General features: G+C 45.6%; 1 protein-coding gene across 2 annotated transcripts; it reads right to left on the reverse strand.

Annotated features, from left to right (window-relative positions):
• Positions 1-21297: 21297 nt before the first annotated feature.
• Positions 21298-106330, reverse strand: col12a1b (collagen, type XII, alpha 1b). Of its 2 annotated transcripts, none has more exons than XM_079290749.1 (70): positions 106102-106330; positions 105327-105929; positions 103314-103592; positions 102969-103244; positions 101045-101317; positions 94847-95116; positions 94301-94567; positions 91086-91278; positions 90261-90385; positions 88047-88196; positions 87808-87927; positions 87244-87408; positions 86760-86906; positions 85674-85816; positions 84240-84369; positions 82957-83102; positions 82165-82294; positions 81172-81308; positions 78377-78506; positions 77079-77218; positions 74684-74816; positions 74545-74562; positions 72970-73109; positions 68737-68866; positions 68066-68205; positions 67664-67793; positions 67063-67202; positions 66842-66971; positions 66611-66750; positions 64482-64611; positions 64109-64248; positions 62876-63005; positions 62519-62658; positions 62220-62349; positions 59736-59875; positions 59074-59203; positions 58646-58785; positions 58092-58221; positions 53440-53582; positions 50639-50768; positions 49968-50110; positions 49081-49210; positions 48741-48860; positions 47974-48120; positions 47337-47453; positions 43496-43648; positions 43079-43153; positions 42455-42594; positions 42106-42229; positions 41884-42027; positions 41074-41238; positions 40933-40971; positions 40712-40850; positions 39606-39748; positions 38647-38756; positions 35173-35331; positions 34660-34737; positions 30858-30944; positions 30245-30298; positions 29874-29969; positions 28195-28248; positions 27371-27424; positions 27209-27262; positions 26950-27021; positions 26837-26872; positions 26381-26447; positions 26114-26299; positions 25875-25943; positions 24657-24827; positions 21298-22072 (listed from the first exon to the last, which is right to left on the reverse strand). In XM_079290749.1, the coding sequence occupies exons 1-70, from the start codon at positions 106316-106318 to the stop codon at positions 21975-21977; spliced, it is 9849 nt and encodes a 3282-aa protein (XP_079146875.1). In that variant the 5' UTR covers positions 106319-106330; the 3' UTR covers positions 21298-21974. The 2 variants fall into 2 exon arrangements, with proteins under 2 accessions (XP_079146875.1, XP_079146876.1); XM_079290750.1 differs by lacking the exon at positions 21298-22072 and adding an exon at positions 23605-23745.
• Positions 106331-116313: the final 9983 nt, after the last annotated feature.

Genomic DNA, 116313 nt, shown 5'->3' on the forward strand with positions numbered 1-116313 from the left:
GTCCTCCGTGTCCTCATGTCCTCCGTGTCCCCCGTGTCCTTGTGTCCCCCGTGTGCTTGTGTCCCCCGTTTCCTTGTGTCCTCCGTGTCCTCATGTCCTCCTCGTCCTCTGGGCCTCAGCAGCAGCAGGCCGTCTCCCCCCCGAGGGCATCGTCTCCGTGGACGAGCTGTTTGGACGTCGTCCCTCATCACCGTCTTTCACGTGAACGGGCTGAAGGCGGGCGCTGAGCGGAGCGATGCCGCTCACAGATGTGAGGAGCAGCTTCACGTCAGAGGTCAATAAACAATAATCATGAAGATCCATCTGATGATCGTCTGTTGAAGCAGCATGTGGTCGCTGACACATTTTATTCCAAAACACTATCAACGTGCTTTGAAGAAGATAAATAAGACGTGTTTCTCGACATTGAACAGTTTAGAAAAAACCTCCACCGGCTCTTGAACACAGCTTTGTTTTGTGAGCAGATGTCTGATGTTGTTGCGTAAAGATGTTGTTTCATACATTTTTCAATGATTGAGGACAGAGAACGATCCTTCGTATTAAACTGCTCCCTCACCCGCCTGATATCACATACAGACTTTTACTGTTTTATCTTTCTTTTATCTGTCATTCATTCAATGCCCCGTTTATACTTTTCATCCTTATCATGTTAGAAAAGTACAAAAAAACATTCTTTCTTTCATTTAAACATACATTTTTGTGAAATATAATATATAAAATAATCATGTATTATGAGCTTTTCTTTTGTGCCTGATTCTTGTCGGATCCTCGAGCTTCTGCCTGACAGAGAAACAGTCGGCTGTGTTTCATTTTTGTTTTTGATGTCGTGGATGTTCAGGCGGTCTTCTCTGTTACAGGCTGTTAAACAGACGTCCTGTTACAAGTGAACCACAGGTTGTGTTTGTTTGAACCGACCTGTTCCCTCTGACAAACAGCCGTCATGTTTCTCAACCAGCTGTTCATGTGTCACACAGATGTAACGACCTCTGAACAACTGGAGGAGGAGGAGTCTGAAACAAGAAGTCCAAAGAAGACGGATGCAAACTGATCTAACTTGTGTAGAGGGACACCAAGTGTCCGGGGTTTCTTTAAGGGGACGACATTACGTTACAAAACACAAGTTAGGTTGAGGAAAAACATCATTGTTGGTTTTAAAATAACTACATACAGTTGGTTTAGGCAACAGAACGAACGTTAGGTTCAGGAAGAAGTACCAGACCAGATGGAAACCTCTGGTTCTTAGAAGTGAACCCAAAGCTTCATGTGATAAAGCTGCATTCTCTCTAGTGTCCACCAGGGGGCGACTCCTCTGGTTGTATAGAAGTCTATAGAAAATGACTCTACTTCTCTCTTGATTTATTCCCTCAGTAAACATTGTAAACATGAGTTTATGTCTCAATCTCTAGTTTCAAGTCTTCTTCAATACAGCATGATGTTCATTTAGTACATTATGGTCCATTTAGAGTCACACAGACCATAAGGCAGGGGATGCTTTAGGGCGGGACTACACAGTGATTGACAGGTCTCTACCAGAGACGTATACGGCGTCTCTACGTCTCCTCCTCAGTCCTAATATGGTCACTTCCTGTTCACTGGTTGCAAAAATACAAGTTGGTGACCAACAAAATCCAAGATGGCGACGGCCAAAACGCTGAACTCGAGGCTTCAAATCAACAGTCCACAAACCAATGGGTGACGTCCCGATGACTACGTCCACTTCTTATACACAGTCTGTGGTTGGGAGTTGTGGTTGCAAGTCCTTTGTCATGTTTCATATAAATTAAGAGCAGTTTAAATTCCTGTAAAATCCAATGTGGCTTCAGCCGAGACTTTTATTTTGAAGGGTTCTAATTTCTCACACTACATGAAGCTTTAGCTGAAGTTCAGTCTCTCTTCGGCTTCTATTTAGCCGATTGTGTGCGTTAACTTTTCAGTTAACCAACGATCCGCCAGAGCCAATCACATCGATGGCGTCATATTTAAAATCTGTCCTCTGCTGCTGTCAGTTGTTATTATTTCAGTTTGAACCGATGCGACCCTCCAGTCACCTCCAGCCTCCGTCATATATGTAATCAATTATTTAACTCTAAATGAAGTCTCTCTTGATTGAACTAAAGTCGTTTCAGTATATTATAATCAGAGCATTTGTGTTTTAATGTTGAATTTTAATTCTGTTTGAACAGGAAGTTAAGCGCTTTAATTCCTCTTTTTACTTTGTTTCTGCCGTTTCTATTTGTCCGAGGTGAGAAGCCTCTTTCATCTTCACTCTTTTCCCATGTTTTCGGGGATCCTGTTGTTGAGGGTTTTGCATGTGCACATGGCGAGGAGAGACTCACAACGGGATGCGAATCAAACCAAAGCGAGTGTCAGGAGGAGGCCAAGATTAAACCATTAAACTTAATGAGGTTTGTTTAAAATAATTTCAAGAGAGAACTAATAAGAGCGTGCTGAAACAGCATCTGGGTGTGTGCTTTATTCTGAACAACGATTGTTACTATGTTTGTGTGCATGAGGTCATTATCGATGAATGTTCTCACAGCTGCACGCCGCAGGCTGCTGTCGAAGGAATTCATACGCTTCTTCCTGTTGCTGAAGAGATGAATCTCCATCCATGAATGTGCGTCCAGAGAAATGAAGTTATATTGGACAGTTCTGCTCCTCATGATTTATGTCCAAACCCATGTGTTCGTCTTGATTTTTGGCCATCATCATCTTGGATTTTGGCCGCAGACTACTTGGTTTTTGGCCGTCGCCATCTTGGATTTTGGCCGTCGCTATCTTGGTTTCTTTAGCTGTCACCATCTTGGTTTTTAGCTTACCAAACGCTGAATAACACATTTTTAGCAACGGTACTGCTCCTGCTAATAGCACGTTTGTGTGATTATTTTAGGTGAATCTGACACCTCTTTAAGATTACCTCCGTGTTTTACCATCCAGTTCCTTCTGAATAGAGAACATCTCCATATTCTGCTTCACAGACTCTGATCGTGATCGTCTCAAGTGTCCCGAGTGTACGAAAGCTCAGCTGAGCTGTTCTGTATTTCCTCTTCCTCCGTGGCTTTAGTATGGCTGCCACACTTTAATTGGGATAAAGTCTGAAATGTTTTGACAGGAGATCGTGTGTTCGGTCACAGATGTCAGTCAACACAAGTTGTCTATTATTTATTACTGTTAAAAAAAGCAAAAAAAAGCAGAGTATAAAACACACAGCTGGTCGTTTGGCTCGAGTATAAAAGGGAGAAGATTGAACCAGGGTGTCGAGATATTTTAGATTATGACCCATTAGCATGCAAACACGTCAGAATATCTGAAGTGAAATGTTTTCACTGGAGGCTGTCAGAAGTTAAACTAATGTTGTGCTGAGCTTTCAGGGGGATCCAGGTTTGGACGAGTCTTCGAATTTAAATAAACGGGACATTTTGATACCAGATGTTGGTTTTGACAACCTCGTTAGAGTTCCCTTTGAACGTGGGATTTCTTTTCAGATTGAGGGAAATAAAAACCTCCAAAGCTGCTGTTTCAATGCTTCAACTGTTTGTTCCTGAAGGTGAGACTGCCATGTGGCGAGCAGCTCCACTGTTATGCTGGAATCCTGTTTTCATGCTCACTGTACGTTGATCTGGAGAAGTGCAGGAACATATCTGCAGCTCGTTGTCTTCAACAACACAATGCATCAACAAATGCTTCATATAGCAGAGACAACAGGGCTTGGTGACAGTTCACAGCAGGTGTTTTTGTTGTTGTGGATGTTTTGCAAAGAGAAATCTATAACATTGTAATTTGCAAAGATCGTTTTTTATATAGTACATATATATACAACTCAGGCTGGTCTCATCCAGCGTTCGTAGCAACACTTACGAAAAGTCACATACAGCAATTCCTATACATCAAAATGTATTATTATTAACACTATTATTATTGTTGTTGTTGTAGTTTTGTTATTATTATCATATTTTGTATTAACTCTGTAAAGTAACGAAAGATTTAAAATAAATGTAGTTTTGTAAAAAATGCAACATTTCCCTCTTTTTATTGTTTACATGTACATCAGAGTTACAAGGTGTTTATTCCATTGAAGATTTAACACAACATAACTTTATTACATCATTAATAACAAGCAACATAAACACACGATAAAGATAAATCTACAAAGTAAATATTGTTCATATTTACAGTCGTAAAGTCAGTTTATTGTATTATTGACGAGCGAGCATGTTGAGGACACACAGGTGGAAAGATGTTTTTATTATACGGTATTCATTCATTCTCCATATGTCTATGCCTGTACTGTTCATGCACTGTTCATGTACTGTTCATGTGCTGTTCATGTACTGTTCATGTGCTGTTCATGCACTGTTCATGCACTGTTCATGCACTGTTCATGTACTGTTCATGTACTGTTCATGCACTGTTCATGCACTGTTCATGTACTGTTCATGTGCTGTTCATGCACTGTTCATGCACTGTTCATGCACTGTTCATGTACTGTTCATGTACTGTTCATGCACTGTTCATTTACTGTTCATGCACTGTTCATGCACTGTTCATGCACTGTTCATGTACTGTTCATGCACTGTTCATGCACTGTTCGTGTACTGTTCGTGTACTGTTCGTGCACTGTTCGTGCACTGTTCGTGCACTGTTCGTGTACTGTTCGTGCACTGTTCGTGCACTGTTCGTGCACTGTTCGTGTACTGTTCGTGCACTGTTCGTGTACTGTTCGTGCACTGTTCGTGCACTGTTCGTGTACTGTTCGTGCACTGTTCGTGCACTGTTCGTGTACTGTTCGTGTACTGTTCTTGCACTGTTCGTGCACTGTTCGTGTACTGTTCGTGTACTGTTCTTGCACTGTTCATGCACTGTTCATGTACTGTTCATGCACTGTTCATGCACTGTTCATGCACTGTTCAGTGGCAGAAGAAGACCTTTGCTTCAGTACAAATAGAGAAGAGGTGCATCCAGCTGACATGGTCTCCACCGAAGTCTTCCTCAACACCAGGAAGCTTTTTAAAGAGATCAGCTGAGGGCAGGAAGCTCCAGTCACACGTTAGTTATCGCTCCATGTGGACGTGATTATTGTTGGCGAACCGGAACGTCCGTGATTCTGTTAGAGGTTCACAACCACAGCGTTGTTCAGCCTTCGGTTCCACTGAAAGATACTCTTAAGAGTCGGCTGTGTATTTGTCCTGGTCGGCACATTTTGTTTTAAGCCTCTTTTAGACAAACTTAATATCACAGTCAACATTAAGTGTGTTTGTACCTTGCTAATCCAGCTAGCTAGCTGCTAGCGGTTCCTCTCTCCAACTCCACCCTCTCGTCCAAATATGGTCCCTCCTGGTTCCCAAAAAACAACATGGCGACCGCCAAATAACCAAACTCCCTGTAGTCCACAAACCAATGGGGGACTATGTCCACTTATACAGTCTGTGATGTAGCTCGTCTTGCATATAGTTTCATGTCCATCCGATCCTTGAAGAGCTCCAACTGTCATTCAACTTCTTCCTCTCCACAACTCCATCTACCGAACCAGCCATTTAACCAGCTTGTGTGTCTACAGCGCCGTCCACACAGGTTGAGCACATTACGTGCCATATGGTAACTGTTTCTTAAAGATGGCAGCCTGTCAGCACAGAGACTAATGGACACATTAGTCAACACATGAGAAACAATGACCAAAGCCTTTTTTTAATCCTCCTTTTATCCTCCTTCACACACATGGGAATAAAAAACAACAAACACAAAGCTGCAATTTCCTCTTCTTCATTTCTTAATTTAAGTCTTTCATCTCCCTCAGACTTCTTTAATCTAATCTGTAATCTGATCTCAAACACGTGCATACAAGCGTTCCACACATAAATTGTGAAAAGTCATCGGTCACGAGCGACATGTGATCCTGTTCATGACCGCGGAGTCTGCGTGCAGCACCTGCGTCGCATGTGGACCAAGTTACCGAGCCTGGAATCCCAGACGGAGGTTTACTCGCCTAGAAACGACGACGGCTTTCACGGCAGGATCTCTGCTTTGTTTGTCTGCGATGACTATTTGTTCATTTTATCAGATTTTGGAGGAAACTGGAATTGTCTGTCACGGAAAACCCATAACTATGCAGCGAGCGAAGGTCTTGCGATGCCTCAGATGTTGTCTGAGGAACTGGTGCGTTGAAATGGTTGAGGATTATGTTCTGGATTGAACTGCTGTAAATGTGGTCATCATGAGGTTGAGTAACAGTTACATGCTTTTATAACACCATTTCTCAGCAGCTCGACTTTCTTTTTCCTTGAATTGGTGAGTCTGAATTAAGAGGTGCGATGCGTCAGATCTGGTCAGACTTTTAGTTTAAAACATTCAGAAATGAACGAAGTTGATCACGAGATGGTGAAGAGGTCACAGTGTAGACATTGAAGATGTCTCTGTAACGTGTTGCTAACCAGCTGACCTGGTCTGGCCTGACTTGTAATTCCACTTGCAACCTGTAATCTGTCCTCAGTCGACATGAGAGGACGGAGATGCAGTCTGGTCCATGTCCGTTTGTTTATTGATCAGTAAACATTGTAAACATGAGTTTATGTCTCAATCTCTAGTTTCAAGTCTTCTTCAATACAGCATGATGTTCATTCAGTACATTATGGTCCATTTAGAGTCACACAGAGCATGAAGATGTTGCAGGTTACAGCCAAAGTCTCTGAGGCTGTTGTGGAGGTCTGGTCTCCATGGAAAGCTCGTTTTTTTATTGAAGAGTTGAGGAGAGAGCGACTCAGAGCCTTGATTGATGTCCTGCTGTTTAAAAACCTGAGTTTGTCTCACAGACAGTTCACACTTTAAAGTACAACAGAGAGCAGATTAACTAGAATGGACCCACAGAGACCCACAGGGACCCACATGGACCCGTATCTGTCTTCCTTTAGGGGGGGCGGGGGTCTTTAGGGGAGAGAGCAGCTGAACAGTAGAAACACATAGAAGTGGTGTTCTTCATCTCAAAGCTGGGAACCTGAAGACGAGTTCAATGAATAAATGATTTGAAGGAATCGCGCTCACGTCTGTCTCACGTTGCTGCAGCAGTTCTTGGGTTGATACCGTTTGTTATACAGAGTTGCTGCTAAATTTAACTTCTTTTTCTTAAGACTTGAGAATTGATAAAATAATTGGGAGGAATCTCTCAAACATACCACATCAGGACACTGAGACCTCGAGGAACCTCGAGGAACATAGAAGAAGAATCCTGTTATTTGTCTCTGAAACTGGACGTTTTGGAGACATCAGACATCTTCGTGTTAACATAACTCGCAGAGTCTAAATGCCATACGTCTGTTTGTGTTCGTAAAGCTTTTATGAGTTTGTTATTTTCCTTCACAACAGGTAATTTAATGCAGGTCATTAACAACACTACTTTAATTACTTGTTTGTACCTTTCACATGTGTTACTTTATACGCATATGTTCAGTTCTGCAGACTGATCTAAATTGGAGGACAATAAAGACCCTAACCAGTTGTTTATGATGTTTGCAAAAAATAAATTGTAGGTAATTTACATGTAATTACACATAAAAAGGAGCAATTTGTTGACAGACGTTCTGGCTTCTAAAATCTAGGTCGTCCTCTTCTGAATCTCATAAAATAAAGAAAAGTAAAAGCGACATCAGTCCTAAAGTATCCTTAAACAATGGCTGTGGGTGTCTGAGGGACGTGGAGGTGGTGTTCTCGTGAGCAGTGGTGCTGACAGCGGAGAGAGACGTCCTTTCATCTGTGCTGTGGGTTTGTTTCATGTGTTTTCCAGAGGACTGCTGAGTCAGCAGGAGGTCTTTTCTGTGAACTCTCACGAAGGAGCTGCACACGCGGTCACAGCTGGAGGGCGCCTTGCTCAAAGGCTCCTGGCTGTTAACCTCGAGGGTCTTGATGTTTTACGTCCATCTGAACATGAAGCTTCACGTGGGCGTCGTCTTCCTTTATTCCATAAAACACAACACACAAATCTGGAGTTTTATTTCATCCTAAAGACATTTGAGCCCAAAGAAGTTAAAAGCAATAAAAAGGCAACAGTCTTCTTCTTCTTCTTCTTCTTCTTCTTCTTCTCTCCCATGAATCTTCTCACGACCCCTCACATTGATCTGGTGACCCCTTGGAGGGGCCCGACCCCTAGTTTGAGAGCCACTGGGCTAAACTGACCGAATAAAGATAAAAGTATCTCAGCACATTATTGCTTCAGTATGAACTATCTAACACTAGACAATGTAGTAATATATCACTCACAAGAGGCATTTTACTGCAGAATGAGTACTTTTACTTTGATATTTTAAGTACATTTTGTTGAAAATACTTCTGCACTTGTACTCAAGTAGTATTTTGAATGCAGGACTTTTGCTTTACTTTACTTTTAATGTATTGGTGTCGCTCATTCAGATGCTTTACTATTATTTACAGTTTCTCTAAAAGTATTTACTGCTGAACAAGCAAGTGCTTCAGATCCCTGCCTCTGTTTTTCCCACATTCAAGTTTTTTGGGGGAGTTTTTCCTGTTTTGAACTCCTTCAGCCCAGATCCTCCAGCAGAGACCGGTCCACCGTGGACAGACCCAGATCCTCCAGCAGAGTCCGGTCCACCGTGGACAGACCCAGATCCTCCAGCAGAGACCGGTCCACCGTGGACAGACGCAGATCCTCCAGCAGAGACCGGTCCACCGTGGACAGACCCAGATCCTCCAGCAGAGTCCGGTCCACCGTGGACAGACCCAGATCCTCCAGCAGAGACCGGTCCACCGTGGACAGACGCAGATCCTCCAGCAGAGACCGGTCCACCGTGGACAGACCCAGATCCTCCATCAGAGACCGGTCCACCGTGGACAGACCCAGATACTCCAGCAGAGACCGGTCCACCATGGACAGACCCAGATCCTCCAGCAGAGACCGGTCCACCGTGGACAGACCCAGATCCTCCAGCAGAGACCGGTCCACCGTGGACAGACCCAGATCCCCCAGCAGAGACCGGTCCACCGTGGACAGACCCAGATCCCCCAGCAGAGACCGGTCCACCGTGGACAGACCCAGATCCTCCAGCAGAGACCGGTCCACCGTGGACAGACCCAGATCCTCCAGCAGAGACCGGTCCACCATGGACAGACCCAGATCCGGCTTCACCTGCAGCCTTGGACCTGCAGTCGGAGCTCCGGAGGGAGGAGAGCTCAGCTCCTGGCAGCAGCAGCAGCAGCAGCGTCTCCTCCTCCTCCTCCTCCTCCTCCTCCTCCTCCAGGAGCAGAGACATCCTCGTCCAGACAGTCTGACCTCTGACCTCTCCTGCAGCGGTAACAGAGAGCTGCTGTCAATCAAACCACTGAGAGGTTTCTCACAAACACTCCTGAGTCTTTGAGGACGACCCACGACTCTGAAAACAGAGAATGAATAAAGATCAAAATGTTTCCTCCGCAGCAACACGAATGACTCAGCGACACCACTCGGCTGGTTAGAAATCACAGTAATCGTTTCTTTAACTGTCAAAGGTGCAAAAGTGCTTTTACTCTGCTGCCAGATCATCGCCATCATTAAATGTGTTTCCTTCACAGCTTCACACTTGCTTCCAGTTAAAACTTCAAACGTCTGCCTGCAGTCTTTGACGGAGGTGTGTTCAGCTGGCGGGACGGCTGTGAACTTACGCATATATTGAGGAAAGAAGCCTAAAAGTGCCATCTTTATTAAATCTATAGTTATTATAAAAGCGGGCAAACTAGGGCCCTTAAATTATCTTAATTCAAGTTTAAACTAGAACATAACTTCTGCATATTTCGAATAAATTGCACAATATGTCTGATTGTTTCCCCACTGAACCTATTTTGAGTGATGTGATTCGGCACATTTGCACATGGTGAACCTCTCAGCAACATAAACGGGACTCTGTCCTCGTTTGACCAGCTGAGGGGAGGAGGAATGTCAGAAAGGCCCATTCATTAAACAACTAAATGTTTCCACTGACATCATGTCCATTCTGGAAGCACAACGTGTAAAGTCTCTGTGGCACGGCCGTCTCGTTTCATCACTTACCGGGTCAATCTGAAGCAGCTGCTGGCCCGTTGGCTGCTGGCCCGTTGGCCGTTGGCCGGCCCGTTGGCCGTTGGCCCGTTGGCCGGCCCGTTGGCCCGTTGGCCGGCCCGTTGGCTGTTGGCCCGTTGGCTGTTGGCCCGTTGGCCCGTTGGCCCGTTGGCCGGCCCGTTGGCTGTTGGCCCGTTGGCTGTTGGCCCGTTGGCCCGTTGGCCCGTTGGCCGGCCCGTTGGCTGGCTACCATCGCCGTACTTCCACCTTTCAGTCGTCGTCACTGTAACAATATCTTTGTACAGGAGCCAAGAAGGCTCAGATTTACACATAGTGAGCTCATTGCTCTCGCTGAGAGGCCAGCTGTCTGCACAGAGGTCATAAATCATCACTGCAGCTGCACCGTGTGATGTACTGCTCAGATAAACATTTAATACATATGTTGAGTGAATCATTACTGTAATATGTATATTGAACCCTGTGCAAAGACACATATACCAACCAGGAAGAGACTCAGAATGACTACAAAGAGACCAAAACAATTCAAAGTGATGCAAAACAGCTGCAGAGAGACACTGAGACTCACGACGACTATGAAAAGACACAAAATGGATAAACAGAGACACAAAATGACTCCAAAGAGACAAAATGAGACACAAAGCAACCACAAAGAGACACAAACTGACAATGAAAAGATGTAAAACAACCACAAAAAACACAAAATGAATGAAGAGACTCAAAACAACTACAAAGACACAAAAAAACCTACAAATTCAAAAACGTTCTGCCAATGTATATAAATAAACAAAAGAGTTCTGCAGCTTCACTGTTTTTGGGTTCATGATGAAATCATGGCTAAAATCATCCCAATAAACCAAATCCATCAGTCAGACCAGCGGTTCCCAAACTTTTTAGGCCGCGCACCCCCTTCTACATCCCAACCGGGTTCACGCACCCCCAATCCCCCACATCTTTAAAAAAGAAGAAGCAACAGAGCCTATTTATAGCGCATAGCAATCGGACCAATGAGAGAACAGTTTGCTCGCGCGTGGCGTTTGTTTACAAGATTTAGTCCGCTGTTAAATGTTGCAGTGTGAACACAAACCGAACAAAGGAGCAACTGCAACATTGTATCATATTAATCCCTGAATCAGAACAAACGAACTGAAGGTGTGAAAACGCCCTGAAACACTGCAACAAAGTTTCAATAACTTTCAGTGACACAAGGCGTCACTTTTAAAGAGCAATCAGGATGCGAGCACACACGCACAGGCTCAGAGGCAGATTATCACATTTAATTTACAATCAACCACACATAGAATGAGACTGCAGTTGTTTTTGGCTGCTTTGTTACTCCTCCAATTTCATGTAATTTAAGCAACATAATCATGGCATTTAAACAATTTAACCTCCATAATGAACTTTGTTTTGGTGTTTTTGGGGTTAAGTTTCTTCATTTAAATGCTTTGTGTTGTGATGTTATTGCAAAAAATCTGATTTTAGTGGCTGAAAACACTGAATTTTAAATATTTCTACTTAGTTAACAGGTATAAACCTTAATAGTATAAATACATAATTAAAATATGAAAATGTACAATAGAATATGATAAAGAAACAAACGAATATATGAGCGTACTTTTAAATATGCCTGTTATTAAAATATCTATATAATAGCTAATGAATTTTAGATGAATTGACTAATTGTTTCAGCTCTAAACTGAAGCTTTCTGATAACTTGTAAGTTTTGAAGCAACCAACTGATGTTTTTTGATCTAAATGCAGTCTCACATTATCGTAGAATAACCTCCAGCCTCACGTTGTCGTAGAATAACCTCCAGCCTCACGTTATCGTAGAATAACCTCCAGCCTCACGTTATCGTAGAATAACCTCCAGCCTCACGTTGTCGTAGAATAACCTCCAGCCTCACGTTATCGTAGAATAACCTCCAGCCTCACGTTATCGTAGAATAACCTCCAGCCTCACGTTATTGTAGAATAACCTCCAGCCTCACATTATCGTAGAATAACCTCCAGCCTCACGTTATTGTAGAATAACCTCCAGCCTCACATTATCGTAGAATAACCTCCAGCCTCACGTTATTGTAGAATAACCTCCAGCCTCACGTTATTGTAGAATAACCTCCAGCCTCACGTTATCGTAGAATAACCTCCAGCCTCACGTTATCGTAGAATAACCTCCAGCCTCACGTTATCGTAGAATAACCTCCAGCCTCACGTTGTCGTAGAATAACCTCCAGCCTCACGTTATCGTAGAATAACCTCCAGCCTCACGTTATCGTAGAATAACCTCCAGCCTCACGTTATTGTAGAATAACCTCCAGCCTCACGTTATCGTAGAATAACCTCCAGCCTCACGTTATCGTAGAATAACCTCCAGCCTCACGTTGTCGTAGAATAACCTCCAGCCTCACGTTATCGTAGAATAACCTCCAGCCTCACGTTATCGTAGAATAACCTCCAGCCTCACGTTATCGTAGAATAACCTCCAGCCTCACGTTATCGTAGAATAACCTCCAGCCTCACGTTATCGTAGAATAACCTCCAGCCTCACGTTATCGTAGAATAACCTCCAGCCTCACGTTATCGTAGAATAACCTCCAGCCTCACGTTATCGTAGAATAACCTCCAGCCTCACGTTGTCGTAGAATAACCTCCAGCCTCACGTTATCGTAGAATAACCTCCAGCCTCACGTTATCGTAGAATAACCTCCAGCCTCACGTTATTGTAGAATAACCTCCAGCCTCACGTTATCGTAGAATAACCTCCAGCCTCACGTTATCGTAGAATAACCTCCAGCCTCACGTTATCGTAGAATAACCTCCAGCCTCACGTTATTGTAGAATAACCTCCAGCCTCACGTTATCGTAGAATAACCTCCAGCCTCACGTTATCGTAGAATAACCTCCAGCCTCACGTTATTGTAGAATAACCTCCAGCCTCACGTTATCGTAGAATAACCTCCAGCCTCACGTTATTGTAGAATAACCTCCAGCCTCACGTTATCGTAGAATAACCTCCAGCCTCACGTTATCGTAGAATAACCTCCAGCCTCACGTTATCGTAGAATAACCTCCAGCCTCACGTTATCGTAGAATAACCTCCAGCCTCACGTTGTCGTAGAATAACCTCCAGCCTCACGTTGTCGTAGAATAACCTCCAGCCTCACGTTATCGTAGAATAACCTCCAGCCTCACGTTATTGTAGAATAACCTCCAGCCTCACGTTATCGTAGAATAACCTCCAGCCTCACGTTATCGTAGAATAACCTCCAGCCTCACGTTATCGTAGAATAACCTCCAGCCTCACGTTATCGTAGAATAACCTCCAGCCTCACGTTATCGTAGAATAACCTCCAGCCTCACGTTATCGTAGAATAACCTCCAGCCTCACGTTATCGTAGAATAACCTCCAGCCTCACGTTATCGTAGAATAACCTCCAGCCTCACGTTATCGTAGAATAACCTCCAGCCTCACGTTATCGTAGAATAACCTCCAGCCTCACGTTGTCGTAGAATAACCTCCAGCCTCACGTTGTCGTAGAATAACCTCCAGCCTCACGTTGTGAATATTGCCGCTGGGTTTCTCTATTATCCTTCATTGTATCTGGAGAAAGAAGTACTCTGCTGGAAATCTTTTGTGGTGGAGCTCTACTTCAGTTAATGTCTCCATTACAGCCAACCACAGCCTCTCAAGATCAATTCAACCCACTTTTCTGCAATTGTCACTTCACCTAACACTGCTTTGTGGTAAATCTGTCTGGGTCTCCCTGCTGCTCAAACCTCTCGAATCAGAGCTGGACACATATCCACAGTACGTACATGCACACTTGGCTGAAGTCCTTGTTATGTGGAGTGAAAGTTTATTCTCTTTTCTGACCGTTTTATCCAATAAAAGTCACAAAAGCAGCACGAAGCTAGTTAAACAGCACGCAGCCTCACAAATGCCACCCTGAGACCAACGTTTGTAAAAAGGCCAACGGGATATTCACACGTCGTCTACTTTAACCCTGATTGTTTCTGAGGGACGTTAATCACATAATGAGCCAAAGTCAGGATTCAGTTTCCTGCTTTCTTTCTTGTCTTTGCCCATAAAAGATCGTAGGTTCAGTGCCTGTTTGCCAGGAAAAGACACGGACAAGTTCACCTGCAGGACTCTGCAGCAAGCTACTGTTTTAATTCTACTGTGACCGGGTCCTTTAGGGTGAGTGGATTCAGGATGTTATTTAGGGTTAAGAGCTAGTTTAGGAGTTCCAGACCGATGCACTGCAGATTTCTTGAATATTTTAAACAGGTCTGGTTTCGTGCTCTTTCCTTCTTTTCCCTTTGGAGAAACAATCAAACAGTCGGAGGTTAGTTGGCAGGATTAAGGCTACATCCGCAATACTACGTTTATTCATCAATATCATTGAATTATCTGTTCTTGTGACCTCCCAGAACAGTTTGTTAATATCTAGTTTGACTTGTTAATGAACTGCTGCAAGGAACAAACGAGGTGCCCTGAATGCAGCATATTGGTGCCATCACCTTGAACCTATGGATCACAAATCACAAAAAACATGTCACCATGTTTGGTTTTAAGCAACGGTCAGTAATTTGTGTCTTTTGCATTTTGGTGCCACGGTGGTAGAAGTCATTATTGTTATTAATTACAATATTTTAAGTAAATCTCACCGAGGCTGCAACCCGTGAGCTTGTAATCGCATTGGGCTCCTGGACCACTTGAAGGTAACACCTATGACTCAGTGCGTTGTCACGGGCCTTCTGGGAAATGTAGGAATGAGCTAAATGAAACATGAGACCAGTTGATTGAACATATTTACAAGCAGTGAAATACAAACGTGTGTGTGTGGCTTGTTCATCCGTCTAAACCTGCCATGTGTCTCTGTGTATACGTGAGTGTTTGGTATCACACAGCTGTTCACACGCTGTTTGAGTCCATATCAACAACCCACATGGTGACAGAGAGAACATGTTTATCCGCCGCGTAAATAACAGCAGAGCAGAATCCATTTCAACGGCGTGAAACACGCTGAACCGATCGGTCGGACCGTGTGATTCTAGGAGAGTCACAGCAGGTACAGGACGTGAGAAATTACCAAATCATCTTGTCCATAATATCGTACGTAGTCATATCTCATGCATATTTATTTGATGTTCTCTGTAATATTGTCACATTTTATTGTTCTATAGTTGGAGGCTTCAAATGAGCCCAGTTGTGCTCTTCCTGCTCTGTGCTGTTGGTTTCCTCTGCTGTGAGAAGTGACCGGTACTGAAGGCAGTCGGACCTAAAAGGTAACAAGAGGAGAAATGTCTGCAGCAATATTTCCTCAGCAGATTTTAATATCTGCATGCAACTGGTCTCCAATCAGACGATTGAGCTCCAGGAGCTCTGAGTAAATATTGTTCTTAAAGATAAAGAGCTTCTTTAGATTTCGGCTGACTTGCAGGTCCACTGCTGATTGGGAGAATCATTTTATTTTGATAACTGCTGTTGAACCTGATCACGAGCCACTTTCTCCTGAAGTGCGTGTCTTTTACCGTCGTGCTTGCGTGTGTTTGTCTCTTGTATTTGGATTAAAAGTGTTGCGTACTATGTTGTGCAACCCAAAATGTTTTCCAGCTCAGCTTGCAGATCGAACGTGTGATTGTGAAACCGGCAGAAAACAAGCTTTGAACACATGGAGCTCGTCTCCTTCATGAAAGGACACAAGTGAGGAAATGACTGTCTGAGAATCAACTTGTGCTTTTTTAAATCCCTGACGGCAGAATACACGATGTACATTATGTCCTTTAATGGCATTAGTAGCGCATGCTCTTGTATATGTCGTCTTCATGTGCTTGTTGTAGCTGCATTGAATGCTATTTTGTAGATTTTATATTCTCCTTTTCCGACGACGTCCACTTCTTATGAACAGTCTGTGGTCAGGAGCAGCATTAGCTGCTAACGCTAGCGTTAGCAGCTAATGCTGCTAACGCTAGCGTTAGCAGCATTAGCTGCTAACGCTAGCGTTACTCGTCCTTGTTCTCTGCTGCTGTCTGCAACTTTAACTCTTTAAACGTGAATAGCGATATTTCTGTTTCCACCATCAAAATGTATGATGGAGATGCAACGCAACGGTTCCAGAATAAAAGTACGAAACAACTCCGTTAGGTTCAGGAAACACAACTCTTTGGTTAGGTTGAGGAAAAGATTATGAAAGTTACTGAAGTACGAAAGTCACGTGACAAATACATCATGTGACTTGTTGGGTGTTTGCGCTCTTTATCAAAGATACGTCTATCAGGTGAAAATTATCGATACATTGATCAGAGATTATTGTGATGGGGCCTCATCATATGTTTGGAACGTTAAATGTTAAGATGCTAACTAACTAGTGTTAGATGTGGTATAACAAAGCATAAAATGGAGATATTAATGTACCTCAAAATTGTACGTAAGCAAAGACCTTTAGCAAAAGTACTTTCCAGTGGTTACCATGAACAATAATCTCTAAAGAACAGCCGACATGCAACCGTGAAAACAAATGAAACATGAACCGGAGACATGTTGTGAGTGAGATTGTTCTCGATGACGAGCGTCAGCGTTGTTTCACACACACATTCAGCTCAACGGCTTCTCAGCCAAACACATCCTCGTCATCGCTTGGAGCGCGCGGCTGTGCCTTCTTATCAGATGTGGAGCTCGTGGTTTTGCTGGAAAATAAATCTCAATATTGAGCGCATCGCTCTAATCTCTGTTTGTATTTCCTCTGGAGATCGTCTGACTTCTCTTTGGACGAGCTGCCGGCTCGACTCATTCAGCGTAAAGTTCATTACAGATGATCAGTCGTCGAAGTCGCCAGGAGACATTTGCTTTGGGCCTCGCGCAGTTTTATTACGCTGATGAATTAACTTTCAGCAGATTTAACTCCCAAATAAATAACACAAGGTGTTGTGTGGAAAACGACTTCATCCTCACTCGGGTGAAGCTAAGGGTGTACTGTGTGTACTCGTACTGGTGTAAACTGGTTCCTCGTGAATCAGCCAATGACATCATCTCTGCCTCGGTGAAATACCGTCGCACGGATCCGTTCCGTCCCGTTGTCTCCATCCCGCATCGTCAGCACTCGGTGAGTCTGACAGCGTTAATCCCACCGAGACAAACTCCTTCCATAAATGTTGTCGTGGTGGGCCGGAGTGGTCCCGGTGGGTTCTGGGTCTGAGCAGCGGGCGGCTGGTGGGACACCTCAAACCGAGCAGAACCGGCACCGCCTGCCAGACTTTCCATGAGGTCATCTCTGGCCGGCATTCAGCTCTCTTTGAGTTTATAGTCCTGCTAAGAGCCTCGAACGCTGAGCTGGGAGATGAGCTTTTATTGCACTTAACAGCGACGTATGAGCACTGGCCTGCTCTCAGAACCCCCCCCCCCCCCCCCCCCCACCCCCGAACACCCGAACACAGACGAATCTGGACTGATTGTGTAAAAATGTTCCGGATCATTTGGGTTCCTTCTGTGCAGCTGAGAACAGAAAGTGTTTGTTCTCCATCAATCAAGAGTTCCTCGTTTGACGAATGAGGCATCGCTGTGAGAAGGAGGCGGAGCTCCGACCTCCTGTCCATCACAGATGATTCTTATCAACTCTGCACAACTTTAGCTTGCAGTTGAAGTCCAGACACAGTGAGACACCAGCTGCTCTCTACGTTTCTCAGCTGTGAACCGTTGCTGCTTTTCTTTCTCTTGTGTGGCGGTACGCTGTCAGTCTACTGGCATTATTTTGGGGTTCTGACCTGTTCGGACAAACAAAAACAAGTTTGAAGAAGTTGCCTCAGGCTTGAGGAAGCTGTGATGGACATTTTATAGAGGAAACAAGTTGTTGACAAAGTCCTCTGATGGTTAATAAGCGTAATCTCGTGAATCTTTTGTTATCAGAGTGAGTTTTCTATGTGTTAAATATCCTTTGAGCTCTTTGCAGGCACCTCTTGTCACCAACATACAGAAGTATCAGTGGCCGGACCAGCAGACTTCAGAACAGCTTCTTCATCAGGCTGAGACTCCTTCATTCACCCTCCAGCCTATCACAGCGTTCCCTTTTCCTTTGTTCTTCTCTTACAGCAAAATTGGACTAAAACTGCATTTTGTTGCGTAATCCTGAGTTGTCCAATGACAGTACATGAGAGCCTTTAGTGAGCGAGTCTGTTGCTGCCGACGCGTCCACATTCTGTCCTGATGGCAGATGGTGAACAATAACTTTGAAATGTTTATCGGAGCAAAGTTCAAAGGATCCTTGAAAGCAGCAACAACAGCTTCATAGGAATGTGGTGTTGATTGGTGGAGTCGTGACACTTGTACCAGTGACCTCTGACCCCCAGGGTATCCAGTGACCTCTGACTCCCAGGGTATCCAGTGACCTCTGACCCCCAGGGTATCCAGTGACCTCTGACTCCCAGGGTATCCAGTGACCTCTGACTCCCAGGGTATCCAGTGACCTCTGACTCCCAGGGTATCCAGTGACCTCTGACTCCCAGGGTATCCAGTGACCTCTGACTCCCAGGGTATCCAGTGACCTCTGACCCCCAGGGTATCCAGTGTCCTCTCCTCTTGAATCACGTTTCCACTCAGATCAGAGGAATGCGTGCAGTTTTAACTTTATTCATAATTACCTGCAGTCGCCAGCAGATGCAGAGAAAAAAAGAGCTGAAAACATTTCTTCATGCTCGGATATGTTTTGAGCTTCTCCACCATCGAAGATCGTCTCTCGCTCTGTTTTTCTTTTTGCGAGGTCAACTTCAAAGCTGCTGATAAGCTGGAGGAAGGAACGAGGCTGTTCCGCCTTCTTCATCCCGTTCCAGTTAGACCTCCGCAGGTCTCTGATCAGAAACACCACAGACTTCGCTTTCCTTCCTTCAGACGCTTCACCGACCCGCTCTGTTTGTTCACTCGAGGAGTGAGGAGAAAGCTCTGGTTCAGTCCTCAGCAAACTATCAGAAACTCTGTCGGGCCTTCACATTATCAACGTGGCTGCAAATGATTGATTGACCTGCAGATTCACTTCTCGAGGAATCTCTGTCTGTGAAATGGTCCTAAAATCTTCCCAAAGTGATCTCTTTCAATTCTTTATTTTATGTGAATAACCGAAAAAGTATTGGATTGACTGTCACGGCACAAATGCTCATATTTCAGAAGCTAGAACCTGCTCATTCATGACAATTCTGCTCAATAAATGACTTCAACGGTTCGACTTTTGAAATAGTTGCAGATTTATTTTTTATTTTCAAGATGCCTCTTATTTATATCTTCTTAAATGTGTTGAAGGCTTATGAACCTCAATAGAATAAACACTGAACCAGAGATCCCTTCAGGCCTGAATGAAGTTGAGGTTTTGCCTTTAACGTGCAGCATCGTTCTGTATCGATCGACTAATCGATCAGTCATCGCAGCTTCATATGAAAGCATCATTCAGCAACAACGACGCCATGTTCTTACACATGTTTACCTTTTCCTTCAACAGTTAATCTGAAGTATTTAGAAGTCTAGAAGCAGTACAATAACTCTATTTGTATTTGATGAAGTCACGATGTGACGTTGAGGCCGGCCGGTGTTTTATGATCTCTGCTCGCTGTCTTCATGGGATCGTTGCCCTGCGACTGGTAGCTACAGACGGATGGAGATGAACTCATCTCAGCGCTGATGATGAGGCGTTTCCATGGTGGCGACCCGATGTTTACGGCTCACGCGCGATGACTGCGTCTCACTTCAGCCTCGTGTTGGTGGCGATGATTCAGGGGGAAAACATCTGGAGAGAAAATAGCAGCGAGCGAGTCGATCCTCAGCCGCTGCTGAGTTCAGGGTCGTAAAACAGAAAGAAGTGAGCGTTCAGCGAGGCGGAGGAGAACACTTTCAAGACACTTTCCAACGTCCTGACTGCCTGTTCATGTCTGTCTTTGGTTTCCACCCCAGGAAGGTGTTTCCCTCAGAGACACACCACGCTGCAGACAGCGGCACGCTCTCAATGCTGAACCTTCACTTCATCCTGCTTTGTCTTCGCCTGTAAACTTTCATTTGATCACTAAGAGGAACCGCTCAAAGTCCACTGTAGTCTTCCCCCAGTCGCTGTGACCCTGTGTACTCGCCCAGGTGCCCTTTGACTTATTATTCATGCAAAATCAGAATCAGGTTATTGCAAAGTAGGGTTTCGAACTCATGGGTTCAGGGATCTTTTACTCTGCAATACAGAAGTCCATCTATGCTGCATATCTCACAACAGCAGCAGCAGCAGCAGCAGTGCATTCCTGTCGTCCTCATTCTGAAGTAGCACCCGGAGGAATGTAAACCGCAACGGAACTAAACACTAAAGCACTGGTGGAGTCAGTATAGTGATCGTAAAGTCATCGTACAGTGTAAAACTGTTTCATAGTACAGTGTGTAAAAATGTTTCATAGTACAGTGTGTAAAAATGTTTCACAGTACAGTGTGTAAAAATGTTTCATAGTACAGTGTGTAAAAATGTTTCATAGTACAGTGTGTAAAACTGTTTCATAGTACAGTGTGTAAAAATGTTTCATAGTACAGTGTGTAAAAATGTTTCATAGTATAGTGTGTAAAAATGTTTCATAGTACAGTGTGTAAAACTGTTTCATAGTACAGTGTGTAAAACTGTTTCATAGTACAGTGTGTAAAACTGTTTCATAGTACAGTGTGTAAAACTGTTTCATAGTACAGTGTGTAAAACTGTTTCATAGTACAGTGTGTAAAACTGTTTCATAGTACAGTGTGTAAAAATGTTTCACAGTACAGTGTGTAAAACTGTTTCATAGTACAGTGTGTAAAACTGTTTCATAGTACAGTGTGTAAAACTGTTTCATAGTACAGTGTGTAAAACTGTTTCATAGTACAGTGTGTAAAACTGTTTCACAGTACAGTGTGTAAAACGATAAAAGCGTCTGCTAAACGACTGTAATGTAATGAACATCATGCTGTATTGAAGAAGACTTGAAACTAGAGATTGAGACATAAACTCATGTTTACAATGTTTACTGAGGGAATAAATCAAGAGAGAAGTAGAGTCATTTTCTATAGACTTCTATACAACCAGAGGAGTCGCCCCCATATACACATTATTCTAAAAGTCGTGAAGTAAACAGAACAATCTTCTCCCTGTAGGTGAGTTAAAGTAGCAGTAAATTGTACTTGAGTAACGTTACGTTGGTGCCGTTGCTCCACTGATGAACAACGGGAGCGAGCGGTGGAACGAGTCGCCTCCTCACAGAAACACACACAAGAGTTCACATTTTCAGTAGTTTTATTGAAAAATGCCTCTTCTGTTTTCAGAAATAAATAAGAACATAAGGCCGTGGAATTCACAATCTGCAGTTCAAACATGAAGCAGCAACACCACTTCCATCGTCACGCAGGTTCATCTGACTGCATGCGATACTGAGAGAATGACAACAACTCTATTCTGGTTAACACAAGAATGAAATGGAACAAAAAACAACAAAAGAACATCTACTAAATACACACCACAGACATGCAATATTCCACCTTTGTTTGTTAAAATGAGCTGTGACGGAATGAAGGAAACGGATAAATATGAAGTCTAGAGATGCAAGATGAAAGCAGAGTTTAATGAAGCGGAACCTCCTGATTATACTCAACGTACCGTTGGTGAGCTGTGAACAGACATCTCCTCTCCTTCCTTTAGCTGCGTACAGCAAACTGGATGCAAATATGTTACAAGCAAAAGAAAGACGAGTGGAAAAGGAAAGATCTCAGGTTTCTCTTTGCTGTTTCGTGGATTCTTAACGTTTCTCCATTCAAACCTTTTAACCTGCTACAAAAACATGAATATTCACAAACGTCTGAAGACATTTAAAGGTGTTTTCCAATCTGAAGTCGAGGTGTGAAGCCCCTTTTATATCTTGATGTGTTTATAATGTGCAGGAATCCAAGATGTGGGTCTCATGGCGTGAGCCTGCTGGATGGCTGTCTGGGCAGCGACCTCTTTCGACGCTGGTTGTGCGACAGCTGGTCCTCCTCGGGGTCTGGGACCGCTCGGCCTGCTCGGAGATATCGTTCGGGCCAATTGAGCACAGGTTTCTCACAACATGCACACAAAGGACCCAGCAGGCTGAGCAGCTGTGCAGAAGTGGCTTAAAGTCGAAAGCACCGATATCGGAGAGAAGGGGGCGTGTCCATTCTCATTTTTACTCGCTAATAAAAAGAAAAAGTCTTCTAAAACAGGAAGAAGCTGCATTTTTTAAATTTGTTGCAAAACCAATTCTCAGTTTTTTTCTGATCACAATGAATTGTACGTTGCAGCTTTGTCACGTTTAAAGATGAGTGAGTGATTCCTCGTTAAATGTTAAAGGCTTTGTGGGTTTGGTTTAGAACTGATCCAGCTGTTGATCTCTCCTCTTTCTTCCTCTTTTCTTTTCTGTGCAGCGTAGGAAGCATCCAGCTAACAATGTTCTCTGTTTGTTCTGTCTAAGGATCCACATCACGTCACGCTTTAGCTCCGCAGCGCTTCAGATGAAAACTCGTCTGGTTAATGTGTCCTCTGCTCTCCAGAGATGAAACTCACATTAGGACCTTCAACATGTCAGTTAACGGCCTACAACTCTTATTTTAACTTCATATTTCACACGTTATGCTCGTAAAACTCCAAAACAGGTTTTTGCTTCTCAGCGGCTCAGTTTGAGTTATTTATGACTGAAGACGTTAGCAGATCACATGATGCCATGTGCACGGAGCAGTTATTGGTGCAGCAGGCTGCAGGTTATTATGATTATAAATTCATAATATTTCATAATATATCCGGATACTTTTTCTTTTATTATTGATGCTTAAAGAACTTTAGAAAGCTAAACAAGGAGAGCATCGAAACGGGGACGTTTGGCCGAGATACCGCCAATCAACTGCCAGCTTTAGTGGGCGGGGCCTCAGGTTGGACACGCCCCCTCCTCTACACATCTCAGTGCTGTTTCCTTTCTGTTGCTGCTGAACTCATTCACAAAGTAAAACATTTAAGTTCAAAGACACTTCTTTGGGATTGCGTTGTTAGGGTTTCATAGAACTTACAGACAAAAACGTCAAATAAAAGAAATATAAAAGGCGTCGGATCTAAACGTTGGGGTCACATGTGCAGAAGTGATTCAGAGGCCCTGAGCAGTTTGAAACACATGGGTAACAACAATACATCAGTAACAATAAGAGGCGTTTTCTTTGGTGTTGGCATTCAGCAAGCAGCAGGTTGTTGGTTTGCGAGGCTCAAGCTTTCAATCTGCAGATGTTAAGAACTAAATGTCGAGATTCAAATATCATTTACAAGGAAAGAATTAGTTTATTTACACTGAAGAGAAATGCTGTTAACAGAGTTACTGCTGCTGCTGCTCTGCTACAGATCCACCTTTGTTAGTATCGGGTAGTAGTTGTTGTTGTTGTTGTTGTTGTTGTTGTTGGGTGCATGCTCCTCCACCGAACTCAACGCTTCTGCGTTTTGGTCTTTGGCGTCAAGCTGCAAACAGGCCACTGGACGGGTCGGCGCTTTGTGAGTCGCTGTTAGTTTCCCTCTTTGTTGTTGTTGTTGTTGTTGACTTGTGTGTGTGTTTGTTAAAGGCTTTTCCTTCGGCTGGTTATCCGCGTTGGAAAGAGCTGGAGGGCGTGTGAGCGATGTGGTGTGTGTTTGTTCAGGGGGTCAGTGAAAGCAGCACAGAGAAAGTCTACTGTCAACCTGGAACAGGCCGAGAGAGGATGAAGGAGTCAGTCAGGACCGAGAGGATTCAAACACGTCTGAGCTTCTACAACCATCACTCACTTCCTCCTAACGCATGCATTGATCCTCAAGAAGAAGAAGCAGCAGCAGCCCCACACTCGGGGAGATCCTTGTTTTCTGTCTCACAGCCCCGACACACTGAGGAATGTGGGAAACGTTCAGCGCTCGGATTTAAACGTTTGTTCGTCTCAGATGGAGGAACGAGAGCCGCTGGACCCAACAATGACCCGACAGAAACAAGTCTCTTCTAACGAGACAAAGCTCAAGTGTCCACCTCCGACACCATACTGTAGACGCCACATGTCCATCATACCATTATTATTCACTTTATATTTACGGCAGAATATCAACATTAATATTATTGATGTTGTTTGCAACACAGTGTGGCAGATGATGTGTGTGGAGGTCTTCAGTCAGTCAGGTGGATTATTCCATGTTTAGCCTAGCTTAGCACAATGACTGGAAGCAGGTGGAAACTGCTAGCCTAGCTCCATCCAGAGGAAGATGTTGCATCTTGTTTACTAAACAGCTGTTAACACAATGCTGCTTTACTCTGAGCAAGATAAACATCTTTATTTACCAAATATTAAAAGTTTAAATCACAAACAATCTCATCAAGATTCTTCAGATGCAGCGAGGCTAGCAGTTCCCCCCTGCTTCGAGTCTTCGTGCTAAGCTAGGCTAACCCCACCTGGACCTGCTGGTTCTGTACTGGACCCGCGTTCTCATCTGACTCAGACGGGAGACAGAAAACAAGCATCTCTCTGTCAGAGCGCCGGACGCTGCTGCTCGAGATGAAGAAAGAGCTGAACTCTGAACAACATGGAGAGGAAGTCACTTCATGAGCACGGGGCTAACGCGCTACGTACCTCCGTATCCATGCCCGTTGTACGGAATGCCGACGCACTGAGAGGAGTCGCAGTATCCAGGAGGTCCGGGGGGTCCGCGGACTCCTGCGTGTCCTGGACGTCCGGGGGGGCCGCGAAGTCCAGCGGCGCCTGAAGGGCCCGCGGGTCCTGTTCTGCTTTCTCCCGGTGGACCTGGTGGAGGAACAGAAGGTGGTGTTTGTCACAAAGGTGGGAGCGGACCGTCCACTCGCAGCAGCGGTCTACGTTGGGACGAACAGAAGAACCCTTTGGTCTCAACGTTCTTCATCCTCAGCAGTACGGAACCATCTTCAAACTTTAAAAGACCAAACAATTCATCACAAGAATGAAAATAATCGTTTGTTGCATCACTTCATGTAACAAATAAGTGAAAGATCTTCTCGGAGAAGCTTTCATATTTTATGATCGTTCTGAACAATAAACCAGATTATGAAGCTGAGACGATGTGTTCTCTGAACATCAGGAGCTCCTCGCGCTCAAATATCAGCTGGAAATACTTCTTCTACCAAATACTTCTGTTTTCTAGAAAGCTGTTAAAGCGAGACATTCATTTAAAAACCCTCAAGTATGAGAGAAAGAGGAGAAAGTCCTCCTCCTCCTCCTCCACCTCATCCTCCTCCTCCTCCTCCTCCACCTCCTCCCCCTCCTCCTCCTCCTCCTCCACCTCCCCCTCCTCCTCCTCCTCCCCCTCCTCCTCCTCCTCAGTGAAACTCAGAGATATGAACGTAGACTGAAGGACATAAACTAACCTCCGCTCGAGAGAGAGAGGGATTATTACCTGTCAACTCATAACTGACCGTCTCTGTATAATCATGAAACGTGTAAACAGTGAACTCTCACTTTGTTTTTTACCTTCTTAATTCATGAAATTTAACAACAAATATTTTGAAGTGTAGATTTTCAGACAGCAACACATTTCTGAAGTTATATTCTCAGAAGCTTCTCTTTTCCGTCACATTGAAGGATTAGTCGACCTCGTCTGTAGTTAAATGAAACTCTGTCGGTGCGTTCAGGGAAGCTCGGACATCTGAGAGTTAGCAGCAAAACTTTAAAAAGAAAAGATTTCATTTACTCTGTGCTTTCCTCATAATCCCTGTTCTCTGATTGGTTCTGGGTTGTTTAGTAATAAAACATGAATATATATATATATATTTATTTTTAAAACACATAATAACACATTTATAACAGTCAGAGACGTACCAGCAGGTCCTCGCGGTCCTTTCTGTCCCACTACTGACGATCCTCGCTCGCCGTTCTCTCCTGAAGGACCTGAAGGCAACACACAGCATCACACGCAAGCCTCGTTAGCATCTTTTACAATGAACAACAATAAATATTATTGAATGATAATGAATGATAATGAATATGAATAGATAATAATTCATAATTCCGGTCTGGGTTTATTTCTTGAACTGAAGATAAGGACGTCCTTGTCGTACCTCTCTCTCCTGACTGGCCCGGTGAACCCGGACTTCCCGGGAAGCCGCTCCTTCCCGTGGTGCCGGGCTCTCCGCGGGGCCCCTGCCTGCCGGTGGCCCCCGCCGGCCCCGGAGGGCCCGGCTTGTTGCTTTGCTGCATGCCGTTGGGGATCTGGTTCAGCAGCGTGCTGACGCGAGACATTTGAGCTGAAAGGACAGAGCGGAGGACGAGAGTTGAGTTCGGGGACTCGTCGTCGTGGCGAGAGAAGAAACGCTTCAGAAACTCACCGCTGACCAGCTGCTCGCACACCTGTCGGGCGATGGACCGCATCATGTTCTGAGGAGCAAAGTCTCCCTGATGACAAAGAGGGCGGAGTCACCGCGATGCTTCAAACCAAACTTCAACAAACCGGTACTTAGAAACCGTTCCCTTTAACTCTGCTTGTGTGTCAGGAACTACATTTCCCATGAGCACTTGCATAGAAACAGAGGTTCTCTTTTTGAAAAGATTTGATGTGATCCTCTGAGAGACAAGTACACCAAGAACCGGTCCTAACACGAGAGTTAATGTCGAGTCCTGGAACCGTCTTTCCTTTAATTCACTCGCAGATTGAAACGTGCAGACGGTTCCTCAGGAACAATGAGATGTTCTGAAGGCTTGGAAGATATTTGAACGAGGTTTTCTTGCAGTGAAGCATCTTCCTCTAAAGAAGTTCTGTCACTCTGGACTGTAGATGTACTCACTCTCTCTCCTTTGTCTCCCTTTGGACCCAGACTGCCCTGCAAACAGAGAAACAGTTGTCACAATAAAGCGCATTGAGACTGCGGCGAGTCGTCCTGACAGCGAGGAGACTTACAGGGGTACCGGAGTCTCCGGGGTTTCCTGGTTTTCCCGCTCCACCCGAGGATCCTGGAGACCCTGGAGGTCCCTGCAGGGACCCAGAGAGGAGAACCGCTGCGTTATCAGACAGAACGCATTTGATCAACGAATACAAGTTTAACAGCGTTCAGAGAAAGTGTGTTTTTAAAAGTGCTCAACGTTTGCTGTGCTTGAGCAAGGCACTCAAGAGCCTCGCTGAGCGGCCTTAGATGAGTCAAAACCAGTAGAACTCTCACCATGGGCCCCGTGGGGCCTCTGGGGCCCGTCGATCCTTCCTTTCCTGGAGGGCCCTGGAAGCAAAGTAACCCAGACTGAGAACCTGGACCTGGTACCGGTCACCCTTTGAAGGATTCATGCAGACCCCTTTGAAAACCAGCCCCTCCCCCGTCTGTACTCACCCGGACTCCGGCTGGTCCGACGGGGCCGGCAGAACCGCGAGGACCCGGAGAGCCCTGCAAACACACAAGGAAGAGCTGCAGAAGTGAACGGGAACCTTCAAAGCGCTTTGTTTCTGAGTCAACTCTGAATCCTGGTTCTGTGCTCAGGGCTCATACTCGTACATCCTCTCTACAGGAACGTAACGTGTTCCAGATCTGTGTTAAACCAGGACCCGCGAGGTCTGGAAGCCATTAAAGCCACGATGCTGCTCCGACCCGCTCACCTGCAGCCTCGTGGAGCTGAGCTCAGCCGATTGGTCCGTCTAACGGTCACATGCACAACAACGTTCTGAATGACAACGTACTTCAACGACGGGTCATGGAAATAGAACTCTGAAGGGTCGAAGCTTCAAGGAGCAAACGAGCTGCACGTCACAGGTCAGAGGTCACGAGAGACTCCGCCTTTAAACATCTTTTACCTTCTGATGAGCTCAGCTGCAGTCCAGACTTAAACGTGAGCTCATCTTAAACTAAATACTGTTTTCACTGAAGATATGATTCATCAAAGCTAACGTGTGACTGAGTGATGCTGCAGACTTTAACAAACACAAGAAGAAGAGTCCGGCAGCAGATTCCAGCCTCCTGTGGGTGTTTCTCCGCATGTTCTCAGATTAAATGAGGACAGAGCAGCTGCTGATCAGGGAGGCTGGTTCTTCAACAGTTGAGTTCATCACACGCTCCTCTGAATGCTCCTCAGCTGGAGAGTCTGAGTTCCTCCAGACGACGCATCGTAGTCTGTGAATTATCTTCACTTCCTGTTCGTTATCAGCCGGAGCAGCACTTACTTTCTGTCCTGGAAAACCCGAGTCACCGGCGTCTCCCTTTGGTCCGGGCCGGCCCTGAAGACAGGAAACATCAGTCACATGACGCTCAGAGGACAATTACATGAAGGAGCTCTTGTATTTAGTGATGTGACACATGGATTGGATCAGACCCACTTTACACCTGACACCAACATGTGTCATGAATGCAGCTTTTATATTTCCACCAGGTTTTAATCAGTGCACTTCTATGAGTTGGGTTTCATGTATGTGTGCTGCAGCTTTGTTGAAATAAAAAGCATTATTAAAGCAGACATTGATTGGATCAGAGCACACGATTTACACCTGATTTTAACATCGAACTTGTCAACAAACGTGACATCTGGCAGGTTGAGAATCCCTTCTGTGAGAGAGGACGTGCTAACTTCTGCTAGCACTCGTAGCGAGCTGAAGTTGGTGAAGAGCTCTTTCCAGCTGCTGGAGAAGAGTTCTTCTTACATCTGGATGAACGTGACCGTGATCTCCGTCTCTGACAACGCAGCCAACGTGCTGACCCTCAGTGTGAAGCGGTCTGATGACTCCACCCACCTAATCTGCACACTGAGACGTGATCACAGTGCAAACAGTCTGTGATCAGATGTGATTAAGCAGAAACAGATCACATGTTAAAATCTCGAAACCCGCTTTCCCCTCTGGACAGAAAACCCACCAACATCTGGATTCTATCTTCAGTGTAGAATCAATATGAGAGGAAGTGACCACCGTGATATTTCTACTGTTTACTAACGACCAGAAATAATCAAAGGAACAGAAACAAGTTGATCTATTTCAGCCAGACGGAAACCTCGAGTTCTTTAAGTGAAGCTGATGCTTCACGTGTTGAAGCTGCATTCTCTCTAGTGTCCACCAGGGGGCGACTCCTCTGGTTGTATAGAAGTCTATAGAAAATGACTCTACTTCTCTCTTGATTTATTACCTCAGTAAACATTGTAAACATGAGTTTATGTCTCAATCTCTAGTTTCAAGTCTTCTTCAATACAGCATGATGTTCATTTAGTACATTATGGTCCATTTAGAGTCACACAGACCATAAAGCAGGGGATGCTTTAGGGCGGGGCTACTGTGATTGACAGGTCTCTACCAGAGACGTATACGGCGTCTCTACATCACTCCTCAGTCCTAATATGGTCACTTCCTGTTCACTGGTTGCCAAAAAACCAAGATGGCGACGGCCAAAACGCAGAACTCAAGGCTTCAAAATGTCCACGAATCAATGATCAACGTCCACTTCTTATGTTCATTAATCCAAATCGCTTCCCGTAAATATCGACACCAGTTCTCCCGAAGCACAGCTGCTAAACACACATCCTTGAGGACAGCGGTCTTCTTCCTCACAGAGACCACGTTCCTGTTGGACTGGACGTCACAGATCCAGACTGTGGATCAGAGAGCGTCACAGAATCGTAGCTCTCGGGTCTTCTCGGTATCCGTCTCTCCCTCAGACATGAAGGAATGTGGGTCTCCGCCACAGAAAAACTCCCGCCTTGTAAACTCTCCTCATAATAAATGGCCTAATAATCCCCGCGCAGCCGTGCTGAGGCATGCTGGGATTTATGTCTAGCTGCTGAAAAAGGCATCGTGGGGAGTGTGTGTGTGTGTGTGCGTGTGTGTGTGTGTGTGTGTGTGTGTGTGTTACGACTCACAGCTTCTCCTGGAATCGACAGGCCGCTGGGTCCTTGAGGGCCGGGTAGACCCATGGGCCCCGGCGGTCCGTTATCTCCACGAGGGCCGATCGGCCCCTGTAGAAGTGAAACGAGGAGTCAGATATGAGAAGGTTTGGAATGTGCCGCTCTGATTCAGAGACTTTTTACAACCCGTGGAAACGAGGAATGCTGCTGCGCCGATGAGCGAAGCGAGCCTCCCTTCATATCAGGAGGAGACGTCTTCAAAGCTCCTCGTACTGTAAACAATGTGTTCAAGGAGCTGATCGCTGATCCAGCTCAGAGCCAACTGTCACGGGCTTCTTCTTCAGTCGTGATGTTTCTGAAAAAAAAGGTAAAAAAAAGGTACTCACAACAGAACCGGCCTCTCCTCTTTCTCCTCGGGGTCCTTTGCTGCCGGGGGCACCCTGAGGACCAACAGGAGTCACGTTAGCAAAGACCAGACCACACGGGCACAGGTCATCATCACAAGAGCAGTCAACAGGTTGTGATGCTGTTGCTAGGGAACGTCGTGGTGCAGCCACTGAGCTGGTCCCGTCTCACTGAGGTTCTGGTGGACCTCTCGTCTCCAGCTGTCCACGTATGAGGACAGAAGGACTCCAGAGTCTTCAAGGATGCTCCTTCAGCATGTTTTCACGTTGGCAGGGAGGAGAGTCACGGAGTCAAAGCTCAGAGGACTTCTTATAACGTCCGTTAGTCTGCGTCATCACGACCGCGTGTGACACGTTTCATCGTCAACGTGTTTATGAATCTCAGACTTGTGTTGTCAGTGAGAGGCTGCTTAGAAGGTAAGGACGGTGATAATGCTCATTGTTGTCTTTAAATGCCGTCATAAAGGACCAATATATGATGAGGAACATGAATAAGAGCAGCAGGTAAGAAGTAGAAGTTCAGCAGAAAGTCTGTGTGGACCAGCACACGGCTGTAAATATCAGATGCAGATCATATTTGTGACTGGACTCTCACCACCGGCCCCTGAGGCCCCGACGGTCCGGTGCCCGCTGACGTACAGCTGCAGGAGTTTGGAAGAGACGGACACTTCAGCTCGTCTCTCTGCGGAAGAAGCAAAGGACACACGTCACAAACAAAACAGGAAGGTGGAGACGCAGAGAGTCCCGAGGCAAAGCGGTCCGTTTCTGGAGGTTCTTGAGAGCTGAAGGCCGACGAGCAGAACCAATCGGTGGGCTCGCTGACCCGTTAGGTTCAGACGGTGAAATTCATCTTCAGTGAAGGAAAATAAAAAACCTCAAAGAGACGGATACTTTAATCAAGTTGGACAGATGATAATAAGAATAATAATCACATCCGCTAACGGGACTCAGTTCAGATAAATATCTAAAGACTTCAATCTGCTGCTTTCAACACCAGCACCGGAACCGATCCAGAAGAAGGCCGACGACATCTCTGGTGATCAGAGTGATTTCACGGAGAGACGCCGACGGATGATCCAAAGCGAGCGAGTCCACGTTCTGGGACCGAGTCCTCACGAAGCGACGGCTACGAGCTCCGCGGTCGCCGGTCCAGCTCATCAGAACACACGGTGCCGGACCCGGTCCGGTGCCGGACCCGGCGGCTCGCGGGACGTCACCAAGATCTGTGGTTCCAGCAATCAATCGACGCCTTCAGTCTTTCCTCAGAGGGAGACTTGACTGCTTCCAGCTCCTCAGCGCTGAGGTTTCTTCTTCGTGTGTTCTCGTTGACTTATTCTTTTTAATATCGACCCTGAACTCTGGTGCTTTTATTGTTCAACTTTCAGAGAGAATCAAACAATAAATAGACTAAAATGACTCTCTGTTGACAGAAGTCATGAATGTGTATCCGGCCGTGACTCAGATCCACGACTACGTTTCATGGGTTCTTCTTTGTCTCACGCTTCAGCCTCCAGGTCAGCAGTTGTTCTGTAATCCTGCTGAGTTAGCAGATTAATAATGACCTCATGTTCAAACCTCCACATTACAGAGCGAGAGGATTGAAGGACAGAAATACTAAATACATGTTCATACTGCATTGAAACTACTCAGTTTGAGACGGTTGCAACACCTTTTCAAGTGAATGTAAAGCTTCCTCTGGTAAATGGTTACAGTGTCTGGGGCTTTTATTGTGAAAGGTAAGAACAGAAGGAGTGGATCTGAGGAGTAATGAACTAATAAAGAATCAGATTGCAACCAAGACTCATATCTCCGTGTTCAGGAAACATTGAGACCGGAAACACAGACGCTACTTTGTTGTTGCAAAGTTTAGTGATATTTGACTTCATTGGAATTCTTCTGTTCTATATTGTGTATGTAACGAGCATTAATTGAGTTAATTGGCTGCTCGTGTTCTTCAAATCAAACCATCATCTGGTGTTCCGGTGCAGGACAAACGAAGCCGTCAGCTTTATTCTTCCATCGAAACAAACACGTTAGCTTTGAGCGTTAGCGCTGCTGAGCCGAGGGGTTTCTGGGTAATGTAGTCTATATCTTTAGAAACGCCCACAACAGCACTGGACAGAGAAAAAGACGACGGCTCGTTCAGAGAATACTCTCAATTTAGTTTGTACATTTTACATGAAATTTAATGAAATGAAAGCTTGTAAAATAGTGACACAGCTTGTTTTTCAGATTCTCCACTGAACCTCTGGATCTCATTACTTCATGTTATCTGATGTTCACGTCCTCTCTGAATTATTTCTCCGCTGAGTTTGGATCCTTTAATAATTGTCAGCAGAAGAACACGATCAAGCAGCTGTCTCTACTCATAGATAATTATAGATAATAACAGAATAATCCAGCCGTTGAATCCTTTTCAAAACTCTTTTGGACGGCCGACGAGCAGACAGAACTTTGGTTTGTTGAGATCTCTGCTGGGACACGAGTGAGAAAGAGCAGAAGAAGAACAGTCGGCTCTGTGAGCCTTCTAGAACAAACCCAAATATCTGACGATCAAATGTTCCTCATGTTCTTTACACATTATTATTTATTCTGTGGATTAAAGCTGCAGGACATCCGTCACCTCATGTGTTAATGAGCAGAGGTGGAACATTCACTCAAGTTCGAATACTTAAGTACAATTTTGTGTTACTTGTGTTGTACTTAAATATTTTCATTTCATGTTACTTTGTACTTTTACTTCACTATATTTCACAGGCAAATATTGTGATTTCTGCACTACATGTGTTATTGTTATTTATTATTTTCACGTTTAAGAATCGTGTCTTCGTTAGAATGAGCTCTTCATATCTACAAGGAGGCGGAGTCCGCCGTGTCTCTACAGTAGCCCAGAGGGGACAAACCAAACCCCGACTCCAGGGAGAGACTTTCACGTTTTTCTTTACCCGTAGTTTTACGAACACGCTTATGAAACCATGGTAACGTGAGCGTTAAACTCTGGTACCGCCAGCTGACTCTCCTGAAGCCGTGTTATTATGGTCTGGATGTCCTCTGAGTGGGTTGGCGGCTCATGTTACCTCAGCGTGAACGATGTTCAGTTGGTTTTAATCTGCAGCCTCAGATAAAGGATCTGAGTACTTTTACCACCACTGTCAGTCAGTAACTGTAGACTTTCCTCAGATCTTTAGCTAATTGTCCTCCAAGTGGCCAAAAATGATAAAAGTAAATATATGAATGAATGCAGGTTTAATCAAACCGCCATTTCAACAAATTAAATCTTCAAATAATTATATTGAAATGATATATTCAAAAAGGGATGAGGGAATCTGCAGCTTTAAAGCTTTTTAATGAAGTGCGGCAACAAACACTTTTGACATAAATCAGGTTTCACTACGATGGAGCTTCATGTTGACGCGTTAGACGCTGCAGATCGACATCAGTTGTTAAGCTGCGGCTCATGAGCTGCAGCAGGTCATTTAGTTTATCTGTATCTTTGTGCTTATCGTCACGTCACTACTTAAACTGAATTGATCTCATTAGCTTCTCTAAGTATTGAAGTTAAGCTCAGAACAGTTTACTGTAACAGACGGGAAAGACGGCAGAAACAACCTAAATCACACTCAGATTGTAAAGAAATCCACACGCTGCGTTGTGTTGAATGAATCTCAGCAGCTTTAAGTTAATGTATAAGTTAAGTTAATTTTACGTTAATGTATAAGTTAATGTATAAGTTAATGTATAAGTTAATGTACAAGTTAATGTATAAGTTAAGTGAATGTATAAGTTAATGCATAAGTTAAGTTAATGTATAACTTAATGTACAAGTTAAGTTAATGTATAAGTTAAGTTAATGTATAAGTTAATGTATAAGTTAAGTGAATGTATACGTTAATGTATAAGTTAATGTATAAGTTAATGTATCAGTTAATGTATAAGTTAAGTGAATGTATAAGTTAATGTATAAGTTAAGTTAATGTACAAGCTAATGTATAAGTTAAGTTAATGTATAAGTTAATGTATAAGTTAATGTATAAGTTAAGTGAATGTATAAGTTAATGTATAAGTTAATGTATAAGTTAAGTGAATGTATAAGTTAAGTTAATGTATAAGTTAATGTATAAGTTAAGTGAATGTATAAGTTAATGTATAAGTTAAGTTCATGTATAAGTTAATGTATAAGTTAAGTTAATGTATAAGTTAATGTATAAGTTAAGTTAATGTTTAAGTTAATGTATAAGTTAATGTATAAGTTAAGTTAATGTACAAGCTAATGTATAAGTTAATGTATAAGTTAATGTATAAGTTAAGTTAATGTATAAGTTAAGTTAATGTACAAGTTAATGTATAAGTTAATGTATAAGTTAATGTATAAGTTAAGTTAAAGGTGTTTCTCTCACCATAGACGGGAGGTCACAACATCTGTCCCTGCTGGTCCAACCCAAGCTGCACACAATGTCGAACATCTGGAGCTGGAACTGTGAAAAGAGAAGAAGCAGAGAAGGAAACATTAGAATGGTGTTGTGGTACACAAGTCTCTTCACAGCGACAGCAGAGTCCCATCAGACAGGAAACGTCTCGTGTTCTACTTACAGATCTACGGCCAATATGCCGTCGTAGCGTATTCATATAAAACACGTGTTTGCTTTTATGATCTGTATCTGATTTCTGTGTTTCTTTCCTCCATACTCTGAGATAAATGAGTCTCTACTGGACAGTAAATTACATCCAACTTATCAGTATTACTTTGACAGTATTCAAAAACTACAACTCCCATGAGGCTTGGATGTCACATTTTGTTACATTTGATTCAAAGGTGTGTCTCGTGGTTTCTGCTCCGTTGTAATCAGATTGAAGTGTTATGACTTTGCAGTATTTCATATGTTAAAATGACAACGTGACGTTTCACTTACGGTCGCCGACTCTCCTTTGGAGCCGATGGACTTGGACATCTTGCCCAGGACCTGGTAGCCGTCGCTGGACGTGTTTCCAGCCTCCTTCATCTCCTTCTCGGCCACTTCTTGGCAGTCGATGTTGAGTTTGACGCCGGTGGATGAAACCATGATGTGGACCTTCAGAGAGGAGAGGAGAGGGGAGGAGAGGAGGAGGAGAGGAGAGGGGAGGAGGAGAGGAGAGGGGAGGAGGAGAGGGGAGGAGGAGAGGAGAGGAGGAGAGGGGAGAGGAGAGGAGAGGAGGAGAGGGGAGGAGGAGAGGAGAGGGGAGGAGGAGAGGAGAGGGGAGGAGGAGAGGAGAGGAGGAGAGGGGAGAGGAGAGGAGAGGGGAGGAGGAGAGGAGAGGAGAGGGGAGGAGGAGAGGAGAGGAGGATAGGAGGGAGAGGAGGAGGAGAGGAGAGAGGGGAGAGGAGAGGAGGAGAGGAGAGGAGGAGAGGAGAGGAGGAGAGGAGGAGAGGAGAGGAGAGGAGAGGAGAGGGGAGGAGGAGAGGAGGAGAAGGGAGGAGGAGAGGAGGGAGAGGAGGAGGAGAGGAGAGAGGGGAGAGGAGAGGAGAGGGGAGGAGGAGAGGAGGAGAGGGGGAGAGGGGAGGAGGAGAGGAGAGGGGAGGAGGAGAGGGGAGGAGGAGAGGAGAGGAGGAGAGGAGAGGAGGAGAGGAGAGGAGAGGAGAGGGGAGAAGGAGAGGAGAGGGGAGGAGGAGAGGAGAGGAGAGGAGGAGAGGAGAGGAGAGGAGAGAGGGGAGAGGAGAGGAGAGGAGGAGGAGAGGAGAGAGGGGAGAGGAGGAGAGGAGAGGAGGGGAGGAGGTTTTATTGTTACGTTTCTTTGTTCTACGACCAAGTCCTGAGTCTGCTTTTCGTCCTGTAAATGATCAGCTTACACTGAAGGTCTGTTGATTGAAACACGGTGGAATGTATGAGAGCTTCTTCCTTTTCATTCAGAGGAAACGTTGCTCTGTGAGGACAGTACAGTTTGGATCTAAAGCTGCTCATTTCTATGGAAATTCATATTTCACTGATTCACTCGTATTTAAATTTGTCAAATATCCTAAAATCTGCATTTTTTATCTTCATTGTTATCATAAAAACAGATCACAGCAGAGTGTAGCCGCAACATTACGACATGTTTCTAAAGTCAGAATATCTGCTGATACAAAGTTTAAATCAGGATCAAGCTTCCATACGAACACCATCACAAACTTCACTTCATTACCTTTAAGTGTCTGAAGAGCTTCTGTTTCTTTGATATGAAGTAAAAGAAAACATCGAAATAAAAGAGATTTAAATCTGTCGTCTGAGGCTCCGTCTTCTTTCATTTTCTTTGGTTATAAATCAAAACAACGTGAGTACACGTTCAACAGTAAAACCTACTTTAAAAAAGTAACCTCTCGGTTGAGGACGAACCCGTCGACCGGATTCTTCCTCATTGAACCGTTTTAAGAGCTCCCTTTCAACCAATAAAAAGATAAATGCTCGTGGAGGGTTTTGAGGCTGATTCTGCTCTGAGCCACGACGTAACCGATCCACGATCAGCGATCAGGCTCTGACCTCACGTGACCTCACACAGCAGCGAGTCCAGCTTTACAACTGTCTTCAGATGAACGCCCACTGAACTGATGACGAGCAGCAGATTAGTCACGTGGACTCATCCAACACCTCGTCGACTTCCTCAAAGATTCCACAAAAAAAACCTTCAGCTGGAAAAGCGTCACATTTTTGGGAAACCAAAATTCCTTCCTCTCGTGTCATTGGACGACACACTGAGACAGCTTCAACTGTAAACAGTCAAACCACTGTTACACACACACACACACACACACACGGTGAACCACAATGCATTTCTCCTCATGATGTCATTCTGTGGTCAGTCTCTAAAACAACTTTTCCTCGAAGCCGAGTCAGAACGAGTCCAGCTGTGAGGAGGAGGAGGAAGAGGAGCAGGAGGAGGAGGAGAAGGGAAGAAGAGGAGGAGGAAGAGGAACAATACATCTATTTCTCTGCACAAGGAGCCGAGTCAGCAGTGCAATGCTGCGAGGAGGAGGAGGAGGAGGAGGAGGAGGAGGAGGAGGAGGAGGAGGAGGAGGAGGAGGAGGAGGATTGATGAAGTCAGACGTGGTGTGGCGGACCCCGACGTCTCTCAGCAGACTTTCTAAATCACGTTGGTGTCTGCATCGCGCTGACAGCCGTCAGCTGCTCGATCCTCAGAGGAGGATCACGCCGCGTCGCCGAGCTCCACGCTGATCCCCCGACAGAGAAGATGCTTTACGTGACCTCTGACCTCCGGGTGGAGGGACGGAGATAAAGGAAGAATTTCACCCTCAAGGAATCGATTCTGCATCACTTCTCTCGTCGTTTAATCACGGCTGAATCAAAGGTTACTCTCAGAAAGCTGACTGGATGAGTTCTAATCAAATTTTGAATTTAAAAGTTACCAAAAACATCTCCCTGCCTTCAGTGTTCCTGCCGGAGGGAAGACAGACAAACACATTCCACAAGGAAAATAAATCACGGCTCAAACTGCCCAGAGGACGATGCGTCAGCAGAGTACAGCAGCAGAACCTACATCACCACACGCTGCTCTCATTAGGACTCCTCCAGAGAGACAGGGGCATGCTGGGAGCTGAACCCACAGAGCAGCGAGATTTCCCTTTTTTGCGGTCGGCTACCGAGCGCCGCACCTCGAAACCCCACTCCTCCTAAAACCCAACGATGATGTCACCGTTTAATAACACTGACCCGATACTTTCCAGGCGAGCGTCCCGGCAGTTTGTGAGGAGCTTGTGGATCCTTGTGGAGCGTCGGCACCACAGATTACAACACGTCCTCTTCTCTCTGATCCGCATCAGAACAACGAGAAGTTCTCTGGCTTTTCTTCCTGCTGCACTGACTGCAGTTTGTGTTTCTCAGAAGTCTCTCGAAAAAAGTTAAATCTCAAGCATTGTTTAAAAAAACTAAAACAACACAGACAGCCGACAGAGATAAGAATCGTCCTTAAAAACATGGCGGCTCCAAAGACATTCATCACCAGGGTCCAACCATCAAGGGTTGTCTTATTTTGAAGGCGGTCCACGACACTTCAGGGGCCCGATCGGACCTCGTTTCCTCCACGACAGCAGTGTTTTAAAGTGCTCCAGTGTCGAAGGAGAAGGCTGCAGACGGCACCGCTAACGGGCTGCAACGTAGTCGTAATGTACGTCCACGAGAAGAGCTCGTTACTGCCGCTGACAGACTCAGATTATTGTGATTGTAAGTGGTGGAAAGAACCAACCTTTCTGGAAGTTACTGTGTCATGTGACTTGTTGAGGCGACGGTGTGAACAGTTCAGTGAAATGAATGTTTCTAAAATGAATTACTTTATTTGAATGTTGCGTTCCACTGACAGCAGACGGACTCGGAGCATCTCTCCTGCTCCGTGAGCACTTTGCTGGTGTGTGTTTTTACCTTGTGGAAGCTTCCGTGGAAGATCCTCTTCACCCGATCGTTGTCGAACGTGACTCTCTGGATCTCACCGCGCACGTCTTTGTTGTAGAAGGACAGCGTCTGGCTGGAGGCTGAGCAGGAGACAGGAAGAGATGTTACTCTCTGATCTTCAGCCGAGAGAGCCAGCCTCTCTTTACTTATTCAGAAACGTGGAAATCCTGCTGCAAACAAGCTCCTGAAAATAAGACCATGTGGTCATGCAAACAACAACATAGGAACAGCTGTCTTCATGTCTTGTTCACCAATAAAAAATAAGATATCAATAAGTTGACTTTAATTCTTTAAGTTTGCCAATTAAGTATTATTGGTGGAATATTATTGAATAGTGTAAACGTGGTGAGTGTAGTGATGTGTTGAGAGTATTACACAACAGTAATACGGCCACTCACACAACCACACAACTGCTACGCCTGTGGGTTTACTAACTCCTCCCAAATGTTGCTGTCGAGTCCTTCAGGGGTCTGAGGTGTGAATCCAGTTCAGTGCACTGAACATCAGCTGTCGCTCCCAGCTTTAAAGCAAAGGTCTGACATGACGTGAAATACATTTTCTGGAGCAGAAGACGTGACGCTACTCTCACATCTGTGCGTTAAAGCCAGTTAGCTTAGCTTAGCACAAAGACCAGCACAGGAAGAGACAGTTAGCGAATGATTCCCAATGAAAACGTCAAACGGCTGCTTGAACAACGCGGATCGTTCCTCTCTGTAGAGGAGCTGAACCTCGTTGCTCAAGAACCAGAGCGACCCGTCTCCGGAGGGTTCCCATCGAGCCCGGCAGAGAGCCCAGCTGACGGCCCGACACCAGAACCTCGAGGTAAAAAGAAGGCGGGAGTCCATGAACGGACACAGCTGCTCCTCGTCCACACACACACACACACACACACACACACACAGAGAACAGAAGGGGGGGGGGGTATTTACGGTCCAGGGTGACGCCGGTCTCTGGCTTGTGGTCTTTGTTTGAGACCTGCCAGATGTCGAAGGCCTCGCTGGGCGAGTCGGCCAGCAGGCGGATCATCATGATGATGGTGAAGGAGTGAGGAAGACCGTCGGGATGGATCTCTCTGTTCAGGAGACACGAACACACGACGGGTTAGAACTAAACATCTCCGGTCCAGAGAGGCTTCACGCTACTTGTGCATCTCAGTACATGAACGCATTACTCACTCATCAATCAGTACTTTAGTCGATCCAGCCGATCGCTTTACTTCAGTAAGGGTTTCAACGCTGGACTTTCACTTGCCGTGGAGTATTTCCACGGTATTGTGTTCGTACTTTTACTGCAGTAAAGGGTCAGAATACTTCCTCCACCTCTAAACCGAACATATAAACTCACTTAGAATGACGTGTGTCTACTTCTACAAGAGTCAAAGGATTGTCATCAATGTTTCCACCACTGGCTCTTCACATATTTATATATCGGGATGTTTCTCACGATGTCACGACACATATTGGAAGGTCAGACTTTGGTGAAGAGTCAGACCTCGAGCTGTTGTTCTGCCCGGTAACAGTCGAGTTTGCACTCGGCGGCCTGACGGAGGCTTCAGGCCGGAGGTCGTGACCTCGCGGAGCCTCGTGAATCCACCGACCTGGTTTGTAAAGAGAAGGAGCTCAAACAGCATCGTTCAAACGTGTCTTTTTATGAGCACCGCGTCTTATTCCTGTTGCTCTGAAGAGAATAAAAGCTCAGCGGGGACGTGATCATTTCATCAGGGTCTACTTCCTGTCTTAGGTTGTCTTGCTGTGTTGCGCTCTGTGAAAGCACTTTGTTGTTGTTATTATCTTTGTTAGCCGGTTAGCTTAGCGTGACTGTCCAGGCTAGCGGTTGTTCAACGAGCATCAAACAGGAGCTCGGTCATGAAGAGACCTCTTTAAGGGGCTTGATGCTCTCAGCAGTGGCTGTTTCTCTGGTGGATGTGTTGATGGTGTGAGACCAGAGATACGTGTCCTTCTTTAGACGTTCATGTTTCCACAGCGGCTGAACAGATTTCTACCATTCAAACCGTCACACATGCTTCAGGACTCACGCTGTTGGCTGAGTGAGGAAGGCGTCCTTGTGGAGCCTGTAGGCCGTGAAGCTGTTGAAGGAGCCCGCCTCCATCGAGACACCTTTAACGTAACCGTAGGTCTTCTCCGTCAGGTTGAAGGCCTCGAGCATCCGGAAGCCTGAAACACAAGCGATCAGGACCGTTGTCTCTGGAGATCCGTCTAAGTCTCGCTCATTGGTGGATTTCAGCTTTGCACTCACCAGGTGAAGTGAATCCATTCAGGTAAATCAGGGGACACGCTGTGGAACAAGACGAGAGAACCACAAAATTCAGCTCCTGAAAACAGAACCGTCAGAATAAAAAACTCTGTTTTTGTTTCCGTAGGTTTGGTGCAAACTTACAGGACGTAGAGGTCTCGCAGATGAAGTTGATCAGGTTTTCTTTGATGGTGTCGAAAGCGTCGAAGTCGTCCACGACGAAGACGTGTCTGTCGCTGGGTTTGCTGCCGATCTCCTGCAGCTCCACGAAGTCCACGTCGGCAACGCCGATGGCGAAGACGCTGTAACCTGAAGACGGGACGTAGAAACGCGCTCAGAACGCCGTAAACCCGCTTTACTCCTACGTCACATAAGTCCTGCATCGCTATAGCAACAGAGCCGTCACGGGGAGGACAGGGAACTCAGACACGAGTGTTTTTGGTTGACGATCAGAGCAACGTTGTTTGTGGGGAAATTATAAATGAGACGTGAAGAAAAACAGTGATTTTGATGAAATGTCCCGATTTTAATCTTTGATTTGTTTTCTTTTCTTGACGGAAGTCACACATGATGTGTTCAAGTACCGCCAGAAAGATGAAGATCTGACAATGATGTCTTTAATGTGTTTAAAGCTTCAGGCTATGATTTAAAAACAATGATTAAACACAGTTTTGGGGTTGAGAGATTTTGTGGCACGTTGAGAGGCAACAGAGTCGTTTACTGCTCTGACTTCAGCCTCCAGTTCACCCGCATTCTGCCAAATGATCCGGATTGAGGGGAACCAAGCACACAGATCTGAACTAGTTTCAGCAATAAGCCGTTTGTCTTTCACAGAAAAGCAGCGTACAACAAGAAGCTGATAGCCGGTGTGCAGCCTGCTCTGTTTCTGTTCAGGTCACGAGAGACTCGGATGGAGTCACGAAGGAGCCGCCGCATCGTGCATCCTGCCGTTACCTGCGTGCTGCAGCTTGGCCGCCTTCGTCTTCACCTCGTCCTGAGAGCGTCCGTCGGTGATGACGACCACCACTTTGGGGACGTTCCTCCTCATTCCGTTCTCCACAGAAAAGGCCTTCTCATAGGTGTGCTTCAGCGCCACGCCTGTTCGACAGAGAGAGAGCGTCAGAGAACAACCTCCGGCTCGCCGGCGGGCCGTCTGTGTGCGGCGCGGTATCGGACCTGTCTTGGTGTTTCCTCCTCGGTAGCGGATGAGGTGAGAAGCAGACATGGCGACGCCTTTGTCTTGGTAAGCGTTCAGCCGGAACTCGGTCTTTGCTTCGTCGCTGTACTGCACGAACGACACCTGAAGACACAAAAGACCCTCAGATGCATCTCAAGAAGGTTGTCACACAACGCAGGTCCAATATAATCCTGTCAGCGTGGATGAACTCCAGACCTTACAGGAGGCATGAAGAAGGTCACGAGATGTACGGAAAGTTGGTCGAACGACATATACTGAGCTTCACGAGTGAACTAAAATAAAAACCATGTGTATGTGTTGCTCTGCAGCCACTGGATGGACACAAACCTGCATCCCAGAGGGGCCGATCACGTCGAAGGCGGCGATCATGCCGGAGACGAAGCTCCTGACTTTGGTGAAGCTCTCCTCCCCGATGCTCCAGGAGCCGTCGATCAGGAACACCACGTCGGCTTTGGCTCCTTTGCAAACTGAGGCGAGGAAAGAAGACAGCGGTCGGTTACGGAGATTTACAAAGACAAAGACACAGAGAGCTTCTCCTCCTTCCAAAGGGCGGCTGACGAGGAGCACGTGCGGCGGCTAAAAATTCACCACAAACACAACAAGGAGGCCACGAGGCCTCACGGAGGAGTCTCCAATCAGAGCCGAGCTGGAAGGAAAAGACCGGATCCAGTCAGAACTCGGAGGATCCACGTTGGACCTGCAGCTTCTGCATGTGGTGAATTAGTATCACGTTGTTTCAGGAGGAAACTCACTCATTCTACTGTTGGATGTGCTGCAGCTGAGCTGTTTGTTTCAGACTATGATGCGATACGTTCATGAAGAACTTCTCCTTCCACGGAGACACAAACAACAACAGTGTTGAAAGACAGCTGGACTACAAAGAACTAACGAGAACTTTAACTTCAGTTGGACTTGACAGGCGAAGGCTTCTGGGTGCCTGGAGACACTTACTTGCCCACGCTGGGGGGACGGTGGGCGGGGGGCTCGGGGTCGGCGGCAGCGTTGGAGCCGGAGTTGGCTTCACCACTACGAGAAACAGAAAAGCAGCATGTTTGTAATAAATACAGGACAACTAATAAACATGTCGTGTGATGAGGTCATCGTTCTTGGACCGCTGCTGTGAGGTGATGTCACTCTCTGGTTGCGTAACGCTTCGGATCTCAGACACGGTGCTGGTTACTGCAGTCGTCTTTGCTTTTGTAAGTTTAAGCTTCACAACAACACAAACATGTGTCTCAGGTGCGATGAAGCCACAACATGAGTATCGATGGTGTGTCTGTAAACACGACTGTGTTCCGCTGCAAACGTTTCCTCTCCGCTTCTTTGAGAAGCGTCTTCAGAGTGACGCGATGGCACAGAAGAACTCACGGGTCCTCTCCTTGGCGCTGACTCCCGGACCCTCCAGGTTGGGGGTCTGAACGAACACGGTGGCGGTGTACAGGGCGTCTGGAGAAAGTCCGTCGAAGCAGTACTGAGGAAGACCGGCGGGGATGGTGATCTCATGCGGTCCTTTACTGGAGGCTGCAGGAGGAAGAGGACATCGTCATTCCACCAATCAGAGGAAGAACTGCGTCATTCCTCTGATGCACTCTATCTTAAAGACGTCTTGCATTACGTGCAGCACATCTGTCGTGTTAAACACTCATTTTCAGAATATTCAAACCACTCTCGCAGACGCTCCACTCCCTCTTCCACGCTGTTCATCTTTGGGAGAACCTTGTTTGATTTATATTCGGGGTTTTTAATTACGGCAGGAACTTCATATTCTGATAAACACGTTGATTAGCTAGCTTGCTACTGACACAGTGTGTGTGTGTGTGTGTGTATTAAAGACGTCAACAGGACGTCAGTGGATCGTTTATTGTTCATTTGAACCTCTCTGGGACTCATCAGTCGGACTGATTACCCCTCAAAGGGAACACGTTGTGAGGCAGACGAGCTCCAGCCTTCCTGCTGGAGGGATGAAGAGTGAGAGTTCCAGCCTCGTTAACCACACCCACCGTCGTTCGGCTCTGATTCATCACCAGAGACGAATACAAGTGGTGAAAACCCAGATATTCCTTCATTACATGCATCTCCAGGGGTACGACAGCATCAACGATGATCACCAATGACTCAAGGATGACTTCCCCTGGTGCTCACATCTCCGGCTTTCAGAAGGAACTCAAAATGTTGCCAAACTTTTTCAAATGACGTCGAAGAACTTCTATTTTAAAAATGGAAAATCCATATCGGACACAAATGATGTGTCTGGAGCGGATGTTTAAAGATTCATAAAGATTCATAAGTAACAATCAATACAAAATAAACACGTATAAACTCAACTTACTTAACGTACTTCATCAGGAAAAAGAGCTCAGACACATGACTGTGTTCCTGTCGGACGTTGCTCATCTTATGAAACTGATTCATGAAGTTCTCGGGGCCTTTAAGTCGTTTCTGACTGCTTCTCTCGTCTGATTTGCTGTGAAACACTTTTCTGACTTTTATTTTGAAGAAAGCAGGATAATCAGGTGAAGATGACATCACTTGTGTCCATCACGCAGAGAAACAGTATGTTTGTAAAGCTGTACTTTCTGTTTTGTTGCTAACGGAGGAAAACATGAAAAGATCACTTAAAGCTGCAGAAAGTCCTCGAAGGCACTCGTCTTGAGAACGCTGACATGTGCACGTCTGAGCAGCGAAGCGCTGACGCTGAGCTTTCCTCCGGACAAACAAAGAAAGCGTGTTTACGGGCGAGCAAGCTGCTCTGCGGTGCTCCGACCTTCAGTCCGCTGACGCAATGCGCTCAGAACGAGCTCTGTAACGTCAACAAGTTGTGATGGAAAAATACGAAGGCTGAAATATTTGGGATGCTTCTTAAAATGTGGCAGCAGCCGGTTCTCCTTTCAAACGGCTTTTAAACGACGGAGGGAACATCGGCGGAGAGCCGGAGCGCCGCCGGATGAGTTTCTGGTTCCGGCTCTCATCTGGCCCACGCAGCAGAGCCTTCATTTGTTCTGGCAGCCGTCACAGCGTCCCCGCCGGCTAACGACTACCAATGACTACCATGTTTAAAGACGGACGCTCCCTTTCCCTGGTTCTGTTAACCGCCAACACGTCTCTCTCGCCGCGCAGACACAGAACCAGATGGGACTCAAAGACCCCGGCGCCACTGAAGACGACGAACTCTTCACACGCAATTAAAAAGATCGGCGGTCGGGACGCTGCCAGTCCACGCCGACACTTGCATCCTGCTCGGGTAATAATCACGGAGGAGGAGGAGGAGGAGGAGGAGGAGGAGGAGAAAGAGGAGGAGAAGGAGGAAAAGGAGGAGGAGAAGGAGGAAGATTAGGAGAAAGAGGAGGAGAAGGAGGAAAAGGAGGAGGAGGAAGAGGAGGAGGAGGAGAAGGAAGGAGGAGGAAGAGGAGGAAAAGGAGGAGGAAAAGGAGGAGGAGAAGGAAGGAGGAGGAGGAAGAGGAGGAGGAAGAGGAGGAGGTAAACAGTCGAGCTGACAGCTAAAGTCTGTGAAGTGTCCGTCTGCAGAGGTGACCTCATCTGGAGATCGAACATCTGCTGGGAGTTCATGTTACCACATGCATCAGCTCAGACGAGTCACATCGGATCAGGATCAGGATCAGGATCAGGATCAGGATCAGGATCAGGAGTGTTAAAGTGGATCAGGTGGCGGTGTCAGTTTGACATTTGTCGTCAGTTTATTAAGGACTTATTTACTTATTTACGACATAAATAAAGACGATATAAATAAAGACGATATAAATAAAGACGATATAAATAAAGACGATATAAATACAGACGATATAAATAAAGACGATATAAATACAGACGATATAAATAAAGACGATATAAATAAAGACGAAATAAATGAAGACGATATAAATAAAGACGACATAAATATAGACGATATAAATAAAGACGGTATAAATAAAGACGACATAAATAAAGACGATATAAATAAAGACAACATAAATAAAGACGATATAAATAAAGATGATATGAATAAAGACGATATAAATAAAGACGATATAAATAAAGACGACATAAATAAAGACGATATGAATAAAGACGATATAAATACAGACGATATAAATAAAGACGATATAAATAAAGACGATATAAATAAAGATGATATAAATAAAGACGATATAAATAAAGACGATATGAATAAAGACGATATAAATACAGACGATATAAATAAAGACGATATAAATACAGACGATATAAATAAAGACGATATAAATAAAGACGATATAAATAAAGATGATATAAATACAGACGATATAAATAAAGACGATATGAATAAAGACGATATAAATACAGACGATATAAATAAAGACGATATAAATACAGACGATATAAATAAATACGATATAAATAAAGACGATAAATAAAGACGATATAAATAAAGACGATATAAATAAAGACGATATAAATAAAGATGATATAAATAAAGACGATATAAATAAAGATGATATAAATAAAGACGATATAAATAAAGATATAAATAAAGACGATATAAATAAAGACGATATATTAAGATGATATAAATACAGACGATATAAATAAAGATGATATAAATAAAGACGATATAAATAAAGACGATATATTAAGATGATATAAATACAGATGATATAAATAAAGACGATATAAATAAAGACGATATATTAAGATGATATAAATAAAGACGGCGTTGGTTCCAGTGTTTGGCTAAAGGATCATTTTATTCTGTCGTTCTTTGGCCATCAAACCAGAATTTAATCACAAAACATGAAACATTTGTTGTTCTGGATTTCATCAAGTGAAAATGTCAGAAGCATTTCGTGGTTGCAGCTTCTCAAAGTCAGCATCTCCAGCTGTGAAATGTCTGTTCATTGATATTCATGTTTCATGGTAATAAACTGAACACAGTGACTTTGAGAAGAACAACTAGCTGTGACCAGCCGGTGGAGCTTATGTCCACATCCTGCCACTTCATCATTTTATACTTTTACACATTCGTGGGAAAATATTCATAATTAGCACATGAATTCTTGAGTTATGGCCAAATACGTGTTTTGCGAGGTCCCCGTGACCTTTGACCACCAAGATCTGAAATCAGTTGACTGAGTCCAAGTGGACTTTTGTGCCAAAGTTGGAAGAGATTCTCTCCAAGCGCTCCTAAGACATCCCATGCTGAACTCAAGCAGCTGACGGTGTGGAGCAGACTTACGGTCCACGGGGCGGAGCTTGATCCGGTACGACGTGGCCGCCCGGTGAGAAGTCCACTTGATGCAGAACTTGTCGTGGTCGGCGTCGTAGGTCTCAATGTTGGTCACGTTCAGGTACACTGCAGAGGACGTACAGTCACATTCACATGGGCTCTCTGACTGCAGACCGCTGACTCAGCACTAAAAGAGCTTTCAGGAGAAGGTCAGCAGGTTAAAACGGACTCTTGAAGGTTTTCCACTTTCATCGCCTCGAGTCAAGTTCAACGTTTGATGTTTGTCTGTTTCATATCCTCGTCTTCATGCGACAGCTTTGTGGTTTTCTGCCAAAGTCATGAATTTACAAAAGACTCTTTAGATTTGTTTCACTCTATATTTTAAGCAGAAGAAGACTTTTAGTCATCGTGGAGACCTCTGTGGACTACAACTCCCATGATCCCAAGCGGCTTCACCGCGTCACCTGTTGTACTTTTGATTGACAGTGGCAGAAAACGACATGTCATGCATCTAAGTGTTTTTACAATCGACAGTAAGTCACGTCATCGCTGCCACAGATCAACTGTTTAACAGCCGGCGGCGGAGAGGAGGGCGGGACTCGTCTCGTGACAGCGCGACTCTTTCCCACACACTTCCCGTACGTACGTGTCGTTCCCTGGCCGGGCAGCGGTCCGCTCACGCCGCCGACGTACTGAGCCACCACTTTCAGATCGTAGGTGGTTCCAGGCAGCAGGTTGTGCAGCGTGTACGAGGTCACGTCGCCCACGAAGAAGTCCGTGGGCTGGTTAGTGCCTGGAAAGACAACAAAGACGAAAACAAAAGACATCACGGTGTCCATCTTCAAGAACATCAAAGAGACCAATCACAAGTCACTGGGAAGCTTTTTGCAGCTGGTGACTCGAGTTCATTCAGTCTGAGGGAAACAATCCCAACTCAAGGGCCACTTACTCGCTTTCTCCCCGGAGAAACAAACCGTCTTTAATTTCAGGCTTGAAGCCAACACGGAGGAGAGAAGTCATCATTTTTAATCAGCTCCATTTTCTCTAATCGTTCCATTTTTATCCTCTTTCCCCAGCAGAACCAGCGCGTATATGCAGGTTTTTAAACCCACGAACAACAAGCGATGCCGCTCGTTGCACTGGCCTTTCGGGTTTTGTTCTTACTTCAAACTCTGGACCCAGAGCTGGTGATCACAGGAACAATGGAAACAGTTTGAATGAAGTGTGTTTCACGAGGATCAGCGAGGTGAAACTACTGGTTCTGTCTGTGGAGTTGACTCTGGGCTTCCAAAACATGTTGAAATGAATCAATCTGCAACCAACATGTGCTTCACATGAAAGGGTTAAACAGCCAAATCATCAGTTCACGGGATCCTAAAGACGAGCTGGTGAACTGTGTTGTGTTGGTCTCACCTGCAGGAGCGTAGATGAGTCTGTATCCCTGGACCGGAGCTCCCACCGGGTCCCAGGCCACCCTGAACCTGGTGTACCACTCGTCGGAGACTCGGAGGTTCCTGGGACTCAGCATCCCCACTGAGACACAGAGGAGGCAACGCGTCAACAACACCTGATGTTTACGCGTTACGTGACGGGAGGCAAAGTGAAGCAGCCTCCAGCCTGCTTCAGAACATCGTCTTGGAGAAGATGTTCTGAAGCAGGCTGGAGGCTGCTTTTTCCTTTTAGATTGAAACTGGAGCTTCTCCAGTCGTTCCTAAAAGCCGCTGACCGTGTGGTCAAAGTGCGGCTGCCTCACCTGTGCGTCCGTTTCCATTGAGGGACCCTGCGGGACCCTCGGCGTAGATGGCCTCCACGGTGATGTTGTACGGGGTGTCGGGCAGCAGGTTCTGCAGCATGGCGTTGTTTCTGTTCCCTGGAACCACAGTCTGAGGACGAGAACACGGCACAGAGTCAGAGGGTTCCACACGCAGAACAACGCACGCGTTGCGTTTGGTTTCTCCTCCGACGTCGCAGCGCTCCTCACTCGGCTCTCGCGGCCGTTTTTATATTTTGAGTAATTAAGATTCTAAATAAAGAACACTTTGCCTCACAAGACTTCCTGTAGCTCTTTGTCAGTTGAATCAATTTGCACATTGCATTAATAAACGGTGATCGGTTCCTCGGTCTGGAGGAATCCTTTCATCGCCGTCGCTCCGCTGCGGTTCGCTGACTCATCAGAACAGGCGGAGCACAGCTGGGCCGCTCCAGCTCCTCATGCAGGAACATTAAGAAGGTTATTACGTGTTTGTTGAACAGAGCCTGTAATTAGTCTCACTGATCTGTGATTTACTAGCTGGACGGGTCGAGGGAGTCCTGAGATGTGACTTCACTGCATAGTTTGGATGGAACATCACGGAGAGTTTGTCCAGAGTAATAAAGTGATGAATCTCTCTTTACGGCTCGAGCGGATTAAACAAGCTTCAGATGTTTCATTGTCTGAACAAATATCCGTCTACTTCTAAAGTTCTCTTTCATTTCAGTTCGACCGCACTTCAAATCAAACAGCCGACCCTCTGACCTCTGACCTCCTCAGACTCCTCGTAGACTTTGTTGGTGTTTTGCAGGAAGGTGCTCCTCGGGGCCGGTGGCTCTATCTCCACCGTTCCACTGTCACGTAATGTTGATGCTGCACGGCGGACTTACAAACTCGGTGATGGGGTCTCCGGTCATGGGGGCGTAGGCGATCCTGTACTGCCTCACGGGTCCCTCTGCGTGGTCCCAGCCGGCGGTGAGGCTGCTGGTGGTGGCGTCAAACACACGCATGTTCCTGGGACCGGCACGCGGCACTGAGGCACACACACACACACACACAACGTGCTGGATGACGACACACTGGCATTTAATCTCAGCTTTAGAAAGATGTTACTTTACCATGTAGACAAAACCATCCACTGACAGACTACAGGTGCAGAAAGGATCAAGAAAAAGTCTCTTTATGTCAAAATAAAACTATAAATGGACCCGTCTTTGAAATAAAACCACATTTTATGGACCACAGAGGCATCATTCTCACCAAATCGCTCTCATTTTTGTTATCAGATATAAATGAATTTATCCTGGTGAAGCTTGACGACGACATGAAAAGCTCGATTTTGAAATACTCAGTTTTGCAAACTGTTCTTCGTGGTAGTTTGTTTGTTTTACTGTGTGTTTAATGTAAGTCATGTGACCGGTTCTGAAGAGTCTGCATCATGACGTCATGTGTTTAGAGGAGCTGTGGCGTCTCTTGACGTGTGTGATGCGTGTGTGAAGCTCAGCATGAGGCAGTGGACATGAACGCCGTCACATTGAGGGATCGCCGCCGTCGCTCTTACGTGTTCTGCCGTCGTCTCTGACCGGCGATCCCTCTCCGTCGGCATACAGCGCCGCCACGCTCACTGAGTAGGGCGTGTCTGGGATCAGGTTGTCCAGGAAGGCGTTGTTGACGTTCCCTGGAACCAGGACCTTTGTGGAGTAGACAGCAGAGGATCAAACATTATATATACACAACAGACATCATCACGATTCAAATGAGCCTCTTCGTGCATGACACAGAGCGCTGGCAGTGATAATGTACATAATGAGCTCACTGCTCGTCCAGCTCTCAGAGAAGCATTCTGCTGCCAGAGCTTCTTTCCCTGGAACACTAACAGAAGGCCTGGGAGGTCAGGCGGCGAAACGCATCATTCGTCCGGTAAGTGGACCGACGGGTCAACAGCTTCTCAGAGGAAGCGGCGGAGAGAGCGGCGGCTGGCAGGTGTTCGACGTGAGGCCGTCTCCTGGCGCTGGGATCATCACGCCGTTCACCCCTTTGTGAAGTGCATCTGCTGGGTTTGAACTCCAGTCCACCCTCACCCAGAGACGCTTTTGTTTTGGTTAAAGCAAATATCTCAGCAGGGTTTTGGATCCAAAGCTTCTGGCACACGGGGACCATGACAACGGGTTCCTCTGCGATGGTCGAGATCCCACAACTGGACGCGAACGTACGCCTGCTGGCCGGTCAACCGTGAGGCCAACGCATCGGCCGGTGTCCTGTTAGAGCACGATGGATTACGCTGGGCCGGAGGTGCCGTCATACGTCACTTCCTGACGGCGGAGCTGCTCTCGGGGTTCACACGGAGCTCACTGGTCCAGGTCACTCTCAGTGAGAGGAGCCTCATAATCCCACTGCTTCTGGCTGACGAATGAGCTTTTAAGAGCGTTGTGTTTACTGCGTTCAATCGCCGACTTGAATGATACATTCAGACGCTGTTCATCTCATTTCTTCTAATGTTTGCTCATGAAGAAAATAGGGAAGTTCCTCTCAATGGTGGTCTGTAGTTGTGCTCATGAGGCTCCATGATTAATTATGATGAATTATGATGAATTATGATGAACTGCATCGTACATCCGTTCCACACACGGCTTCCCTTCTCACCCCGGACAGACAAATAGGCAGCAGTCCAGCAGTGAGCGGACACCTGGTCTGTCCTGCTGAAGGACACGGTGACGCTAAAGCACACTTTCATATTTTAGACAGCAGTGTTCTCCCAACGCCGTGTCGTCACTTTCTTTCTTTGCCGTCTCAACAGGACTAGAACTACAGAGCCAGCTCCATAAAGGGATGGGTTTCCCAGAAGAGCTGGACCTTCATCCCTCCCATCACCTCTGGGATGAAGTGGAATGCCGACTCTAAGCCGGACCTGATCACCCAACACCAGCGCTGGACCTTTTTGAGCAAATTCCTGCATCAGGTTCCAAGATGTGGCGAAGAGACTGAACAGTGGAGGCTGTTGGAGCGTCACATTCACGCTCATATGGTTTTGGGATCACATGATCAGCTGTCACGCGTGGGTGTAGTCTTTCTCCAGAACCTTCTGAAATCCATTTCCTGGCTCGGCCCGCTTACGTTAAGCTCCAATGAGCCGTGTCTTTAAAGCGGCGTTGTCTCTCACTGCAGCGTCTACATCTGTGGCCGCTTCATCTCTACGACACTGGATCATCAAGAGTTCAATCCTTCTGACCACAACAGAAGTGAAGCGAGAGAGGAAGTGGCGACGACAAGTGATAATGAAGTGCTCAGAGTGTTGACGACGGGGGATGAACTCCACGCTGATATTAGCTTCACAGCGTCATCAAAGCACAACCTCATCACCAAAACAGCCAAACTAGATCACAGCCGACAACATGAAGCCATCGTGATGTCATCACAGATGTGTCCGCTCTGTCCTCCTCCAAACTTCAGAGCTCAGACTCTTTCCGGGGAAACAAAACCTTCTTTTGTCTCAGTCCGGATGCAGAGAAACTAAAAACTGACAAGTCATCTGTTTAAGAGCATCGTCATCGTGACTGCTGCTCAGACATCTGTGCAGCATCAACGCCAACACTCAGTGAGCAAGCATGAAATAGACCGAGCCGGTGATAGCTTTGACCGAAAGCCTTTGAACGCATCGATGTCATCGGTTTAATCAGATGTGAGAGCGACAAGTCCTGAGTCAAGACCTGGAAGTCTTAATTCCACATTAAGAGCCAAGTCAAGACCTCCACGTCTCAAGTCAAGACCTGAGTGAAGACCTGCGAGTCTCGTGTAAAGTCCCACACGTTGTAACTTCAGGACGACGTCATGGCAGAAAGCTGAAGTCACCAGTCACTGCTGTTACAATCGAATTCTTCTTTGATTTCATCAAATCTAAAGTCGCCAGATTCATAACCTGAGTCCGACTGAAGTCAGTCATGTTGCTTGAGACTAAACCTCTAAAATCATCAATTTGTTAATGTCTTTGGGTTTTGGACTGTTAATGGAACATGATAACCGTGAAGACGTCCCCCTGGGCTCTGGGACAGTTTCAGATTCTTTTTGGACATTTTAAAGACTAAATAAACAACATTTTATTATAGATTTTATATCAAAAGATGAAAATAATCATTAGTCGCAGCACTCTCTGTCGTGATACCTCCTTTATCTTCAAACAAGCAAGACAAGAACTGCTAGCGGGATGAGGTAATCCCCCTTTATTCAAATATCATGATCTTAAGTTCTATCCTGAAGTTCTTGATCGATGCGTTTGTATCTGTGATCCTTTGAGAGCAGGGCCACTGATCCCGAGCCCTCGAGGCGCGTCGTGTGTTTTAACAGCCTGCAGAGAGAGCTACTCACCGACTCCGAGGGTCTCGTTCCGCTCAGGGAGGAGTACGCCACCCGGTACTGCTGAACCCGGCCCGAGGCGGGCTCCCAGCGCACGTTCAGGCTGTTGCCGCTGGGGTTGTACACCTGGACGCTCCTGGGGGGCGTGCGTGGGACTGCAGGGGTCACAGAGGCGAAGAGAAAGTGAAGTGAGGAACGCTTTTATTTCACTCAGCAACCAAACATCAAAACAAAGGATTTGTTCCCGTTTTAGGACCCAGAAAGCGGCGACTAACGCTGATGGAGTCACAAACACGTGATTCCATTCCTGCAGATGTCGGTCAGTGAAGTGCTGAACAGAAACGGAGCGAATAGCCAGCCAAGGATCAGGTCGTCTCTTCAGATTTTGCATTTTTTTACAGAACAGTTTACAAAAAGTATGAACTCCTGTGACAATCTGGTGTTGTCTGTTGAATATTACAATTAAAAGAAAGAGATTTCACCTGGAAACACTTGCAGGACCTCTGGCTTTCATCAAGACAACACAGCGTTTAATGGGAGAACAAATGGTCGGCGCAGTGACGCCCGGCAGCAGCGGACTTGAGGTTGAACTCAAGTCCGCTGCGTTTCACAGCGTGGAGAATGTGGAGAGAGAAGTAGCTCTGTTCTGGGGTTTCATGCAAAAGCCCGGAACTTCCCTTTTAAACGGAGCCAGATGTGCACATCCCCCTGGTATTTTGAGCTTTACCCAATAAAAGAGAAGTGGATGCAGTAGCCAGATTAAAGCGGAGCCTCCTCCTCAATCAGGACTCAACCGCCAGACTAAAGCGTCCCCCTGATGATCTACAGCCACATTAAGACAGATCAACATGTCAGACCTCTCCAAACAGAGGCCGCTCACTTCCATCACATCAAATCAGCTTCTATCCTTCGGAGAGATGAAGTAATCCTGATCTGATTCTCTTATTGATCCTTCTTCAGCATGTTACAGCACCGCTTTGTTCTTTTCTCCACATCTCTGGAGTGAAACACTGTTTTTGTGCAGACAAACTGAGACTAATTCCTCCGGGGAGGAAATAAACGATGACGAGCATTCAGCAGGAGCAGCGAGAGTTCCTCGTGAACACGAAGCTTCACGCAGACAGACGAAGCAGCGTCCCGATGAAGACGAGGAGCAGGGAACCTAATACACGAGGCGTACTGGTAGTTCACCGTCCTTCAACTTATCCCCACCCAGCCGTCTCTACGGCGGCTAACTGGAATATATATAATGCATATCACATATATACCGAACCAAAGCCCTGAACACAACCACGGATGGAAACAGATGTTCTGAAGACGTGAGTAATAAATGCAGAGTTTGACGGCCGATGAGTTAGAAGCTTCATTCGTAACTTTGACTTTCAGTTTCTAAACCAACATTCGGACGCAGCGCAGCATTTCTTCTTCTTCTTCTGCGTGTCGATCATTTAGTGCTGAAGCAGTCTGAGCGTACAGTACGGTACAGTACAGTACAGTACGGTACAGTACAGTACGGTACAGTACGGTACGGTACAGTACAGTACAGTACAGTACGGTACAGTACGGTACAGTACAGTACAGTACGGTACAGTACGGTACAGTACGGTACAGTACAGTACAGTACAGTACGGTACAGTACAGTACGTCCCTGCAGGACGCTTGCAGTGGAAAACATATTCGGACGCATCTTCATTTCAGCAATGTTTGTTTGACCAATGAAATACTCACGAAAGCAAGTTACTCCAACAACAACAGTCAAAGTCAATAAACCGGATGAATCACTTCATTCTAATGAAGGATTTAGTTTCAGGGTTATTTGTTACTTGTTTTTTCAGTCACGACGCCATAAAACATGAAGAAGATTGATTATAAAAACCTCAACAGAAGCTTTGAATTACTCTCAGTACAGTTCTATCCTTCTGAGCAATGAATCAGATCCAGAAACACAGATTCCTGTTTCCACAGAAACACAGATTCATGTTTCTACAGAAACACAGATTCATGTTTCCACAGAAACACAGATTCATGTTTCCACAGAAACACAGATTCATGTTTCTATAGAAACACAGATTCATGTTTCTATAGAAACACACATTCATGTTTCTACAGAAACACAGATTCATGTTTCTACAGAAACACAGATTCATGTTTCTACAGAAACACAGATTCATGTTTCTACAGAAACACAGATTCATGTTTCTACAGAAACACAGATTCATGTTTCTACAGAAACACAGATTCATGTTTCTACAGAAACACAGATTCATGTTTCTACAGAAACACAGATTCATGTTTCTACAGAAACACAGATTCATGTTTCTACAGAAACACAGATTCATGTTTCTACAGAAACACAGATTCATGTTTCTACAGAAACACAGATTCATGTTTCTACAGAAACACAGATTCATGTTTCCACAGAAACACAGATTCATGTTTCTACAGAAACACAGATTCATGTTTCTATAGAAACACAGATTCATGTTTCTACAGAAACACAGATTCATGTTTCTACAGAAACACAGATTCATGTTTCCACAGAAACACAGATTCATGTTTCTATAGAAACACAGATTCATGTTTCTACAGAAACACAGATTCATGTTTCTACAGAAACACAGATTCATGTTTCTACAGAAACACAGATTCATGTTTCTACAGAAACACAGATTCATGTTTCTACAGAAACACAGATTCATGTTTCTATAGAAACACAGATTCATGTTTCTATAGAAACACAGATTCATGTTTCCACAGAAACACAGATTCATGTTTCTACAGAAACACAGATTCATGTTTCCACAGAAACACAGATTCATGTTTCTACAGAAACACAGATTCATGTTTCTACAGAAACACAGATTCATGTTTCTACAGAAACACAGATTCATGTTTCTACAGAAACACAGATTCATGTTTCTACAGAAACACAGATTCATGTTTCTATAGAAACACAGATTCATGTTTCTATAGAAACACAGATTCATGTTTCTATAGAAACACAGATTCATGTTTCCACAGAAACACAGATTCATGTTTCTATAGAAACACAGATTCATGTTTCTATAGAAACACAGATTCATGTTTCTATAGAAACACAGATTCATGTTTCCACAGAAACACAGATTCATGTTTCTACAGAAACACAGATTCATGTTTCTACAGAAACACAGATTCATGTTTCCACAGAAACACAGATTCATGTTTCTACAGAAACACAGATTCATGTTTCTACAGAAACACAGATTCATGTTTCTACAGAAACACACAGATTCATGTCAAAGAGCATCACATTACACGTGACGGCTGCTCGATGGATTATCCCGACCGGAGAGGAAATATCCCGGCTCGTGTTTGCCCGCTGGAAGAAGTCTGTGGAATCACTCCCCAATTAAAAGAAAAACAACCCAGGATGCATTTCTGCTGACTCTGCATGCCACGCCGTCTGGGCAGGAACAAAACCAACACACACACACACACACACACACACACAACGGGAGGTCAAACCACCCAGACAGAGTCACCGGTTCTCTAAAACCCAGAATGTTCCTCCATCATTATCTCTGCTTTATGTTCTGCCATCCATCACTCTGAATCTGTTGTTCCATCGACTCATTTGGGAGTTTTGGAGGCTGCTTGTGATTTCGGACTTTTTGGCTCTTTCTGCAGATTTCCACTGAAGGAGATGCTGTTTGTCTGTAAAGATCTTTCTTCTTCATCTGTCTGAAGACGATGCAGTGCAGGAGAAAACACTGCCCATTTATTTCGGGGTACTTTCGCGCAGACACTTGTAAACTTTAAACATTTATCCCAGCAGAGGAATGACTGTTTGTTTCCACTGGCAGCTGCTCAGTGACACTGTGACCTCTGACCTTTCACTCCAGCGCAGGAGGAGCTGGTTAAAGGTAAGAGGAGAGAAGCAGGAGTCCGCTCTCATGGCCGGCGGTTCAAAGACAACACCAGCGAACAACGACGTCAGCAATAAAGGTGCTAAACATGATGCAGCTGTTTTTTGTCCGTCCACTTTTCTGGATATTAAATTTGTAGTTCTGGACATTCACACGTTTACAACAGCAGATGTTCCTCCGTGTTTCTTTAAGCCTGTTCATCGTGAATCTTTCAGCGTAAACTGATGCGTTTACGAAGTCCAATTTAAATCACAAGACTTTTCTAACTTGTGTTTCACTGCAACAGAAATAATGAACCCTGATGAGTGAAAACATCTTCACTGTCAACAGCCAGAGAGCAGCGTTTCCATCAATGATTTCAAAAGCCTGAATGACGGACAGAATGAGGAGTTAGCGGCACTTCAAAGCATATTTGGAGAAGCACAACAAATGTGGTTTCATGTCCGAAGTATTTCACTTTTACAAGAGAAAAGATGAGAAGTGAGAACATTTCCCCCCACAGGACCAGACTGACTGCATGTCTGTAAAAAGTTGTATTTCTAAAAGCAGATCTTGGAAAAAGGGAGTTTGACTTAAAATCAGTCCATCTGTGTGTTACGGTCTGTTGCTTTAAGAAGCTGTTGAAGTTTCTTCATGTCCAGTTTAACTTTTAGGATGCTTGTGCAATGATTTCTGTGCACAGAATTCCTAATGACCTCTTCACTGCAGAAATGAATATTTTCTTCATTGTCAAAGGTGCTCCAGATCACTACTTACGTGTCTTTCCGTCGTCGGACTGGCGCAGACCTTCTCCCTCTGGGTAGACCGGCACCACGGTCACCGTGTAGGGCGTGTCCGACAGCAGGTTCCTCAGGACGGTGTTGGTGGTGCCGCCTGACACCTGCTCCTGCTCACACACACACAACAAGATGATGAGCAGGCGGCAACCTCCGCTTCTGAAAAGTGCCTTAAAGCTGCATTCTCTCTCGTGTCCACCAGGGGGCGACTCCTCTGGTTGTATAGAAGTCTATAGAAAATGACTCTACTTCTCTCTTGATTTATTACCTCAGTAAACATTGTAAACATGAGTTTATGTCTCAATCTCTAGTTTCACGTCTTCTTCAATACAGCATGATGTTCATTTAGTACATTATGGTCCATTTAGAGTCACACAGACCATAAAGCAGGGGATCTGTATCTTATCTTATCATATCGTATCTTCTTATCTTATCATGTCGTAGCTTCTTATCTTATGTTATTGTATCTTATCTTGTCGTATCTTATCTCATGGTAAGAAGCCTGTGAAGACGCACAGAAGTCTGGTGTCTCACCATGTCCTCGGCTCCTCCTGCTGAAGGAACGTAGAAGAGGCGATACTGGCGGACGTTGCCCTCCGCCGGCTCCCAGCGCACCTTGAGGGAGCTGGTGGTGGGATCAGTGACCTGCAGACTCTTCACTCCGCCCAGAGCTCCTGTTAAAGAAGCCACAGAGAGCCTCGTCAATGTACAACATGTCACATGTCTGAGTTACAGCCGGCAGCTGAAGACAGGACTCTCCCTTTGACGAACAGATGTGGGAGGTTAGAGGTCAGGTGTCAGATCACAGGGAAGTGACACCTGCTGACTTTCAAAACACTTTTATTTCATGATCTAAACTTCCTTCAACATTATCTTCAAAACAAGTCGAGAAAAGTAACAACGTTCAAATCGACGAGTTTTTGCCGAAGCTTTTCTGAGATGTTCTCAGCTGCTCCACTCACTTGTCTTGCCGTTCTCCGCCGTGCGCTTCCCTTCCATGTCAGAGTAAACGGGCACCAGCGTCACTTTGTACTCGGTGTCCGGCCGCAGGTCTCTCAGCACCGCGTTGGTCGACCTTCCAGACACCTGAGTCTGAAGAGGAACCAGTGACACAACAATAGAAACCGTGAAACGGAACGTACAGGTTCACCTTCTTCTCTCCCCTGAGAGCTTTACGGTGGCGTACGCTGTGTGTCATCCTGTGTCAGCGCTTTATTGAAGCGACACGATGTTTATTCAAACTCATGATCTCATGCTGTTACTGCTGCACCGTTACTTCAGATATCTTGAGCAGCATATCTGATACTTTCAGACATGTTTGGTAAATAAAAGCCTCGTAGAATAACTGTATCTAAACAGGAAACGAGAGATGGACCTGCATTTCCAAAATAAAAGCCTTTACAGGTCAGACCTCAGCTGATGTTTTATCCTTATTAAAAGAAACCTCATGTCATTGCTTATTACACCAGATTGTTTAGGAAGTAAGTTGAACTCAGTTTAGTTGGATCTCCGTTGGCTTCTGTTGATAATTCGTACAGAATTAATATCTGAGACATTTTAAAAAGACATGAATAGGAAAAGAAGCAACTGACAAGAAATGAAGTTCCATTGTCATCAAACCCACCATGCTCTCGGCTCCTCCTCCGGTGGGCACGTAGATGATCTGGTACTGCCTGACGTCGCCCTCGGCCGACTCCCAGCGGACCCTGAGGGAGTTGGTGGTGGGGTCGGTCACCTGAAGGTGCTTCACTCCACCCAGAGGCTCTGAAAGAGAGACGGGCGCGTCACGGTCTGAAACACATGACTCCTGGCTGTTTGCTGTGTCCTGCCGGGTGCACTGGATGGGGGGAGTTCACCTCATCAGGACAGGCCAGTGACTGTCTGAGCTTTCTGGTGTTCTATGAGGCAAAAACACCCCTATTAGAATCTATCCAAGGCTAACTGCTTCACACAGTCCTGAGCGTTTGTTTTCTCCTGCAGGACGAACCCGATGGGTGGGTCGACCACATCAGGAGGGTCCAGATGTACCAGTCTAGAACCCTTCTGGCTCTCATCGTCTGCTTTTGTGAGACACAAAAACACAAATAAATAAAGTCCGTCCTCTCATTCTTGCGTGCTTTAGCACGTTAAATGCAAACAGGGTTTACTTTGCATTCCTGGCAGGTTTGTCAGATGGACTTCCTGTCCTTCAGGCAGCCTGTGGTTTCATTTCAGTACTCTGGCATGAAAATGTAGTTCTTTCCTCAAAGGTTTGTTACTGTAGTGCGGTCACGCTGTTTCCTACAGAGAGCGGTTTTTCAAAACTGTCCTTTCAGTGGAGGAATGAAGACCGCTGCAACAGCCACGAGTCAGCTGCTGAGACGCTCTCTGTCTGCCGGCCGCGCCGCTAGCAATGAATCAGTCGAGGTTTCTATCACAGCCTCCTGCTTCAAGACACAACCTCGGAAAAATGAGCAAACGTGGGAACGTGGTTGAGGTCAGGTTTAGGTCAGGTTTAGGTCAGGCTGACGTCAGGCTGAGGTCAGGTTGAGGTCAGGTTGAGGTCAGGTTGAGGTCAGGTTTATGTCAGGTTGAGGTCAGGTTTAGGTCAGGTTGAGGTCAGGTTTATGTCAGGTTGAGGTCAGGTTGAGGTCAGGTTGAGGTCAGGTTGAGGTCAGGTTGAGGTCAGGTTTAGGTCAGGTTGAGGTCAGGTTTAGGTCAGGTTGAGGTCAGGTTTATGTCAGGTTGAGGTCAGGTTGAGGTCAGGTTGAGGTCAGGTTGAGGTCAGGTTGAGGTCAGGTTTAGGTCAGGTTGAGGTCAGGTTGAGGTCAGGTTTAGGTCAGGTTGAGGTCAGGTTTAGGTCAGGTTTAGGTCAGGTTGAGGTCAGGTTTAGGTCAGGTTTAGGTCAGGTTGAGGTCAGGTTGAGGTCAGGTTTAGGTCAAGTTTAGGTCAGGTTTAGGTCAGGTTTGGGTCAGGTTTAGGTCAGGTTGAGGTCAGGTTTAGGTCAAGTTTAGGTCAGGTTTAGGTCAGGTTTAGGTCAGGTTTAGGTGAGGGCATCCTGGTGGCCTACAGATTCTGGTGTTTACAACCTGGACCATATTTTCCAATGTTTCTGTGTCTCAGTGTCTAACGGGACAACAGAAGTTTAAACGGGTCCAGTATTGAAGGAGAAGGCTGCAAAGCACCTCCTCACCATCAACGTACGTCCACTAGAAGTTCTTGTTGTTTCCACTAGACTCAGATTGTTGTTTGAAGTGTCTGACGACATTATGGAACGAAGCCTCCAGAGAAATAAAACCTCTTTCTTTACCTTCACTTTGTTGTCGTGAGTCTCTCTGAAGGAGAAGTCTCGTTGCGAAACCTCTCGTCTCATCAACGTCGTCTAAATCATCGAAATATTCATCCGTGACGTTGAGCATCTTTTAGATGAACACTGAGCTTCTCTTTCTGATCTCCAACACAACAAACTGACGACACCGACTCTCCTCCCTCCAGCTGTCACTCACGTTCACAACGGCTACATTTAAGTTCCCTTCACTGAATCCAGGTTTCCTCTCAGGCATCGCCTGAGGAGACGACCAATCGAATACGAGCATCAGCCTGTGCTGCGTGACCTCATCACGTGAGGTCCCAGCAGGAAGGAGCGTACAGGACTGTTGGCTTTGCTTTACTTACCCGACGCCCCACTGCTTTAAAGTCTAGAAACACATGACATCAATGAGGGAACGATGACATCGTGTGTCTCACATCTTCCGTATCGCTGGGGAATGCAACACATGATAGAAGATAAGGATGATATCACTTCCATTTCACAGAGCCGGTATGATCCTTTAAAGTTCTATTTCATAGAATAAGAGGAAATAATTTGGCTGAAGTGAAGAGAGATGTGCTGCCTGGAGCAGAATGAGCCGGGGTCAAAGGTGAACAATCGTTCAGTCCTGCAGGGTGCACCAGATATGTGACGGTTTGCATCAGATGCATCAGGACACAGAGACATTCCTGTCCTCTGCTGAACTGACACAAACAATCCAACCCAAAGCACGACGGGTTGCATCACATTTGATTATTTGACTGGCATGCTGTGAGCTCCGTCCACCGCGGCTCGTTCCCGTCCGGAGCGTCGACTCACTTGTCTTTCCCGTCTCCGCCTGCCGAATGCCCTCCACGTCCGGGTAGACGGGAACAACGGCCACATCGTAGACGGTGTCTGGTTCCAGGTTCCTGAGGATGGTGGTGATGGTGCCTCCTGACACCTCCTCCTGTTCAGGGAAATGTTGAAACCACCGTCAGCACAATTTAATCTCATAAAGGTGAGAACGTTTTGAGTCCACAGTGAAGCAAACAGCCTGATTGAAACCTTCCGAGGCCTGAAAATAACCTTATGAATCAGCCCGACACTGTAAAAACATCATGTCTAACAGTTCGTACCATTCGTTGCTCTCCTCCTGGCTGAGCAGCGTAGAAGACCTTGTAGCTGCGGACGTTGCCCACCGCTGGACCCCAGCGGGCCGTCAGCGTGCTGGGGGTCGGGTCGATCACCTGCAGGTTCTTCACTCCGCCCAAAGGATCTACCGAGGATCCATCGACGGATCAACGAGTTAGTACACTTACGAGTCACATGTCTCTATGAGGTCATGCTGAGCTGAAGATAGTTGTTGGCACATTTAAGCTATAAAGTTCTATTCTACTCTTTTTCCACATTCACAAGAAAAGCACATTCGTGAGTGTTGTCTCCTCGTTATTCTTCTCTCGAGGTCCAGCTACAAATCAACCAGCAGAACTCACTCGTCTTCCCGTTTTCCGACTGCGACTGCCCCTCCATCTCTTCGTAGACCGGCACGACGGTGACGGTGTACTCGGTGTTGGGCTCCAGGTTCTTCAGGACGGTGGAGGTGGTGGTTCCAGACACCTGGTCCTGGTTCGAGGAGAAGAGAAAACCACTTTGAAGCGGGTGAACTCGGAGGAAGATAATAAGGGATTGGACAGAAAGACTGTGACTGAGCACGATGTCACAGCTGAATGTGTCCTGAGTCCAGGGTTCTCTGATGCAGCTTCACTCGGTGAACCGTCTCCGTGCAGCTCAGTAACAAGAACGGTAGACGCTGCGACGGTGGCGACGGATTCAAGCAGAAATAGACTAACTGTCCGGGGACGGCCGGGGCCTCGTTACACTTAATCTCATAGTAAGTCCTGAAATCCACCAAAAGGAACTGAGATGACTTCAGAGGTTTCCAAATCAAATGATCTCATTTCACAACATCCCTGAAACCAAGCGACATGAACTTGAGATTCATGAAAAGGACGCCGTGGAGATATTGTCACTGCTTCACTGCTTCATAGGGAACAGTTGAAACGGCCTCGGAGATTCGTTTAAAACCCCCCAACACACACACACACACACACACACACACACACACACACACACACACACACACACACACACACACACACACACACACACACACACACACACACACACACACACACACACACACACACACACACACACACTGCAGTGTGGTTTTCATCTTTCGATAACTTGACATGGATCTTTTTTCCAGAACAAGTAAATAAAGTTGTTGCATGAAACTGTTTTGGAAACAAGAGTAATCGTTTCACGCAACTGGCTTCTCCCAACTTGTGCTGAGAGGCCAAAACTCAGGTTAAGCTATTTGATTGTACAGAAGAAGAAGAAGAAGAAGAAGAAGACGGAGATTAAGAAACCGTCCTATCAGATGAGGAAGAAGAAGAGAAAGAAGAAAAATGAGGAGGAGAAGAGGAAGAAGAAGGAGAAGAAAAAGATGAGGAAACCATCTAATCAGACGAGGAAGAAAAAGGAGGAGAAGAAGAAGATGATGATGAAGAAGAAGAAGAAGATGATGATGAAGAAGAATCCCTCCCTCAGAGTTCTGCTCATGAAGTGAGTCTTCGTCTTCCAGTAGAGACCACCTTGTCTGAGGAGTCGTGTTGAACCCGGTTCTACTTTTCACAGAGCGGATGATGAAGATGCGGTCTCACCACGTCCTGCTGTCCTCCGGCAGCCGGCAGCCAGCTCACGATGTACTCGCGTACGTTCCCCTCGGCGGCCTCCCAGCGGACGTTCAGGGTGCTGGTGCTGGGATCGGTCACCTGCAGGTTCCTCGCAAAACCCAGCGGCTCTGAGCGGAGACACGGAAACAAGGAAGACGGATTTGGTTGTGTTCGGATCGGAGCGTCTTTTTCTGTCTCTCTTTCTTTGACCCTTCAGACGCCATCAACTGCCCCGAAGGGTTAGGGTTAGCTGTCGCTCAGTGAGACGTTCAGGTGCTTCTTCGCGGTTCACGGAAGCACTTGAACTTCCATGAAAACCCGTAAATACCACACAGCCAACAGCTCACGTCCAGGTACTCACTCGTCCTCCCGTCGTCGGTCAGGCTGGGCCCGTCTCCCTCGGCGTAGACGGGGACCACGGTGACGGTGTAGCGGGTGTTCGGCAGCAGCTTCTCCAGGACGGTTGTGGTGGTGCTCTCCGACACTTGCTCCTGCAAAACAACAAAAACACAAGCGGTGAAGTCAACACACTGCCTCTGAAAGACAAACCTTCCCCACGAGGATCGGAAGAGTCACAATACTTTGTGCTGGAAGTTCTGAATATTTTATGACGCTATGGATTATTGTTGCTGATGTTTTAGGGCAGAACAGTCTCTTGAAATGGTATTTAGATGCTCCACTGAAACCAGTTTACAAAGTGAACTGGTTACATTTACATGTACACTTAATTAATATATTTCATTTATTATATTTATGTTTAACTTTCGGGGAAAATATACTGAAATGACTGTCAAACAAATGAGCATGAAAATAACAGAAAATACAAATGTGAAAATCTTTGTTTTGTTTTTACTTTTTTCCATTTTCTGTAAAATGTACCGTAATCATAAATCACTAACTCAAATAATTCCTGGTATTTCACGATCGACATTCAAACTCCTCTGCTAAAGACGTTAATTGGGCGTTAAAGTGACGTCATCGGCGGAGAGAAATGAAGTGTTTCCAAACAGACAGATCAGTCAGCTGGTTCACAGGAGCGTCAGATTACCAGGACACGTACTTATTCTCTCCAGATATGTGAAGCCACGCAGCGATGACGGACGCGCTCTTGCACACAGATTTGGGAGCTGTTGTGTTGCATGCTGGGATTATCCTGTCAAGAAGCACGACGCCACCAAATCCCTGCTGAGAGCTTTGACCGTTTTGTTTCTTTTGAAGAATTCAAACAAAGTCTGACAGCTTTTTATTAGCTTCTGCTGCTACATTTCAACATGCAGTGTTTGTAGAACCTGGATCGTGTATTCTCTTAATTAATTCTGGAAATTTGTCCATATTATTACATTTTTAAAGCGAGCTTTGAAAGCTTTCCCCTGACTCACAGTTTAAGCCGGGTTAACATCCTCATTGGACACTCAGAAGAGCATGCCGTCCCTATGAGAGAACACATCACTGAGCAGCAAAGACATTTGAAACTTTAACATTTTCTAGATTAAAAGCAGCAGACTGCAACAGCCAATCAGAAGACGACACTGGCCTGAACCCAGCTGATCTCTAAGAGCCATGATGAGCTCAGCTCGTCTTGATTTAAGTTAACTTGACTAAACTCAGGTTAACTCGACTAAACTCAGGTTAACTCGACTAAACTCAGGTTAACTCGACTAAACTCAGGTTAACTCGACTAAACTCAGGTTAACTCGACTAAACTCAGGTTAACTCATCTAAACTCAGGTTAACTCATCTAAACTCAGGTTACCTCGACTAAACTCAGGTTAACGCGACTAAACTCAGGTTAACTCGACTAAACTCAGGTTAACGTGACTAAACTTAGGTTAACTCAACTAAACTCAGGTTAACGTGACTAAACTCAGGTTAACGTGACTAAACTCAGGTTAACGTGACTAAACTCAGGTTAACTTGACTAAACTCAGGTTAACTCAACTAAACTCAGGTTACCTCGACTAAACTCAGGTTAACGCGACTAAACTCAGGTTAACTCGACAAAACTCAGGTTAACGTGACTAAACTCAGGTTAACGTGACTAAACTCAGGTTAACTTGACTAAACTCAGGTTAACTCGACTAAACTCAGGTTAACTCGACTAAACTCAGGTTAACTCGACTAAACTCAGGTTAACTCGACTAAACTCAGGTTAACTTGACTAAACTCAGGTCAACTCATCTAAACTCAGGTTAACGTGACTAAACTCAGGTTAACTTGACTAAACTCAGGTTAACTTGACTACACAAAACTAAACTCTGCCTTTATTCGTAACTTCCCATGTTTTGTAATTTGTCATATTTCAGAAATAAATCTCACTGTTTTCTGTTAATACACCGTTTGTTGTTAAATTCATTGAATCAATACAAATGTATATATTAATGATAAAAGTATAGAATTAGTGATTTAGTTGTTTTGTATTTTTACAGTTAGACCTAGCCGCCATATTTCATTTCAGATGTTTCTGCAAACTAAACAAAAAGAGGATCTCACCACGATCTCCATCCCTCCATCTACAGGAACGTAGATGACTTTGTAGCCCTGGACGTTGCCATCAGCAGGGTTCCAGGTGACGGTGAGCGTGGTGATGGTCGGGCTGGTCACCTTCATGTTGCCCACTCCGCCCAAAGGCACTGGGAGCGGGAAAATGATTGTTCTTAAATGATTGTAATAATCCAAATATATTTGACTTTAAAAAAGCTGATACAATTAAGAGTAACTTACGCGTCTTCCCGTTCTCCGCCTGCCGTCTCCCCTCCCTGGCTGGGTAGACCGGTAACACCGACACCGTGTACGGCGTGTCTGGCATCAGGTTCCTGAGGATGATGTTGGTGGTGCCTGCAGGAACTTGTTCCTGTTTACAGAGACGGACAACATAAAGTCCTTCAGACGGTTGGCCTTCCGTGTCGGGTTTTAGTCCTCAGAGGTGTTTCAAAGAGTCTCACCATCTCCTCTCGGCCACCAGCAGCCGGCACAAAGAAGACCTTGTACAGGCGAACGGCTCCGTCAGCCGGGTCCCAGTTCACAGTCAGAGAGGTCATGGTGGGGTCCGTCACCCGCAGGTTCTTCACTCCTCCCAGCGGCCCTGAACAAGGAGACGGTCCGGTTGGTCGTGAGGTTTTAAGAGAGTATTTTAACATTGTGAGATGAAACCAATCTGCTTTCATCATGACTGCATTATGTTTAAGGTGACAGAGTTACTGAGTCAGGGAGGAAGTAAAGCGACTGGTGACCATAACACACTAAATCAATTGTTACGGTCACGACAGTCCAGGAAACGTAACTTAACACAAGTTCACTGAACTCAGCTCAAGTTAACTTGATATAAGTTAACCCGACTAAACTCAGGTTAATTAGGCTCCAGTAAACTGAAAACATGGATTTTAAATCTATCTTTTAATCAGAATAAAGACTTTTTTTGGTATGTATGACATTTTGTGCTTGTTTATTTGTATGGACGACCTAATCCTTTCTTGTCCGACGCTGCATCTGAAGGGACTTTATTAAACTGGATGAACTTTAGTGTAGCTTAGTGTTCGGTCTTACTCGTCTTTCCGTTCTCAGACATCGTCTTTCCGTCCCCGACGGCGTAAACCGGCACCAGAGAGACGCTGTAGAGGGTGTCGGGCTGCAAGCCTCTCAGGATGGTGTTGGTTGTTCCTGCAGACACTGTTTCCTGAGATCAACAACAAAATCACAACAATTAGCTGCTTCCAAACCCAGACAGAGCAACGAGCAGTAACGATGGAAGGTTCGTGTTGAGAACAGCAGCATCAGCAGCTTTCAGTGTGCCTTAGAGCGGTGCAGGTAACCTTCAAAGTCTCCCGTCCAGTGATGCTCCCACTGGTTGTGGTGGGCTAGCCCGAGGGCGGTTTGACTTGAGCCAAATGAAAACTGCTGAATACTGAGGGTTCAGGTTCACCACCGACAGTCGTCCTATTGTCCTACCGTGCTCTCGGCTCCTCCGGCGGCGGGAACATACAGGACTTTGTACTCCTTCACTCGGCCCTCGGCGGGCTCCCAGCGCACGTTCAGCGTGGTCATGGTGGGGTTCAACACCTGCAGGGTCCTCACTCCGCCCAGAGGCTCTGACAGAGCAGGAACACAGGTGCGTCATCAGCAAAGAGTCGGTTTATTTACTCAAGTGCTGCGACTTCACTTCAACACATCTATTTTGGCAGATTGTCTCTTGTAGGGCTCAGCAATGTATCGATATTATATTATATATGATATAGACATCATGATATGACTCCAGGTACCGGCTAGGTATTTATTTTCCTGCTTTCATAGGCTGCACAACAGGAGAGTGATGTCATTTCATGAACTTAACAGACCACTCTAGCTGTTTTATTGTATGAGTCATTATGTCCACATGACTGATGGTGATTCAGCAGCAATCTCACTGTGCAAATATGTTGTGAAAGCAACATCGGTCACCTCTACAATATAATCGCAATGTCGATATCGAGGTAGTTGCTCAAACACATTGTGATATTCGGTCAAAATAAAGCAAACACAATCATGACTTTTGCTCAAGTGGTGGATGGGAAAGGTTTGACTTGTTAACAGAAATATGAAGCAGCGCCTGCAGCACAGTGAGGACTACGTCCTTCTCTTACTGGTGTGTCCTTCCCCGCTGATGTCTCTGCTGACCCCGGTGGGGTACGCGGCGGCCACGGTGACGGAGTACGTGGTGTCGGGCTCCAGCTTCTGCAGGGTGACGCTGGTCTTCTTCCCTCCGACCTGCGTCTGTTCACAGGAAACACGTCAGGATCATTTCCTCTCTACAGACTCGTCTCTGGCAGTGAGTGATGTCACAGCACTGACATGTCGGAAGTCAAGAAAAACTAAAGAAGTTACAAAAGATCAAACAAAAGCTGTAAATACAAACATGGAATCATCATTTAGCAGGATTAGTTCATTCAAGGCTGTTCCTTCCTCTAGTCTTCAACATCATAACATTGGACTTTTTTTAATTCTAACACAATAAAATAATATATGTTACGCTGCATCCGAGTGCTTTTAGTTTACTTCAGTACTTTTACACTGTTACGGTGTTTAAAAGGGTTCATTTAGTTCACAAAAGTCACCAAATGACACAAACACAGTAACAGTGGGCGGAGTCTGGTGTGTTTGTAGAGATCACATGTTCTCCTGTCTGGTTCTATAAACTCTTCTCCTGCAGTAGAACCCTGACTGTGGAGAAGAAGCTCACACACACACACTCCTAAACATCTTTCCCTTTAATGTTCCGTCATCACTCATTCCTGCTGTCGTCGCTCAGTCTTCCAGAAACTAAACTAAAACTCTGAAAAGCACAAAAGCTCTCAGAGTGTCGTGTTCTGGAGAGCGATCTTCCGTTTCTGAGGACAAGATGTCAGCAAACTATTGACGTTGTTGAAACATAAGTCAAATATTTCTCTCGCAGGGAATCCAAGTCGGCCTTTGGGGAAAATCCTGAGCAAACAACTGCGATGTGAGTCAGTAAACACGTCTCTGGAGGCAGTAAACAGAGAGGACCGCGAGGCCGTGACGTCTCCTTCACACCAGTATCACAGGTATGTCGTCGAACGTTTCATCTCTTGGACATTTTGTTGACAGGACTGAGCTGCTTCATGACACTCAATTCATCACAGACGTCATATCATCACACATGTGTTGCTGCTTCTTTTTTAACAACAAATAAAGGAATTTGTCTATTTATTCTGAATTCATTCGATAAACTATTTTAAAAACCAGATTTTCCTCATCCCGTTGGATCCGACTGAAGACTCAAATCTTTAAAAACACAAATACATCCTCCTGAAACAGCTGCTCGCTGTACTTTTGAATTAAACGAAGATGATCGGGGACTATTTTCAGCGGCGGATGAGTCCACGTTTGGTGCTCGAGTGAGTATTGGTCAGTAAACTACAGAGTGTGTGTACAGTGAGGCTCATTGATGTGTTTGAATGGCGTAGAAAGAGTTTAACAGAAAAAACAGACTTGGTGGAGGAGTGAAGCACGGGACGAGGAAGGAACCACGAACAACGGGAGGGGATCTGCATCACTGGGCGGACACAGACATCGTTCTTCACTTGGCAGAGGTCTGAGCTCTCCGAGTGCTCTTCTCGTTCTTCATATTTTCATCTCTGTGGGTGTCCAGTCTGATTCATTCCACAGAGATCTACAGGAAGACCACCGGGCCACAGCTATCCTTCTTCTCCACAGAACCTTCAGAACAGTAGTTTTCCATGATGTTCATTGAGCTTTTGGGAGCAGGGAGGAAACCCTGAGCTCATCCGGCACAAACAAACAAACCCGTCTGGCTTCACACGACTGCAGTCGCAGAGAAAAGCCCGGCGATGACGACCCGACCCCGGATGCTCTGTCTTCTGGTGTACACACATCTGAGGGCTGCACAGACCCATCAGACGTGGCACTCTTCCCCTCCGACACGTTGTTTGGGTGAAACGCTGTCATAACATCTCAAGAGACACGAGAAGAGATTTGTAACTCCTTGAAATTCTCTCTCATGCGGCCCACACACTTTTTCCTTTCAACTCGTTTCCTGAGCTTCATCGCCGGCGAGTCATCGCGCAGGAATGCGAGCTGCCGCACAGTCGCTGCCCGAGAGCGTCAGAATGTGACGGAGAATCTGAACTCCTTCAGGATCTCGAGAGTTCACCTTTCATCTCCAACTCCTTCTGTAAACACTGAAGTCTGTTCTGTGATTTATTGAATGTTTTTAGTCAAAAAGAGTTGAGATCACAGAGAACGCTGCCTTGAAAAGATGCACACACGATCAGGGGAAAGGTCGGGATGAAACGACATGCCGGCGATCACATTCCTTTCAAGGACAACGCGTGTTTAGCTTTGAACAGAACGAGTCCACTTCTTCTTGAGACTCTACTGATACTTCACTTCCATCTTTACATTCGGGAGACTTTCTACATGTCATCCGTTGTGTCTCAGAGGAAATACTCTACGTTTCTTTCTCAACCGCGTTTATCCAACAGTCGGACGATTCTTAAAACACAACTTTTGTAAAAGAAGTTAAAAGGTCTATTTGTTGTCTATTCATGAAAACGTATTTTGCAGAGAACTCCAAAAAGCACCTTTGTTTGCTGACTTTTTTGAAACAATGTTTTACCTGTAAAGCAAACACACACATACTTCTGTTTTCTTTCACTGTTAAATATTATCTAAACAATATCAAGCCAACTATTCCTGCAAAACAGTGAGTAATATTGTGAGTTTTGGCAGCAAAAAAAGGTGAATTAGTCCAAGAAGACCTCACTGAAAGTGGAGATACAAGAGAGCGCTTTCTTCACAATAAGTGCTTTAAGTTTCCTTTAAGATGAATGCTGATGCTTGCATACTTTAACATGAACACATGATAAACTGTATGGGACGTTTAGCTGTGATGGAGTTGACTCTTTCTTCCACCTCTGCTGTCCTGTGTGCTGAATACAGACTCGTGTTTATTCAACTTTTTGTCTTAAACATTCCTACCTTCAAATGATCCATTTTATAAAACCACATGAGGATGACGCAGTGTTTGCCTTTTACTCCTTTCAGCTTCATTTCCTGCAGTTTTATGTCTTTTCTGAAGGGCCAGAGGAGACTTCAGACAGTTTAAGCGTAATTGATTTGTTTCTATATGTGCGCTGGGACTCGTATTACAAACTCTTCTGACAGATTTAAAGCTCCCCATCACATTGATGTATCCATCAGTCTGCCGGAGATGTTCCCGGCACCACCGCACCCCGAATAGACTCGAACAAAACCTCAGACTTTAGGAGCGTATGAGGAAAATCCACCCTAAAAAGGAATTCAGTCATATTGTTCCTCTAATCCTGTACAAACACACGATACAGTGTTCTACACAGCAACGTGTTGATGGGAGAGAAATACATTTTACAAAAGAGTCCTTGAGCTGAAGGGTGTGAAAAGTTAGATAAACATTTGAGATCTCAGCAGTCGCTCGATTGTTCACCGTCGGTGGAGCAGCTCCAGCTTTGGTCTCCGGAGACAACGAAGAGTCAAGTGATCGTGTGTGTGTTTAGGATGACAGTATTTTATGTGAGCTCTGTTATAATTTATACAATTAGATTTACATTTTAGATTTCAGAAGACTCTGGTCTAACCGGAATTATGGAGTCATAAAATACATAAACTCAATTATTTTTAGTTTAATTGTTAAAAAGCTATTTCACACTCTTCTATTTTCTGAATTCCATTTCATTTTTTTGTTTTATTTGTATTGAGCGAAATAAAATGAAGCATACAGTATTTTATGTTGTCTGCCTTTTTCCATATTACTCATCATATAATATTATTATATCAAATTAATGTACATTCACAGATGATATAAAAGATGTGGGATTATATTTTGAGATTGTGACAGTCCCAAAAATAAGCAAATAAAAAAGAGAAAGGAACATTTTTCAAAAAATAAATATTTAACTTGAATTAAAAAAAAATGTAATGAAATAAAATATAAAAATTGACAAAAATAAAATAAATGTGTATCCTAAATACAATTTAAACAATTCTCAATCGAATAGAAACATAAGGCAGTGTGGGAACATTGATCTTCCCCTTGTCTTCTTTATCTTCTTAAAACATTCCTGTTTCTTGAGGTCTTTTTAATATTGTTATAAATGCATTTCTATTCCTCATACGCAGCACTTTTAACTGCCTTAGTGTTTGAAAGGTGCTTGATGAAAACATACAAAAAACATGATTTCTCTCTTCCTGTTTTTCTCCCCAAATTTAGATTTCTAAAGTCAAATGTTTCTACGTATGCTGATGACAGCGCTGTGTTTACGTCCCAAAAGAAGATCCTGTAAAATGAGCAGTGAACTCACTGTGTGAGGCTCGCCTCCAGCGACGGGCTTGTAGGTGATCTTGTAGTTCTGGACGGCGCCGGGGGCGGCGTCCCACTTCACCGTCAGCGCCGACGTGGTGGCGTTGAAAACCCTCAAGTTCCGAGGAGGCTGAGCCGGCACTGAGGGCACACGGATAGTTCCAGTGAGACAAACAGAAAGATCAGCGATGGTTTAGCGATGGCGATGGAGACGACGATGACGATGGTGAAGATGAAGATGGCAGTGATGGTGACGCTCCAACAATCTTGCAGGTCACAAAAAGCTAGAAACGGTCATTTTTAGGATGGAAGCAGCAAAAGAGAAGAAGCAGCGTGAAGCTTGAGGTCAGCAACTTTCCATTCAAATCATTCGTCTCAACATCAATAGATATTAACAGCTGTTCTTCCTCGCTACAGTTAGAGCCGAATATGCCTTCAAATTAAAAACTGACCCGTCAATATTTGGGATGTACGGGTAACAACCAACCAACCAACATATTTTGAAAGGGTGATTGTCGTTGTTTTTTTTAAGTCACAGGGTCTCGATAAGAATTGAATTGTTGAATTAAAAGTTGACTGAGCCTCAACCCGACAGCAGCAACACTGTACAACAATGCAACAACATGCAACATCATTAGCGTGATGACCGAGGTGAACTCTGATGAAGGGTGACGTGATGACATGACAACAGAAACGTTAAAGATGACAAGATGGTGACGGACGGGGAACAGAACCAAAAGGACTGATGGTGGCATTAGAACGTTCACATGGATGGATGGAGGATGACGCGTCTACTTTCACACTGTTTGCATTTAAAGCTCCGAGTCTACGTTCACACCACATTCTACTGCAACGTCTACCGGGAGCTGCATCTGGAAAAACAATCAGCAAACGTTGATTTCTATCACCTTAGTTGACGCAACAAGATGGAAACAGAGAACCTTAATGTTCAGAGTTCAGATACAAATGCTGTGCTTTAGTTTTAAAACCTTCTATGCAACATGTAAAACATTAAATACAAATGTCAGTTACATGGCCGTAGTAGCGAGCTAACAAACTAGCGCTGCCTATAATTGTTATTTTAGGAAGCTGTTGCATCATCACGTATGGATATAGGCTACCATTTAATAATGAATGCAGTTATTGTAAAAAGGTTCCCCGAAACAGAATAACCGATACAATTATTAATTTCAATACATAAAATGATGGTAAATAATAATTCACAACGTGTCCTGATGTAACAAAATAATAATAGAAGTGGCAAGTCCGGTCCTCCACCAAGTTCTCTGTTTCCTATATCAGGACACTTCAGAGTGCATGACTATGTTCATTCAATTAAAAACTCAACTCAACATGGTCAGATATTATTCAGCGAAGCCGCCAGTAATCAACAAGCGCTGATCGGCCGGGTTGCTTGTGGTGTGAACGCACAGAGAACCACTGAAATGCACAAAACATGCAGTCGAGAGGACGGAGTGCGATTCCGTTAACGGCGTCCCTCATGGGCCGCGTTACCGTTCGACACACAACATGGACACTACAATGAGAAGGAACCCGTCCTTCTCTGTTGACATACCATCCGGAGCCTTCAACACTACAGAGAGACGTCGAGAAAACAGCATCGTTATTATCGTTTCACAGTGAGCAACATCTGCGAGTGTACAACGTGTTTTTTAGGGCGCTTGTAGAGTGACGTGGGTGACGTGGGTGCTTACACGTGCGCTCGCTTCCCATCAGGTCCTCGCTCTCCGACTCGTCGGGGTAGATGGCCGTGACGGTGACGGAGTATTCGGTGTCCGGGTCCAAGTTTGGCAGGACGTGGGAGATGTCGTCGTTGTCCTTAATGGTCTGGTGACGGACACAGAGCAAGAAGAAGAAGACGATTAACAGCGTTTTACTGTCGGCTCCTTTATATTTCATGAAGACACTTTGTGCCATCCTCTGCAGGAACTCTGAGGAGTCACCTCGCTCACCAAGAGAACAAAGACGTCATGCAGACGTGTTTCCTTCTATCTATGTCGTCCAAATTCACACGGTCAAGATGGTGATCGAGATCCAACATGGCAACAGTCAAAACGTCAAACTCAAGCCTACAAAACCTCTGTCCACACACCAATGGGTGACTACGTGAAGGTCTTATCGAGTCTATGCTTCTCAGGGCCCATCAGGTCTATCCAACATGCATACGCTGGAGGAGCCGGCGCTCGAACCGCCGATCCTCCTGATGGAAGGACGAGCCGCTCCACCTCTGAGCCCCAGAAGTCACCTGACAATCACTACCTGCTTCTTCCAACTGAAACAACAGCCCTTGATTGAAATTCTTGACTGCTGAACAAAGACAACAAGAGTTTGAATGAATCTTCTCCTGCACTGCGTTTCATGTGCACTCGACCTCCGAGACGTGAAGCTTCTTAGCAGCATTTCCATCGGCCAATACAGAAGATCTGGAGTTGGTGAAGTAAGGCTGTAATGAACACCCTGGTATGGATTTCATTCACACACGTTTGTGCTGAAGCGTGTGTCGGCAAAACGTGCCCAAAATATAACATGAAGAAAACAAAGAGAGCATTACTGTTGCTTCAACTGAACTGCTTTTTTCCTTGAGTCTTGAAAGTGGTTTTGTGAGGCGTGAAACCACAATGCATCATTCTTATGATCTTCTTCTTCTACTTGAGCAAATCTTTCTTGACAGTTCGACTGTTTCATTTAAACCAAACCAGGTTTGATAATGGTCTACATGAGTGCTGGCCCGTGGTTTGAATCTGGACTCGTTCAGGAAGGTGGACCTGCAGGTGAGTGCTCTTAACCTGAACTCAGCGACAGTTTGTGAATCAGCGGAATGACACACTGTGAGACAACCTTCACCGTTTGTTGATTTAACTCAAGGCAGATGTTTGGTGTCGATGCAGACGGACGAAGCTGTCCAAGCAAAGCTCCTTTGCATATTTCTAGAGAAAGAACTTGGCCGGAGTGTTGATCCAGCTGCTGGAGATGCTTCTTTTTTTACAACGAAGACAGAAGTAAAAGGGGACAAAACAAATACAATCTGGATCAAGTCAACACCGCCATGCGTCTCAGAAACGTTTGGTAAACTTGTCTTTGTCCACCTCAGTTTCCTCTTAGATCTCTTTCACTTTCTTTCAATCGTTTTTGGTAAATTACTGGGAAAACTGAGATTCAGGAACTTTTCCGTCTTGCACCTTTTCACACATGCCTTTGAACAGATGACACTTCTGGACACCAATCGCTATAAAACGCAACAAAAGAAGAAGAAGATGAAGAAGATGGAGCACAGGCCGGACGACGGCAGACATCTGTTCTTATTTTCAGGAACATGATGCACGAGGAGATGTTTTTGTCCGGTGCATCTTGAGAAAAGGAGCTTGTTTGCGAACAGAAAGCTTGTATCGCTTGTTGGTTATTAAGTCCTCAGTGAAAGCATTGGTGTAAGTTGTAAACGTAGCAGATTTAAATCCACCGTCGGCGGAGTCTTATGAGTGGTTCGCTCGCAACTCAGCCGTCCAGAATTTCCCCAGAAATGTGTGGAGATCTTGAGGTTTGGAAACTGGCGATACAGAATCCCTGAATATCGATTGCTGCTCCCTTTGCAGGGACAGTATGCATGTGGGGGAAGGGACTTCAGAAACCCCTTTAAGAGGATCCGCCTGCGCTGCTGATGCGTGAGGGTCTAAAGAAGTTTCATCCACTGATGAGTGGACGAGTTGAGGCTGAAACATGCTCCTCTGAATGTATGAATGGGAACGAAGACATCGGCCAATCAGAGACTCTCACGAGTTAATAATACTGTTTTGTTGACGTGCATCTTTGCACAAACATAATTCCAGCGTTAGAGGTTGAAGGGTTTAGTTCAACGCTCCTTAAGAACTTAAGCATTTCCTGTAACTGTTTGTAACTTTATAAATGCATCACAACGCATTAAGCAGACTTTATTATACACCGACTTAAACCTTTAGGAGAAGATATCACGGGAAACAACAACAAACTTTGACTTCTTGCCATAATCACGTGTTAATGATTGGAAAGGAAAATACAAACTGAAAGACGAAGAATAAGCAAACGGCATTGAAGAAGCAGTTTGTCTAGACTTACAAACATAGCATCCTGCTCCCCCTTCTTGGTCCAGCCGATGCGGTAGAGGGCCACGTCCGGGGCCCCGTGCTGCCATGTGGCCCTGAACGAGGTCTGGGTCACCTCAGACAACTGCAGGTTCTTGGGAGCAGGAACGACATCTGGTCACACAGAAAGAAACAAGGTTACAAGAGTGTCGACCAATTATATGCAGGTGTGTTGTGTTTCGATTTGTGTGTGTGTGGTCTTGTTTTGCTGTCATTGGGAGGACCAGGTTTTAGACCTGGACAGTGAGGACACTTAAAAACGTAGTCTACGGTGACGGTTGGTGCATTTTGTTTCCCTTCACATATTCAGCGGCACGTTGTGTTCATGTTAGACTATTTCTGGTTGGGATGGGGGGTATTTTACTTCTAATTATTCAATCAGCAGCAAGTCAAATAACTGCAGTATTTGCGGGGTGAAGAGTACTTTTTTGTTGTAACGAGTAACGTGACGCAATCATTTTCAATTTGAGTTACGTGGTGGAGGAAACGCTACCACTAACAACTGAAGGATCTTCATCTTACTGTCAGATAATTAATACAATTATGAGGCATAACAGTTTTTTTTTAAGAGTTCTGAATACAACAGCAGCAAGTTTTGAGTATTTTCTCACTCGTCACTCATCACATTCGTCCCATTTTGACCAAGTTTCGATGTAATTGCTCGCTAAACTTTTTGAGAGAAAAAATACAGTTGCATTAACAATCCACAGACTTCCCTGTCACCAGTTTTACTGGAATATATTTCTACTGTATGCAAAATAAAAAGTCAACTTCAACATTTGGACATTTTCACGAGCGAGGAGAACCCTGTAGCAGTGAAATCATTTCGTGAAAATCGCCCCCAAAAATGTATTGAAAATGCAACAGTAACAATGAAAAAACAACAATAATCAACAATGTTTTAAAAGCCCTGACTGGCATTATAATAACATCGTTACTGATGATGTAATAGCTTTCAGGTGAGTTTAATTAATTATTAGTTTAAAGTAACAATAATAATTTTGACGGATAATGAAAAAAATAAAGAGTGCAAGTGTACAAACATTACTGTTGGTGTCATGTACTGAAAACACAATATTTGACACTGATTTCATGTTTGGAAACTCGAGGCTTTCATGTAGAATCTGATATCTACAAAAAGACGGCAGGTGTGTTTTTATTAGAACATGTAATAAACTCAAATACCCAGCAATGGGAGATAAACCCGCCCAACATTTTAAAAAGCTGCAATAAAAATCAATAAGAATACGAGAGTGAAAAGCAGATCCAGACCTGTGATGGCGGTTCCGAGCATCGGGGCTCCGGGTCCCTCGTCGTAGATCGGGGTGACGGCCACGTCGTACTCGGTCTGGGAGATGAGGCTGGACAGGTCCATGGTGGTGATGTCGCCGTTGACTTCGACCTGCCGGTCACAAATGCTAGATATTAAAAACTGAGCTCTGTGGCTAAGGCTGCTCCATCCTCCAAAGTTCTTATTCTAGACATCAAAAATGTTCATTGTTGCATTGAAACACACACAGCGGCAGCCAGAATTCAGACTCATGACCACCGTGCTGTTTCTATAGCGCCACATATCAGTGATATCAGATTCGACAGGATAACACACAGTTTAAACGTGCGTTTTTCATCTTCATCACAAAAATGTGTCAGAATTGTTGGTCAATTTCTCAATCAGGTCAAACATTACAATAAATTGTCAAACTAATTAAAGTAAATGTCGTTTCTATTGTTTGAATAATGTGGTATTATACCACGGGCCCAGTTCTGATTGGCTGTGTGATTAATCTCTAGTAACAGCAGAGTACAACCAGACGCCTACGATGTCTGAAATAAGGCAACTTCCTCCCCTCCTAGTGTTTCCTCTTCTGTAACTGAAGCCTTCATTTACCCGGTGAGGGTCACAGGGAACCAATCTGAACGCCCATAACTGTCTTTATTCTTTAGCCCATACGTTGTGCAATCAACAGTTACTTCACTACGGTAAGTTAAAGGAAAACACTTGACTGTTGCCACTTTAAAGCAACGAGGCTTAGCTGGAGCTCGGAACTAGGGTTATTATTGTAACCAATAAAAAGGCCAGAACAATTTGCACAAATCTAAATATGAACCAGGGAGATTCCTCCTTATGTCATGTGACGCGACCTGATTTCAACACGCTTTCCTTCCTGGATGACGTGTCGGCTGATGTGATATGATCAGAGCTACTAAATGGACCTTGAGGTGAATTTTATTTTTTTACCAAGAATTGCATTTTGTGCTGTTCTTTATGAGCTAGCTGTTGCTTGGCTAAAGTAACATAGGACGTTTGAGATACAGAAACTGAAATCAATGATATTTTCAACAGAAAAGCAAAAGAAAAATATGTTAATTATGTGTTTTTATTTGTTATAAATCAGCAGCTCTGCTGAAGTTATGTGGAAGCTTTTTTTTATGGTTTCATGTGAAACCAACATGTTCACTAAGATGAGCAGCCAGAGATGAATACAAGTGAATAAAGTGGATCTTCGTACGGTCAGAGGAACATCAGGGCAAACGTTTGGCGTATGAACCGCTGATTCACGTCTCGTCAGCAGAGTTTTCCATTTCAGGCATTAATCTAACGTGTGTCTTCTGCAGGGACAGGACGTCTTCAGCGGTTAATCCTTAAGGAGTCGAGCTGCAGCGTGTCATCCATCAGAGCTCTTCTTTGGCGGGGGTGTCCACGGACGGCACCTCCGGCTGCCGATTCATCCCAGACTGTTTGTCCTCCGCCGACAACCAAGTGACAAATGATGAGGACGGAGGAGGAGTGCGCTCCTCTGCCAGCAGACTGCTCTTCTCATGAAGATCGGCCAGCACAGCTGCTGCTGCTGAAACTCCAGACTCGGTCAGGACTTCCTGGTTTCTTTCCCACAACGAAGGTATCGACACTAAAGCTTCGGGCTCGCTGAGGTTTTATTGTTGAACTTACAAACATTTTTCAAACAAGTATTGCAGCGACTGCTACCTGCCAATAGCCTACACTCTTAAAGTGATCTAGATTTTATAGACGGGATTGATGAAGATGTTCCTGCGTGTCTACGAAACCTTCCTAACCCGAGGAAACGTACTGCTTTAGAAGCAAACGGAGGGTTATGTGATGCCAGAATGGAGCCTGTGAAATGTTTAAAGTTCTGGCATTGATTAAACCACAAAAGAACACATGTATTTGGAAGTTTAAGAGGGCTTTTGGATGTAAGTCGACATCATTGGCTCATTTAGTATGCGTCTATCAATGAATATGCTAATTAGGCCGACTGAAGCGTTTGAGCGACATGTTGGCTCGTGCGCGCCGTGATAAATGGACGGAACAGCGTCGGGCTTAATGAAAGTTTTTGTGGGAGTAAAAACATCTGTTTCTCTGGAACATTTTTTTTCAAAACTCTGGAAAAACGACAACCGCAAACTTGAGTCTTCTCTTGCAGTTTGCCGTCAGTTCGACACACGAAGACCCTCTTTTTCAGCTTTTCCTAAACCTAACCGACTGGTTTTGTTGCCTGAACCTAACTTCCTGTGAAGTTTATTTTGAAAGGACACCATGCATGTAACGAGTGTAGTCCCCAGGTATGTGACGAGTGAAACCCTGTCATTGGTGCCCTGCAGGTCTAAATGCTCAGACATGGTGGTGACTTCCCTTCGGATGTAGTTTGTAGCACATAAACAGGTTAAAAACTAGATTTTTCATTGGAGGGGGGGTTTGACTGATGTATTTAATGCTGTAACTTAAACCATGTACATTTTTAATGGTTACTCTCCAATTTATCTGCAACTGGCGATTATTTTCACGGGCAATTAATGCATTTATGATTTATAAATGTAGTAAAATGTCCAAAAACCCAAATAATGTTCCGTTTAAACTGATAGAAAACAGAAGAAGCAGCAGAAGCTGAAACCAGAGAGTATTTGGTGTTTTTTGCTGAAAAGAAGATGTTCCGTCAACTGAATAATGACTTGACTCAGTGTTTCTCCCCATCACTGCTCAGTTGAAGGGTGAAGAGTTTTTAACTTTGGACCTTTAACCTGTTCAGACAACCCGCTGGGCTTCTTACCTCCTTCAGGTCTCCTTCATCCGGCTTGTAGGTGATCATGTACTTGCGGGCGGCTCCGGGAGCGGCGTCCCACCCGAGCCTCATGGTGCTGTGAGTGACGCCGGTGATCCTCAGGACTCCGGCAGGAAGAACAGGCACTGAGGGAGGACACGGTGACAACGGACATCCAGTCAAATAAGACAACGAACAAGCGGGACGACGTCTACGATCCCAGTTGGGGAAGATGTTGAAGAGATGCCGACTGACTTCAGAACTTACTGAAGTAGCTCAAAACGCATCTGTCGTCAATCCAAAATAAAACCTCCAGGATGTGATCCAACTGTTAGAAAAGAACTGCTACATTCTGATCTTCTCTAATAAACATGTGAAGGTGACAGCATCTTGCACACATAATGCAGGGAATATAGGATTTGTGAAAATACATTTTTTTGAAATACTTTTTAACATTCTTTCATAATTGTGCCGTTCTGGGGACATTTTAGGGACCAACAGGAGCTGGTCAGCTGGAAACTGAGCTCCTACAATAACAGGACATTTTGAATTGTTGTTTAAAGCACAGCTGAGTCTGACATCTTCTAGTCCCTCTTCTCTTTCTTGTAGGTCGGTGTTTGTTGCTCTCACTAATAAGTCGGGAGTGACGTATCCGCCAACGTCCTTTCTCATTGGACCCAGAAGCTGCAGTTACCTCATCGTTCACAAAGGTCGAAGAGGTATGTCGATGTACGAGTTGCTATTTCTTGAAGTCGTCTTATAACAACCGGCACACGTGAGGTGATCTCCTCTGAGTTTTCCTGTTGCTGTTTCTCATTGCTCGTGTCTGGATTGTAACCCTCGATCTGTGAAACTCTCGGCGAGACGGTTGAGGGAAAATGGCGTCGCCTTTCTTACGAGGTTCTGTTTAGTCGACCGTTCCTCCAACAGGAAGTGTTTGAATTGCCGGAGTTGCGGGTGACGTTCAGGGACTATATTTAAAGCGTAAGATCAGAGACTTACGGGTGACTCCTCTCCCCTCCAGAGGCTGGCTGGCAGCTTCTCCATACAGCGCATAGAGAGCGATGGAGTACTGTGTGTTGGGGATCAGCTGCACCAGCTGCACGTCAGATACATCTCCTCCAACACGAACCTGCAGAGGGAGAGACGGAGAGAGAGTTCTTCTTTTGCTCTTTTTACTCAACCGCTGGTGAACATGCTGGCCTGTCTGACAGAGAACACATAATGCTGAAGATCCACACCGGTGTTCCTGCACGTTCTACACTCATTCACTACTTATTATTCGTATCATGAGCGCAACACTTACAGAGAGTCGTTGGCAGTAAAGACCAAAGACTGTACATAAGAAGTGGACGCAGTCATGCTGAAGTCACTCATTGGTTTGAGGACCGACGTTTTAAAGCCTCCAGTTCAGCGATTTGGCTGTCGCCATGTTCTTTTTTTCACAATTCATAAACATGAAGTGACCATATCTGGACTGAGGAGGAGACGTAGAGACCTGTCAATCACTGTGTAGCCCCGCCCTAAAGCATCCCCTGCTTTATGGTCTGTGTGACTCTAAATGGACCATAATGTACTAAATGAACATCATGCTGTATTGAAGAAGACTTGAAACTAGAGATTGAGACATAAACTCATGTTTACAATGTTTACTGAGGGAATAAATCAAGAGAGAAGTAGAGTCATTTTCTATAGACTTCTATACAACCAGAGGAGTCGCCCCCTGGTGGCCACTAGAGAGAATGCAGCTTTAACACATGAAGCATCGGCTTCACTCGGTCTGCGTTACTTTACCTCGTTGTCCAGCTGAGGCTCGGTGGCGTTGATGGATTTGTACAGCAGCATGTAGCCGGTGGCTCCGCCCGCCCGGTCCCACCTCACCCTCATGGTGCTGGAGGTCTCGTCGTAAACGTTCATGTTGGTCACTGCTGACAGCGGCACTGAGACATAATTGTAAAGATAATGATGCATCGTTATGACGATAGCTGCTTCTACAACAAGGAGGAACTTATTCATAGATAGATTAAATAAATAGTTCTCAAGGATCTGCAGCCTTTACAGGCTTCATGTTTGAGTCGCACTGACAGACTCCAGACAGAGCCGAGGACATCGTGAGCTTTAAAATAAATGAAGCCACAGTGATCTGTGGAAATTGAGTCTGTTCCACAGCGAGGAGGCCGGACCACGCGTCCGGCTGCTTTGTACAGTCGACACGCTGCAACAATAAATCTACCAAAACTGGTTTACAATTAAAAGGAATTTAATCCCACTGATGCAAGTACGATTACAGTTACACAATGGAGTAAATTACTCCTGAGAAATATTACAATATTAACCCACTTTGGAAAAAACTACCTCTGGTCCCAGGACACAGCCGTCCCAGACAACCACACGCTAAAAGAGGCAGAAAAACGCTTTCTATCTCCCGCCCTCATATCCCTTCGCAACTCCTCCCCTTCCGTCTATCTCAACTTCTATTGGCTAACGTCCCTGTGCACTTCTGTAAACGCCTGTCTTAACGACTCTCTGTCCCTGAGCTCCTAACACATTCAATGACCGTCAGTTATGTTTAATCCCTTCTGTAATAATCCTTCAGTATAAACGTTAAACTTCTGCAACTTTGGCAAAAGCTTCATGTCTCAAATTCTACTTCTAGCTGCTTATCCTAAAACACTTCATGCTTATCTTAATTATGCATTTCCAAAACACTTATGTTTATGACTAATTATGAATTCTTAAACACTTATTATATCTACTAGACACACAGTTCTACGCTCAAATTTCTTACAGATCTAACGGCACTCACACCGTTGCATCATGGGACGTTGTGTCTTTTTTCCGCCTCACATCAGATGATAAATATATACGAGAACAAATGTGAGCGTGTGAAATAACGAGCAGAGAAATCCGGTTGTTTATCTCAGGAAACAAACGCCTTCAAAGCTCCTCTTTGATCACGTCTGTCGCCCTGAGAAAGGAAAGCGGGTTTCTTGGGAAAAGGAACGCCGTCCAACATGGAGTCTGAGCTCTTCTCTCTTGAGACCAAGAGGAACATATAAAAAGAAGGAAACACTTACAGGTGGTCTCGGTGCCCTTCAGAGGCTCGCTGCTCTCCTCGCCCACCACGGAGTAAACGTTGACCACGTACTCGGTCAGATGGTTCAGGCCCTCCAGCACCGCCGTGTTCACCGAGCCGTCCAGCAGCAGCTGAAAGGATAACCCACGTTCTGACACCGAGGCAGCAGATTTCTCCCTCGGACTCATTTTTGAAAACAGGTAAGAGTTGTGACAAAGTTCTTCTACGTGATGAATATCAAAATCTGAGGAAGTGGCAGCAGAAGTCTCAGTAAAGATCTGAAAAACAACAATAAGCCGGACATTCATGCTGTCCTGCAGACAACAATCCAACGCCAAACACGTCAATCAGGTGTTTTCACACAACTCGGGCACATTTAAAGTAATAACCTAAAAGGTTTTCATTTGAAAACAAACCTGCAATTACAACCAACCACCAAAGGTGGCGCCAAAGACAACAAAACAGATCGATTCTCTCGATAGTTTTCAAATATTTTAGCTTCCGTAAAAAAAAATTCCTGATAAAAAACAAAACGAGATGTACAGCGAGATGTGTGGGTTTCCAATCGTTCAGTTGAGTGAGGGAAAAGGTCCTGAAAGACACATACACGTGTTTACAGTCACGTTCTTTCTCTGTTCCTTTATGAACATAAAGAAATACTCATAGAACTAATGTGTCTTCTTCTTGGTGGCGTCCGGTACTGAAGTGTTCAGCGGCGTGACGAGGTTGATCAAACGTTGTAAAGTTCAGCAAAAAAAGAAAACAAACAACGTTTTTTTCTCGGTAATTTGTGACTTTAATCTTTTATTGTTGGAATGCTGTTAAGCATTCCAACAATAAAGGGTTAACCCTAACCCTAACCCAACTATTGTTATCCTGTTTCTTTATTGTTGGAATGCTGTTAAGCATTATTATTATCCTCCACCCCCCCCCCCCACTCACACACCCCATTTCAAAATAAAAGCCCCAGAGAGTGAATTCTAACTGAACTGCTTGTGATGAAGCCTGTCATTTAATAACCTCTGTTTATGTGTCAAACATGATGATTATGTCTCCTCTCCAAACCTGGAACAATGGAGTCAAACTGATTCCAGACAACAGTGAGAGAAGCAGCTCTTTATATCTAAAGCAGGTTTAAGACGTGAAGGGGAAAGAAACGGCATCCACAGCCCTCGTGCAGAAGCTCTGCAGCAAGTTACAGCGAAATATTCTGCTTCAATCCCATCGTGTTGGCGTTCAGCCTCTGAATGTGTTTGCTCTCACACAAAGAGAGGCAGCACTGTGTTCACAGCAGCGCTCTAGCAGCACCATCGATTCATTCACAACAAACTCGGCTTTTTCCCCACGACAGACGTTAAAGTTTCACACGGAAACCTCCATATGAGCTTTGAATGTAAAAAGAAGAGGAGGGAGCAGTGAGAGCTCTTCATCTCACCTCCCGGGTGGGCCCCCCGGCCACCACGGTGTAGGTGACGCGGTACGCGTCCACGGGGCCGGCGGGCGCCGTCCAGGCGGCACGGAAGGAGCGGTGGGTCACCTCCGAGGTCACCAGGCCGGTGGGCGCCTCCGGCTCTCCTCCTGAGAAGGAATGAAGCGGGAATGTGAGCCGACACGTCAAAGTACTTCACACCCGTGAACCCTGACGCCACAAACCTGCCGTCGTCGCGGTCGCCCCTTTGGGCTCGCTGGATGTTTCAGCTGAATAAGATGAACGGGTTTAAGCGTGTGGAGATCTGTTCCACCGGTTTGAGCTCTTCTGACTTTAACGAATGCTTTTCTCCGGCTGTGCTGTAAATCACTTTCTGTATTTTCCTCCTAAAAATGATTTACAGACAAAAAGTAGAAAAGAACGTGAAAGTTTCCATCAGATGTTCGGATGCGTGTTGCCACATCTATTTAATTCTCCGAAATAATCGAGGTTGTCGGACAGAATGGAGTCAAATTCATCCATCTGCGATGTGATCTTCTGTTGAAGAGTCGAGTTGATTTGTGAATGACTGGACACTTTGTTCTCATCCGAGGATTAGAATGTGCACTTTTCAACAGCCAATTAGTGTCATCATTCAAACCGGCTCACAGCAGCTGTGCCGATGTTCACGTCTTCACTTGGACGAAGAGGTTCACGTCGTTCTTTATAAGCAGAGCGACGTTCACGCCCTCCGGCTGCTTTTATTTATATTCATAGACACCAGACTGTTAGTCTGGTGTCAGCTTCAGTTCCCCGTCATGCATATCATCATTCATATTCATATTCATGCCCATTAACCCCTCTTACAAAATCACAACTATATTTTTGATTTCAAGCTAAATGGTTGATATTTCTAAAAGGTTCTGTTTCACAGACATTCGGTCGTTCCTTTGATGAATGAAACTCTACTTTCATTCATCAAAGGACATCAATATGTATAAATGTAGAATAACAGACAGAGTTCTGCCTTCTGGGATCTTGATCTTTGGTTCTAATCCCCGTGCAGCGGTGTGGCGATGACTCTATATGCCGACGACGCGACTCTGTTCCTACCCGGGCCTTTCACGCTGTTGCACAGGTTGGCGGTGAGGTCGTCGATGATGTTCACCATGTACTTGAAGTCCTTCACGTTGTACATGTGAAGCTCTTCGGGGTCGGAGGCGATCGACCTCAGCTCGCTCTCGTCTGCGTTCTTCACGCCTGAGAGAAAAAAACCGAAACGTCAACGCGGTGGAAGAAGAAGAAGAAACCCCCAAAAAACAAGACGAACATGATATAAAGTACCACAATCAAATCTAAACCCACCTCCACACACATCATACTCTCAGAGCTCGTCACTGATCACCTGATTGCTTTCAGTTCACTTCTGTATCATTTGAAAACCAACTTGCAGACATTTTTTATGAATACATTTAAAGTCACAGCTTTCTAAAGTAGTAAATGAATTGAACAGAGTTTAGACGATGTAGCTTAAGAGGACCAGCTGTTTAATGTGTTTTAAACTATGTAAAGGTGTATGATGTTTAAAGTGACGCACCGATGGCGTAGAGCTCGATGTCGTTATCTTTCAGGCTGCTCGACGTGAAGATGATTTCGTCCTGCGACTTTCCGTCAGTGATCAGGATGCCGATCTTTCGGGCGTCGGGACGCATCCCCATGCTGGCTTTGAAGTTGTTCTGCAGGATGTAGCTCAATGCCAACCCTGTGAGACGGGAACACGGAGCTTCACCAAACATTCAGCGCCGGCTTCACAACAGCATTCAGCAAACCTTCTCTGTGAAGTCACCACTTCTGTTTTGAATCTCAGGGAGTCTTTTCTGCCATCAAACAAAACATTCACCTTGATTTCTATTCGTCACACGTTCCTCTAATCACAGGAAGTATCATATTCTAAGTGCAATGATAGAAAGAGGAAGCATCTCACTGCGTCCGTGGCTGTTTTAAACCTACCGGGCATGTTGGGAAGTTTCTGTGAATAATTCCTTGAGTTTAACTTTAAAATCTCACAAAGTAAATCTCTTTCATCGTCTCACTTGTTGAGCAAACACAGCTCCAGTGTTCTTCAGCTGAAGCTCCCAGAGAAGGGAAGTCGACAGGTTACCTGTCATGGTGTTGCCTCCTTTGTACGGCAGGTTGGAGATGGCGTCCAGCAGGGACTCCTTGGTCGGGTGGGCGTTCAGGTGCCACTCGGTCTTTGGGTCTCCGCTGTACTGAGCCAGACCTGCAGAGAACACCGAGGACACAACAAGCCTGTCACTTTAGCTTTCATGAAGAAACAAGGAGGAGCTGGACTGCACAGCAGAGGTGGTCGTAGCCATCAGGTCGTAGTGAGAACATTACCAATCTGCACTCTGTCGGGCCCGACGTTGAACACGCTGACCATGCGAGCGATGAAGTTGCGGATGGTCTTGAAGTTGATGCGTCCGATGCTCCAGGAGCCGTCGACCAGCAGCACGATGTCGGCCTTCGCTGTGGTCTCACACTGAAGGTCTGCAGAGAGGGGGGGGGGGGCAGTGAGCTTCTGCTACACAGCACAACAGCGTCTGATGTGTTTCACATGAACAACGAGAGATGTGAACAGAAAGAGGAAACAGCAGAGAGAGAATCACAAGTGGAAGACGTTTGTACAGCAGGATGGTTTGTCTTTACACAGCGTTAATAATTCACACGTGGTGAAACAGACGCCGCGAGATGCTTGGTCGGTGAATCGGCCCCGTGGTCTTCCAGCAGCAGGACTGAGCCTCTCTGTGATGTACGAGGCCGACTGCACATTCCTGCTCCAGGCACCTGTAGCAAACAAACATGGCCGCTCCTCCTCTATCGCTTTTTGTCTTTTCTTTTTTCAGCGGATGCCGAGCGTTTTAAAAGCCGGACCCCTGTGTGTGGAATTGAAAACAGGTTAGGAGATAATCAATTTAAATATATTTTTAAAAAGTTGAGATCTGTCTCAGCTGGCTGCAGGAAACAGATGCTTCGGAGGAACCGTCTGTTTGAGTTATAAACAATGCGCTCATGTGTCCCCCTCCGACGTTCATGAATAAAAACAGATGTCATAAACAGAGGCAGCTTGAAGAGGCAACTAATGCACCGCAGACGACTGCTGGATCCAGTGTCTCTGAGCAACGGGCTGAGCAATAAATATCCATCTCAGCTGAACTGTGGGACATAAATCTACTGGCGACCTGCAGGAACCTGCAGCCAGCTTTTGGTTTCACTCCAGAATGAAAAGTCTGATGTGTTTACTGACAGAGAAGTGTTTTAAAAGAAACGTGATTTAAAGATCATCTTGTAGGAGACTAAACGTGCTTCAAGGCTGCAGATGTACGTATATAATATCAGTACCATCCAACTGTCTATTAAAGGGACAGTAGAGATGTTTAGGAGGTTGTTTGTGTGAGGTTCTTCTCCACAGTCAGTGTTCTGAACGTTTCCAATGGCGGCTCTAATGGCGTCTTTAACTATACGAGGGTCTCTGAGTGGAACCTCGGTGGAACATCCTGGATGTGTTCCCGGCTCACTGTTCCCCATTACAGCAGGAACTTCTGCCCGGGGTCAGCGCCTCCTCTGGGTCTCGTGTGAAGCACGACATTTTCCGAACGGCAGAATCCTGAGTTCAAACCAACGAAGACGTTTGTGTCGACGCGTTACGAGTCCCGGTGAAACAGAAGCTAAAGTGTCTTTAAAGCTTCTGAACTGATGCAGATCACAGCGAAACAGAATATTTGACAGTTACAAAAGGGATTTAAATCAAATCCTGAGCATTTGATTGGGCCGCTACAAAGTGGGCGGGGCTTAAGCTTTGTTTATACTCGCGCTTGGCAGCGTGAGCCTCCGCAGACGGAGCGCTAGCTCTAAACACGCGAGGAGGATCCGTTCGTTGGGTTCTTCTCCGAAACACGAGAGGAACTAAAGCTTGGAAAGCATCTCAGCAGTAACTGACCTTCTTTGTATGATCCCAGACATGTAAACAGCGTTTCTATCGGCTCAGTTGAAAGCTGCAGCGCTGAGAGGGAGACTTTGCTGATTCATGGCTCTGTCAGCTGTACGATCCGCAAAGACCGGCCCGGCCCAAAGTCTCGTCTGACTGAAGGACGAGTCATCAAAGAAGAGGAAAGGGTTTTATGTGTTGATTTAACAAAAGCAACACGGGACTAAACTTGGTGTTTCTTTACGTTTCTCCGGCTCTTTTCAGGGCAGCACATTGTTGGGTGTCGGCTCAAACGGTGCAGCACATAAATGGGTCGGGGTCGCGTTAGTGCCGACTCTTCAGCACGTGTCTGTTGAACGCTCCAGATCACACTCACAATGAGATACGAGGGAGGTGAGGAAACGCCGAGCCAAGCGGCTCAGGATAACTGCACTAATAACAACCGTCTGTGTCGATTTTCAGCCTGCGATTCCGAAGAGACGGGGACGTTAATGCCCCTCCACAACTCGTAATTCAACGTTTCTGCCACTAATTTAGGGGCGGACCACCGCTTGGATTGGATCAGACGGCGTCTCTACGGGCCGCTAACGGAGGTTCTCAGTGTGGGTGGAGTTATCAGCTTTTACCAGAGGGGTCGACAGCAGGCGGCTCGGGGGCGTCCCTGAGGGTGGTCTTCTCCTCTCCTGCCAGAGGCATACTCTCCCCTCCGTCAAACATCCCGGACACGGCCACCGAGTACTTTGTTCCGGCCCTGAAGGAGAAGGACACGACGGGAACTCGCATCAGACTTTCATAATCTCAATAAGAAGACGTTAATGCTCGACTGCTCTTCTTTATCCGTCCTTCCGTCCACAGTTTGATTGTTTTCTGTACAATAGCTGATAAAAACCGTCCCCATCATCCTCATTGTTTGAGAGATGGTGGACTCATCCCTGCAGCAGACAGAAGCACAGACATGGCTGATTATTATGGTGCAATATTTACAACCCGCCCTCCTCTGCCTCTGATTGGCTTACTCTGATATTTCAGTTCAGCAGTCTCACCCCTCATGCTGGTAGTGCTAGCTGAAAGCGGAAGCAGAGCACGGCGGGTCACGCCTTTGCCACAGGAGGCAGTTGAATGATGTCATTCTGCATAATAATTAGTCATGTGCTTCTGTTTGTTGCCGGGAGAATGTGCTGTTTTCAGAGCGATGAGTTTGTTTCAGTGATAAGTGACACAAAGTGCTTCACGAGACAATAGAAGCAGATAAATTAAGCAACAATAAGGCAGCTATTACAACACAATAACACAGAACATATAAATATAGTAAAACAAGGTGATGAGAACAAAGATATATGAATGTGTGAACATGTGTCCGATGTCTATTGTTTCCCTCTGTGGTGAACGTTTCTGGTGTGGGCATGAGATTCTTCAGAATATTGAAGCATATAACGGTGATGAACGCTTACCTAAGCTCCTCTAGGACCACTGTGTTGTCGTAGGGCCCGACCAGGAGCTCGCCCAGGTCGATATCATTCCCATCGGGGTGAAAGCTGACTTTGTAGCCCCGGACCTGACCGGGTGCCGGATCCCAGGAGACCCTGAAGCTGGTCTTGGTGGGCTCTGAGGTCTGGAGGTTCCTGGGAGCCTTGAAGGGCGACACTGAAATGGGAAAGAACCCGGTGCCAGAACTTCAGGACAAACTTGTGCTGCATGAACATTCAACACAAAAATCAAAGTCACGGCGAAGAAAAGGTTGTTGAAGATCAGCCACAGCACCAGTTTCTCATCCGTCCATAGCACAACAGCTTGAGCCCGGTGTGTCGTTGGTTAAAGAACCCGGTGTGTCGTTGGGTAAAGAACCCGGTGTGTCGTTGGGTAAAGAACCCGGTGTGTCGTTGGTTAAAGAACCCGGTGTGTCGTTGGGTAAAGAACCCGGTGTGTCGTTGGGTAAAGAACCCGGTGTGTCGTTGGGTAAAGAACCCGGTGTGTCGTGTCGTGTTAGTAACGGTGTGTCGTTGGGTAAAGAACCCGGTGTGTCGTGTCGTGTTAGTAACGGTGTGTCGTTGGTTAAAGAACCCGGTGTGTCGTTGGGTAAAGAACCCGGTGTGTCGTGTCGTGTTAGTAACGGTGTGTCGTTGGGTAAAGAACCCGGTGTGTCGTGTCGTGTTAGTAACGGTGTGTCGTTGGTTAAAGAACCCGGTGTGCCGTTGGTTAAAGAACCCGGTGTGTCGTGTCGTGTTAGTAACGGTGTGTCGTTGGGTAAAGAACCCGGTGTGTCGTGTCGTGTTAGTAACGGTGTGTCGTTGGGTAAAGAACCCGGTGTGTCGTGTCGTGTTAGTAACGGTGTGTCGTTGGTTAAAGAACCCGGTGTGTCGTTGGGTAAAGAACCCGGTGTGTCGTGTCGTGTTAGTAACGGTGTGTCGTTGGGTAAAGAACCCGGTGTGTCGTGTCGTGTTAGTAACGGTGTGTCGTTGGTTAAAGAACCCGGTGTGTCGTTGGGTAAAGAACCCGGTGTGTCGTGTCGTGTTAGTAACGGTGTGTCGTTGGGTAAAGAACCCGGTGTGTCGTGTCGTGTTAGTAACGGTGTGTCGTTGGGTAAAGAACCCGGTGTGTCGTGTCGTGTTAGTAACGGTGTGTCGTTGGTTAAAGAGCCCGGTGTGTCGTTGGGTAAAGAACCCGGTGTGTCGTTGGGTAAAGAACCCGGTGTGTCGTTGGTTAAAGAACCCGGTGTGTCGTGTCGTGTTAGTAACGGTGTGTCGTTGGGTAAAGAACCCGGTGTGTCGTGTCGTGTTAGTAACGGTGTGTCGTTGGTTAAAGAACCCGGTGTGTCGTTGGTTAAAGAACCCGGTGTGTCGTGTCGTGTTAGTAACGGTGTGTCGTTGGGTAAAGAACCCGGTGTGTCGTGTCGTGTTAGTAACGGTGTGTCGTTGGGTAAAGAACCCGGTGTGTCGTGTCGTGTTAGTAACGGTGTGTCGTTGGGTAAAGAACCCGGTGTGTCGTTGGGTAAAGAACCCGGTGTGTCGTGTCGTGTTAGTAACGGTGTGTCGTTGGGTAAAGAACCCGGTGTGTCGTTGGTTAAAGAACCCGGTGTGTCGTGTCGTGTTAGTAACGGTGTGTCGTTGGGTAAAGAACCCGGTGTGTCGTTGGGTAAAGAACCCGGTGTGTCGTTGGGTAAAGAACCCGGTGTGTCGTGTCGTGTTAGTAACGGTGTGTCGTTGGGTAAAGAACCCGGTGTGTCGTGTCGTGTTAGTAACGGTGTGTCGTTGGTTAAAGAGCCCGGTGTGTCATTGGGTAAAGAACCCGGTGTGTCGTTGGGTAAAGAACCCGGTGTGTCGTGTCGTGTTAGTAACGGTGTGCCGTTGGTTAAAGAACCCGGTGTGTCGTGTCGTGTTAGTAACGGTGTGCCGTTGGTTAAAGAACCCGGTGTGTCGTGTCGTGTTAGTAACGGTGTGCCGTTGGTTAAAGAACCCGGTGTGTCGTGTCGTGTTAGTAACGGTGTGTCGTTGGTTAAAGAACCCGGTGTGTCGTGTCGTGTTAGTAACGGTGTGCCGTTGGTTAAAGAACCCGGTGTGTCGTGTCGTGTTAGTAACGGTGTGCCGTTGGTTAAAGAACCCGGTGTGTCGTGTCGTGTTAGTAACGGTGTGCCGTTGGTTAAAGAACCCGGTGTGTCGTGTCGTGTTAGTAACGGTGTGCCGTTGGTTAAAGAACCCGGTGTGTCGTGTCGTGTTAGTAACGGTGTGTCGTTGGTTAAAGAACCCGGTGTGTCGTGTCGTGTTAGTAACGGTGTGCCGTTGGTTAAAGAACCCGGTGTGTCGTGTCGTGTTAGTAACGGTGTGCCGTTGGTTAAAGAACCCGGTGTGTCGTGTCGTGTTAGTAACGGTGTGTCGTTGGGTAAAGAACCCGGTGTGTCGTGTCGTGTTAGTAACGGTGTGTCGTTGGTTAAAGAACCCGGTGTGTCGTGTCGTGTTAGTAACGGTGGGGTTGTGTTTGTTCAGTGTGTGTTCTGGTGAGGTGACGCTGCTTCGTCCTGTAGTGTGACGAACACTCATCTGAACAAGTCGTTTAAACTTCACAGTGAAGAATGTGCAGACGGGACAGAATCACGTCTGTTTCCAAGGCAACGAGGCTCGTTCTGACGTTTGAGCGACAAAACTGTCAAACAAGCCGGTTTGTTTTGCGTCGCTGACGTTCAACAGGAAGCCAGTTGAGACGGAAGACGTTCTCCTGACCTTAGAGGAACGCTTTGATTTACGGAGAAGTCAAACACATTTCTCTCCTTATCGTGGATTCAGACAAAGTCACAAATGTTTTGGTGAGCATTGAGATTAACCTCGGTCAGCTGCATTCCACGGGTTCGTCTGACTCTTGAGAGCAGGGCCAACAGAAGCTTTGCCTAAAAGACAAAGTGCTTCACTGGAGCATTTCTGGCTTTTAAAGTTTGGGTACGGGTGTGAATCTCTCGTAAACATGTTGTACGTTGTAATACGTATCGAATAAACTGTGAAGCCAAAATACAGACACTCGGGTCCTAAAGGACAAAAATGTCCCCACGATGTCTGATCCCATGACCGTCACAGTGACATATCACAGAATGAGGAGTGAACGTTAAGCGTCTCGGTCTGGATGGACGTGTCTCTGCGGTGTGCTGTCAGTCAGAGGGTTGAATGATGCACCAACGTACGTGTCGTTCCTACTCCTTGCCTTGCTTTTCCTTCCCCGCGCTTGTAGATGGGGTGGACGGTGATGTTGTAGGTGGTGGTGGGCTGCAGGCGCTTCATGACGGTGGAGGTGGTCGTCCCGGGGACCTTGAGGGCCACTTCTTTCCCGCCACCGATGGGGAAGTACTTCAGCCGGTAGTGGGCCACCTTGCCCGGCGCCGGCGTCCACGAGACTTTCATGCTTCGCTCGGTCTCGTCCGACACGGTCAACTTTTTGCCGGCAGCAGAGGCTGAAAATAAAACAAATACATTTTCTAATGTAGCAGAGTGCAGCGCACTCTGACCTCCAGCTGGCTCAGAGGAGCTGCTCTTTCCTGCAGAAAGCTGCAACTGATATTTAGTTGAATGCCTCTTAATAATCCTGTTTGTTTTGGATTGATATACACATTTAAATATTTGTGCATGCACTTATTTTACACTTCTATTGGTAACACAGTGCTGCACAGTCTGAGGTGAGATCAGTGGGAATGTTTTGGTCTCCAGAGCTCATTGGGTGTCTGTCGTCTTACCGTCGGTGGTTTCCTGTCCGGCGAGCGGCTCGCTCTCGTTCTGATCGTAGGCGGCGACCACAGAAACCTGGTAGAGCGTCTCTGGACTCAGACCGTCCAGCACGGTGTCGGTCACGTCTCCCGGCACCGTTTTCTCTCCGATCTCCCCCGAGACCAGCGACCGCCATCGGACCCGGTACTGCTTGACGTTCCCGGGCGCCGCCGTCCACGACGCCGCGAAGCTGGAGTCGGTCACGTCGCTGGTGACCAGGTCCTTGGGAGGTCCCACCTCTGACAAAAACACAAGCAAAGGTGTGAATTAATAAATGTAACATTCGGATTATTGTAGGTATTTAGACTTTGATCCAAAGATCTGTATTTCTTAAAGAAACACTCCCAGATGTCTGTGCACAACAGTGCCACTTCTACAGTGTGTGGATCTCTGACGTTCTCTCCAGTATTTGCAATCTTCCTTTTTTAAAACAAAGGAACCTTTTTGCATTTGCTGGCAGATCAGCTTGTTTTCGAACATGGAAACTATTAAAAGTCCGTCAAGTGGTCAGAAGAGTTGACCACTGCTATAAAGGGAACCGGGGAACACGCGAGATTTTAAAAAGAAAACACTTCTGAGGATTAATGTTAAGACATTTCTGCTTCATTGGGGAGTAGAGAGGACCAGGAGACAGGAGACAGGAGACATGTGTCCACTGAGCCAGCGAGAGGAAGAAGTCTCTTCACTGTCGTTTCCTGGACATCTTTCCTTCATCAAATCTTTGCTTCCCTCTGTTGGTAGAGTGAGATCCAGGATTGAAATGTACTCTTTAGACCTTTCAGATGTTTGGTGACGTCGCGTCTCTCTTGTGTCTTGCAGGTTTTTAGGATCTTTGTGTTCGCTAACGTCTCACTGACCTAAAGGACCCTTTCAGTTCTGAACTCTGGGTCTTATTCTTGTGGCTTTGAACTTGAACTGACTTACCGGTCAGTTAAACTGTGATGAACGTTAAAGATGGACAGTTGTTTGAATGATGTAAACCATTAAAAAACGTTGTCTTACTTCCTGTTTGTTCAGATTTCAGTCTCATCGCTTGTGTTTCTCGTTTCACAGAAACATTATAGCTACAAGTAACCACGACAACAGAATCCAAGCATAATCATCCTGTTCGTCAGATGAACTTCTCACTGTTGAGCCCACATTCATGAGGATGATACAACGTGGAGGATTCGTGGTCTGAACCAAGACAGCAAACTGCATTACTCCTTTGAACCTTGACAAAGATCCACTCCTTCTGGTCTTACCTTTCACAATAAAAGCCCTCGACACGTGATATTCCCGGGTGAGTACTTTCCCTTTTCTGTGTTGTTTATTCGTCTCACACGAATGTCGCCACAGACACCAGTTCGTAACACTGCAAATGCCCATTGTGTCACCTCACTCAGCAACAGATGAAGTATTGAAATGAAACTCTTCCAGATCGACTTTAAAGTCAAATCAAAACCAAGCCCGAGACTCGACCCTTGTAGAAGTGATGGAGTGACGAAATGTACCGGTTATAAAAACACGCTCACGCTGAAGACGCTTCTCTCACAGAAATCAAGAAGAACTGAAGCGTCTTCAGAGGTTCAGACTTCCTGAGGAGCTGCAGCCAAAAACCCTTATAGATCTATTCCCACCCCGGAGGAGGAGGAGGAGGACGAGGACGAGGACGAGGACGAGGAGGACGAGGAGGAGGAGGACGAGGAGGAGGACGAGGAGGACGAGGTCTCCGGTTTAGTGAAGGTGACAGCATGTACAGCGGAGGCGCTGGAAACACTGAGAAGTTTCCACAAAGCATCAGCTCCAGATATGTAATCAACAGAGATGCATCCCAGTCCAGCGGCGGAGGAACAGGAGAACACAAAACATGGTCGAGGTACAAATGAAAGATACTTCTATACTGAAGAAGTACATTTAATATAGTGGAGGGGAAGCACCTGGACGCTATTGAGTGGAGGCCATTGTTGTTCCTGCCAACGACATGATAAAACCACATTAGATGTGATGTTACGATGAAGCTGAACATCCAGTCTGTGCTCGGCTTCATGCATCTACATGGATTAGTTTATTTAACATGCAGCGAGCTGAACTTTCTCTTTATCAGCTTCAAGGTCTCTGCGAGCTGCAAGCCGAGTTGAAAATAACTGCAGCAGACAGAGGATGGCACGGGGAATATTCTGCCGTCTTTTCACGCCTCAAATGCACCCGGACCTGTTTTTCCAGAGTCTGTGACGAGGCAAATGTGAACAAAACCGCAGGAGCTTTAATGCACTTGTGAGGACATTTCCACTGCTCTGCATGTCTCCACAATCTATTCATCGATCGCACATCGTTTCTGCTCAACATGTCGACGCTTTGAGGAGGAAATGAAGCAAAGACAGTAGAACCTAAAATGAAAACACGGAGGAAGATCGCGTGGTTAAAAGCGAAAGCTCCAGAAGAGCAACTTAACAGATGTGTGGCGGCAACTAATCTCAGGAAGTTTAGGAAGAGATGAGAGGTCAGATAAGTTCAGTGATGATCAGATCACAGCAGCACAGGGACATGAATAATAATATATCATGTCAACTAAAGTAAGAATGGAATAAAAAATAGAAAGCTGTACGAGAGCATTAAGCATTTCATTAAACCTCGTTTACGTGCAGCTCCACCTCTGAGAAACAGTGTCCAACTCAAATCCCTGGCCGTCTCCAGCGGCGTGATTAACGTGCGTGTCGTAACAGTTCTCCGATGTTTCCTGTCGGTCCTGAGCAGCTGGGCCTCGATGCCACAGGAGGAGACTCGCTGCTGCCGAAGCCTCAGTCGCAGTGGAAACTCTCTCGGCTCATTGCTTTGTGTGAACTTGGCAACTCGACATGTTCCATCGACCGTCGGCCGCTTAGCGCACCGCGAGCTGCAGACACTGACTGCGGTTTTCACACCGGTGGTCCAGACAGAGGAGAGAAAAATCACTCTGGCAGTTTTGTTGGTGCAACTCCACACCAGAGAAGTGCTGTCTCCATCAATGAGCAAGGCAGCAATACTGCCAGAGTCAGTCGCTACCAGGAGACAACCTCCGGTTCTTTAAGTGAAGCCAGAGCTTCATGTGTTGAAGCTGCATTCTCTCTAGTGGCCACCAGGGGGCGACTCCTCTGGTTGTATAGAAGTCTATAGAAAATGACTCTACTTCTCTCTTGATTTATTCCCTCAGTAAACATTGTAAACATGAGTTTATGTCTCAATCTCTAGTTTCAAGTCTTCTTCAATACAGCATGATGTTCATTTAGTGCATTATGGTCCATTTAGAGTCACACAGACCATAAAGCAGGGGATGCTTTAGGGCGGGGCTTACTGTGATTGACAGGTCGACAACAGAGACGGTGTATCACGTCTGGGAGTTCTCCGTGTTTTCGTCTTACAACTTGAACTCTTTCACAGCGTGTTTTCACTTCATTGAAGTGCATTGAAACATTTTGGGCACTTGAAAGTCGTATTCAGTGTTCTGGTTGAACTTCAGCCTCTCGCGTCGCTTCTGGTTGTAAAAACACAAGATGGCGACGACCAAAATGCCAAACTCAAGGCTTCAAAAGATTTAGATTGAGATTGAGATTTAACATATCGGATAAAACATCTTCCGTCGTAGGTTATGATGGAAGATGGGAAGGAAACATGTCTGAAGCCTTTCGGCACATTTCCTACATCAGCGGTTGGGAGATCTGTGTTCACAGCCGGTGAACAGCGCTCATGTTCTCTATCGCCTTCATGTGACAACTCGAGATGGCCTAAAACGTATGTTCGCTCTCTCACCGCGACTCTAACCCGGGAACCGAACCGTGTTGTCGGCCAGAATCACCGCAGGAAGACCGAGCGGAGCCCGGTTGTAGTGGCCAAGCTGGAGAGTAAGACCTCATCATGAACCCAAACCTCGCTGTCACACCTCACCTGAACGAGCCCGGAAGGCCAATACAAGTGAAGACTGTGAGGAACAACGGTCAGAAACCATTTAGTTTGATTTGTATTGGAGTTTTTTTGGCTTCAGGTGGAAGACATTGAAAACCAGGAGGGCACTTTGGAGATCGCAGGGAGCCAAATGTCCGTTCTCCAATGTTAACACGAGTAAAACACAATGCGTGAGTCTGTCCAGGGTATTCGGATCTGCTCCAACATGTAGACAGAACCTCACGTCATCCCGGTCCTACGATCAGGAAGTCCTGGTTCATGTCAAGGCTTTGGAGTTTTGTCCAAATGTAGAAAGTGAAGGAAAAGCAGCTTAATGTGACATATCAGCTGTGGACACGTTCACACCAAACAGCTGCGCGAGATGGACCTCGTTTATTTACCCCGGGATCTACCGTAGCATTGTTAGGAATGAATGAAAAGCCTTTATTCGGTAGTCAGAGCAGCGGCCTGAACTTGTTTTCATGCATCACAGAAAGCATCGTAACCTGCAGATTGTTGGCACCGAGAAGACTTTTCCATTTTAGCTCCCATTTGGTCGTAAACAGAATATCTCCAGGGCTCAACCGAGAGCTCTTACTGCACAATCAGAGTGAGCTCACTGGGTTCAATGTGGGTACAGTATCAGTGCAGCTGGGTTAACACGGCTCAACTAATAATGAGAAGCTCCTGCCAGCACCAGGGCTGTCTGGGGGGGGGCAGACCCTGAATGCAAGTTGCGGTTGGGTCGATGCGAGCAGAGAGGCATCTGGAGGCCGTGAACCACACCATTAAAATCCCAGACCAGCCCTCACAGGGTGGAACCAACAGAGCGATGTCCGTGAAGTGTTCAGGAATATTCCCTGCAGCTGGGAAAGGGAGCAGCGGTGAATATTCAGGGAGTCTGAACCACCAGGTTTCAGAAACCCTCAAGACTTCGGAGCATTTCGAGGAAAACTGCGGCTGGATGAGTTGTGAATGAAAGCAGTAACGTTGCAGGGACGTGAACGGTTACGTCCGTCTGACAGAAGACGCTTTCATGTGGAGCAAGCGGACCAACAGCAAGACGCCATTGATGACTTGGTTACGAAGTTCCGCCATTGCTTTGTCTTGTAAACTTGTTGAACGTTGGCACCGGACAAAAACCAGCTTCCGTTTCTCCGTGTTTCTAAAGGCAACAAGACGTACTCTTACATCGGGCCTTCTTCTTCTTCTCTTTAGTTTTATGGCGGTTGGCATCAAGTGTTGCGTTTACTGCCATCTGCAGGACTGTCCCTTGCCCAAATATATGGCTGCACATTCATGGGTCGTAGTAAAAGACACAAAGGAGGACATGTTCCTGAATGCAGTGCATGTGTGTGAATAGCGGAGATCACCGGCGGGGCCTGGAAGGTTATCAGAGCAATAGAGCAGCAACGACGTGTGAAAGAGGCTGAAGAACGACAGACGGAGGTGGATAAAGAAAACAGAAGTGAAGACAAATGGGGGGGGGGGGGGACGAAACAGAGACACATGGAGACGGAGACATAAACAGAGAGGAAGACAGCAACAGAGACAGGGATGAGTCAGCTCCTCCGAACCTTCTGCTCCTCAGCTGGATCACATTCCTGTTGGGTCTTGCTGTTTGTCATCTTTACCTCCGAGTCTGTGAGGCTGCTCTGTCCACTGTTCCTGTGTGAGGCCAACAGAAGGAGCTACAGCTCCACTGTGTGAGATCACAGGCTGTATAGAAGGAGTGGACGTCGTCATGGTGATGTCTCTCATCGGTTTGTGGACCTTTTGAAGCCTCGAGTTCAGCGAGTTTGCCGTCACTATCTTTACTTTTATCAACCAGTGAACAGGAAGTGACCACATCTGGACTGAGGAGACGTAGAGACGCCGTATACGTCTCTGGTAGAGACCTGTCAATCAGCGTGTAGCCCCGCCCTAAAGCATCCCCTGCTTTATGGTCTGTGTGACTCTAAATGGACCATAATGTACTAAATGAACATCATGCTGTATTGAAGAAGACTTGAAACTAGAGATTGAGACATAAACTCATGTTTACAATGTTTACTGAGGGAATAAATCAAGAGAGAAGTAGAGTCATTTTCTATAGACTTCTATACAACCAGAGGAGTCGCCCCCTGGTGGACACTAGAGAGAATGCAGCTTTAACACGTGAAGCTTTGGCTTCACTCTCTGTCTGGGTATCTATCTGCTTGTTCCGATGTTTTTCCGCCACCCAGCAACTAAAAACAATTGATTTAACAAAAGCGTAACTGGTTTACCTTCTAGCGTGGAGCCCCGTCCCTCCAGGGCGTCGCCCGGACCGGATGGGTATCGTGCGCTGACAGAGATGTCGTACTGAGTTCCCGGCTGCAGGTTCTTGAGGATGGCGGCGCTGCTGCCGCCCTTCACCGACACTTCCTTCCCGGGGCCGCCGGCGGAGGGTTTGTACGCCACGCGGTACTGGAGCACGTTTCCCGGGGCCGGCTCCCAGGAGACCTTCATGGAGGACACGGTCTCGTTGGAAACCCTCAGGTCGCGGGGGGAACCCCTGGCTGAGGGGGTCGGGAAGAAAGGTCAGAAAGATGAAGCCAGACTCAGAAGAACAATCTGCATCATGGACTTCACTATTTCAAGGAAAGAAACATGAAGATAATGCACAGAATATCAATAAACATATTTGTCTGGACTAATGTATATATTCAAGGTGTATAGCTGGTATTTATTAGTAATTATTGTATTATTCATGCCTTGTATAGTGTGTAAAAAGTCACAAAGTCAAATTGCACAATCATGGACTGTTAGGGGTCCACAGTGGATCAGCAGGTTGTTTGTGGCCTAATAATCACAAATCCTCTTCTTAACTGGATGAAAAGTGGACATTGTGTGCGAGACGTCGTTGGCCCAGTCGAGCTGCACGGCAGAAGAACTGTTTGTCCTGGACGGCTACCAGGACGTGCATCAGTGTAAGCACGGCATGTTCACACAATTCCCCTTTGAAATAACAGTTAGCGGTGACTCATGTTCCGCCGGAGTGGAACTGCGAATTGTGTTCTTGCATCTGCCGGACTGCGTGATGTTTTTTCCTACCGACTGATGAAATGTCCTGGTTTTTAAGTGAAATGTACTTCTGGTTTCTTCCCAAATAGTAGTCATAAAATGAAGGAGAAAACTAGATTTCCCTCTGGCTGTCGTAGTTTTGTGCCAACACAAGAAGACTTTGTGGAAAAGGCTGCAAACAAAAACACGGGCAACTCATGAAAAAGCCTCAAGGCAACGCATCGTTCTGAGATAAAGTCATGGCACTGTAAACAGTGTAATGGGAACAATATTGTAAGCCATGCATGGGGGGGGGACGGAAAAACATAACTCCATGTGAGAGCCAGCTGGGTGTTTCATGTGAGAGAGGAGCAGGCTGGCATCAGTCCTGACTCTTTGTTTTTTTATAAACCGTCAAAGTAGAAATCACCTCAGACGACAAGCAGCTGTGGAGCTGGAAGAACACAGCAAGTCCCTCCAGGAGCTGATGTCCAAAGTTTAACTCCACGGTTACCCCCCCACTTCCCTTGTTTATCCCCGTCGAGCACATCTAGCCCCGCCTCTCTTTGCCAGCTGTGCTTCTGTCTGCTGTCGGTTCCTCTCCCTGTAAGGCCGCACAGCGCTGACGAGGAGCTCGATGGGCGGCAGGTCGTACTAACAACGCGAGGACTCCTGGCACTCACGGCAAGGAAAGCAAACGCGTGTGACACATGCCGACTTTAAAAAAAAGAAAAGGACTTATTTCCACTGTGGAGTTTGAATGACGCAAACAGACAGAAAGACGGAATGTTTTCAGCGTCCATCATTTGAAATGTGCAGTTTTTTATCCTTTTTATTGTCTTGAATGATCTTAAGACATCTGCAGACAGCTGATGTGGATCAGGACCAGTGACTCAACCGTGACTTCTGGACTCAAACTCAACTTGTGGAGCTTCAAACAATCGGGATCTGTTAACCCTTTCAACACTTGCTCCCTTGGTTCAATGACTGCAGTTTCAAGATAAGTTAGGTTCCATAGAAGAGTGCGCTTGAACCGAGGTTCCCAAACCTTTCAGACCTTGCACCACCGCACACCAAACCTCCACCGCCCCACAGTCACTGCAACAACAACAGAAGCAGCTGGTCGAATGCTGCTTCCTCATTCATGAGAGAGGAATAAGTCGTCACCTTCTTTGGTAGTGCCGTCTGTCGTCGTCGGCCCTCCGGAGCCGGACGTGTATTCGGGAGTGACCGTGACACGGTAGGTGGTTTTAGGCTGCAGCTCCTGCAGCGCGATCGTGGTCTCGGGTCCGACGGTGCTGGTCTCCAGCCTCGAGCTCTCGTCCCCCGCGGGTTCATAGGTCAAGCGGTAGCGAGTGACGTCGCCCGGAGCCGGCTGCCACGACACCCTGAAGCCGTGTGCGGTCTCCTCGGATACTCTTAGGTTGTGCACGGAGCCCAGTTCTGCAGCAAACGTACATGAGTTTGTTAGCGTCAGCGGCTGATCCCGCGTGAACAAACGAGTCAACGTACCTTCTAACGTGGTCTCATATCCGGTCACAGGCGAGCTGTCCCCTTTGTCGTACTGAGCGTGAACGTTGACTTCGTAGCGGGTGAATGGGACGAGGCGGGGCAGGACGGTGGTGAGCGCGTCCCCGGGCACGGACACGGACACGTAGTGACCGTGCTCCTCGTCCGCCGGCTTGAACCGAAGCAAGTAGGACTCCACGTCGGCGCCGGCGATCTCCCAGGAGGCCCTGAAGCTCCTGGGGCCGACCTCGGAGAAGGACAGGGCCCCCGGCTGGGTCAGGCCTGGACAGAGAGCGGAGGCTCAGTACGTTTATGGATACAGAAGCATTTAAAAGACAGAAGAACAGATAGAACATCCAGACATCAAGCTGAAAAAACATGAAAGGAATAACACGCTCAAAATAAACGTGTCTTGAGTTTTAAAGCAAAGGCAGCAAAGTTAAAAGGACTTTCAATCGAACACACGCAGAAACTCTGGAGAGTGATTTTAATCTCACAGAACATTCATCTTTTTACTTTCGCTGAGTTTAGTTGGCAGGAAACCTCCGAGCTTCATCTTAACTCATGTTAGAGAAACATACGGTGAATGTGCAACATCTGAACACCTCTTCAGATAAAATGAAACCAAAAGTATTTTTATCCATAAACTAAAAGATAAGATAACGGCCTCCACGCGTCACTGAATGAAGACGTAGAATCTAGAGCCGTGTGACGGCGCCACCACTCCAACAACACGCAGAGCTGCGAGGCTCCTGTTCGCCTCTCTTTGTTGACAGAGACTCATTATTACATAAGAATGATGTAATCGCCAATCAGAGCTGGCGTGAGTCACTGGGTGCCGCTGGGACCCGAGCTGCTCTTGGCAGAGCGGAGAGATTGATACTGAGCGTTAGGTGGGTGAAACAGCATTGTTTTGTGAGATACTCCTCTCGCCTGTTTGAACTTGACTACCAGATGTTCGGGGGGGGTCGGATAACAATTTCAGCACGAAGAACGCATCTTTCATTTGTTGTTTACGGACATGTGACGCACCTGAGGGTCATCTGGTGCTCCGGCTAAGGTTTAAAGAAACGCAAAGACATCTCCGCTGCAGACTCCGCTTCTTCTAACATCTCCACACGCAGGAACTCCCTCTGCCCTCCAGACATCAAGAGGTGGACAAGCGTTGAACACATTGAGGAAGAGGAGGCTCGGACGAAGAGGAGAGGCCCGACAGTAATTGCGTGCATTCTGTCGGAGTTACGTCGGACTGTTGCGTGTAACTGATGGTTAAGATGTTGGTTTGTAAAGCTCTACATCATAACAGTCCACTGGTAGTGGAAGAGAAGTGACGCACGTTCATTTGATTCTGATGAAAAGCATTCATTCATTGTTTAAAGATAAGCTACTCTCTCCTCAAACAACGAACATGCATTTTATTGTCAAGTGGAAGATCAGCTTTTCAGTATAAACTTGAGATCTTGAGACTAAATTATACAAAACTGGTAATTTACGACTATATTTCTGTTGTTTTACATCATTGAGAGTTAAGAGTTCTTCTCAACGACATTTTAAGTCTTCAGCAAACCTTTAAAAAAAAGAACAATTCATTTAATTGCTTGAACAAAAACCTCAATAAACTGCCAGTTGGGTGCTCCGTGTGTGATACATCTTTGTTTATGCTAAGCTAGCTTGTGCCATAAACTAAACAAGGCCAGTGTACTAAGTATAGGCATGCAAGTAATTCATAGTTTCCACCTCGACAGTTAAAGACACAATCCCACTAAAACCAGTAGAAACAGGATTTATATCTGAAGCAGAAGTGCCTCGTTATTATGATGTTGTAAGTGTTAACTGCAGCCTCATTTTGCCTGAGGTGCTTTTAGCTTTCAACATGATTTGGTTTCTTTTCTGAGAATATGATACAAACCAGAAATAATAAGTAGAAAAACAGAATTGATCAGATCTAAGTTCGCTCCGAAAACAACAATAGAGCCGACTGTCGTCAGCGTAGAGGATTGTAGCAACACGACTCACGTCTCTGCTGGATGATGCTGAGTTCTTGCTCGATCCTCAGACAGATGGACTGCGTGAGTTCTTTGGAAATCCTCTGGAAGGCATCGAAGTCCTCCACGGTGTACACGTGGGAGTCCACGGGCTCGTTGGCGATGGCCTCCAGCTCCGTTCGCACGGCTTCCTTCACGCCCACGGCGAAGATCTCCACGTCGGCGTTCCTCAGCTTGGTGGCCGGCTCCTGGAAGGCGTCGGACGACTTCCCGTCGGTGATGAGGATGGCGACGCGGGGAACGTTGGTGCGCGCCCCTCTGGTGGTCAGGAAGACCTTCTCTCGCACGTAGGTCATGGCCCTGCCGGTGTTGGTGGAGCCGCCGCGGTACGGGAAAGTCCTCACGGCCTTGACCATGGCGGCCAGGTCGTGGTGAGTGTTCAGGTAGAACTCGGTGTGCGGGTCCCTGCTGTACTGGACCAAGCTGATCTGGACCTTATCTCGCCCGATGTCAAAGGTGGTCACCAGCACCTCCAGGAAAGCTCTCACTTTAGCGAAGTTATCCAGACCGATGCTGTAGGAACCGTCGACCAGGAGGACGACGTCGGCTTGAACGTCCACGCCAAGAGAGCACTCTGGAAACACAGGAAGCACAATGCTGAGCTTCAATGGACCGACTCCATAAAGTGACCTGGTGCATGAGAACCATTACGTTCACAGTGAAGGAGGAACCACCCTTGAATTACCAACTTACTAAAAAGCCAAAATCGACGATTGGGGATTGTTCTTTAACTATTTTGTACTCACCCATTGATACTTTCATCGGATGCGTCGTCTGCATGAGGGTGACGGGCTCACTGGGCATCAGGCCCCTCAGGGCCAACAGACTGATCTGATACTCTGTGTCTGGAGAAAGGTTCCTGACCACCACGGAGGTCTGGGTCGGGCCCACGTACAGCTCCTGCCGCTTGCCGCCGGCCATCATGGGGATCATCTTCACCATGTATCCGGAAGACTCTCCCATAGGGGCGTTCCAGCTCAACCGCACGGACATTGAGGCCACTTCCAGGACCTGGAGGTTGGAGACCGGATCAACGACTGCAAGAAATCAAGAGTCAGAGTCACAACTACAGGAGATTTAACTCAAATCTCACTGTGCAAATAGGAAAGTCAATATCTAGGGCTCGTCACTTTGCCTCGTAATTGAAGAAAAAAAAAGCGTAATGATATGCATGATGTCATAGTTAGATAGTTTGGAAACATGTTACTTTGTTTTCTCACTGGGACTGAAACGACTGTTAAATCTGTAAAATATGAAATGGAGCCAGCCAGATGGTTAGCTTAGCTTAGCATAAAGACTGGAATCGGGGAAACCGTTAGCCTGGCCCAGATCAAAGATGTATGGATCAAACTAACTACGTAGGACGTGTCAATAAGGGAGATTTAGAGGTGCTGGTACGTGGATTCTGTTACATTTGACCAGAGCCAGGCTAGCTGATTCCCCCTGTTTCCAGTCTTTATGCTAAGCTAAGCTAACAAGCTTAATATTTAGTGCGCAGACACTGACGTGAGAGTGGTGTCTATCTTCTCATAAAACTCCTGCTTTAAGATGTCCTGCAAAAGGGACAACAGAGGACAGGAGTTGTGACGTTGCATTATAAAACTCCAGGTGTATAAAAGTAGTGTGTTTACATCTCACCTTCTTCCCCGCTGACGAGTGCTGAGAGCTGGTCGTCGACGCCGGCGCACACCTGAGCAATGAGCTCTCTCTGCACGTTCTTGATCTCGTAAAAGCTGGCGGCATAAAAGATGTGACTTCTGTGCGGCGTGGAGGCCATGAGCTTCATCGCCTCTCCATCCGAATATCTGACGTCTAAAACGGACAAAGAAAAGCAAATTATGGAAAAACTAAACTATTTAGATCAGACTTAGAAAATGGATCGCCAAATATTTGTCCCTTCGGGGCTTCCGTACGTATCACTGTTGACCTGCAAAAACATCACAACTTAAATGTCGGTGACTTTGAGTTAAAATGTAGCTTCAGCTGACAGACAGCCGAGCTCTTCGTGTGTTCTCCACCACGCTTACACAGTAACTCGTGCATGCAAGAGCATTTCTCATATTTCACTCAGCAATTATCCATCTGATCTGTTATTATTATTCAACCGCCAGCCCTCCTTTACACCATGGCAACACCTCTGCTGCTGCATCCTTTGTGTGGAAAGTCTGACAGCGGAGCCCGAGCGTAAACATTCATGGAACTTGCCATCACTCGCTTGTAATGATAATGACGCAGGAATTTCTCCCCTGTAGCCGCTTTGGTTACCAAGTTAAGAAAGCACTGAATAGGAACGGAAACCGTAAGATGTGGAATGTAATGAACTTGTCGTGGCTACGTACGGAGTACAAAGATCTCCACCCCGCTGCTCCGGAGCTGCTCGGCGTAACTCTCCACCGGATCCTCGGATTGGCCGTCCGTGATGATCACCAGCACTTTGGGGAAATCCCTCCTGGCCCCGGCCTCCTCGGTGAAGCCGTTCTTCAGGATGTAGTCGAGGCCAAGGCCTGCAGCAACGAGACACGAGACAGGGCTTAGGTTTTAAACAATGGTCGACGCGGTGTGGAGGTTTAACACCTCTTCATCATGCTCACTAAATAATGGGGAGAGCGTTCCCACAAACTAATGACGGCGTTATTATTTTTCAAAGATTGATAGAAAAAAGGGGAAAAAATAATCGTTTGATGCAAACGCTGAATAAAGAGTAAAAAAATTTTGATTTATAAAAGCTGAAAACAGCTGAAAACATCAGTTTTGTCTCAATCTGCCAATAAAACTGTGCTGCTGAAACTGAAATATGAAAATGTGTAATTTAGGTCAAGCACAAGAAGTGTGAAAATAATAATGACACACTTTGCTATTTGTACTGTTTTGAATACGCAGCAGCCTCGTTGATTCACCTTTAATCAACCTGAGATTTCTATTCGTTGTATATTCACTCTGTCCAGTTTCTTAGAGCTCTTCTTTGTATATTTATTGTCATTTATCATGATTTTTATTGTTTTAAGACAGTAATGCTTGTGATGCCATGAGTTGAGTAACATGTGATTTGTTTGAGGTGAAGAAATTTGAATTCATTCGGCTTCACGAAACCTGCCAAATATGTTTTAAAAAATGTATATTTAGAAGAAAAGAAATCATGATTTACTGTTTGTGGCACAAATAACAATAAAAAACTCCAAAACTATTGAGTCGATTTAAAATTGTAAAAAAGTACTTAAAGTATGGTAGTATAACAGAGTAAAACTACAGTAAACCGAGGTGAAAATATGAAACAGTGTGAACATGAACCGCGTACCTGTCTTGGAGTTCCCTCCTTTGTGCGGCACCGAGCCGATGGCGCGAAGCAGCTCGGGTCGGGTCACGTGTTGTTTGAGGGTGAACTCTGTTCGCGGGTCGCTGCCGTACTGGACCACGCCCACCCGGGTTCTGTCCGCTCCGATCTGAAAGGCGCCGGCCACCGCTGACATGAATCTGAGCATGTGTCTGAAGTCCAGACTGCTGACGCTCCCGGAGCCGTCCGCCAAGAACACCACGTCGCCGATGGTGCTGGAGGAGCATTCTGGGTAAAAAAAAGAAATGGTGAGGCAATAAATAGACAGAAGACTTTTGAAAAAGAAATGCATAATGAACTAAATCTACTTTTAAAGTTTGCAATGTGCCAGAAAAACCACAGTTTCACTCGAGCAACAAACATGTGTTGCTCACTTTAATCATTTCATCTGGATTCTCAAACAGAGGAGCAGAAAGACGCTTTGTGTTTGTGTTTGGTCATGTTTGGTCAGTATATTTTAAGTCAGGCTTAAGGCTCCATGGAGGGCTACAATCGCAGCAACTATTGGATTAATAGCCGTGAGTTTTAGTCAGAGATTCGTGGTCCCCAGAGGATGAAACTGGTGTTCTGGTGAAGTTTACACAAAGCTATGTACGCCCAGCATCCTCCATATCAACCTCCCTAACACCTGTGTGCAATACTAAAACACAGCACTTCCTTCACTGGGAAACAAAAGCTAAATAAAGTGTTCGCATGTACTTTATATGTGTAATTTGTATTTCTTAAGTACTACCTTAATACATTTGAGCATGTATGACACTTTTAGTCGCGTTAACGTAACCAGGTCTTGACAATAATGAAACTTCTGCACCAAAAGTAATCAGGCGTTTTGCAGAATTACGGTTTTGGCAAGTAGGGTGAAAAAGCTGCTGTTGGCGCTGGAGGTACCGGACTCTCCGGACTTTCACTGTCACTTTCCTCTCGTCAAAAGAAGCAAAAAGAAAAAGCGGCACTACAGCGCGTCCTCGTCTGCAGAGCCGCATCAGCAGCTGTCTTGTAGAGAATGGCGGCAATGGTCGATTGCGTGCAGCGTAATGTCTCAGGGATCATCGATTATTGTTTCAATGTATGTTTTAAATCTCCTTTGCTTTTGCCTTCATGCTTTTAATGGTTTCATGTGAAGCACTTTGAATTACCTTGTTGTTGAAATGTGCCTTGCCTTGTAAATCAGCATCTGTAATGGTTTCCACTTCTCTCAGCACTTCAGGGGCCGGGCTCCTGACCTACGACCCCCCGCACCGAGCATGCGCAGCTCCCTCCACACTGGCGTCATTGGCCGGCAGGGGAACCAAAACCGATGACCGAATACTTCAGAGATTTACGAGGGGCCTAATTTTGATTACTGCTGTACAATGGGGTGTTGTGTGCGTTTTAATGGACGCCGCCCAGCAGTTTGGGGAGGAAAGTTAGAGGACGGTGGAGAAGTGGAGCGGTGACTTGACAAGCGAGTGAAAGCCGCTCGTCTAATGAAGGCGTCGATGAACGAGAGGACTCACTGACTGAATCTGAAGAGTCTGGTTTCCTGGAAGTTCCTCTTGTGCCGCCACTTGACTCAACTGAAGGACAAAAATACAATCATGTAATTCATGTCAGATGTGATTCAGATAATCTATCATCAGCAATATTTATTTTCCTCCGTCTATCCTCAAAAAACTTCATTTTAATGTCACGGACGCTTTCCTGCCAGAAACTGACGACGCCAACCGGACAAAGAACTCTTCCTTTCTTTCCATACATGAGATTTAAAGTCTCTCATCGGAGGTTTTATTTTTCTTGTACAACATTTCCTCCGACGACAAACTTCAAAATGGCAAAACTAAACAGGTTGATGTCATTGTTTCCGACAGAATTTGTCAGGGAAATCTTTTTCAGATCATCGGTGCCAAGCGAGCGTCCCCACCGAACTCCTGCCGTGACAAACACCACCTGCTGCAGCTGCTCTTCTCTTGTCCTGTCTTATCCGTAGATTAAATGCGTTGCCTCTCTGACCGACTGAATCAGTGGTTCCCAAACTGCATTTTTGCTTGAGATGATTTCAGATGAAGCTACTTATGACCGTTCATCAATGGCCTTACAGTGGATATGTATTGTAACCAGCTTCAGAGACTAAATTACAGCAAAACAAGGAATTAAATATGATTTTCTGTACGTTTTTGACTTTTTTTTATCTTGTGAGCCATCATGGTCATCTTGAGACCCCTTTGTAAATGATGGTCTATTTAGAGTCACACAGACCATAAAGCAGGGGATGCTTTAGGGCGGGGCTACACAGTGATTGACAGGTCTCTAATAGACCATAAAGCAGGGGATGCTTTAGGGCGGGGCTACACGCTGATTGACAGGTCTCTAATAGACCATAAAGCAGGGGATGCTTTAGGGCGGGGCTACACGCTGATTGACAGGTCTCTAATAGACCATAAAGCAGGGGATGCTTTAGGGCGGGGCTACACGCTGATTGACAGGTCTCTACCATATCGTGGTTCAAAGTTCATTCTTGACCTTAGGAAAATCAGTTGAGAACATCTGGTCCATTGAGTAGCTGTTACATGATCTTCATCATCCGTCATGGAATTGAAGATATTACAATTTACTTTTTTAACAAAGTACAATCCATTCTAGTAAAAGAGAAAGAAGAAGAGCGACTGAATGGTGGTGTTTCCTCGATTTAACTACATTTATTTGATAGCATCATTGATATCCAGAGCTCTACCAAACTAAAATAACGAAAAACTAATTGTTCAGAATAACAGAAGCACCGTCTGGTCTCTGTTTTAACCGGACAGTTTGGTGAAGAAGGTCGTCAGCTTGGTGACTTCCTGCCAAAAATGACCAGCTGCAGACTAACTTTACGAAGCATTTGGTTGGAGGTCTGGTGCTCGTCTTTCCGAATGCACACCGAAGGCCCCGTTGACTCACGTGTGAGCTGGCCGGAGACGGGCAGACTCTCCTCCGACCCGGCGTACGCAGATATCGTTACGGCATAATCCACATCTGGTCTCAGGTCTGAGATGGAGGTCTTAGTCGCAGATGCAGGCAGAGTAAATTCTTTTGTTGGTTCATCTACAAGAATGCAAAAAAAAAACCAAAGTCAGAGGGAAGCCATTAGGAAACTATTGCATTACTTCATTTCTCCAAAGAGTCATAACAGGGCTTCAGAAAAACATGATTCCGACTGTTGACCCGAGGACTGGAGGAGCCGTGTAAACAGTTTGATTCAATTTAATGAAATCTTTCCGCATTACTATGAATCAAAACACATTATTTTAACCCTTAGATACAAAAGTCTTCCATGAAATCAAACGGATCAAAAATGTCTTGGCATGAAATAGACAACAGGTATGTATGTATCATTGGTTGATGCTGGTGGAGATATTTCAGAGGCTTATTGCTCAGCTTCACTGGATTATCAGTGCGATAAGATCCAACACATTTCTACTAATTAAGTACATTAACAACTTAAGCCTTCACTTGCACTAAACTATGACGATTAGAAATAATGACACTGAATTACTTTTGTGTCAAAGACTGTTTCTCTTAATGAACCCTTCAAATCATTTCGTCTAATGTTACTGGCATACCATTTTGTAGGTATGTTATCTTGTAGGTATATTGTGGTTAAATGTAACTTAAAGTTTTCCAAATTTTGATTATTATTAAGCATTTTGATCAAGTGTTGAAATAGCTCCTACATTAGCAAGCTAACGTTAGTTATGTCAGTTAAATTTACGCGACACTTAATAATAAACAAACTAACATCAGTTATGGCATCGATCTGTTAAATTAGCTAATCTACATGAAAGTTACACCTGGAAGTTATTAAATGTAAAATATGCAACAGACTATTAATCTCGTCAGTTAGCGAGTTGAGATAGCTAACAGGATGTAGGCTGACAGGATGTAGGCTGACAGGATGTAGGCTGACAGGATGTAAGCTGACAGGATGTAGGCTGACAGGATGTAAGCTGACAGGATGTAGGCTGACAGGATGTAAGCTGACAGGATGTAGGCTGACAGGATGTAAGCTGACAGGATGTAGGCTGACAGGATGTAAGCTGACAGGATGTAGGCTGACAGGATGTAGGCTGACAGGATGTAGGCTGACAGGATGTAGGCTGACAGGATGTAGGCTGACAGGATGTAGGCTGACAGGATGTAAGCTGACAGGATGTAGGCTGACAGGATGTAAACTGACAGGATGTAAGCTGACAGGATGTAAACTGACAGGATGTAAGCTGACAGGATGTAGGCTGACAGGATGTAGGCTGACAGGATGTAAGCTGACAGGATGTAGGCTGACAGGATGTAGGCTGACAGGATGTAAGCTGACAGGATGTAGGCTGACAGGATGTAGGCTAACAGGATGTAGGCTGACAGGATGTAGGCTGACAGGATGTAGGCTGACAGGATGTAGGCTGACAGGATGTAAGCTGACAGGATGTAGGCTGACAGGATGTAAGCTGACAGGATGTAGGCTGACAGGATGTAAGCTGACAGGATGTAGTCTGACAGGATGTAAGCTGACAGGATGTAGGCTGACAGGATGTAAGCTGACAGGATGTAAGCTGACAGGATGTAGGCTGACAGGATGTAGGCTGACAGGATGTAAACTGACAGGATGTAGGCTGACAGGATGTAAGCTGACAGGATGTAGGCTGACAGGATGTAGGCTGACAGGATGTAGGCTGACAGGATGTAAGCTGACAGGATGTAGGCTGACAGGATGTAGGCTGACAGGATGTAAGCTGACAGGATGTAAGCTGACAGGATGTAGGCTGACAGGATGTAAGCTGACAGGATGTAGGCTGACAGGATGTAAGCTGACAGGATGTAGGCTGACAGGATGTAAGCTGACAGGATGTAGGCTGACAGGATGTAGGCTGACAGGATGTAAGCTGACAGGATGTAGGCTGACAGGATGTAAGCTGACAGGATGTAGGCTGACAGGATGCAGGCTGACAGGATGTAAGCTGACAGGATGTAGGCTGACAGGATGTAAGCTGACAGGATGTAGGCTGACAGGATGTAAACTGACAGGATGTAGGCTGACAGGATGTAGGCTGACAGGATGTAGGCTGACAGGATGTAAACTGACAGGATGTAGGCTGACAGGATGTAGGCTGACAGGACGTAGGCTGACAGGACGTAGGCTGACAGGACGTAAGCTGACAGGACGTAAACTGACAGGACGTAGGCTGACAGGACGTAGGCTGACAGGACGTAAACTGACAGGACGTAAACTGACAGGATGTAGGCTAACAGTAATTGAATGTAATTAAAGCTAACGGTAGTTTTGTCACTTCAAGCTAGTTTAGTAACGTTTCATATGTAACAGCTGTTACTGGGTGTATATATTTAGCAGCAACTAATCTCTATGTATGAAATAGTCCATGTACTAGTGATGCATAAGTCTCCATTTAATAAACACTTAACGAATAACTAGAACTTGCCGAAGCTTGAATTTAAAGTAAAAACGAGTACAACCAGCTGGCTTTGTGAAGGAGAAACTCTTTCCCAAACTGGTTCCACAAAGTGGAAGCACACTATTGTTCTACAAATATTATTGTACATGGAGGCATTGAGATCATTTCGACGAAGTGTCAAGCCTTGGAAGAAAACACCCCCCACACACACACACACACACACTGAGTTGAGTGTTGCGCTGATGACTTCTGGCTGTTTTTTTCCAAACCATCTCAGCTGTTTAATGAACTCTGATGGATTTTACATCTACACTCTTGAGCTAAACTAATGCTGACAATTTTTCCATGGCACTGATAATGTTTTTCATTTTTTTTTAAATGTCATTAGAGCCAAACGTGTGTCTGCAGAAATCTTCCGATAATTGCGAGGAGTGTTGAGTCTTGCAGGGCGGACTGCTGTCTGAGGGAGTTTATGACACTTCTAATGTTCCGTGCTTGGCAGGACATGACTGGCAGGTTTAACGGGCACCCACCTGTGTCTGAGGTCACTTGTATTCTGTAGCCCTGTATCCTCGACTGTGGTTTGCTCCAGATCATTTGCACCGTGTTCTCATTTAAAATCTTAAACCTCAACGCTGTCGGAGGGTCGACTGTGAAGAGAAGAAGTAAACACAGTTAATCCTCGTAGCTGGAGGAGGTGCATGTATTGTAAGGTGAGGTATAAAAGGATTTCCCCAACAGTTAACACTTCCAGGGAGAAGTTTTGACAAGTTCACTGTTGGAACAAACAACACAAGACGAAGCAAACAATAGATGTTGGGGGGGGGGGGGAGCCATTTTGGAGAGAAGAAATGACCTCCGTTTGAGCTTGTGTGGCCAGCAACCACAGGCAACAACTCAAGCAACAACACACTGAGACAACAAACACAACACAAGCTTCCTACGGTTTACAACATTCAGGAAGGAAACACAAACAGGCGGATGAAAACTGACCAGATCTCCAGAGGCAAAGAAAGGCCGAGTTCAATGTCAAGCTGTGAGCTTTCAAAACGTTTGAAAGAAAATCCAAGTGTCCACTATAAATTAAATAAAACGGTTTCAAGACACTCAGATTGAACTGGCTTTTTTCAGATCTAAAATATTCAAGTTGAGTCAAAAAGTTTGATGATTATTGGATTTTGAACAAACGATTCGATGGAAGATTCAGACTTCCTCCAGTCGAGGAAGGAAGAGCATCACGCCTGAATGCAACCAATGAGACATCTGTCCAATCATGAGACATCTGTCCAATCATGAGACATCTGTCCAATCATGAGACATCTGTCCAATCATGAGACATCTGTCCAATCAGGTCACGTTATGGTGTTTACATCCAAGATGGACACTTGATTTTTTCACATCACTTAAATTTGAAATAAAAGTTGACCAGTTTAATCTGAGGTTTTTCAAAATCGACGATTTCATTTTAATGCAGTTATTGAACGTGAGAATACAAGCTAACGCTAGTTCTGCAGCTAGCTAACAGTAGAAACCGCTACATCGGCAGTTATGTTAAATTGGATTCGTTTTTTTTAAACTTGAAATAAATTCTTGTCAAATTCAAAGCACATCAATATGAATGGATGGAAATTTGAAAATGACATAGTTATGACCATTCTTTGCTTCCATACAAGTCATTCTAACAGACAACTGACACATTGTTGGTGTTTTCTTTCTGAAAAATGATCTCTTTTCCTGCTGATGAAAGAACTTTTTGTATTCTGATAATTAGCCACTTCATAAAATATATTTACAAAACGTTTCCCGCCAACAAACTACAACATGGACCGGCTGGCATCCTGCAGACTGTCCATGACCTCAATCCAACTCGTGATGCTGAATTGACAAACAACAATAACACAGAAATGTGATGAAACTCTCCAGTATTGATTATACAATGGGTAAAGAGCTGATCAATAACTTTCATCGTCTCCATTGCAAACCTCATAAAAGAATACACAATGTCGGCGAGGACTTGTGTACGTCTTTTTTCTGTTTACGTTTCCAAAAACAGCACCAGAGGTTCTTAAATTACTTCAGCTCCAGACCTCATCTCATGGCTTTAAATACACAATCACAGAATCTTTCCTCTCCTCTCTGCTGCAGTTATAAACTCTGCCGAAGCCGTCGAGGATCTGCTTTAATTTAAGAGCCGCTGGTCTCTGTGC

Source organism: Melanostigma gelatinosum (assembly GCF_949748355.1).
Source record: "Melanostigma gelatinosum genome assembly, chromosome: 19".
NCBI lineage: Eukaryota > Metazoa > Chordata > Actinopteri > Perciformes > Zoarcidae > Melanostigma > Melanostigma gelatinosum.

Bases quoted from the DNA above. Each gene is read 5' to 3' on its own strand.
- col12a1b (XM_079290749.1), bottom strand. From the start codon at position 106,318: ATGGGAGAGTCTTCCGGATACATGGTGAAGATGATCCCCATGATGGCC. The intron at 48,861-49,080 runs GTGAGGCAGCCG...TCTGTGTCTCAG, and splicing joins CAATGGAAACGGACGCACAG to TGGGGATGCTGAGTCCCAGG. The intron at 41,239-41,883 runs GTAACGGCAGGA...TCCCGTCTTCAG, and splicing joins GGCCAAGCTGCAGCACGCAG to GTTACAGCGTCTTCGCCATC.